The 122,956-nt window shown below is 44.7% G+C and overlaps 2 protein-coding genes and 2 pseudogenes across 10 annotated transcripts; 1 reads left to right on the top strand and 3 right to left on the bottom strand.

Annotated features, from left to right (window-relative positions):
• Positions 1-2,389: 2,389 nt before the first annotated feature.
• Positions 2,390-3,624, bottom strand: LOC101335566 (vomeronasal type-1 receptor 2-like; annotated as a pseudogene).
• A 21,145-nt stretch (positions 3,625-24,769) lies between these two features.
• On the bottom strand, positions 24,770-57,918 carry PPP2R1A (protein phosphatase 2 scaffold subunit Aalpha). Its single transcript, XM_033845565.2, has 15 exons — positions 57,759-57,918; positions 45,777-45,867; positions 42,728-42,828; positions 37,374-37,606; positions 36,225-36,372; positions 35,950-36,105; positions 34,046-34,160; positions 33,867-33,937; positions 33,288-33,422; positions 29,780-29,953; positions 29,385-29,445; positions 28,533-28,687; positions 27,540-27,682; positions 25,378-25,469; positions 24,770-25,222 (listed from the first exon to the last, which is right to left on the bottom strand). The coding sequence occupies exons 1-15, from the start codon at positions 57,834-57,836 to the stop codon at positions 25,206-25,208; spliced, it is 1,770 nt and encodes a 589-aa protein (XP_033701456.1). The 5' UTR covers positions 57,837-57,918; the 3' UTR covers positions 24,770-25,205.
• Positions 57,919-94,924: 37,006 nt separating this feature from the next.
• LOC101329883 (zinc finger protein 350) lies at positions 94,925-120,293 on the bottom strand. Of its 9 annotated transcripts, XM_073796703.1 has the most exons (7): positions 117,946-120,293; positions 116,027-116,092; positions 112,623-112,809; positions 110,832-110,918; positions 104,140-104,269; positions 103,295-103,390; positions 94,925-99,373 (listed from the first exon to the last, which is right to left on the bottom strand). In XM_073796703.1, the coding sequence occupies exons 3-7, from the start codon at positions 112,635-112,637 to the stop codon at positions 98,031-98,033; spliced, it is 1,671 nt and encodes a 556-aa protein (XP_073652804.1). In that variant the 5' UTR covers positions 112,638-112,809; positions 116,027-116,092; positions 117,946-120,293; the 3' UTR covers positions 94,925-98,030. The 9 variants fall into 9 exon arrangements, with proteins under 9 accessions (XP_073652804.1, XP_073652803.1, XP_019782887.2 ...); XM_073796702.1 differs by lacking the exon at positions 116,027-116,092; XM_019927328.3 differs by lacking the exons at positions 110,832-110,918; positions 116,027-116,092 and adding an exon at positions 112,141-112,206 and having other exon boundaries at positions 104,140-104,266; positions 112,623-112,802.
• LOC101328135 (translation machinery-associated protein 16-like) lies at positions 105,406-106,430 on the top strand (annotated as a pseudogene).
• Positions 120,294-122,956: the final 2,663 nt, after the last annotated feature.

Here is a 122,956-nt window from a genome sequence, read left to right as displayed (position 1 = left end):
ATTGGCACAAAAAGAGACATATAGATCAGAGGAACAGAACAGAGAGTCCAGAAATAAATCCACACACCTACAGTCAATTAACCTAAGACAAAGGAGCAAGAAATTACAATGGAGAAAAGACAGTCTCTTCAATAAGTGGTACTGGGAAAGCTGGACAGCTACGTGAAAAATCAATGAAATTAGAACACTCCCTCACATCATATTAAACAAGTACAGTCAAAATGGTTTAAAGAACTATGTATGTCATGACACGGTCAACTTTTACAAGACAACACAGGAAAACGTTCTCAAACATAAATCACAGCAATTAGTTTTTTTAGATCAGTCTCCCAAGGCAAAAGAAATAAAAGGAAAAATAAACAAATGGGACCTAATTAAACTTCAAAGCTTTTGCACACCAAAGGAAAACATCAACAAAATGAAAGACAGCCTACGGAATGAGAGAAAATATTTGCAAACCCTACAAACAACAAGGGGTTAATATCCAAAATATATAAACAGGTCACAGAATTCTATACAAAAAACAGCAATCCAATCAAAAAATGGGCACAAGACCTAAATAGACATTTCTCCAAAAAAGACATACAGATGGCCAACAAACGCATCATGCTCAACATCACTAAATATAAAAGGAATGCAAATCAAATCACAATGGGGTATCACCTAAAACTGGTCAGAATGGCTATCATCACAAAGTTCACAAATAATGATTGCTGGAGAGGGTGTGGAGAAAAGGGAACACCTGTATATGGTTGGTGGGAATGGAAATTGGTGCAGCCACTATGGAAAACAGCATGGATGTTCCCTAAAAAACTAAACATTGAGCTACTATATGATCCAGCAATCTGACTCCTGGGTATATATATATCTGGAAAAACAAAAACTCTAATTCAAAAAGATATCTGCACTACAATGTTCATAGCATCACTTTGTACAATAGCCAAGACATGAAAACATGGATATACATGCGATGGAATAATACTCAGCCATTAAAAAGAATGAAATATTGCCACCTGCAGCAACATGGAGGGACTGAGAGAATATTATACTTAGTGCAGTAAGTCAGAGAAAGACAAATACCAAATGATATCACATGTGGAATCTAAAAATAATACAAATGAATCTAAATACAAAACAGAAAGAGACTCGCAGACATAGAAAACAAACGTATGGTTACCAAAGGGGTGAGGGAGGGAGGGAGGGACAAATCAGGAGTACGGAATTAACAGATACAAGCTTCTATACATAAAATAGATTAGTAACAAGGATCTACTTTATAGCACAGCAATATACAATATCTTGTAATAACCTATAATGGCGTATACTCTGAAAAAAAAAACGGAGTCACTTTGCTGTATAGTTGAAGCAAACACAATATTGTACATCAACCATACCTCAAAAAAAAAAAAAAAAGAGGGGAGTCTCTACCTCCGCGTATTTCCCACATCCCTCTGGCTCTCCCGAAAGAAAGCCCTGCTGCCTTTCAAAGCTAAATGTTCTGGGGCTTATCTTCCCGGTATGCCAGCCCAATGTAGGGCTCAGAATGCTCACCCCTTGGGAAGAATCTTTGTAATTGTATTATTCTCCTGTTTCTGGGTCACGCACCCAGGGATATGGTTCTTGACTCTACCGAGACTCCAACCCTCCTACCTGTCTCACTGGGGATCCTTCTGCATTCCTTTAGTTGTAGAAGATCTTTTCTGGTAGCTTCTGGTCTTCCTCATCAATACTTGCTCTGTATACAGTTGTAATATTGGTGTGTCCAGGAGGAGAGGAGAGCTCAGGGTTTTCCTACTCCATCACCTTGGAGCATTCCCCTGTGGTATTCTTGGTTACAGCAGCCCTAGCTGACTGGAACAGATTTTCCTCGTTAATGAAGGTGGGTGGAGTATAATCACCTGAGCTTTAAAGAACAGATGCCAAATAGCTACAACGGAAAGAAGTAAGAGATTGAAAACAGAAGAGGGATTCAACTTGCTAATGCTGCCTTTCTAGATGGAGATATTCAGAAGTGAGTCATTAAAGGAAACGTATTCTGCCAACAACATGAATCAGCCCGAAAGCAGTTCTTCCACAGGTTCCAGTTCAAAACTCTCCTTTGGACACTGAGGGTGAAGGAAGGAAGGAAGGAATTGGCAACTGCGCACTGTGGAAATACACACAATTTACATATTTCCCCTAACAGTGGGGGATTTCGTATTCCTGAACCAGGCAAAGTAGAGGCTGTGTACACTGGGGTCACGGCTCACGAGCAGGAAGGGGCTGACAGTGGGGAAGCACGCAGCAGTGATTACAGTGATGTCCACAGGGAACAGCTAGGATGATCAGAAAGAGACAAAAGAAGTTGAAAGATGGAGGAAAGGGTATAAAAGCAGACGACAGTGCTCACCAGGAGAAGAATGGTTTGGGCAGCTCTGGACTCAAGATGGCGGGGGGGACCTGGGGGAGGCGTTGGTACAAATGTGTTGGACCTGCTGCTCATGCCTGTACAGGATGAAAACCATGGAGACACTGGCCCAGAGCGTGAGCCCCAAACAGAAAACATCAGGGAATAATAGCAATGCTCCATACAATGTCTGTCTGGTTTCGTCACGATGAACAGCAGAACAGTATCAAAAATCCTTCCCGTTTGTGAGGTCTTTGTTGCTCCATTTGCCAGTTACATCGATAGGAAAAACAACATTTCCCAGCATTTGGAGCATCCAACACAGGAAAATAGAGGCAACAATGTACTTGGGAGATTTTACTTTAAGCTCTGCCCGCCTGGAGTTCCTGGGACTGATGGTGGTGGCCTGAAAGACACTCCAGAGGCAGATGCTACCAGTGGACACTCCCTCCCCACTCTGTGAAGAAAGAAAAGAAGTCTGCATCCAAAATCACTGGGTATATGTTTCCACCCAAAGGGGGAATAACTGTCTGGGGGACCCCTTTAGAGATGAGGACCAAGAAGTTGGCTACAATCAGGTGCTTAAGGATGAAATCTGTGGACCTTAACCTGTAGCCAGTGAAGGGAAGGATGATATAACGGCAAAGAAGCGAGAAATTCTCCAGGATTCCAACCGCAGTCTGTGTTAAGAAGATCACATCCATTGTCAAATCGCTGCTAGCCATCCTCTCAGTTCACGGTCACTGATACTTGTCTTGTGAGTTTAAATGTCCTGCATGGGAATATGAGGCATGGGCTACATGAATCATGTCAGCTGAAATCCAATATTCTGCACTTGCCGTGAGTTCCCGGTTAGAAAAATGTACTTCATGTTTTTCTGTTACTAGCAGCCTTAAAAGGGTTGAATGTATACATTATAAAGAGCACTTATATGTAAAATGACTCGTTGAAGGCACGCCACATGATCACTTCATGCTTCACGAATCCACGAGCCCGGGATTTCTGTGACTTCAGTTTTACAGGGAAGGGTAACACAGAGAGGTTACATGCTTCTTGAAATCTGCTGCGTAGGGCAGAGTGAAGACTTGAGACCCATTAGGCTGGTAAAGATAGTGCATTGAACCACCATTCTCTGCCAAAAAGCCAGTTGGTTCTATTCAAATAATAATCCAGGTCCATATTTAGTTTTAATTTCACAACTTATTTTAGACTGGTGGTATTTTATATTTTCATTATAACGAGATTCCATTCTTGTAAAGTTTTATTTTATAGGGCACTATGTATTGTGAATGAAGCTTTAGGTATCTTTTTTTTTTTTTTTTTGGTGGTACGTGGGCCTCTCACTGCTGTGGCCTCTCCCGTTGCGGAGCACAGGCTCCGGACGCGCAGGCCCAGCGGCCATGGCCCACGGGCCCAGCCGCTCCGCGGCATGTGGGATCCTCCCGGACCGGGGCACGAACCCGTGTCCCCTGCATCGGCAGGCGGACTCTCAACCACTGCGCCAGCAGGGAAGCCCTTTAGGTATCTTAATACATGTCAATGCCCTGCGAGCACCAGAATACTGCAGGAACCTGCTCCAGGACAAGGTAATGTCATGAAGATGAGAATGGCTCGGTATTAGGACAGCAACAGGAAAAGTCCTTTATTTATTTATTTATTTTAATGTTGGTGGAGTCTTTTATTTATTTATTTATTTATCTTTGGTTGCATTGGGTCTTCGTTGCTGTGCGCAGGCTTTCTCTAGTTGTGTCGAGTGGGGCTACTCTTAATTGCGGTGCGCGGGCTTCTCATTGTGGTGGCTTCACTTGTTGCGGAGCACAGGCTCTAGGCGCGTGGGCTTCAGTAGTTGTGGCTCGAGGGCTCCAGAGTGCAGGCTCAGTAGTTGTGGCGCACGGGCTTAGTTGCTCCACGGCATGTGGGATCTTCCCAGACCAGGGAATCGAACCCATGTTCCCTGCAGATTCTTTTTTTTTTTTTTTTTTTTGGGGTACGGGGGCCTCTCACTGTTGTGGCCTCTCCCCTTGCGGAGCACAGGCTCCAGACGCGCAGGCTCAGCGGCCATGGCTCACGGGCCCAGCCGCTCCGCGGCATGTGGGATCTTCCCAGACCAGGGCACGAACCGGTGTTCCCTGCATCGGCAGGCGGACTCTCAACCACTGCGCCACCAGGGAAGCCCGGCAGGCAGATTCTTAACCACTGTGCCACCAGGGAAGTCCCAGACTCCTTTATTTTTATGTCAGAAAAGCAGGTATAATGGCACCTATCACAGGAATTATTGAATAAGCACATGTAATGCCGTAAACTTTGGGACATCAAACACTAATACATGATAAAAGAGCATAAGCCAAAACTACATTATTATTATTTTCAGTTCATATACTTATCTATTTGTTAACTTCAGAGTTAAGTGAAAAGACTAGCAAAGTAATAAGATTTGTGAATGATACTGACATAAAAGACATATATGCAAAACAGCACCTGCAAGGCATGTATTCTTGTGCATTTTATAAATTCAAAGACTGGATTTTTAGATTGATAGTAACAGCATATTTTTTAAACGGAAACAACACGATATGAGACTGCCAGCTGCGGCCTTTAACTCATAATTATCATGTCAACTGTTCTGTAAATGTAAGAGTGATAACCTTGCCATAACCAACACACTACAGAGGTTTTCAGTTGAGACAGAGTTACTGTCTCCATTAATTGCATCAGACATCCAGAGTTAGAAAAAAACCTTTCTATTCAAGCCATTTCCATTTGCATACACTTTCTGCACAGAACTGGATGAGTATTGCAGATTCATCATACTCTTTATTGCAAACCTGGAGGGATTATTGGTGCACCTCTAAGTCATCCTGATTCCTATAAGGTAGACTCAACAGTAGATTGATTTTACAACTTAAAATACAAATATTTTTAAGCACCTTAGAAAGCAGGTTTTGTTATATCTTGGAATGAGTCACAACAATCCCTGTCAGAGGTTTACATTAAATTGCATGAGGAGTCTTTAGAGATTGGTGTAGATTCTAGGACCCCATCCCTCTTTACTAGCTCATGCCTCAGACTTATTCCACCTTTCTGCACGGTGTTGGCACCGAATCAGGTTACTACACAGAAGACTGCCTTTTTCTGATATGATCTCTTACCCAGACCCTTTTTTTTGCGGTACGCGGGCCTCTCACTGTTGTGGCCTCTCCCATTGCGGAGCACAGGCTCCAGACGGGCAGGCTCAGCGGCCATGGCTCACGGGCCTAGCCGCTCCGCGGCATGTGGGATCTTCCTAGACCGGGGCACGAACCCGTGTCCCCTGCATCGGCAGGCGGACTCCCAACCACTGCGCCACCAGGGAAGCCCTTACCCAGACTCTTGATCTGCCTTTCTCTTACAGACTCTGCTGCTCAGAATGAAATAGAACATCCTTAACTGACTCCTTCCTGATGCCAGGACAATGGGCTCAGAGTGATGGTTTTTATAGCCAGTACCTGTGTGGAAGGGAGCTAGCCGGAGCCTGATATATGGGTTTGAGATTCTGTGTCCTCCCCACCCCTCCCAACAGAACTGCAAAATCATTTCACCTGAAGCAGCAATGGGAGTGTAGGCTTGGGATCTGGGAACATTTCTGAAAACTTTTCTCTCAGTTGTTAATTACTAAAAACAATTACAAGTTTCTAGTTAGCCCCCTTAGGAAACAACTGGAGTGTTTTCAAGAGGCATTTTCTTTTCCATGATCCCTGAAGGCGGACAGGGTCTCACATGGAGGAGAGTTGGAAATTCTTAAGTCACTCAAATAAAGACAGGCATAAAAGATGTGTGTTCCTCTAGATTCTTCACTTTCCTGAGACGTTCCTCTCCCTGAAACTAGTACTTTCCTAATCTTCAGACCACTGAACTGAACCACCAGTTAAAGTATTGGTAGAGAAATGGAATGAGACAAAATACCTGAGAAGTATATTCAAAGAGACACAAGTAAAAGGAAGAATATGACCGCCTGGAGGGGTGGGATAGGGAGGGTGGGAGGGAGGGAGACGCAAGCGGGAAGAGATATGGGAATATATGTATATATATAACTGATTCATTTTGTTGTGAAGCTGAAACTAACATACCATTGTAAAGCAATTATACTCCAATAAAGATGTTAAAAAATAAAAAAATTAAAAAAAAAAGAATATGATAAATCACTCATTATAGAAAATGTCTGCACAAACCAAAGCCAATTAATTGGACTCATTTGCATAAATCAATGCCAATTAATATGGAGATGTTGTAGGAAAATATACTTTACAATTACTGACCTCCATTAGTGATTAGACTTAGAACAGTATGCATAGAAAAAACGAGAAGGTTCAAAGAGTGTCTCACAAATTAGCATCTAGTTCTGATGGCTCAACAGAGAGATTTTACTATTCTTGTAAATATCAGGTGAACCAATGCTCAATTACTTAATTCAAGGGGATCAAATTGTTACCAGAGTGCTCTGCATTAATTAATTGTGCTATTTTCCAGTAATGAGCACTCGATGCTTTGATAACTAAGAAATATAAATTAGGAGTTGAAAGTAATCTTTCAGTTTTCCCTACAAATAAATCCACATTTGATGCACAGTCATGATGCGATCATTGTCAATTTTCAAGTCAGGAGTTGGAGCCATAGTGGTGGTCAACCATGTCTGCACACAAACACGAACTCACTGAAACACTTACAGGCAGAAGCAAACACACATGTGCATTCACACTCGCGTACTCATATATACTCACATACATATACATAAGTCACATACTCACACAACTACAGGTGTAAACTCACAAACATACATGCTCAGCACATATAAACTCGCATCATATTCATAAACACACATGACGCATTCATATGAAAGCATTCACTTTCATAAAATTAACTTACACAGTCCCTGTGTATCTGTGGACGACACGTTCACATACGGAAGAATAGTTGTTGTATCTCCAGACTTCTGGACGCAGGAAAAAGGGGTCCTTTCCATTGTTTGTAATCCTTTCAATGCTGCAACAACCAACAGACAATATTTGCTATAGGCAGCCTTAAAATTGCTATGCGTATTACCTCCTTGGGTGGGTCAGAGGGTAAGAAAGGTCGAGTGCTCAGAGGCATGGCAGTGAATGGGTATGTGATAGATCAGTATGAGAGAGAGGGCATAGAAAAAGGGGTATGCAGATAAGACCACAGTGAAGGAAGCCTGGAGTGTGGGAGAGAGTGTAGGGAAAGAGAAAAGGCAGAAGGAGAAAGAAAAAGAAATACGAAAAATCCCAAGGTGGTTAAAGGGCATTGCCGGTTTTGAGGGTACAATGAGTTAAAGTGTGTGGCAAAGTGAAGAGTATGAGGTATACCGGGTTCTAGGGAAATAGGTGCGGGATTCCATGGGCATGAAGGAAATAAGGGTATGAGGAGTTTGGGGGCAAAAATGGTAAAGGTCAGTGGTTGATAAAACTCCCAAGAGACTTATTGTCTTTGAGGGATTAAAACGATAGTGAGGGCTTCCCTGATGGCGCAGTGGTTGAGAGTCCATCTGCCGATGCAGGAACGCGGGCTTGATCCCTGGTCCAGGATCCCACGTGCCGCAGAGCAGCTGGGCCCGCATGCCACAGCTGCTGGGCCTGTGCTCTGGAGCCCGCGAGCCACAGCTACTGAGCCCGCATGCCACAACTACTGAAACCCACATGCCTAGAGCCCATGCTCCGCAACAAGAGAAGCCACCGCAGTGAGAAGACCGCTCATCACAAGGAAGAGCAGCCCCTGCTTGCTGCAATTAGAGAAAGCCCGAGCGCAGCAACAAAGACCCAACGCAGCCAAAAAAAAAAAAAAAAAAAAACAACAAGACAGTGAGAGGAGGAAGGGGAATACGTGTGGGGTAGGCAGATGCTGGAAATATAGTGTGGCCCAAGGCAGAAATAGAGAATTGAAAGAGGACATGAAGCCTGGTGAAGATAATGACCAAGAGAAGAGAAAAAAAAAATGGGCACATGACAATGAGGAAGCTGGGAGAACGTTGGGCATGAGGAGCCAAGGAGCCCAGGAGAAAGGGTCAGGGATAAGAGGGCTGTGGGTTGTGGATTTGGTTTATGAATTAGTTGAGGATGCCTGAGAGTTGGGGCTGGGGTCCTTGATGGTGTGGTTGTAGAGTACACGGGGAATGGGCTGAGATATCTGGCTTGGAAGTAGATGCAGGGTAAGAAAATAAAGGCTCAAATGATGTGGTTTGCAGGGGGGATGGAAGGTGAGGAGGGCCAGGCTAGAACCACATAGGAATGGATGTCCCAAAAGTGACAGGAGGGAGGTCAAGGATGCAATATAGGAGTCTGAAAAAGTTGAGTGAAGTTGAGGAGTGAATGGAGTTTGGTGCATGGCTACAGCTCACAGGGGTGGAGGCACAGAAGATGTATCTGAGGGAGGGGAAATACACAAACGAAGAGGGGAGGAATGGAACTGGGAAAGACGGAAGTGGCAATGGGCAGATTGGAGGCCACTATTTGATTTCCCATACATCAATTCTCCAATTTATGGTCAAATCACAACAGTCATGGATAGTTTCTAATTTCAGCTCAGGGGAGCAAAAATCTTGCTTATATAAAATGCCCCCAAAACTACTTAAATAGAACATACAGTGTAGGATGGAAGCTAAATTTGGGGGTAAATAACACAATAGCATTTCACTCTTCATTTGGGAAACCACGTAAAGGATGTGACTTCCATAGGTCATGCGAAAGAGGCTGTTTATTAGCCTCATGTAAATCAATGAAGTTGGAAAACTCCCTCACACCATATACAAAAATAAACTCAAAATGGCTTAAAGACTTAAATATAAGATAGGATACCATAAAACTCCTAGACGAGAACATAGGCAAAACATTCTCTGACGTAAATTGTAGCAATGTTTTCTTAGATCAGTCTCCCAAGGCAAAAGAAATAGAAGCAAAAATAAACAAATGGAACCTAATCAAACTTATAAGCTTTTGCACAGCAAAGGAAGCCATAAGAAATTGAAAAGACAATCTACGGACTGGGTGAAAATATTTGCAAATGATGCGACTGACAAGGGCTTAATTTCCAAAAGGTATAAACATCTCAATATTAAAAAAAACCAATCAGAAAATGGGCAGAAGATCTAAATAAACATTCCTCCAAAGAAGACATACAGATGGGCAACAGGCACATGAAAAGATGCACACAATCTCTAATTATCAGAGACATGCAAATCCAAACTACAATGAGCTATCACCTGACACTGTATAGAATGGCCATTATTTTAAAATCCACAAAAAATAAATGCTGGAGAGGGTGTGGAGAAAAAGGAACCCTCCTACACTGTTGGTGGGAATGTAAATTGGTGCAGCCACTGCAGAAGACAGTATATAGGTTCCTTAAAAAACTAAAAATAGAGTTACCATAGGATCTAGCAATCCCACTCCACGGCATATATCTGGAGAAAACCCTAATTTGAAAAGATATATGCACCCCAGTATTTACAGCAGCACTATTTACAATAGCCAAGACATGGAAGCAACCTTAATGTCCATCAGCTGATGAATGGATAAAGATGTGGTATATATACACAATGGAATACCACTCAGCCATAGAAAAGAACAAAATAATGCCATTTGCAGCAACATGGTTGGACCTAGAGGTTATCATACTAAGTGAAGTAAGTCAGACAGAGAAAGACAAGTATCATATGATATCGCTTGTATGTGGAATCTAAAATATGATACAAATGAACTTATTTACAAAATAGAAACAGACTCAGACATAGAAAACAAATCTATGGTTACCAAAGGTGAAGGTGGGGGGAAGAATAAATTAGGAGTTTGGGGTTATCAGATACAAACTACTATATATAAAATAGATAAAAAACAAGGTCCTACTATATAGCATAGGAAACTATAATCAATATCTTGTAATAACTTATAATGAAAAAGAATTATATATATATATGTGTATATATATAAAACTAACTCACTTTGCTGTACACCAGAACTAACACAACATTGTAAATCAACTATACTTCAATAAAAAATAAAATAAATAGGATGCTTAAGTTTTTGGTAAATGTTTGTGGTAATATAAAAGTAAAAAACATAGGAAGAACTTTAATGATAAAATAGTTAAGCAATAAAATTATTCATGAGTTACATTAGCAATAAACTATCAAAAAGTAAAATTAAGAAAGTAATACCACCTAAAACTGCACTGAAAACAATACAATACCTAAGAAATCATCTAACCAAGGAGGTAAAATACCTATACTTTAAAAACTATAAGCCTGGGCTTCCATGGTGGTGCAGTGGTTGAGAATCCGCCTGCTGATGCAGGGGACACGGGTTTGTGCCCCGGTCCGGGAGGATCCCACATGCCGCAGAGCGGCTGGGCCCGTGAGCCATGGCCGCTGAGCCTGCGCATCCGGAACCTGTGCTCCGCAACGGGAGAGGCCATGGCAGTGAGAGGTCCGCGTACCACAAAAAAACCAAAACAAAACCCCTAAGCCTGATGAAACAAATTGAAGACAACACAAATAAATGGAAAGAAATACCATATTCATGGATTGGAGGCATTAGTGTTATTAAATGATCATAGTCCCCAAGACAAGGTACAGGTTCAATGGAATCCCTGTCAAAATATCAATGGCATTTTTCACAGACTAGAGCAAATAATTATAAAGTTTGTATGGAAACACAGAAGACCCTGAATAGCCAAAATAATCTTGAGAAGGGAGAACAAAGCTGGAGATGTCATGCTCCCTGATTTCAAACTATACTACAAAGCTTCAGGCATCAAAACAGTGTGGTACTGGCAAAAGATCAATGGACACATAGATCAATGAAACAGAATAGATAGAACAGAAATAAACCCATGCCTACATGGTCAATTAATCTATGACAAAGGAGGCAAGCAGATACAATAGGACAAAGACAGCCTCTTCCACAAATAAATGGTGTTGGGGAACTGGACAGCTACATGCAAATCAATCAAACTGGAATAATTTCTCACACCATATACAAAAATAAACTGGTATATACATACAATGAAATATTATTTATTTATTTAATAATTAATTAATTTAAAAATTATTATATATATTTTTATTTTTGGCTGCGTTGGGTCTTCATTGCTGCATGTGGGTTGTCTCTAGTTGCGGCGAGCAGGGGCCACTCTTCGCTGTGGTGCATGGGCTTCTCATTGTGGTGACTTCTCTTGTTGCAGAGCACAGGCTATAGGCGCCCGGGCTTCAGTAGTTATGGCACGTGGGCTCAGTAATTGTGGCACATGGTCTTAGCTACTCCACAGCATGTGGGATCTTCCCAGACCAGGGCTTGAACCTGTGTCCCCTGCATTGGTAGGCAGATTCTCAACCACTGGACCATGAAGGAAGTCCCCACAATGGAATATTACTTAGGCTTAAAGGGGAGGAAATAAAGACATGTGCCACAACATGGATGAACTTTGAGGACATTATGCAAAAAGACAAATACTGTACCATTCCACTTTTATGATATATTTACAGAAGTAAAAATCACAGCAATAAAAATCACAGCAATAAAGGTAGAAAGGTGGTTGTCAGGGTATTGCAGAAGGAGAGATGGGGAGTTACTGTTTCAGTTTTGCAAGATGAAAAGAGTTCTGGAGATGGATAGTGGTAATTAGGTTGGACAAAAATATGAATATATTTAACCACTAAACAGTTAAAGAGTTAAGACTGTAGAATTGTATTTTATATTTTATTTATCATAATAAAAAATAGAAAAAAAAGTCTTTGAGCACTGCCACAAGAGGTGAGGGCAGGGGAGAGTTTGATGAGAAAGTTGGAGTTAGTGGGGTATGACTGAGAATAGGTGTGATAAAGTGAGGTGGGAAGGAAGAGGGCACAGGGAAAGGGGGATATAAGAGCAAGACTGTGGAGATTCATGGAGCATGGGGGTTGGGGGATAAAGTTCAGGAAGAGAGAGACGGTAGAGGGTTAAAATGTACACAGGGGTTGAAGAGTGCAGTGTGTTTAAAGTGCACTGTGGGACACAGGTCCTGACCCAATTGCTTTTCTTCCCTTCCTACCTCATTACATGTGTATCTTTCTTACAGCCTTGGCTGTACAGGAGTCCTTCTCCCAGCTTCCAGTTACTTTCCAGTGAGAATTGTTCCACAAGTAGATGTATTTTTGATGTGTTTGTGGGGGAGGTGAGCTCTGCGTCCTCTTACTCCGCCATCTTGATCAAGAGGACTGAGTACTTTCTTCTTGAAGTCTGTTGCTTTGTCATTTTTTGTGTGTTTTCTGTCCTTTTCTTACTGAATTTTAAAAAGTTCTCTATGTACACTAAATAGGAGGCCTTTCTTGGCTCTCTCTCTTTATCGCTTTTTCTATCTTGGTGTCTTTTGATGAGTAGAAGCTCTTAACTTCAATACAACATCATTTGTCATGTTCTCCTTTATAGTCAATATTTTTGTTCTGTTTAAGGAGTCTTTTCCTATTATAAGATCTCAAAAATGTTCTTTGTTTTCTTCTAGAAAAATCATTTTATACCTTTAAATTTTACATCAGCAATCTATTCAGAGTAATTTGTTATATGTGTTAGTAGTGACTTAAGTCTTTTTATCCATCAAGATAACACACTCCCATTTATTCTGAAAATGTTGTATTTGCCTTTCTTTTTATTTGCTGTCATCTATCATTGCCTCATCCAGTTTAACATCACCTCACCCTCGGAGCTGATTTTCTGTCAAGTCTCCTGGTGATTCAGGCTTTTCTTGTCTCTTTCAATCTTTACAACCCCAGTGTGCCACACAATCAAGGTTAGTCTTAGTACTAGAAATCTTCAGTGGAAATTTTTGTTTAGAGCATTGATTATTCTCATGTTTTAAAGGGAAAATTGCTCCATGTTGAGAGACAATTTTTGGTCTCTTATGTTTTTTCACAGCTTGTATCAGCTTCTGTCCTAAATTATCTTTTCAAGGATTTTTTGTATAACAATCAGTTTCAGATAATGTCTGCAGTACCTCCTCCAGGGAAAAGGACAGATTAATTACTGGACCAACATAATAAAAATAGTGTCTTCCTCTGAGGCAAAATTTCGGCAGGTTTGTTGAGGACCAACTTTTAAATATTTGGATTTCTTAACCTTGACAACATCCTCACTTGTGATGCATCCTGGGCCTCTTTGTATCACCTCTGAGGAACTTGAGGTGGACAAGAAGAATAAATGCAAACATGAAGCTTCTGCTGTTTACTATGTCATGAATAATAAAATCTTCTTTCTCAGACCCCAGAGTCTCATGCCTTCTGACAGCATCCATGAAGTTGACAGGATAATTTGTTATCCTGCCAGTAGGGTAAAATCTAAGACATTTCCTCACATTCCTTAAGAGTCATGATGAGGAGGACGTGATGCCGAGAGAGAAAAAATTTTTCTCAGAGAGAAAATTACAAAGATCCTTCAGAATCCCAGTTAAAGGATAGGAGAATGCTTCCTAGAACAAGTGGAAATTTTCTCACCCAAGTTCTGGGCAACGTGAGAAAAGGACAGTCCTTTTCAACAAATCATGCTGGGAAAATTGGATATCCACATGCAAAAGAAGGAGGTTGGACCCTTAACACCTCATACAAAAATTAACTCAAAATGGATCAAAGACCTAAATGTAAGACCTAAAACAATAAAACTCTTAGAAGAAAACAAAGGGCAAAAGGTTCGTGACATTAGACTTGGCACTGATTTCTTTGGATTTGACACCAAAGGCACAGGTAACACAAACTGAACTTCACAAAATTTAAAAAGCTTTTGTGCATCAAAAGACAGAATCATCAGAGTAAAAAGACAATCCACCGAATAGGAGAAAATATTTGCAAGTCATATACCTGATAAGAGATTAATATCCAAAATACAGAGAGAACTCTTGAAACTCAAAACAACAACAACAACACAAAAAAACCAGAAATAACCCAATTTAAAAATTGGCAAAGGACGTGAATAGACATTTTTCCATAGAAGATATACAAATGACAAATAAGCTCATGAAAAGATGCTCAACATCACTATTCATTAGGTGAATGCAAATCAAAAAATCAAAACTACAATGAAATACTATCTTACAGCAATTAGGATGGCTACTATCAAAATAATAGAAAACAATACGTGATGGCAAGAATGTGGAGAAACTGGAACCCTGTGCACTGTTCGTAGGAATGTAAGATGGCACAGCCGCTGGAAAACAGGATGGTAGCTCCTCAGAAAATTAAAAATAAAATTACAATATGATCCAGCAATTCCACTTCTGGGTACCTATACAAAAGAATTGAAAGCAGGGTCTCAAAGAGATATTTGATAGCTAAAACATGGAAGCAACCCAACTGTCCATCAACACATGAACAGACAAGTGCGGTATATACATAAAATGCAATATTACTCAGTCTTAAAAGAAAGGAATTCTGCGATATAATACAACATGAACCTTGAGGAAGTTAACATTAATAAAGGGAACCCTCACCAAGACGGTGTCGGGAGACCAGCAGGGGGAGCTCTCACACGCGTACCACTGGATCTCAATACAGATTCCAGGAAGAGATGTTACCTTGCATCTCTGGCAGGAAGTGACGCTACTTTACTACCACCAGCAAGAGGAAGCAAGATTTTCTCATTGCCTAGCAACAGTTCAGCCAATGAGAGACTGTCACAACTCAATGAAAAGCCACTGTACTTTGAACTCCCAGTTTCCGCCAACGCATTTTTTGTTTATAACAGCCCCTCCCAACTGCCCTTTCTCCTCTATAAAATTTTCCTCTTCTTTGCTTTACTGGACTTACATGTTTCCTCTCAGGTGCACGTCCCAAATTGTAATTCTTTGCAGCTCCTGCGTAAACCCATTTTGCTGGTAAAATAACTGGCTGTTTTAGGTTAACAAGGGCATTATGCTAAGTGAAATAAACCAGTCACAAAAAGACAAATACTGTATGATTCCACTATGTGAGATACTTATAGTAGTCAAAATCATGGGAGGCAGAAAGTATGAGTGGTGGTTTCCAGGGACCGGGGAAAGGGGGAAATGAGGAGTTACTGTTTAATTGGTATAGAGTTTCAATTTTACAAAATGAAATGAGTTACAGAGCTGAATGGTGGTGATGGCTGCACAACATTATGGATGTATTTAATACCACTGATCTGTATAATTTTTAATGGTTAAGATGGTAAATTTTATGAGTATTTTTGCTACAGTTTTAAAAACTGGAAAAAAAAATCCAGGGACTTGTTCAAATGAGAAAATCTAATAAAGACCCAACCCCAGGACCTGGCTCAAGCAGCCCTTCTCCCTCAATGTTTTAAACATCACATACCTGTGGGTGAGTGGGGTTACAGGCCTGGTAGAGCTGGATTCTCCCCACTCAGCCTCCAGGAAGGTAAAAGAAAAGTAGCTCCACATGTCACAAAATCAGAAACTAGAAGTTTGAGTTGGCTAGACTCTGATTTCAGATGGATGGAGAGAAACATGTGACCCTGATACTCTTCATGGTGAGTGGCTGCCCCCTGCCCCCAAGAGCTCCTTACTTTCTCAATGGAGGCTGAGGAGCTGGAATCGACCCCCCACCCTGTAGTTTAGCCTTAATGAAAATGAAGAGAGTTTCCCATTCTGCTGTTCCTCTACCGTGTGTATATACTCTAGAGTATTAGGAAAAATAGACCTTCCAGCTCCAAGTGTGGGGAAGCAGGGGAGCTATTAGGAACCCTGGTGTGGGCCTTGTTCAGTCCCCTGCCCCAAATGAAAAGTGTTGAGAGGTTACTGCCCTTCCCTTAATATCTCAACCTAGAGTCTGGGCAAACAGTTCTGTGAGAAGGGTAATGACTCATGAATACGTCTGTAGTGGCCCCAGCTATTTTACTGTTGAACACTGGCCAGAAGAAGAATGAGCAGAGGACAGGCCTTAAAAAACTGTAAAGGAAAGAAGACATGCTATTTGCAGGCTTGGGCAAGAAATCTTTTCATATTTTCAAGCAGCACTCAAGTCTCTCTCCAGCCACTGGATGGAAATGGCTTCCAAGCTAGGGACACAGAAATTGACCCCTGACTTGGGCAAGTTCTCCCCATTCCCTCTCTTTACAAGGCAGCACCACTCCAAAGATGTTCAGGGACAGGAACATTTTCCTAGAATCAGTGGCATTGTTGTTGTTGCAGTTTAGAAAATATAATCAGTGTCCAACAGAAGTAATTCTGGAAGGGTACTGAGTGGAGGTATCTATTTGAAGATTTTTTTTTTTAATATATGGATCCTGGGAAGAGCAGGTAAGGCCCAGAAACATGTCAGGGTCTGTCTTACGATGTTACTCCGTCTGGAAACAAAATGAACTTGACACTGACACCTCGCCCCCAGTGGCACTATGGGAAATAGGAGACCCTCCCTATGGAGATTACATGTCTGTCTTGATGACTTCCTTGCAGTGTAAAGAAATCCTCCAGTAATGGTGGGAGTGTTCATGAGGTAACCACATGCTGCCGTAGTGAAAATGAGGCAGAGAGTAAGAAAGCAGCTGAGATAGAATGAGTAGGAAATGAATGAAGGGGGAAAAGAATAGCCAGGCTGGTGGGAATGAATGAAAACACCCCCATCATCTTCATCTTCACTACCCACGCATACACACAAACAGATCCAGGTCCCATGTCCCTGTGGCTCAAGGATGAACTCTAGGCCACATTGATGCATCCCTGAAGAAATGTGCATGGAACTTGTCTTTAAGCACAAAGACGTCTGAGAGATGTTTTCAGGCCTGTCATCACCCATTTGGGAAGATGATCCCGGTGCCTTCCTTCCATCCATACTTGATGACAATGTTTAGAATCTTGTCCTTCTTGTGAACAGTTTGCACATAAGGAACAAAGCACCCCCTTGTGGCCCTTATCTGCTTGGGCAGCCATGGTATTTCTCCTCCGAGGAGACACAGTATCATCATTCATCATTTTATTTCATTCTCCCAACTTGAAGTTCATAAAAGCCAAGTCACCCTCTAGGTGGAAAAGATAGGACTGGAGAATTCAGAGGATGGGCCCCCAGGGCCAGTGACCTTTTTTCCATGTACTCCATGGCTGAGGCGCTTCTCAACAAGTGAGAGTGGGTAGATTAGAAGGGCCGTGTGACTGACCTCAGGTCACATTGAGTGGGAAATTTCTTCAAAAAAAAAAAAAACAAAAAAAAAGAGGCACAAAGAAACGTTAAGCTAAAATAAATAAATAAATAAAATTGAAAAAAAGAAAAGTTAAGCTATACTCATCAGACTATTAGTAAATCTGTTAGTTATTGTGGAACTATTACAAATATTTTATGTGCCTTTCTGATATATGGAATGTGTAATTATATAACATATACTCTATGATACTTATATATTTTATATATTATATTTAATGTTTCCAAATATCCTAAAATGTAATTAATTATAAGTATTATATAATTACATACATATCCTGCAATGTGAATAAAACAAATAAATGATTATGTCAATGTAATTAAAAACTAAGATTTTCAGCATAAAAGACAAAAGAAGTACCATAAATATAAAATAAAACAGATCTGGGTTGTGATCAGACATTCTGCATTTCTAACAAGTTCCCAGGGGATGCCAAGGCTGTTGGTCCATTCCACATTCTGAGTATCAAGATTCTAAGGTTCTGGGCTTCTCTGGTGGCACAGTGGCTAAGAATCCACCTGCCAGTGCAGGGGACACAGGTTGAGCCCTGGTCCGGGAAGATCCCACATGCCGTGGAGCAACTAAGCCCGTGCGCCACAACTACTGAGCCTGCGTTCTAGAGCCTGCGAGCCACAACTACTGAGCCCACATGCCACAACTACTGAAGCCCACACACCTAGAGCCTGTGCTCCACAACAGAGTAGCCCGCACTCGCCACAACTAGAGAAAGCCCACGTGCAGCAACGAAGACCCAACTCAGCCAAAAGTAAAATAAGAATAAATTTATTTTCTAAAAAAGATTCTAAGGTTCTTGTATTAACACGAGGAGGATAAAGGTTTTGATTGTTAGACTTTGATATGTTGGTTATGTGTGTGCTAATTTCTAGGGCAGCGGTCTCAGCTGGGAGGGATTTTGCCTCCTAGTGCATAAATGCCACGTTGGAGACATTTCTGGCCATGGAGGAGGTGGGAGGTGTTACTGCTAACTAGTGGAAGCTGGGGATGCCGATAAATTTACTACAGCACAGCCCCTACAAGAAATTATCAGGCTGAAAATATCAACAGTACTCAGGTGGGGAAACACTGTTCTAGGGGAACCACTAAAAGAATAAAAACAGAGTCTGTGGATTCCAAACCAGGAAGAGAGGAGAAAAGAATTGGTAAAACAAATCCTAAGTCAATCCACAGAGAGGCAATGAGAAAAAGAAAAACAGAAGAGTAGAAGAAATAGAAAGCATAAAGGGAAGTGGCAGACTTAGGTGCAAATATATTAGTTAAGTACATTAAATATAATTGGAACTAAATATCAGTTAACAAAGATCATCAGACTGGATTTTCTAAAAATATGCCATTTACGATCGCTATATATATATATAACCTAAGGCTGCAGAAAGTTTGAAAACAAAGGATGGGAAAAGCATACTGTGCAAATACTAATCAAAAGAAAGCTGATGGATCTATATTAGTATCAAAGAATTAAGACTTGACATGAAAAGGTCCTGCTCGATGTAAAGTAATCTTATGATAAAAGACTGAATTCACCAAAATATAGTCTTCATTTTAAAATGCCTCTATAAACATGGCTTCAAAATACATAAAGCAGAAATTTACAAAACAGAGCAGGCAATTCTACAATTAAAGTGGGAGTTTAGCAATTTTCTTAGTATTAATTTGTTAAAAGCTAAATTTAGAAGTGAATAGCAGATCTGCCCACCACAAATAAACTTGGTCTTTTGGACCTTGTAGAATGTTGCTCACATCTGCTGACTCTACTCAATGACACAGAGAGTTACAACACTTGACCATACACTGGGCCCCGTAAGTTAAGTCTCAGCTATTATCAAAGGATTTTAAAAATATCAAACATATTCTCTAACTATACTGCAAAGAAGATAGAAATCGATAGCAAATATTAGGAAAGGCCTCTTCTAAACAGCACCTGAAAAAAATAGTCATCCCTTGGTATATGTGGGTTAACCCCAGAACCCGCCATGGATACCAAAATCCATGTATGCTCAAGCCCCTTATATAAAATGCCATAGTAGGGCCTCCCTGGTGGCGCAGTGGTTGAGAGTCCGCCTGCCGAGGCAAGGGACGCGGGTTCGTGCCCTGGTCCGGGAAGATCCCACATGCCGCGGAGTGGCTGGGCCCGTGAGCCATGGACGCTGAGCCTGCGCGTCCGGAGCCTGTGCTCCGCAACGGGAGAGGCCACAACAGTGAGAGGCCCGCGTACCGCAAAAAAATAAATAAAATGCCGTAGTAATTGCACATAACCAACACACACCCTCTTATATACTTTAAATCATCTCTAGATTACTTATAATACCTACTGCAATGTAAACGCTATGTAAATACTTGCCAGCATACAGCGAGTTCAAGTTTTGGCGTTTGAAACTTTCTGGAATTTGTTTCCCCCCCCAAATATTTTCAACCCGAGGGTGCAGAGGACCAACTGGAGTATAAATAACTTGGTGGAGAGGACAGAAGAAAATTGTTTTATTCTTACAAACCTACTTACCTAGACCGGGGTAGCCAGATAGGGCTTAGTGGTGACTGTTCTTCATTGAGATGTCAATTCATGTATCATCAAATTTACCCTCTTATAGTGTACAATTACATGGCTTTTAGTATATTTACAAAGTTGTGAAACCATCTCCACTAGTTCCAGGACGTTTCATCACCCCCAAAAGAAGCCTGATACTCATTAAGGAGTCACTTTCCATTGCCCACCACCCCCTACCCCGACCCCTCGACCTCAGCCACTTATCTACTTTGTCTCTATAGATCTGCCTATCTGGACATTTCATGTAAATGAAAGTTCACAATATATGGCCGCTTGTGTCTGGCTCCTTTCGCTTAGCACAATATTTTTTTTTCCCCAGGTTCACCCATGTTGTAGCACATGTCAGTACTTCAGTCATTTTTATAGCTAAGTAGTATCCATTATATGCAAAAACCACATTTTATTTGTCCATTCATCAGCTGATAAACATTTGAGTGGGTTCCACATTTTGGCTCTTGTGAACAATGCTGTTAGCAGCATTCGTGTACCAGATCTTCTGTGGCCATGTTTTCAATTCTCTTGGGTATATACCTATCAGTGGAAGTGCTTGGTAATGTTTTCCAGAGTGGGTCCGCCATTTTACATTCTCACCAGCAGTGCGTGAGGGTTCCAATTACCTCCACATCCTCACCGAACACGTGTTATTGTCTGCAATACAACAAATGATTTCTGTGATCTTGCATCCTGCCATCTTGCTAAACATGTTTAGTAGCTCAATTTTTTTTTTAGTGGACTCCTTAGGATTTCCTGATCATGTCATCTGCAATCAGTTTCACTTCTTCCTTTCCAATCTGCAAGCCTTTGCTTTTTCTTGACTAAATATTCTGGCTAGAACTTCCAGTACAATGTTGAGTAGAAGGGACAGGAGCGTCTTGTTCCTGATCTTATGTGGAAAGCACTGTCTTTCACCGTTAAGTATTATGTTAGCTGTGGGGTTTTGGAGACGTCTTTTATCATGTTAAGGAGGTTCCCCTCTATTCCTAGTTTGTTGAGTGTTTTTATCGCAAAAAGGTGTTGGGTTTTGTCAAATGCTTTTTCTGCATCAACTGAGATGATTATGTGGTTCTGCGTTTTATTCTACTAATGGTGTATTACGATGATTTTTCTGATGTTAAACCTTGAATGCTTGGGATAAATTCCATTTGGTCATGGTGTATAATTTTTTTTAATGTGTTGCTGAATTCAGGTTGTCAGTATTTTGAGCATTTTTGCATCTTTGTTCTTAAGAGTTAATGGTCTAGTAGATCTCTTTCATTTGGTGTTTTTGTCTGGTTTTAGGTATCAGGGCAATACTGGCCTCAGAATAAGCTGGGAAGTGTTTCCTCCCCTTCTATTTTTTGGAAGAGTTTGTGAAGAACTGGTATTAATTACTTAAATGTTTCGGTAGAATTCAGTAAAGCCATCTGGGTCTGGGCTTCTCTTTGTGGATAGTTTCTCTGATTACTAATTCAGTATATTCCATATATTCCAAATACAAGAACACTTCTGTTGTGCTTTATATTCCATAGAAAAGGGATAAAACTCTACCTAACAGTCTAAGTCAGGTTTTGTCACTAGAGCAGCTCAGGTCAGATCAGGTTTTGCCCTGACTCATTAAAAAGGATTTCCACAACGTGCATCATGGCTAATAAGACATCAGGACTCGTATTCCTGTAGTGCTACTAAGCCAGCCATGCCGTGTCCCTCCTCGTCTAGCTTGTCAAGCCAGCTTCCTTCTTTGGCTGGGCTGAAGAGGATCTCAAGCTACAAGAGGAAATCAAGGCATTTTCTTTCTTCTGGGAGATTTGTGGAGCTCTGGTCAGTCCGTAAGGGCCCACATCACACACCCAACACACTCTGGGTCTGTTCCCCCATCTGGGAAACACAGCTGGACAGGGAAGAACTGAAGGGAGTGGCGGAAGTGGGGATTTCCTCCACACAGGAGGGCTGATGACAGGTATGTGCTGAGACTTCAGATATTCTGATGAGAACCAAGGACAGGAGAGAGACCAGGCCTTCCTTCCGGCTGCTCCTTGTGTAATTTCTTGTGGGTTTGAAAAGGAGAAGTGGCATCAGGTCCACCTCCTCAATCTCTCTGCCCTCTGTCCTCAACCACAGCCCAGCTGAGGTCCTCACCCTCCAGACCACCATGTCAGCCTCTTCCCTGGCCTCCTGGCCTTGTCTGACCCCAGAAGGATCTCCCCGAGTCTTACTGGACCCCGTCCCTCAGGGCCAAGTTCAAGCCCTGCGCCCTATTTAGAGGCTCCTTGGGATCTGGCCCCTACCTACTCCTCCATGCTCCCTGGGTAACTCCGTCTCACTTCCCCACTCTCCATACTAATACTTGTTTCCCTGATGAGGGAGGAGGAGGGAAAGCTTTCCAGGTAGAGGTTCATGTTACAGGCAAAAGGCTGGAGATGCTGAAGCATGTGTGGGTTTGCAGGAGCCAAGAATGTTTGCCAGGGAGTGGTGGGTGGCGAGACTGGGAAGATCTGCATCCTGGGTGCCAAGGTGACAGCAACCTTCCCCTTACTCCCCTAATGCAGGTGCCACCAAGTCCCAATCTGTCTCCTTGGGAATCTTCCTGTTACCCTCCTTACCTGCCACCTCCCCAACTCCACCTGCTCCAGCCCACTTAGACCAGAATCCTCCTGGATCTCTTAGCCTCAAGTCTCCCCCCTTCAATTCTGATGCTGTCACTCCTTTGCCAAAACAAGTCATGTGGCCAAGCCCAGAGCCAGTGTGGGAGGGGACCACTCAAGATGTGAGCCCTGGAGTGTGGTCCACTGGAGGCCGCCAATGTAACAGTCCTACCACGTGTGGTCCAGAGACATCTTAGCTCCGCTGCTGACGTGCGGACGCATCAACAGTGTAAAGAGATGAGGCTGACTCCAGGGCATATAGAGTATTTTGGAGCAAGCTGAAGGCTGCAGCTTTATCCTGAAAGGCAGAAGCAACCACAGGGGTTTTGGCAATGAAGAAGTCATCTTGAACATCGCAGCCCCAGTAGACATCACACGGAGCAGAAGAACCTCCCAACTGAGCCAAGCCCAGGCCACAGAGTTAGGAGGAATAACACATTTCATTGTTTTAAGTCACTAAGTTTGGGGGGGTTGGGTTGTCATGCAGTAAAATGTTAAGTGGGACACCACAGTCATTCACTTGAACATTCCTCCAACAATTACTGGCAGGTTGATGACTAAGCTTGAACACTCAACATCATGCTGCAAGTGACTATTACACTGCCTGCCTCCCCACCTCATGAATTCTTCACTCGTTCAGTCCTTCAAATATTTATAACCCAGGAAAGGTACCTTTGGGTTGGGTGGGGTGGGGGGACTGAGTTTAAAGCACAGGCCCTGCCCTTAGGAAATGAAGGTGAGCTAATAACAGGAGGAACAGAGTCCCTTTCTCCCTCACCCCCCAGGGTTCGATTTGGTCTAACAAACAGTAGGGACTCAGTAACATGAGGACTGAGCTGGTGAAAGCACCCTGCCACCCATCGCCAACTTCCCCTCCACCCTGCAGAGCCAGATTTCACTCAGGTATCGTGTCCTCTGTGAAACCTTACACGCACCACCATCCACTACGTCTGCTGCTCCTCTCTGGGGCTCTTTGGCCCCTGCATCAGTTAGAACTCGGGTGACCTGCAAGTGATGAAACCCCAAACAAGCAGTCAAACAGTTTAACTCTCCCAGGCGACTGGTAACTTGTGTGGGTCTCGGCAGCATCAGGAACCCAGGCTCCGCCTATCTTGTTCTGCTGCCTTGCTGGGCCTACACGTCTAAGATCACTTCCTGGCCTGGGATGGCTGCTCCCATTCCAGCCACCTGATCCACATTCCAGAGCACGGGAAGGAGGAAAGGAGGGGGAGCGTATCTCCTCCCCGCTTAGGAACACTTCCTAAGAGCTGCACATACCACTTTGTTCACATATTACTGGCCAGAACTTAGTCGCAATGCCACACCAAATTTCAAGAGACCCTGGGAAACTGCCTTGAATCCAGGCAGTCATGTGCCCAGCTAAAAATCACGGTGTCTGTCTTAGTAAAGAAACAGGCGGACAGATGTTGTGGGATAATTGGTTCTGTCTAGCCACAGTCCCCGGCCTGCTCCCTGTCACAGCCTTGACTATCCTGGGGCCTCCCAACCACAGGGGGTTCTCCAGCAAGTTACAGCTCCCCTGACCGACTCCTCTCATGCCCGAGTCAGTACCCACCTTATGTGCATTAACTCACTGAGTCTTCACACCCGGCCCCTCAATCTGGTTCTACTGTTATCCCCATTTTACACACTCTTGTAATCTGAGTTCAGAAAGACTCGGCAACCTACTCAAGGCCACACAGCTATTAAGTGAAGGAACTGGGATTTGGATGCAAGCAGTCTGGCTGCAAGGCACCTGCTCTTAACCACCACATACTCAGCCAACGTCTGTGAAACTGAACTGCACCTCAGGACTGTGCTGGCCAGAGACACCTCGTGGACCCGCTACCCAGTGGGCCAGCTGCACTCCCATCAGCTTCCCAGAGAACCTCCTCACTCGCAGGACACAGGGGTGTGCGAGCCCAGTAATTACGTCCTCCCCAGAGAGAAGGGCAAGACTGCGGCGCTGACGTGGTGCCCTCTTCCCCATGCTAGCGACTAAGACCAGAGGACCAGCTATTTCTAGACCTTTATTTCTCTGTGAAAAGGGGAAAGAAAGGAATAAAATAAAAACGACACAGTTGACACAAAGAAAACCACTGAGGGGAAGGAAGGGAGGTGGAGAAGTAGATGGCGGAGGGGGTCCCCATTACAGCAGCAGGAGCCAGTGACCTGGGATGCTCACATCTCTCCCCCAGCGTGGGCGGCAGTGGCCCCTTCCTCCCAAGGTCTCTGCCCTGTCCCACCTTGCGCTCCCCTCAGCCCCTTGGGAGGTGGACGGTGAGAAGTCGGATTCCCGGGCTGGGGAGGGGAGGACCCGTGCTGGGGGAGGGGCCTGGGGTCAGACCATGCACAGGGAGTGACAGCCAAAGGCCCCCCAATGTCTCCCTGAGGGAGGGACTGGGGGGGAGGGTGGACACCAGAGGCCGGCGTTGGCTCCTCTTCCAGCATCAGGCGAGAGACAGAACTGGGGGAACAGGAACAGTTGGGAGTCAGAACAGCAGCTAGCCCTCTGCCCACAGCTGCTCCTGGGTCTCCCCGCCTGGAGCGGCTGCTCCCAGGCCTAGCGCCATCCTTGCAGACCACCTTGCCGCTGGGGTCTCGGAGCTCTCAATGCCTTACCAGTCAGAGCCTCCTGGGCAAAGTACTTGACGTCCACGTCCTGGTCCTGGGTCAGCTTCTCTAGGATGGGCTTGACTTCGCTCTGCAGTGTGCTGGGAAGAGAAGAGGAGGGCAAGGGGTCAGCCAGGTGGGGCCGGGGGCACAAGGTGCGCACAGACAGACACACAACTGAATTAAGAGTCTCAGGGGCCAGAGAAACAGTTACTTTGAAGGTTGGAAGTCTGACAAACCAGGACAGAGGCCTCTGGGGCCCAGAAGAGGTACAGGGATGTCAGACAGTGTGGAAAAGTGGAATCCAGAACCCACAAGTCTCTGAGCCTTGGAAGTCGGTACTTTCCATTCATTTAACATACTTATTGAGGCCTACTGCGTATTAGGTGTGAACACAGTGGAAAATCCAACCCTCTTGATTCTCACCCACGTGGAGCTTGGGCTGGGAGGAAGACACAGACCAAACTGATGATGAGTAACAGAAGAGGCAAGCGCCAAAACGGAGGGACTTGGCCCTACAGGAGCCCAGGGAGGCAAGGGGCCCAGGGAAATGCATCTGCACCGACACTCAGCTGTCTGGGGAAACGAAGGTGGACTTCAGAGAGAAACTAAAGGTATGAAGCTGTGTCGTGGACAGAGACAGAAGTCAGAGGTGCAGGTGTCACATGTCCCCTTCCAGTTGACAGAGCTCCCCCTCCCCCCCAATATAACCACTATTTTCATTTCCATCACCTACATGCCCCTTGATCCATTTTTGAAGTTGATATGAATGGAATCCCAGGATAGGTTTTCTTGGGCCTGGCTTCTCACGTAGGTGAGTCTCTGAGAGTCACCTAGGTTGCTGCACACAGCAGGAAGGAGTCTTTTTATTGCTAAATACAGTCTCCTACCATATGAATAAACCACAACTTATCCACTATACTGTCGATGGGCACTTGCGCTGTTTCCACTTCATGGCTAAAATGAATAAAGCTACCATGAACGTTCTTTTGTTAGAAACAAGCACTCCTTTCTCTCGGATATACACCCGGGAGAGGATACAGCCGGGAGAGAACACACCAGCTCATGGAGTGTATGTCTAATTAGCTTCACTCAACTCTACCAATTTTCAATGATTAGGCCCATTTATTATTTACAGCCCCACCGGCAAGATATGAGAGTTCCAGGGCTTCCCTGGTGGCGCAGTGGTTGAGAGTCCGCCTGCCGATCAGGGGACATGGGTTCGTGCCCCGGTCCGGGAAGATCCCACATGCCACGGAGCGGCTGGGCCCGTGAGCCGTGGTCACTGAGCCTGCGCGTCCGGAGCCTGTGCTCCGCAACGGGAGAGGCCACAATGGTGAGAGGCCCGCGTACCGCAAAAAAAAAAAATATAAAAAAAAAAAGATATGAGAGTTCCAGCTGTCTACCTTCACCAACACTTGCGCCACTGAGCTTTTTCAGTTTAGTCATTCTGACATAGCGATCCATTTCCCCCACTGAACTGGTATACACGAGGGTCTGCTTCTGTGCCCTCAATTCTGTGCCACTGAGCTATTTGAATATTATTGTGCCAACACCTCACTTTTTAATTACTGTGGCATCATAGTTAAGTCTTGGTATCTGGTAGGATAAGTCTTCCAACTCTGTTTTTCTTTAGGATCAATTTGCTTATTCCAGATCTTTGCATTTTCATGTTAATTCCAGAATCTACTTGTCAATTTTTCAAGAAAGGACCTGCTGAGATTAACTGAGATTATACTAAACTTATGAGTCTGGGGAACCATCCCATCCATGAATATTATGTACGTCTCCTTTAATTTCCCAAAGCAACATTCCATAGTTTTCACTAGAGGTATTATACATCTTTCATTAAATTTATTACTTGGTATTTGATGGTTTTGGAGCAATTGTAAATTACACACACACACACACACACACACACACATTTGTTAATTTTATTTTCTAATGATTTGTTGCTATTATATAGAACTGCCACCTTCTCACCCCCTCCCACTATGTGAGGCAGGTCATGTGAATTCTCATTCTACATTTGAAGAAACTAAGACCTCGAGGTCACAGAGCAAGCAAACAGCAGTCCTGGGCCTCAAACCCTAAGCTCTACCTTCAAAAGTCAAAGATTAAGATGCCCAAAACCAGTGCTACTGGTGTGTGAAGGAGGGTCCAGGCCTCACCTGTTGTCCAGGATGGGCCCTATCTTCTGTAGAGACTTGGCCACGTTGAAGCGGACATTGGCGACGGGGTCCCCAGCCATACGCAGCACTGTGGGCAGCATGTGCTTGGTGGTGATGTCCTGCCCACAGACCTCAGACAGCACCTGGAGGTCAGTGAGTAGCAGAGGGTGACTACCCGAAGTTCACGGCTAACTCCCATTTCTCTCCCTTTCTGACCAAGGCCACTCTGGTGATTGTCAGGCCAGAGGGTGAAGCTGAGCAACTGGGGGAGCTCTGAGCCCAGATTCGCCCACCCTGAGGGTAGTTTATTCTCTGGAAGCTCCCATTTCCCCTAACACCCTCCTAACACCACTGTCTCCCTGCCCTGCAAACTCCCAGCCCACATTGTCCCATCCTGTCTCCCCACCCTCAGACTTCCCTTCATCCTCTTGGGATGGAACTTGATTCCTGACCCCTGGGATCCCTTCCTTAGTACAGTGGTCTCCAAAGTGAGGCATGGGAAGAAATTATCAGAACACTTCGTTATGTTAGTTTTGAAATCCTATCCTTTAATTTCTAGTTATGTGTATGGCTTATTTAAGTGATTAAATATAGCTAATATATGGCAGAGCTAGAATTAAAAAGGTCTGATTCTATAAACTGCACATTTAACTATTATTTCATAAATAGATATATACACATTTTGTGAGGAAGGAGAGGGTGCTTCCTCTCCTACCAGAAAGGTCTGGCAATCACTGTTCCGAGAGGCCAAGTCTCCCTAGTCCTGGGCCTCCCACAACGCCAGGTCCCCACCCCCAGAGGCCCTGTGACTCTGACTGAGGAGCCCCAACCTCTGGCCTGCAGTTCCCCAAGGACTCACCCCTGCAACCCCAGCTCCCATCACTTGCCCACCCCCAAGCCAGGTTTCTCCCCTGCAGACCCTCTGCCATTCCTCCTCTCCTAGGTACTCCCCCACCCCTCAGGGACAGGCCGGAGGCAGGTGGGCGTGCTCACATTGATGCAGAAGAGCGTAGTCATGCGGTGCAGGTAGTTGGGGTCCCCAGACATGGCCAAGACCTTGGGGATGATAGTAGCATGGGCCCACTCCTTCCCAAACTTCTCCACCAGTTTCTTCAGGTTGCTGGTGGCCGCCTCGCGGATGGCATAGACTGCAGAAGGATGAGGGACAGGGGGCGGTGATTCAGAGGTGAAGGACTGACTCGGGTGGGGAGTCACAGTCACACTCACTACTGCCTACCGAGCAGCCCTAGGTACCAGGCCACATACGAACGAATAAACTCCAAGAGAAAGAAAGGGCTTGCTGTGTGCTAAATGTAGGGTTTTCTTTCCACGCAGTACCTCCTCAAGAGCTCCAAGATACAGACGGGCACACCGAGGCTCTGAGAAGTGATTTGCCCAAGCAAATGATTTAGCACTTAGTACATGGAATGGAGCCTGCCTGTTACAGAAAAATGTTAACTCTTATTTTTGCCACTCTTAGTGAAAACAATGAGCAGTTCTCACAATGGCCTTGAAAGGCTGGGATGAGAAGTCCCATGTTTCACAGAATGAGCGTGGGCTGAAAGATGGCAAGTGACTTGCTTAAGCTTCGACAGCCAGGAGGTGGGATTCAAACCCAGGCTGTCTGCTTGGTAGCCCTAGGACTCTCGACTGTAGCAGGCAGCCCCTGGGTGACCCCTGCGCTTCTCTGGGACTCCAAAAAGCAAGGAGCTGGTCCGCGTGAGCATCTGACAGCATGGGAGAGTGACTCTAGCCTCCCCCACTCTCCCCACCTGCCCCAGACAATCCGCCCCTGCATCCCTCCTGGAGCCCCAATCTCCTCCCAGAGACACCAGAAGTACTCACCATGATCTACAAGCCAGGCCATGCACAAGGAGTTGAGCTTCTCATCGAAGAACTCCACCCCCTGCAGAAGACAAGGAAGTAAGGGATCACGGGAGACTGGGTAGTTTCCAGCAAACCTCAGGGAAACCACACCCACCCCAAGAAGCTGGGACACTGCTCAGCTTCACCTGAGGGGCTTTTTCTCTCTCCTCTCTCTCATTTAATTCTATCCATCTTATAAAGGCCCTATTTCCTGTGTACCTTCCTCCGACTCCCCGGACAGTCCTCACACCTTCCACTGAGCCCTCACGGCCCCCAGGTCCACCGGCACAGCCCGGGACACACTGCACTGTGACTAGACTCCACCGTGCACCTCTCCCAGGGCAGCGTGCCTGGCACCAGGCCTCCGCACTCACCAGCTGTCCAGCCAGCAGAGGCATGTACTCAATGATGGCCAGTCGCACTCGCCACTTGGCATCCTCAGCCAGCTCCACAATGGCGGGAAGCAGGGACTGGGACAGCTGCCGGATGCCAATCACCTCGTTTACGCAGTCCAGGTTGGAGATGATGTTCAGCCGCACCTCCGGGCACTGAGGAGAGGATAGAAGGGTTCTGAGAGAAGGCCAATGCACACAGAACCCAGGGCAGGGCGAAAAGAGCTCAACCACACCAACCTCATATAATAAACATCTCTGCAGGGCAGACTACCACTGCCCAAGCCCAGCTCCCGGCCCTGGGGACACGTTAAAAGCACACACAAAGCAAGCAACATGGATTATTAAATGGGACAGCTTTTCAAGTCTCATCATAGAAGCACAAAAAATGTTTAGCCCTTTTGAAGAATCTGCAGGAATCACAGTGCAAAAACATGGTACCCTGGGAAAAACAGACAAGATAATAATCCCAGCTCTGCCCGTTGCTAGCTGGGAGCCCTTTGGCAAGGGACTTAACATTTCTGGATATCAATGTGTGACACAGAAACGTCCATCTAATCCCAAAGGGTGGTTGAGGCTACTGAACTGCCTGATCCACAAAGGGCTTGGCATGTGGGAGTTTATTACTTTTATCATTTCTGTTACTTTTACTCTTTCTGCTAGTCTTTGAGCTCTGTAAGGAGCACGTCTCATATATCCTTATGTCTCCAGTACCCAGCAGAGTTTCTGGACCATAGTAGGTGCTCAATACATCAGCTGAAAGAAAAAAACGAAGGAATAAAGAAATATTTTTGAACCACTAGGTGACTACCAATATTATGAGCTCTGACTTACAACATGTGCACACATGCAGGTATCCCCCACTTTTCGAAAGTTCGCTTTACACCACTTTGAGTTTATGAAAGACCTACACTGGTGCCTGCTTTTGCTAACCAAAAGAAACCTAAAGAGGGTTTTTGCTTTTACAAGAGAAAAAAATTGCTTCTTTGCTCTACACCATTTCAACTTATGACAGGTTCATAAGAACACTCTACCTTAGGAGAGCAGGGAAATCTGTGCCCCCATCTGCTTCTAAAAACCTTTGAAGCAACTTTTAAGAAAAGGCACATAAACACAATTAACTCCTTGTCCAACATCATATATTCCTGGGGCAGACACCACAGTTAATTTTTTCTACATCTCCCTCTGGGAGCTGTGGGGTAAGGAAGCACGCATTGAAATGAATCCGTGAACCAAATGAGCAAGTGTGCAGTAAGGGGTTAAACTGGACAGGTCTAGGCTGTTCAAACTTGGCACATTCCAAAGGACTGGCCCTTGACCAGCTCCTGGGAGATGATCTCTAAGCACCTGGAATATCCAAACTGATAAAAGGGTCTTTGTTTACCTGGGGGCCTTGGGCCATGCCAGATAGAGCATGCTAATAATGTGATTTATGGTGAGGACCTTGGGTCATGTGGCATCAACTTGACCTCTACAGAGGCTGGAGACACAGTAACCTAAGGTCAGCCACGCGAACGGCTCCATTCCATGCCTATGTGACCAATCCCCAATAAAAACCCTGGAAACCAAGGCTCAGCAAGCTTCCCTAGCTGGCAGTCTCCTCATGTGCTGTCACACGTTGGTACTGGGAGAATTAAATGCACTATGTATAACTCCATTGGGAGAGGATAACTGGAAACTGGCGCCTGGTCTCATGCACCTTCTTCCTTTGCTGATACTAATCTGTATCCTTTCACTGTAATCAACAGTGACCATGAGTATAACAGCTCTTCTGAGTTCCGAAGGCTGTTCAGGCAAATCACTGGAGCTAAGGGTGGCCATGGGGACTAAGACTCAGCAAGCAATGAAGAAGAGCAATGGCAGCCGCTGAAAAGACAAGACAGCCTCAGCTGCTGGCTCCAAAGTGAGATTGCCCAAAAGGCCTCTCCAACAAATCCTTTGAGAAAAGCACCTAAGTCCTGCTTTTCAAAAATAATAGAGTCCCCTTTAGGAAGGAAAGACAGCCAATTTCCTACTACCTAGTCCGAGAACTGAAGAAGACTCTCAGAGCCAACACAACTTCCCCCTCCCCTTCACTGGATTAATGTGTTTCTTCCTAAAGCCAAGGATACTCAGGGAGACAGGGAGAGGGAAGGAATGTCCCAGGGCTCATCAACTTGTTAGTTTCACTCTTTTTCTGTTATATTCCTTTGAATCTTCCACTAGATAGAGCTGCTGCAAATGTTCATGAAACACTGTTTACATAAATAACATAAATGATTTAATTTTAAGTTTACTTATCTTTTCTTAAAAGTATATTATATCCAATGATTATAAAAGCCTCAACTGTCATAAATGGCGGAGGGGTGTGCACAGCAGGGGACTCCTATGTGAAGAAATGAACTGCTACAATGTTCCCTCCAACTTCCTAGTGCACCGCATACGTGTGCCTTGTGTGTGTGTGTGTGTGGTGTACGCACGTTCGTGTGCATGTGCATGTATGTCAGGGTGAGGCCTCTGCAAACACAGAAGTTATACTAACAGGTCTCACACCAGCCTGTGGTATCACCATCTGCCCAGTCCCCACCAAGGCAAACAGCAGGGGGCCTGCGAGCCCCAGGCCCCAGCACGGCCCCCCCTACCTCTTGAAACCAGCCGCGCCCCCCTCCCAGACTCCAGCAGCAGCCTCCGGTCTGGTCTCCCTGCACCTCTTCGGCTGCAGCACTTGCATCTCCCTTCGACACGTCTCAGGGCTCCTTCCCAACACCCAGATCTGCTCCGCCTCCTCCACCCCAGGTTCAAGTCCACACTGCTTCCCTGGCTGTCACCCCATGGCCTCTCCAGCCATCGCGCGGTGCTCTCTCTCATCTTTTGTGCTCCAAGCCAAATAAACAGCTAGCTGAGGTTGGTCCCATGACTGGCTCTGGCCAATGGGGTGTGAACAGACAGGATGGGTGCCCCTTCGGGGTCTTACTGTTGAGAGGGCGGGGCCCGCTGCTGGTCGGTGCCCTCTCCCTTCAGCCACCTCAGACCCACAGAGTGCCAAGGTCAGCAGGGCCAATCCCCCAGTGTAGGTCCACCCCACCTCTGGACTGTTGTGAGAGAAATAATTCTCTACCTTATTTAAGCCGCTGTATTTTGGGGTCTCTATTACAGCATCTTAGCCTGAACTCTGATCATCATGAATGTATCACAGCACCTGTATGATCAGGGCATCATGGGACTGCCTATCTGTCCCTCTCCACTGCCAGTCTCTGAAGGTCCTTGAGGAACAAAAGTGTCTTGTTTTTTTTTTCTTGGAATCCCTAGTGCCCAGGAAAAAACGACTAGTACAGAATAAGGGCATGCAAAACAAATGCCTAATAAACAAATAAGCTAACGTGCAGTCCATCATGCCCACAAACATTCAACTCCTTGGCAACCTGGGTGTTTGTTGAAGATCCTGGCAAACTGGGAAAGCAGCCGCCCCACCTGTCCCAGCCAGAGCACAGAGCCTTCCAGGTGCCCTTACCTCATCCTTCAGCTGAGCCAGGAAGAGGGGCAGGAGGTGCTCGATGGTGTTGTCTTTGCCCAGGATGGGAGAGAGGCCCATGATGACTGAGGCCAGGGCTGACTTGACATGTTGGTTGGCGTCTGACACCAGCTCCTGGGAGGGAGAAGGAATGGGGGAGCCACAGGGTCAGTGGCCAAGACGACTCCAACTCCTAAGAAGCCCTGAGACACAGCCTACTCTCGCCATCTCAATCCAGGGCAGGCTTAGTGTGCACGGGGAACTGCAGATCCATACATGTCCGGCCTGCCTGGAGTTCAACGACCCCTGTTCCCAGCAGCTTTCACCCCAATCCCAAAGCTCTCCGGATGAGGAGATCCAGTGAGCTTCGAGGGGGAAGCACTCCCCGCCTCCACGTTCAGCCCCGAGCCTCGGACTCTGCCTGCACTCAGGGCTCCTAACTGCTCCAAACGCAAGACCGCCTGGCCCTGGAAGGCTGGGAACTCGGTTTGCATCTGGCTGCCCCTAATGCCCAATCTCCATCCCTTCTTTCCAGAAGGCTCAGATCTGCTCTATTCCTCCCACCAAATTCCCTGTTACCTTGATGCAGGGCAAGATCTGGGTCATGATCACATTCTCCCGACAGTCAGCTGAGAGATTTTCACAGAATTCTGTGGGCAGGGAAATGGAGGCGGCGGGAGGTAAGACCCGATGTCCTAGTTTTGCCTTCAGCTCCCGGACACCCACCCGCTTACTGTGTCCTGGTCGCCAGCACCAACCTTTGACCTTGTGGGAGGCTGCGGCCCTCACCTCGGCCTCACAGTCTTTCATCAGGTTCTGGAAGGCAGGGACCAGGTCCGTCTTGGTGATCTCAGGCCCCACTGCTTTCTGGAGCTGCAGAAAGGGAAGGTCAGGGGGGGTCAAAGGGCTTGGCAGGTATTCTAAATGAATGAGAACAAAATCAAAGATAAAGGCACCAGGAATGGGGTAAAAACAGTCCTTGGAATCACTGCTGAGATGTAATGCCAGGGCCATGGGGGTGACCTTGGCCAAGTCTCGGAGCCTCTCTGAGCCTTGGTTTCCTTGTTGTATAGTGCCGAGTTGGGCTGGGTAGTGCAGTGGTCACAAGCATGGCTCTGGAGTCCATCTGCCTGGCTCAAATTCTTACTCTTACTTAGCACCTGTGTGACCCTGGATGAGTCCCCGTACGTCTCTGAGCTGTACCACGAGGGTACTTACTGCACAGTACTGTTGTCTGCATTAGAAATAACTACAGATCTCCTTCCTGTTCAGGGTTGGGTTTTCTGCTACGTGATCCAAAAACAGTCTAATGATGTGTGCTGGCTCTCACTTTTTGATTTAAATATTTCTGTGTTTTCTAAGACTGGTTACCAGAGCCCGTGTGACTTTTGTAATTAAGATGAAATACTAAGGGTCAAGAGGGAAGCAGGCATGCTAGGCCCTCCGCATCTCATGACACCAGGCCAGAAGGGGTGCACAGGTCCTGCTGGCGTGCCGCTTCTGGAGGCCTGGGGGGAGACAGGGCAGTTCCTGACCAAGGGGAGAGGTGAGGACCCCAGGGGCCTGGTGCCCATCTCTCCAGTGTCCCCTCGCCCCAAAGCCAGTCCCAAATGTCCTTGCTCGTACTTGCCCTCACCGCCCAGTGTCCGCTGCCCACGCCAGACACAGTCCCTACCCCAGCCCTCACCCACTCATCTTCCAGAACCTGCCTCAGTGCTTCCAGGCCCAGGAACACCAGCCAGCCCCGCACCTGTCACACTTTAACATTACATTTCCCTCTGTCTCAGCTGGCCTCCCTCTTCAGGCTGTCTGTTCCCTGACGGCCAGGGATGTACTGAACTCACCGTACCCCAATGCCCAGCAAAGAGCTGGTGCTCAATAAACCTACTTTTGCGATAAGCAAACTGAGATTTCTGTGGAAAGAGCACTGTCCTGGGACATGTGGCATCTTGTCCCTGTTCTGCCCGCCTGATGGTGTCACTCTGACCAGTCTAACCTCTGGGCTGTGTTATGGGGCTGAACTGTATCTCCCACTGAAGTCCTAACACACCCCACACCTCCCTGGAACCTCAGAATGTGACTGTACTTGAAGACAGGGTCTTTAAAGAGGTCATAAGGTAAAATAAGGTCATTAGGGTAAGCCAATCCAAAATGACTAAAGTCCTCATAAGAAGAGGAGATGAGAACACAGACACACAATTAAAGACACGGGGAGAAGACAGCCATCTACAACCAAGGAAAGAAGTCTCAGAAAAACCACCCCTGCTGACACTTTGATTTTGGACTTCTAGCCTCCAGAACGGTGGGGAAATAAAGTACCACCCAGTCTGTGGTACTCTGCCACAGCAGCCCCAGCAAACAGACCGTCTTCCCTTTTGTAAAAGGAGATAAAGTTCGATTAGGTCAGGACCACATACATGCTACCCTTTCTCTGCTCCTGTGGTTCTCTCCCACAGAACCTTAAGTTGGCCTCAGAACCCTTCAATCAGGATTGGCAAGTGAAGTGAGGTCCAAATGGATGATTACCGAGATCTTACTGCTTAAACACCCGACGATTCCCCTGGGCTTCACTAAACCCCAGCTCCTATATGTGGCCCCTCCCCTTTGCCTGAGGCCTCAGTCTCCACATCTGTGAGACGCTGCCAACAGCCCCCTCATGTACCTCTGTGAACTTGTCGGCCACCATGTATCGGACGCGCCAGGACTTGTCCTCAGCAGCCTGGCGCAGGGTGGGCATCACCAGGGCCTCCAGATCCTCCTGGGGTAGGAGCTGGGCGATGTTCACACATGCCTCCACCGCTAGCAGCCGCACCGAGTCCTGAGGAGAGGATGGGAACAAGGAGGGTGCAGCAGAGGCCCCATCAGCCCTGGGACGCCCTTTTAGACTCAGGGTCCACTGGAGGGAGACAGAGGAAAGGGGCGTGGAGCAGACCCCACCTGCTCGTCAGAGGCCAGGTTGGAGAACATGGGGATGATCTCGCTCTTGACGTTGTCCAGCTCCAGCACCTTGGCGAACTCCCCCAGCTTGGAGGCTGCGGCCCGCCGCACCATGGGGGTGTCATCTGAGCACAGGTTCCGGAAGTACCTGGGGGTTGGGATGGGGCTCAGGAGGGACCCCTGGGATCCCAAGGCAGCAGGCAACACCATGGAGGGCGAGCACAGACGCTGTAGTCACGCAGTTCCTGGCTTTGCCTGGGTGACCCTAGGCGAGTGATGGCCTCTGAATCTTCCCAGCCCTACACAATGGAGCTGATAACAGTACCTACCCTACAGGGTCGTTATGAGGGTTAAATGAGACAATGTGCATGAAACAATCAGCAGCCTTTCTGCAGTAAGTCCATAGTGAATGGCAGGTACTGATTATATTATTATGACCACATAAAATTGCTTGGCTAAGGTGCTGGGCTGGGGCTACTCAAAGGTTTTCCCTTCCAGCAGTGACTGCTCCAGTTGGAGATGCACGGGGGCACATGCAGCCCTCTACGTGCCTGCAGGCAGCTGTAAACCAGTATTCTGGCAGGAGTGATGGCTCAGGGCCCGGGCTTGCTGCTCAGTGGTTCATAAAGATGGTGGATGGACAGAAGTCCAGAGGGAGGGGAAACACACATTAATAGAAAATTTTAATCCAATTAAAAATATTTTCACTGGTTCTTCTGGAAGCCAAGTCTTACATGCAAGCAATTCCCTGGGGTATCAAGCCAAAGGGGAGAAGGGTAGTGGAGGAGGAGGCCTCCTATCTGCCAACCGCAAACAGGCCTAAGATAGCATCACACATCACTTGTCGAGTGCTTCTGTGTACCAGATTCTGTTCTAAGCATTTTGTATGTAGTAATTCTTTTAAATCCTCACAATAACCAATGGGAGAAAGAACCATCATTATCTCCACTTCCTAAATGACCAAGAGGCAGTGCCTGGGTTCACACCCAGCTGTGTCCAGACACCACTGTCTCTGAGGGGTGGGCAGAGGGGAGTGGGGGCTGGAAGAGCTCTGGGGCCTTTGGGCCCTGGATGGGCCTAGAGGGGGCCGAGGCTTGAGAGAAGGGGACCAAGGAGAGGGAAGAGGCTGGGTCTTGCCAGGGGACTCACTGTCGAAGTTCCGCCTTGACGGCACTGGACACGCGGGGGTAGCAGACGGAGAAGAGGCCGCAGGCCGACGTGCGGGAGGTGAACCAGTCGCCGCCCGCCAGCCGCTTCACGAGCGGCACGAAGTGGGCCTCAAGGTCGGAGGGCGAGTGCTCGTGCGAGATGGCCCGCAGGGACTCCACCGCCTTGTCCCGCACCACGGTTTCCTCCACCGTGGCCAGCGACTCCAGGGGTGGCTGGGGGGCAGAACACAAGGTCACCGCCCAGCTCCCTCCCCCCACCCCCCACTGCTCAGCTCCTCCAACAGGTCTTCCCTGACCCCCCCAAGCCAGCCTGCCTTCCCTGAAGAACCTCTTTCACAGGACCCTGAAGGCGCTTCAGTGGGGTCCACACACCTCACAATTATACACGTCGCTTTCTGAGGACAGGGCCGCAACTGTCATCAGCTTCTCAAAGTGCAGGAATCATCACTGATGTTGACTGGAACATCTATTTACTACATGTTCTGAGCAGGGCCACAACTCTAGGGGGGCACTGGTTCTAACTCACTGAATCCTACAAAGCAGGTCCTATGAAGAGGAAACTGAGGCACAGACAGGCTAAGTAACTTGCCCGAGCATAATAGCCACAAGCCAGGATCTAAACCGGGCCAGCTGGCTCCAGAACCTCCAAAGGGCTGACAGGCAATTGCATCAGGATCTCACAATACTGGGGGACTTTGAGGCTCGCGACTCTCACTGGTTTGTTACTGTGAGGCCTGGAGTGATCACGTTCCTTTACAGACATTTGACTGGCTCACCACCGTGTCCCCCGAGCCCAGCAGACCTCTTGGCACAGGGCAGGAACTCGGGAATTACTGACCTAATGAAGGGAGACTCAATTTACCCTAATCTGTTCAAAAAAGATGTGGAGGTCTGTGGTCTGAAGTCCAACCTGCCCTGACAGGTAAAGAAAGTAGAAGAAATGATAAATGGAAATGCTTCCAGGGCCCATGCAGGAAACAGAATTGAAGCAATGGGCAAAGGTGACAGGTGCGGACAACCGAGGCAGAGACTGGGGCAAACTGGAGAACATACAGTCTAAGGAGTACAGCTGCTTTCCAGCTCTGTCAGCTGTCACCACGGGGAAACATGGCCGGTAAAAGCAAAGCTGGTTTCCCAAAAGCAGCCAAAAGGGGCAGGTTCTTATCTGTGAAAAAAACCTCATTTAACACATGCTCCAACATGGATAAACCTTGAAGACATTATGCTAAATGAAATTAGCCAGTCGCAAAAGACTCCATATTGAATGACTCCTTTACGTGAGGTGTCCAGAGCACAGGCACACCTTGTTTTATTGCGCTTCACTTTACTGCACTTTGCAAATACTGCACTGTTTTAAAAAATGAAGGTTTGTGGCGTCTACCAACTCTATCAATGTCATTTTTCCAACAGCATTTGCTCACTTCAAGTCTGTGTCACATTCTGGTAATTCTCTCAATATTTCAAACTTTTTCATTATTAGTGTATTTGTTATGGTGACCTGCGATCAGTGACCTTTGATGTTACTATTGCAAAAAGACTACAACTCGCTGAAGGCTCAGATGATGGTTAGTATTTTTTAGCAAGAAAGTATTAACTAAGGTCTATGTACCTTTTTTTGACAGAATGCTATTGCACATTTGATAGACTACAGTAAAGTGTAACCATAACTTTTATATATACTAGGAAACAAAAAAATTCATGTGACTCGTTTTATTGCAATATTCACTTTACTATGGTAGTCTGGGACCAAACCTACAATATCTCTGAGGTATGCCTGTAGTCAGATTCACAGAGACAGAAAGTGGAATGATGGTTGCTGGGGGCTGGGGTAAGGAGCTTGGGGGTCACTGGTTAATGAGTACAGAGTTTCTTTGGGGAAGATGAGAAAGTTCTGGAGATGAATGGTAGTGATGGCTGCACCACAACGTGAATGTACTTAACATCACGGAAGAGTACACTTAAAAATGGTTAAAATGGTAAATATTATTTATAATTTACCATGATAAAAAAAATCAAAAACAGAATTTTTAAAAACTCATTTTAAAAAGGTGGTAATAGGGGCTTCGCTGGTGGCGCAGTGGTTGAGAGTCCGCCTGCCGATGCAGGGGACGCGGGTTCGTGACCCAGTCCGGGAAGATCCCACATGCCGCGGAGCGGCTGGGCCTGTGAGCCATGGCCGCTGGGCCTGCGCATCCGGAGCCTGTGCTCTGCATCGGGAGAGGCCGCAACAGTGAGAGGCCCGCATAACACACACAAAAAAAAGGTGGCAATGGGGGCTTCCCTGGTGGCGCAGTGGTTGAGAATCCGCCTGCCAATGCAGGGGACACGGGTTCAAGCCCTGGTCCGGGAAGATCCCACATGCTGCGGAGTAACTAAGCCCATGCGCCACAACTACTGAGCCTGTGCTCTAGAGCCGGTGAGCCACAACTACTGAGCCCACGTGCCACAACTACTGAAGCCCGCGTGCCTAGAGCCCATGTTCCGCAACAGGAGAGGCCACCACAATGAGGCCTGTGCACCACGGCGCAGAGTGGCTCGCACTCTCCGCAGCTGAAGAGGGCCTCCGTGCAGTGGCGGGGACCCAACACAGCCACGGGAGGGAGGGAGGGAGGGAGGGAGGGGGCAATGATTCACAAGGAAAACGTAATGCCATGCCTGCCTGGGGACCCTCAGTGTGTGGCCTGTGTCACAGGGACACGCTCTCGTAGGGTTCTGGGTGCAGGACTGGCTCACAGAGGTGTGGTTGCAGACATGGTGTCACAGTACTGCAGGGACCGGGTTCCTCTTATTTCCTTGTTCTCCCACTACCCAGGCTGGCACACAGGAGGCACTCAATCTTCCATTTAGAGTCCCTCAGTAAATATTGAGTAATAATTGATTAATACTTAGCAAGTGACTGTAAGTGAAACTTATGGTAACCTGTCACGATAACAGAGGCCTGGGGACTAAGGCTAAGCAGTAGTTACATCACCCAAGGATCTCTGCCCCAGTGGGTTACTGCAGGGAGAGGTTCTCACAGTGTGGTTCCCAGACCACCCACGGCAGGATCACCCAGGAGGCCTCTCCCAGCACAGACCTAAAGAATCAGACTCTGGGGGCAGGGCCCAGGAAGGTGCACACTGAGGAAACCCCAAATGATGCTTTTGCATAACAAAGACCCATTGCCATGAGGCCTCTGTGCAATGGAGGATGGGGTTCTCAAACCTGGGGAGGGGGAAAGGCGTGAACCTCCTAAAATCATCTCTACTCGTTTGAGGAGAGGGTCTGGAGTTTTCATTTTCATCTAAGGGACCCATGATTCCAAAAGGGTTAAGAGCTGCTGATACAGAAATAATCCTCACACTATACCTACACGGATCTCTGTGAAATTCCATCTCACTCACACCACAGAGAACGAGGGCCGGGATCGGGTCTGACACACCTCTGGGTTCCCGGAGCCCACAGTCCTTGCTCATGTTCATGGAATGAACAGGTTGCAAAAGAGCCATTTCCCGTAACTTGTCAAAATCCACCTCCTCCAGGAGCTCCTCCTCGACAGCTCCCCCATCCCATCTAACCCAGATTAGCCGCCTCTTCTGGGTTCTAAGGGTCCCTGGTTTCCCTTTATTCCAGCTCGGATCAGCCTGTGGGGCAACCAGGAGCCCTCTGAAGACAGTACAGAAGAGTGGTAGTGGCAACGAGTTGGGGGCCTGGGTTCAAATCCTGGCTCTGCCTCTTCCCAGCTTGTGCCTCGGTTTCCTCATCTGTGAAATGACACCAGCACGAGTCTCACAGGGTCGCTGCAGGACACAATGGGTTACTGTACATAAGGCACTCAGAACACACGCTGCAGGTGCTGAGTGAGCTGAAGCTATTCTGACCTGACTTGCCTGCGGGTTCCCAGTGTTGCCTGGCCCAGAGGGTCCTCACGGATACCAGTCCCAAAGGTCACACATGACTGCTCCCCAAAGAGAAGCATGGGATGACAGGGGTTTCCCTCATTGGGAATGATCAGTGGAAGACCCTGACCCTGAAGGAAGCCGGGTTCCGGCCGTTTGTCTGCAGGCCTGTGGCTCTGGTTGAAGCTGTGGGGTACTCAACAGTGTTCTCTGCTCCTGAGTCCTCTGAGAAGCTGCTGAAAGCTATTAATTCTCTCCTCAGAAAGACTGATAAACACCAGGGGCTGCAGATAGTTCCATGGAGTTCAAGGGACCCCTTTCAGGTAGGTCTAGGGACCTCATCACCTTCCTGGTGTTAAGCAGTCCTGCTCTGTATAAAATGTATGAAATGACCTCATTCACATACAATTTTCTGTGTGTTCATATACAATTATACATGTGCACTCAGGTGAGAGACAGGATACCAGAATCTAATGATAATTATCACAGCTTCTTAGAGTTAATGCTTAATGCATGTTTGGAAGAAAATAAATGACCATATGTGCTCAAATCCAAGACCCCAATAAGCAGCACATTATTTCACAGACCACTAAAAGGAACAAGGCCTGCTGACAGTAACTGTAAAACACCATCAAGTGCAGATGCCACAGTATGCTAACATGTCTTCAGGAACCATGAAAGAATTATTGGGAGGAAAAAAAAGGAGGCAGAGCTGTTCCACGGCTCTGAAGAACAGTGAGCAACCTCCAAGGGTCTTTCAACCCAGGTCACAGGACTGGAGCACTTCCTCCCTTCTCTTCTCCCAAACAGCAGTTGCTATCAGTATCTGACCATCTCTGTCCCCAGACATCACCCAGCACAAGGTCTCACAGGCAGGAAGTGGGTGGGGCCTGGGGGAGAGTCAACCGGACACACCTGGAAGCCCAGCTCTGCCACTCACTAGCCATGCGACCTTCGACACTGAACCTCTTGTTGCTCCAGGTGGCTGTCTCTACCCCAAAGGGTGGACACGACCTCACAACATATGGCATTAATGACAACGGAGCTACGATCTGTGAGTACTTACTACATGCCAAGTACTGTGCTAAGGGCTTCTTGAGTCGATTCTCAAGGTAAGTTTTAATGACTCGAGGTTAAGTAATTTACAAGTCACACAGCAAGCAGTGGAAGAACCCAGCCTAACTCCAAACTGAAAGCCTCACGCGTCGAGTGCCGGTGGGGCCTGGTGCTGGTCAGGCACGCCCAGTCAACGGTAAGGAGGACACCCGCGTTTTCGTGCTGATTTATTAAATGTCACTGCTGACTTGCCAGATTAAAGTGAATGTCCAAGGCCCAGCTGTTCCGAGAAGATGACCCCAGCCTCTCCTGCACTCTCCCCTCCCCGCCCTGGCTGCCAGGACCATGGGTCTGACCCCGCCAGGGCCAGGCAGGGGCCTTCCCCACCTTCCAGACTCACCAGCAGGCAGTGCACGTACTCAGGGCCTCCGACCAGAGTGGTGAAGGTGCCCAGCTGTTCCGCCAGGGCCAAGAGGACCTCATCCTCATCGTAGATGGTGTCTGTGGGACAAGACAGACTGGCTTACAGTTCCACCCCAAGTATGACCCCACCCTTCAGTAACCCAAGCTGGGAACAAGCAGGCTCCACTCTGCTTCCTCAAACTGGCAGCCACCCTCCACCTGGGTGGGCAGAGATGAAGGCAGAGGCTGGGGGCAGCTGACAGAGTGCCCGTGGCTAGGTGCGGGACACTGGGGGAGCGAGACCACCTCGCTGCATCCCAGTCTCCACACCTGTAAAATGGTGCCAATCCTTCCACTGCAGCGACGGCCAGAGTGAGGAGCAAACGCGACCACGTGTATGAGCGCAGAGCCTGGGAAACGGGAGCTCTTTTTGCTTCTACCCTCAGCACTGTTCCCTCTGCCAGGAACTTCGTTCTCTTCAGCCTGAGAAAGTCTGCTCTGTCCTTCGACACTTGGTTTAGCTACCGCTTCCTGGAAGATTTCCAGGATGCCACCCTGACAGGTCAGGTCCCTTCTCTAGGCTCACTGCCCAACCAGGCCACCCTTATCAGACCTCACTGCGGGCTATGACCACCCGAGTCCAGGACTGGCTCCTCTGTGCCCCAGCTTCTGCCAGAGATGAGCACAGTGGGCACTCAATCTGCTCAACTTTGCTGAAAGAAGGGACGATTGTGCGCGAAGAGAACTGCTCTGTCCTAACACCTAAATCCAAAGGCCCTTCTCAAGCTCCATCCTCCCTTTGCTGAGGCGATGGGAATGACTATGGCAGAAGACGCTAGCATCCCTAGCGTCTAGGCTGGCATCTCAGCTCCCTGAGTGTACGTGAGGCATATGCCCATCCTGTGGTAGGTTCAAATCCTGCTCTCTTGTTGGCTGGGTGTGTGGCAGCTCACTTGGCCTGAGACTCTTTTCTCATCCCCCAAATCACAACAACAGCGTTGTTCTGAGACTGAAGGGAAATAACTGCTTTCTGTGAAGAGCTCAGCTTGGGGCCCAGCACGAGAGTCAGTGCTTTACTAAACTCTGGCCGGCGTGGCTCTGGCGTGTCCTGCTCTCAGGCTCCCTCCCAGCCTCGGTTTCGCCGGCTCCCACTGTGGACAGTTCAGATCACCCTCCCTGTTCTGTTCCTTTCCTGGAGACCTTAAGGACATCCTCAACTCATACTCAACTCTACCTCCAGTCCAGACTCCTTGGCCAAGCTGCATCCCTGGAAGCTAAACATACGGGAGCTGCCAGCACCTCAGATCTCCACCCTTCCCACCTCCACACAACTGCCCTCCCAGCTTCTCTGGCCCACACCCGTCAACCCCCACGTTAACGTTGCCCCTGCGTCTCTCCCTGCAGCCCTCACCATGCAAAGCGCCACGTTCAATCCTGGCCCCGTCCGCCCTTCACTCCTGCCGGCTTCCCTCCAGGCAGCCTCCCCGCCACCTCCACCAAGAAACTGCCCGCAGCACGTGCTGCGTGGAGCACTGGATCCGCCAGCCATCCTGTGAGTTAGGGCCTGCTTTACCCCCTCTGCAGAGAGGGGAGCTGAGGTTGGGAGCGGTGGAATGGCTTAGCCAGGTGTGCCCAGCAGGTTGGTGGCACAGCTGGGTTTCAAACCCAGGTCCTTCCAACTCTTTTCTCTACAACTTTTTAGCCACTGCTTTACACTGCCGTACCACACTCCCTGTACCCCTTGCCCCCGAGGCCGTCCGGGTCTCAGCGTTCTAAAGCCTTCAAGTCTCTCCAACATTTCACCAGTGGAAGCCACTGGTTTGAGGTCATCTGCTCAATGTCACGTGTGCAGATGCCTCCTCCCCATGCGGTGTTCAGAGGCAGATACCCCTGAGCTCCTCAGTCATCAGCTGTGACTGTGGGCAAGTCCCTGCACATCCCCTCAAGCCTCAACTCCCCCAGTGTGAAACGATGAGGGGGTGAGAGTCCCTGCCTCCCTCCCGCCTCCCAGCACCATCACTAGGCCCAAGTGAGAGGATCAGAGATGAAAGAGTTTCACTAGGGACAAAGCACAGCTAACTCTGAGCCTTTCCTGGCGATTTTAATTAGTATGAAGTACGAAGTCATAATAAGAATGATGGGAACAGAGGATTTACCATTAACTGGTGATCCAGTCTGTATCAGATATTGTGTCAAGCGCTTTAAGTACATCTTCACAGACAGGAGAGCACAGGAACGGTCTAATCGCTAACACCTCAGCAGCACTTACCACATGCTGAGCACTTCACGTGGGATCTTATTTCATCTTCATATTAGGTTGAACTATTAATGCCCTTCTCACACATGAAGGATCGGAGGCGGGCAGATATGAAGTATCTCGCCCAAGGTCACACAGCTAGAAAGTGGTAGAGCTAGGATTTGAGCCCAGGTAGTTGGGACCCAAGTCTGTGCTATGAGTCATTAACCAACACTGTCGAGTTTGGAGCCAGCGTGACTTGATAAATATCCCCTCTGGAGCACCTCCTAACTGTAGGACCAAATAAGTTACCTCATCTCTCCACGCCTCGGTTTCCTCATCTATGAAATGGGGGCAGCAGTCTTACCTACCTCAAGGGGTTACTGTGAGATTAACTTGGACAACAATGGTGGTGTACATTTACCGAGCACAGCTCTATGTGAACGAACTCAATCCTCACAAGCAAGGGTTTAGAACACCACCTGGTACATTAGGTATATATATAGTAACTGTAGGCTGTTATTGTTATTATTTAATGTTCACAACATGCTACATCACATGTCGACTATGCCCATTTTACACATAAGAACTCTATGGAACAGTGAGGTAACTCGCCTAAAGTCACTGGAGCTTCGATTCAAACCTGGCTCTATCTGCCTCCAGAGCGCTTTTCACCAGTCCCTGCCCCAGCCCCAGCACCCGGCACACGGCACTTAACAAACAGCTTGTTAAATCCAGAGGGGCTTCTCTTACCTGGCAGGAACCACCCCCGGGAGCCCCCAACTGACCTGGGCCCCAGGAGGACCCGTACCTGTAAGGAAGGGCAGAAGCTCACTGCGGGTCCTTTCAACCCCGAGGGCCAAGGCGATGGTGGACAGCTTCTTGATGCTGTTGAGGCGAAGCTAATGACAGAACGAGAAAAGGAAGGGAGAATGTTAGCAAGTCCAGACTTAAGGGAGTCTGACACCTCTGGACCCAGTCAGCCCCTGGAAGCCTTGCTAAGCATGTGTGGGGTGCTGAGTAATAACCTGGCAAGTCTACCAAGTCACTCTGTGACCCTGGGTCATTAAATTACAATGGCAGCAGCAGCCTCAGCAAAAGCACCCGGCGGGTCTCACTGAGCCAACACCCCTCGTGGCACTTTCGAGGACCACCCTGTCCGACACTGCACCCGCCTCCCCACCGTCCCCACCCTCCTGCTTTTGCCCCCTCCTGCGCTCAGCAAGGCTAACACACTGAGCCTTGGACTCTAACAGCGGTAGCCACGTTCCCAGCTTACTCTGGGCCCAGTCCCAGCCCAAGCACTCACTTGCACTGTCTCATTTAACTCTCACGACAAGCAGAGGGTTACAAGCCCTGCCCCAGAGAAGAGGAAACGGGCTCAGGGAATGAAAGTCCCTTGCAAGGGTCACACAGCTCAGATGGTGTAGAGTGGGATTGTAACCAGGACTGTTGGCTAACAGTGATAACAGAACAAACAATACTATAATGGCGGGCAGCCACCAGAAGCTCGGGGTGACAGGTCTTCTCACAGCCTCTCGAAGGAACCAACGCTACTGACACCTTGATCTCAGACTTCTGGCTTCCAGAACTGAGAGAGAACACTCGTGGCTGTTTGAAGCTACCAAAGATGTGATGCTTTGCTGTGGTGACCCTCGGAATCTCACACACTCCGCTGACACACAGCGGGTCCCAGGCTCAGCCTGTTGGTGTTAGGACCGCACTTGATCCTCTCGTCCCCGGGGGCATGACTAGCCACCTCTCCACCACCATGGAGGCGCAGAAAGCTGCCTGAGCGAGCACTGAGACCCAGCCCCAGCTGCTGCCATCTGACTGGGAAACCTCTCTTCCTGTGTCTCCATCCTGACAACAGGGCTGCTCGGCTGCGGCCGGAAGGCAGTGAGCTCATGTGTGTGAGTGGAAGGCGACGCCCTCAAGGGTGAGTAAGCCGTGCCAGGCCAGGCCAAGCGGGAATCCTCCTCCCGGAAGGAAGGAAAGAAATGAAGGAAGGAAGGAAGGAAAGAATGAGGAGGGACCAGGTCAAGGAGAGCAGCAAGGGCTCCCGCAGCCTATTCTTTCCCAGGCCCCACGCAGCTGCGAACAGGTCTGCAAGTGACTGGCGTCCTGCATCCCCTCTGGTTTAAGGGGTTTAAGACTCTCTTTGGGAATCACAATGATGAGAACCTCAAGAAATGCTATGGTGGCCTCACCTCAAAAAAACACACACACCGCACTTTTCATACCACGTCACTGGGTTTTTGGACCACCTGGGCTTGAGGTAGTCCAAGCACTCACCATCCTGGTAGTAAAAGGATCTTCAGATTAAGTACTACAAGGCCTGCATCTTATTTTTAGCCCAAAATTAAATGTATATAAAGACAGACCTACAGAAACAGATAAACGACTCAAGATGGTGAACACGAACACTCACTGAATCTGAGTGGTAAGCACACAGGTGCTCACTGTACCGGTCTAGAGGTGGGCAGACTTTCTGTAAATTGCCAGGAAGTATTTTCAGCTTTGCAGGCCACTCGGTCTCTATCTCAACCACTCAACTGTGTCTCTGTAGCACAAAAACAGCCAAAGATGCAGACAATATGTAAGCAAGTGGGCATGACTGCATTCCAATAAAACTACACCTGCAAGGCTGCGGGGCAGAATCTGGCCCACACGCTGTAGTTTTCTGGCCCTTGTACTAGTCCTTCGATGTTCTGTACGTTTGAAATTGTCCTCAAGAATATATCAGAGTAAGTATTGACTTAGTTGCCTGTTTCTCTGTCACCTCCAAGTTGAATCTCTGTGTTCTTCTCTCAGCTGGGCTACATGGAAAAGCACATGTGGTCCAGGACACAGGATGCTGGCAGGGGATAATCATAATGACAGTAACAATAGCCGCTAGCATTTACTGATTGCTTACTATGTGCTTGGCGTGGATAATTAATACATTCACTCCTTAGAACTGTGCTCTGAGGTGGGTATTGTTACTAGAATCCTCCCTTTTAAAGGTAAGCACGCTGATGTGCAGAGAAGCTGTCACTTGGTGGAAAGGTGCAGAGCCGTGTCCAGAAGCCAGATGCCCTGACTCTTATTAATCTCAACATCATGCTGTCATTTAGCAACGATGCCCAGGGAACCGGCCCAGGAGAATCAGGCCAACTCTTCCATGGTGGACAGCCCCCTTCCTTCCACTGCTGTCTCTGGAGATTCTGCTTTTGGTTTTAAGAATAGCTGCTGGGGGCTTCCCTGGTGGCACAGTGGTTGAGAGTCCGCCTGCCAATGCAGGGGACACGGGTTCGAACCCTGGTCTGGGAAGATCCCACATGCCGTGGAGCAACTAAGCCCGTGAGCCACAGCTACTAAGCCTGCGCGTCTGGAGCCTGTGCTCCGCAACGAGAGGCCACGACAGTGAGAGGCCCGCGCACCGCGATGAAGAGTGGCCCCCGCTTGCCACAACTAGAGAAAGCCCTCGCACGGAAACGAAGACCCAACACAGCCAAAAATAAAGAAATAATAAATTTATAAAAAAAAAAAAAAAGAATAGCTGCTGGTTTCTTCGGCATAAATGGCACCGTGAACGCTTAAGAAAGGCAGCAACAGGGCGGGCTTTAGATACACTATCTGGGTTCAAGGCTAAGCTGCTTTTCACATTAGCTGTGGGAACTTGGGCCACTCTTTGTACCTTTTTGAGTCTCAATTTTCTCATCTGTGAAATGGGGGACTGTAATAATACCTATCCTTTGTACTTTGTGAGTACAAAGTGACATGATACTGGGAACAGCCTCGCACCAGAGGAAGATGAGCGATGGCAGCTATGGCAACCTTGCTCGGTTGACGGCACCCTGATTTTCGTCCACGTATCAAGGACACATGCAGCAGCTGGCTAGCTGTCCACCGACGTCTCGTTTCCCTTCTCTCACAGTGACAGAGTAATAATTACAAACATTTCCTTGGTACTCACTATGTGCCAGGCAGTGTTCTAGGTGCCAATGTTTTCACTCATTTGATCCTCACAACTGTGAGGTAAACACAGGATCACCCATTTTGGGGCAGAGAAAACAAAACCTCACACAGCTCTCAGGTGGCAAGATTTGAACCCCAGCCACTTGGCTCTGAGCCAATACTATCAATTCGTATTTCTGTTTTCTGGTGTTTTTCAGTTGGGGGGTGCACTATGAACCCCTTAGCAGGTTTTTAAATGATCACAATTTTGAAACAGAGGTGAGCATAAACAGCACTAGAAGTATCTGCAACAGCTGAAATGAGCTCTGAAGAGTCATGATTACCACTGGTGACAGAGTCATAGGTTTTGCTAACACTATTTATAATACGCTATAATATACTAGTACGTATAAATGTAATTCATAATAGAAGTTAAATTTGAGTTAGGGACTGGTGAAAATAAAGATGTTATTTTTCTCATCCAAATTCTTGGACCTGAATGCCAGATGGGCCCCAGGTTAAGAGCTCCTGCACTGGGCTATACTGCCACTCGTAACCTCTGGTTTTCACCTGTGCACATGAACCCTCGGCAAAGATATTTCTGAATCACCTGTGCATTTGGATATGACCATGAGACTAATGTCTGGCCAGTGGGAATGGTGTGTGTGACTTCTAGAAGTGTCCTTATGGGGAGACGGGGTCATATCCTTCATCCTTCCTTCCTGTTTAGAATGGGGCTATGATGGCTGGGGCTTCAGCAGCCATCTTGGGGTCTTGAGATAACCTGAGAATGGGGAGGGCAGGATGGAGACCAAACAGAGAACAATGTGTAAGAGCCTGGGACCCTAACACCTAGAGTGCCACACCAGCTTGGATTGCCACCAGACTTTTTGACTGTGAGTCAGAAATAAACTTCAAGCTCATTTAAGTCTCACATATTTATAGAATTTTCCTGTCATTTACAGGCAACCTTAATCCCAACTAACCCAGTCAATGACCTAGTTCTGGACACAAAGACATAAGGACAAATTGGCCAAGAAGCTTCCAGGAAAGATTTTCCTCTTTGACAAAAGGGAGGAGGACAAGAACCGGCTCCTTGCCCCAGTCGGCCCCTGCTTTCAGTGTGGTTCCACGAGGACGTAAGACAGCAGCTGATGCAGCAATCTCGTGACCACACGAAGCAGGTCAAAAGAACTGCACGCTCTAACCCAATTCTGTGATATCCTTGATCTGCTGAACTTGTTATATGAGGCAAAAGTGAACCCTTATTTAAATGACTGTTGGTTGAGTTCTCTGGAACGTTCCTGAGAGAGCAGCTATTAAAATCAATAAGAAACCTTCACTGTCCCTTCATCCAGTTGTAGCCATAAGAGTTCACTGTGCACTGTCCCCAAGCATGTCCCCACCAAGACCTACCACACTGGTCATCTATGGTTCCATGGCCACGCTTATCACCATGGGCTGGGGATGCCTGCATCCCCAGCAGTCCTCAGGCTAGTACATGAGACATAATAAATAAAATCTCCCTTCCCACCACTACATCCACATAGAAACATTACTCACTTTTTAAAACCCACGTCACGTTCAAGCCATGGAGCTTCCCTGACATGACCACGTACAGTATGAGCCCACAGGTAGTACATATTCCCTCCACAAGTCGAGTAAAGGCCGAAGGCCCTCCTATGGACTACAAGGCCCAACATGACGTGGTCCCTGTCCACGGATCCACTCTCACTTCCCACGCCCTCCTCTTGCTCCCTGGGTTCCTGTCACAGTGGTTCCCTTGACAGTAACTAAAATGCAAACGTATTGTTAGCCCAGGTCTTCACACTTGCTGACTTGCTGCTTCCTCAGCCTGAGACACCCTTCCCCACAGACAGCCCAGGGCCCTCTCACTGCATTCACGCCCCTGCTTAATCCTCACCAATGACTACCCTGGGTAAACCAGCATGCCCCCGTCACTCTCTATACATCTTAACTCATCACTTCCGACATATGCAGCTGATCCTTGAACATGAGGGTTAGGGGTGCCCACCCTCTCCGCAGCTGAAAACCTGAGTATAACTTACAGTGGTCCCTCCGTATCTGAAGTCTCCCATCTGTGGATTCAACCAAGTGTAGATCATGTATCACTGTAGTATTTACTACTGAAAACAACCCACATAAGTGGACCTGCACAGTTCAAATCCGTGTTGTTCAAGGGTCAACTGTTCTTCTTTGTTCACTGTTTATCCTTCCCCACTAGAATGTGGGCTTCACAAGGGCAGGGACTCTGTCTTCTGTACTCTGTGCCCCAAAATCCCAGGAGAGCGCCTGGCAAAGAGTAAGAGTCCAAAAGAATCTGGAGGAATATGCTCCGAACTGTTACTGTTTGGTAGAGCTGGTGGCTGATAATGAGCAGTGTGGAGGGGTCTGCAACACGGGTGCTTTAACAGTGACCCTAAGCCCGGGAAAATGCTCAGTGGGCCACACAAGTGCCTCTTCACCTCCTATCAAGTCCTAAACATCGGGACTTCCCTGGTGGCACAATGGTTAAGAATCCGCCTGCCAATGCAAAGGACACGGGTTCGATCCCTGGTCCGGGAAGATCCCACATGGTGCAGAGTAACTAAGCCTGTGTGCCACAACTACTGAGCCTGCGCTCTAGAGCCCATGCGCCTAGAGCCCGTGCTCTGCAACGAGAAGCCACCGCAATAAGAAGCTCATGCACCACAACAAAGAGTAGCCCCCACTGGCCACAACTAGAGAAAGGCTGCACGCAGCAATGAAGACCCAACAAGAGCCAAAAAAAAAAAAAAAAAAGTCCTGAACATCCTTCCACCTCATTCCATGAAGAATCATGTTTTTAAATGAACATAATGTGTGTGGGTATGTGTGGGTGGATGGGTGTGAAAAGTTCTGCATCACCCAAGAGTGAAATGGGCCCCACAATCTCTCTTTCTGGAGCTTTTTTTTTCTTTTTTAAAGTAACGAAGGAGCCAGTACTCTGGCTTCACCAATCAGCTAAGGGTCTCCAGATAAATCCCAGGCACCTCAAAGCTTGAGTTTCCTCACTGTAAGATGGTTATTACAACAATGCCTGCCTCACAGGATTGCTGGGACAATCAAATAGGGAAGACACAGAGACAGAGCCCGGCACGTAGCAAGCACCCAAGTGTTAACCATTATTCTCATCGTTATTTCTCCCATATTTGTATTTCTTGAGCAGGGTAAAGAAAAAGGTAAATTGAAACAGAAAAAGTAATCTCACCACCTCCTTGGAAACTGCAGCACAAACAAATACTTCCCTAGCAGTTTGCCTGGTGTTATAATTATTTATGGATGTGCCTGTTCCCCCTTTTGGAAGGTGACTTGCCTCTGGGATGAAGAAGGGACACGACTACTACCAACTGGTGATTCCTGAACCTAGTACTGGGCTGGGCACATCAAAAAGCAAAAATATAAATATTTTTCAAGTTTTTAAAAATGCAGGTCCCCCAGTGAAGGCATGGCAGAGCCTGAAACTTGAACCCATGTTCTTCACCATCACCCTATACCAACTTCTTTTTAAACTCTCAGAGGGCAGCCTTATTCCTAAGTTCTGCTTCAAATCCCCATGTACTCCTTGAAAAGAAGTCGGAGCCTGTGCTGTCATATTTCTAAGATGAGGACACGGGCATGCTGCCACGATGTCTTTGACCATGGTGAATACCTGCTGTCCTTACATTTTATCTCACTTAATCCTCACAACAGCCCTGCCAGGTGTGTCTTCCACCCTTTTCCTCATTTAACAAGAAAATCAAGGCCCAGAAGAGTTGAGTAACTCGTAAAGTGGCCAGTCCAGGATCTGAAACCCTGGAATGCGTCCACCCATGGCACTGCCTCCTCTGGGCCTACACGCTGTGCCCACAGGGGCCCAGCTCGGTGGTGAAGAGTGCTGCCCTGAAATCCAGTGCCCTTGGCTAAGTCCTAGTTTCAGTATTTACTGGGTGGTGTCACAATGACTGAGCAGCCTTATGTAAGAAATGGGAAGAGGGCTTCCCTGGTGGCGCAGTGGTTGAGAATCTGCCTGCTAATGCAGGGGACACACGTTCGAGCCCTGGTCTGGGAAGATCCCACATGCCGCGGAGCAACTGGGCCCGTGAGCCACAATTACCGAGCCTGTGCATCTGGAGCCTGTGGTCCGCAACAAGAGAGGCTGCGATAGTGAGAGGCCCATGCACCGCGATGAAGAGTGGTCCCCGCTTGCCACAACTAGAGAAAGCCCTCGCACAGAAATGAAGACCCAACACAGCCAAAAAATACATAAATAAGCCAAGCATTTGAAGCCCTTTAAAAAAAAAAAAAAAAAGGGAAGAATTTCAGACTGAAGATTCATAGTCACATTCAGAATCTGATTTAATTTAAACAAGCTAACTGTAAAAGAACATTTCTGGAACAATCAGAGAAATCTGATTATGAACCGACTGCTAGATGATACCAAAGAATCACTGTAAAAACTTTGTTAGCTGTGATAACGGCACTGTGGTTATTAAATGTCTGTTGCTTTATAGGTGCATAACGAAATACGTAGGAGAAAATATCTGGGGCCTGGGATTTATTTTTAAAATACTCAGCAAAAAAAAAAGGGGGGGGAGGGGAGAAGGATGAGGGACAGGTGAAAAAATGTGGTAAAACTTTAAAAAAACTGCTGAATCTGGATTTAGTACTATTTTCTCTGTTGTTTGAAATTTGACAATCAAAAAACATTTACTGGAAAGAAAACTAGCACCTATCTCAGATGTGTTTTGTGAAGACTCAACGAATGCACACAAAACACTTAGCAGGCTGGCATACAGCAGGGTTTCTCAACCTTGGCACCACTGACCCCTGGGCCATCCTCTGCGGTGGGGAAGGGCCTGGGCAGCGCGGGATGTCGGGCAGCATCCCTGGTCTCTTCCCCACTAGCTGCCTGCAGCACTCCCCCCACCAGTTGTGACAACCAAATATATCCCCAGACATCTGTCCCCTGGTAAGAACTGCTGCTCTAGAGTAACCATTAGAAGAATAGCTTTTAAAATGCCTGTAGCATCTCACCTCGGACAATTGAGGCCCTTGTTATTTCACCACCACCACCGGCAGACATTTAATGAAAACTTAAAATACATCAAGCACTGTTCTAAGCATTTACCACGTACTAACCTATTTAATCCTCGCAACATCCCTCTGAACTGCTAAATTAAAAATTATTCCCATTTTTTTCCTTTTCTTTTTTTTTTTTGCCAAGCCGCGCAGCTTTAAGGATCCTGGTTCCCCAAATAGGGACTGAACCCTGGGCCCACAGCAGTGAAAGTGCCGAGTCCCAACCACTGGACCGACAGGGAATTCCCTATTCCCTTTTATAGATGAGAAAACTGAGGCAGAGACAGTATTAATAACATAGAAACCTGGCCTCTCAACCAGTGGACCACATTTTAAGAAACATGGTGCCCCAAACACCCCTGAGATAATGCAATCCAGCCACCGCCTCTTACTGGCTGGGGAGGTGATCTCTTTGCAGCTCACTTTCCCAAGTATAAAACCACAAGCTACCACGATAACTGAACAAGGTCATCACTTACTGAACGCCTTCTCTGAGGCAGTCACTTAACATGCCAATTCCACTGCAACTTCTCAACCAGGTAGATGCTGCTTCCTCATCATTATTCCTTACAGATGAGGAATCTGGACCCCAAAAAGGGGAAGGCACTGGTGCAGGGCACAAAGGGAGCAAACCGGTAGAGCTGGGATTCAAATCTCAGTCATCCTTGACTTCTCCTTCCACATCACTCCCCACGGTGCATCCAATCCATCAGCAAATCTCAACAACTCTGCTTTTCAAGATACCCCCAATCTCACCACTTCCCCCTACCTGCCTGCCAGCGCTGGTCCTGGCTGCTCTGCAATGGCATCCTGGTAAGTCTATCTGCTCCTGCCCAGCCCCTACTCAGCAGTCAGAAGTCAGAACATGTCATTTCTCTACACAAAGCCTTGAACTGGCTCCCCCACCTCACCAGAGCCTTTGCCCTACTGGTCCACAGGCCTCACCTGATCTAGCCCGGATTAGTCCTCACCTGCCACCACTTTGCCAGTCACTGTGCTGCAGCTACCACGCTGGCCTTATTCTCTGAACTCACTGAGCACGCTCCCATCTCAGGGAGCCAGCACGCACCTGGCACTCCTTACGTATTTCCTGAATAAATAATTCCCCTTCAGCCTTCAGTGCAATAAAAGTAACAAATAAACAAAAAGAAAAATTAAATTACTTGAAAATGTTTAAAAAAAAAGGGCACTTCACCACCATCCTCAGGCTCCTACCACTTCTCCCTCTCAATCTCTACCTTGCAACCCAGCGACTACGGTATGCAGAATAATGGCCTCCCAAAGATGTCCATATCTTGAGCCCTAGAAGCTGTATGTCACTTTACATGGCAACAGGGACTTGGCAGGTGTGATCAAGGTTAAGGACCCTGAGATGGGGAGAGAATCCTGGATTACTCAGGTGGGCCCAATCTCATCACATGGATCCTTAAAATCAGAGACCCTCTCCCGGCTGGTCAGAAGGAGATGTGACTACAGTAGAACGGTCACAGAGACGCAACGCTGCTGGCTTTAGAGATGGACAAAGGGGCCACAAGCCAAGAAATGCAGGCAGCCTCCAGAACCTGGAAAATGGTAAAGGCACGGATTCTCCTCTAGAGCCTCCAGAAAGGACTATAATCCTGACAACACTGTAACTTCAGCCCAGTGAGACCTGTGTCAGACTACTGACCTCCAGAACTGTAAGATAATAAATTTGTGTTCTTTTAAACCACTACATTTACCTCAGGACTTTCCCACAGAGGGCTTCTCGCAATCTCATCACGATGGACAGTTTGGGTGGAGGCGGTCCTATGCATTGTACTTTTAGCAGAACCCTGACCTCTATCCACTAGACGCCAGTAGCACTTCCCCAGTTGTGACAAGCAAAAATGTCTCCAGATGTTGCCAATGTCCCCTCGTAGGCAAAAATCACCCTGGATTGAGAGCTAGTGCCATTATTTGTCTCCTCTCTCTTCCTGGAAGGCTCTTCCCCATCTTCTTTTGGGAGGTGACTCCTTCTTCTGGTCTTAAACTCTGCATCCTCGGAGGGGTTTTCCCTGACTGACCGTCTTAAAATGAATCTTCCCCACCCCACTCTGTGCTTGCTGGGTACTCTGCCCAGAAAGCCTCAAGGCTCCTTCCCCTGCCCCCTTCAGATATTTGCTCAGACACCACCTTCTCAGCAAGGCCTTCAATGACCACTCTGAATCCGCATCCTCCACCCGCTTCCTTTATTTTTTCCGTAGTACTTATCCCCATCTAACATAATATGTATTTTCCTTATTGTCTTGTTTATTGTCTTTTTCCCCTCACTACAAGGTAAGCTCCACAAGGCCAGATTTTGTCTTTTTCCCTGTTGTATACCTGTGCCTAGAACAGTGCCCAACACAGAGCAGAGGCCCAATAATTTTTACTCAGTATCACAACATCCTGCTGTTTCCTGTCCACCAACGTCTCATACGTGTGAACAATGTATTCGGTTCCGATTCACATCTGTCTCTTGTATAACAACTGGCATCACCATCAATCACACCCTCAGCACCACAGCTGATATGTGGCAGGTGTCTATTGGACCAACGAATTCCTACAACAGCCCTAGGAGTTAGACAATCACCTCTATTTGAGAGAAGAAGAAACCGAGGCTTGGAGAGATGAACTTGCCCATGTCAATCAGCAAGAAGTGGAAGAGCCAGGAGCTCACCCTCTGCCTGTCTGACTACTGAACTAGCGTCACAGCGCCGGGACCTCAGAGGCTGGGGGCTGGGCCAGTGCAACCCGCTCAATTTTATAAACGGGGAAATTGAGGCCCAGATGCGAACTCTTCAGTCACCACTCCCCATAACTACAGCTAGCCTTTATTGGACCCTTACAACAGACCAGGCGCCATTCTACGTGACTCGTATTATTAACTCGTTCAGTCCCTCACAACCACCCAATGAGACCGGGACTATTATTAGAGCAGTTTACGGAAAACAGAGGCCCAGATCCGTGAGGTAATCGGCACAAGGTCACTCGGCGGGTGAGAGGCGGGGCTGGGATGGGCAAACCCTAGAACCCTACCTCTTCTCAATCCCTCGCCGGCTGGCCTCTGGGCCCTGAGCCCCCTCCCCCCTCCCCAGAAATGTTAGCCCATTTAGTACACTGCCCACCCCCCACGCAATGGGAGGCTCCCAGAAGGGGGGCGACTTTCCACCTCGTAATTTGCTGCTGAATTTAGCTAGTTGCTCCCTTGGGAATGGGCTTCCGCCTCCCTCTCCCCTTCGGGGTCTACACCACAAGTGGAGGCGGGTGGGAGAGCAGGAATTAGAAAGTCAGCTTTCACATCTCAGTCCCCATTTGAAGGGTATACCCCACAGCGCTGAGCCCCTACAGGGAGAAAACCTACCCGGGTCCCCATCAACCAGGCGGCCCCTCCCCAACTCGGAGCAAGTCACGCGCCCACCCCATCCCCAAGGGGCCATTCAAGGGCCGCCGCCGATCACCGAGCCCTCCCCTCGCCTCTCCCCGACCCAGTCGTCCAAGCCCCTGCTGGGCCGCGGCCCCCAAGGCCCGGGACCCTCCAAGCTTGCCCTCGCCCCCGCGCGCCGCTGGGCCGACACCCAATCCCAGGCGCCGTCTCACTGAGTCCGGGGACCGAGAGAGATAAGAGTGGAACGCTGATTGGCCGCCGCCCCCTTCCGCCACTCTCGGCGAACACTGAACCCTCTCCGCGAGGGACGCCCGTGCTCCCAGGTCCCCCTTCCCGTCTTCCTCAAGTCCCCCGTTGTCTCCGGACCTGAACATCCTCGTTGCGGAGCTCGTCTATGAGCACCGCGATGGGGTAGAGCGAGTCGTCGCCGTCGGCCGCCGCCATCTTGGCTCCGTCCTGTTCCTGTCAGACTGCGGCCAGCGCCTTACTAAAACGGGGCTAGGCAGGGGCTGGGCTGTGAGGAGGAAAAGAGGGCGTGGGGACGCCCGAGCCACTTTACAGGGGCTGCCCCACAGTTATTGCCCAATGACCGGGCCAAGCCTGCGTTTCTTTGGTCCGAACAAATGAAGTCCCGCCTACCGCCTATTTGCCATTGGCCGAAGGGACATTAAGTTTGCCAGAGCCTCGAAGAGGGGGAGGAGAAAACGGAAGTACGTAGTATCTTAGCGACAAAGATTGTGCCCGCCTACGTCGCCGCTAACAACGTCCTAGACGAGCAGTTGTTTCTAGCCAATGAGGGGCAGGATTGGGAGGTGGCGAAGCCCGTTCTCCGAGTCCCGGAGAAAGCTTCTGCTAGTGCGTCGCTAGGAGTGCTTGACGTCATGGTCGGGGGGGAACCAGAACAGTCTGCAGGTTTCGGCTTGGGAGGCAGTGGCCCCCTCCGGTTGGCAGGCGGACTCCCAGAGCCTTTGTGCGGGAGGAGGAGTGAGTCTTTCATTTCTGCCTTACTATGCCGAGGCCCAGAGAAGGGTGGCGACTTGCCTTACTCTCTGGACAAAACTCACGCCCCTCAGGTTGGTATGTGGATCTGCTTACCGAACGCACGTCTCCCACCTCCCCTTTTTACTCTTCAGCGGTTCTGGAAAATTAGCTACCTGAGCATATCATGCTTTTTCATGCCAACAAGTCTTTGCCCAAACCGTACGTTCTATTTGGAGAGCAGTTCCTAGTAAATTGTTCGATCTCTACGTAAATATCTCCCTTTCCCTTCCTCTCTTTAGGCTTGGTCCTCAAGCCCCAGAGCCACAAAATCAATCTCGCTCGCTCGCTCTCTCAAAATTCCTTTCCCTTGGCTGGGGCTGTGACCATACACTGGAGTCTGTCGCCTCCCACAGCGTGAGAGCAGCGTTGGGGCTGACGAATCTCTGTTCCTTGCCTCACTCAACACAGCCCCTCACCCGCAATTTTAGAACCACGCTAACAGAGTTGGGGGATGGGGAGGCCTGGAATGCACCTTCCCCCTTATCGTGTCACTTCAAGGGCACAGCTGAGCTAGGACTCCAGGACAGGTCCAGGCATCTCTTCCAAAGACCCCTTACCCACTCCAGTTAGGAAACTACTCCCTATAAAAGGGGGTGGGGTGGGGGGAGACGTTGCCTATTTCAATCCTTGCCCTCCTTATTCCAAGGATCTTTCCCCCAACCCAACCCTGCTAGCCCACTGAGACTACAGGTTCCTTAGCTAAGGATGCACTTTAAATACCTTAGAATTTTATTTGTCAGTTATACCTCAGTAAAGCTCCCCCCCCCCCAAAAAAAAAGTCCCAAGTGTGCCTTGCAGAGATAGTCTCTGCATTGGACAGATGCAGTCAGCAGCTTGATTCTGGTCAGACTCTTCAAAGAGCAGGCCCTGACCGTGAGAGCATCTCAATGAGTGACCCAGACAATTCCCTCAGCACTGCAGTTTGTTTCTACGGTTCACATCCTAAAAGAGGGATGTCCAAGTGGCACAGTAAACACCTGTGTGCCACTTGGACACAGTGGCAGCAGTCCAGGTCCCTGGCCAGTGATGAGAACAATCACATCTGCTTTCTATTCTTGCAGAGCTCGCACTAAGACTAACCAGCCACAGTGGCCCAGGGGACACCTTTAGGTTTCAGCTTACTTAAACCATCAGTATAGTCAGACCATGCATTTAGGGAAGAGTCTCAGAGAACTGAGGGTTGGTAGTGCCAGTGGCTTTGGGTACAGTGTAGAGCTTAAAATTTCCCCCAAAGGGATAGGTACCACTTATTCCTGTAAAGCCAGGATGTTGCTGGAGCCAGTCTGGGTTCATTCTTGAATAAGTGTGTTGCATGAGATGCAGGACTTTGGGGGCCCTTCCTACCTTGCTGGTAGTGGAGTCCAAGCTGATTCATCCCCGGATTTGGAATATCAAGCCAGAGAGTCACAAGGCTTCTACAGATCAAGCTTCAGTTTTGAGGCGCATTTACTAGCAAGCTAATTACTGCTTTTTAAAAGCAGTGCACCTGTTAGTAGTGTCAGAGTGGCCCTGAGTTCATAAAGCAATGGGGACTTTTAGGTGGAGGCTGCATCCCTTTGCCAGAGGCTGTAACTGACAAAATCATCAGGACATTATCTCCCATGTCCCAGGAGTCTAGTAAGGGCTGAGCCTCCTTTGGATAACGGGGAGTCAAAGACAACAGTTTTTCCTTCACTGCTGGAAGGATTGAGCATTGTAATCTGAGTCCCACTGAGTCCCATTAAACTTTCGCTGGAAAACAGGACTTGCATTTGGTCAGGTTATATCAGCTGCCCCAACTGGCAGAGATGTGATGACAAGTTAGACAGGGCTGTGGAGACTGAGGCCTCTCACTTGCCAACAAAGAGAATATCATTTATATAATGAAAACTTTGTACATCAGAGGTTAGTGGCACTTGATTGAAATCCTTACCCATCCTCTGTTACCTCTGGTGACAAGCAAAAAGGTAGTTTGTCTCACTAACACTTGTCTACCAGCATCTCACCCTTCCTGGAATACTCACCTCTGGCCCTTGTGGGATAGGGAAACACAAGCATGTAACACAACAATTCCTGATATATTCTGATGTGGAATGTTGAATTTTTCCAAAGGATCCTGCTGTTGTCTGTGTGCACTCAAGATTCAAATATTGAAACCTAATCCCCAAGGTGATGGTATGAGGAGATGGAGCCTTTGCCAGGTGATTAGGTCATTGAGGGCAGAGCCCTCATAAACGGGATTATAATGACCTTTCAAAAGAGGCCTGAGAGAGCCTTGCCCCCTTATGCCTTGTGAAGATACAACAAGAAGTCTGCAACCCAGAAGAGGGCCCTCACCTGACCATGCTGACACCTTCATCTCAGAATTCCAGCCTCCAGGAGATATAAATTGATGTTTATGAGCCACCCAGTCTGTGGACTGTTTTTTTTTATAGCAGCCCAAACAGACTGAGATAGACCCCCAACTACCTCATCACTTTAGCTTCCCTCTGCAATTGTGATAATGCACTAAGGTTGTTCGTTGTATGGCTCAGTCACTACCCCATCCTCATTGCCAAGACTTCCAAGAAATGTAAAGGGTGTAAGATTTTACCCCATTTGCAAACCAAGTTACTTGCCAGTTTCACAGATGCTGGCACAAGACGTGAGACGCCTGGGACTGAGACAGAATATTATTATTTGTGGCACAACAGGCAGCAAGAGCTTCAAGTTCACACCTGTTCCCACTGCTCCCACAAGCCCCATGGGGGCCATGCAAAGAGGTCCCAGTGGATGCTGCACATAAAGTGGGGTTTCGTGTCACAGATGGATAACATTATGCTTAAGAAATCCTTATCTTTTAATGTGGATTATAAGTACACCAACCAACCTTTCCCTCTGAGGAAGGCATTCTCTTTATTATATTAGTTAGATAATGAATCTGCCCTTGCCTCCAAGACAGACACTACTGCTATCTTCCAAGGCTGTTATACAAAAACCCTTTCAAAATAGTCCAGAACAGAAGCTGATATAAGACATGAAAAAAAAAATTGAGAGGCTCATGGAGAACTGTCTCCCGATAAGGTGCACCTTCCCCTTCAACTTTTGGGAAGAAGTGAGTAAAAAGATTCATTGAAGATTTCTGATACCAAGACTGACCTTGGCTGTGTGGTGCTGTGCGATTGTTAAAAGACTGGACAAGTAAGAAAGAGACAGATTTATCAGGAGACTTTGTGGACGAGGTGACATTAACCTGGGTGAGCAGTGAGAGGTGAGAGCAAATGAAAAGAAAGAATAATGTCACATATTCTGAATAAACTGAAATTTGCTGGCCTATCAGAAGAATGTATGATTCACTGTCCACACATACAACAAGTCAATTCTGGATGGATTGCTGATCTAAATTTTAAAGCTAAATAAAATTTTTAAAGTAAAACAAAGGCAAACATCTCTTGTCATCTTGGAATGGGGAAATATTTCTTAAACAGAATAATAAACATTATAAAGGAGGAAATACTAAGTTACATTAAAATTAAGGCTTTCTCCTCTTTGACACACACACACACACGCACACAGGAAGACAGAGAGAACATGAGATAAAGGAAATCAAGAACGGCATCATGTCCAGCAGTTACATAGAACTACTACAAATCAATAAGAAGAAGGCAACACAATAGAAAACAATGGATAAACTAAGCTAAAACATACATTTCAAAGAGGTTTCCCAGTAAAGAGAAATAAATATGTGAAAATATGTTCAACTTCCATAACAGTGAAGGAAATAAAATTACTACTTGATACCATCACATACCAATCAGAAGTCCAAAATAAAAATGAAAATAAAAAATTGGAAGTGTTGACAACGATGTCGGTAAACCAAGAATCTCCTACACTGCTGGTGAGTGTGGAAATTGGGCCAAACATTTTCCAAACCTCTTTGGCACTGTCTCTAAAAGGTAAAGATGTAAATCTGTCACCCAACAATTCTGTTACTACATATATTGCCAACAGAAATTAGTATGCGCCTCATCAAAACATGTTCTCAATTTACATAGCAGCACTATTCCTAATAGTCCCAAACTGAAAACAACCCATATGCCAACTAACGGTGGAATGATTAAAGTAATTGTTTTATATTCACATAATAGAATCCTACACAGCAATGCAAACGAATGATCAATAACAACACCCAGCAATAAATTCACAAACAGCGTGAGAAATGACAAAAGCCAAATACAGAAAAAGTTTATGCTTCATCACTTATTTTACATAAAATTCAAACAATCTAAAGTGATGTATACTGTTGGATGTCAGAGCAGTGGTTACCCTGAGGAATAGTGAATAGGAAGGAAGAGCAGAGAGCTTCTGGGAGCCTGACAATATTCGATTTACAGATCTAGGTACTGAGTCCCAAAATGTGTTCACTCTGAATTTTCATTGAGCTCTGCACGTATAAACTGTGCATGTGTCTTTACATTTTTAAAATACATATTGCCAATCAAAAAGATAGGATACACTGTCAGAATGACTATCATCAAAAAGATCACTCCTGGGCTTCCCTGGTGGCACAGTGGTTAAGAATTCGCCTGCCAATGCAGGGGACATGGGTTCGAGTCCTAGTCCGGGAAGATCCCACATGCCGCAGAGCAACTAAGTCGTGTGCCACAACTACTGAGCCCGTGTGCTGCAACTACTGAAGCCCCCAGGCCTAGAGCCCGTGCTCCACAAGGGAAGCCACCGCAGTGAGGAGCCCGCACACCACAACGAAGAGTAGCATCTGCTTGCTGTAACTAGAGAAAGCCTGTGGGCAGCAACGAAGACCCAACGCAGCCAAAAATAAATAAATAAATAAAATTTATTTAAAAAAAAAATCACTCCTGGGTACGTATCTGAGGAAAACGAAAACACTAATTCAAAAAGATATATGCACCTCAATGTTCATAGCAGCATTATTTAAATAGCCAAGGTACGGAAGCAAATTGAATTACCAACAGATGAATGGATAAAGAATATTGTGATATATATATATAGATATATATGTACACACACACAATGGAATACTACTCAGCAGTAAAAAATAATGAAATTTTGCCATTTGCAACAACATGGATGCACTTGGAGAGTATTATGCTTAGTAAATATGTCAGAGAGAAAGAAATACTACATGATATAACTTATATGTGGAATCTAAAAAATAGAACAAACTAGTGAATATAACAAAAAAAACCAGGGACTTCCCTAGTGGCGCAGTGCTTAAGAATCTGCCTGTCAATGCAAGGGACACAGGTTCGAGCCCTGGTCTGGGAAGATCCCACATGCCATGGAGCAACTAAGCCCGTGCACCACAATTACTGAGCCTGCGCTCTAGAGCCTGCAAGCCACCACTACTGAGCCCAAGTGCCACAACTACTGAAGCCCAAGTGCCACAACTACTGAAGCCCACACGCCTAGAGCCCATGCTCCGCAACAAGAGAAGCCACCACAAGGAGAAGCCCGGGCACCATAACAAAGAGGAGCCCCCGCTCACCACCACTAGAGAAAGCCCATGAGCAGTAACAAAGACCCAACGCAGCCAAAAATAAAACAAACAAATAGATTAAAAAATAAAAAAGAAACAGACTGAAAGATACAGAGGTTACCAGTGGGGAGAGGTAAAGGGGCAGAGGGTAGGGGATTAAGAGTTGCAAACCACTATGTATAAAATAAATAAGGTACAGGGATATATTGTACAGCACAGGAAATACAGCCAATATTTTATACTAACAATAACAGGAGTATAAATTTTAAATACAGTGAATCATTATGTTGTAGATCTGACACTTATATAATATCATAAATATTACAGAATATACCTCAATTTAAAAAACACTAAATTTAAAAAAAGTGGAAACAACAGTTAATAAATAAACAAGTAAACAAATAAATTCCTCTTTGGAGCCTTCTGAAAAAAAGATGAGATACAGAAAATAGATTATTGTTGCAACATCCTCATACTGTAAAAATGGCACTGTGATTAGCTTCTGAATATATGCTGTAATTTCGGGGTAAAGCTAACAAATAATGAGTATACAACTTTTCAAAGAAAAGATATGAATTATAATGTAGAATTATATTTAAAAATTAATAGAAAAGAAGTTAGCATAGATAAACTAAGAAAATACCCTAGGGGGGACTTCCCTGGTGGTACAGTGGTAGAAAATCTGCCTTCCAATGCAGGGGCCGCGGGTTTGATCTCTGGTCAGGGAACTAAGATCCCACATGCTGCAGGGCAACTAAGCCCGCGCGCCACAACTACTGAACTCGCGAGCCTCAGTTAGAGCCCTCGTGCTGTAAACTACAGAGTCCACATGCCCTGGAACCTGCGTGCCACAACTAGAGAAGAGAAAACCCGCAGGCCACAACTAGAGAGAAGCTCGTGCACCGCAACAAAGGTCCCGCATGCGGCAACTGAGACCCAACACAGCCAAAAATAAATAAGATAAATTAATTTAAAAGAATACTCTAGGGCTTCCCTGGTGGCACAGTGGTTGAGAGTCCGCCTGCCGATGCAGGGGACACGGGTTCGTGCCCCGGTCCGGGAAGATCCCACATGCCACGGAGCGGCTAGGCCCGTGAGCCATGGCCGCTGAGCCTACGCCTCTGGAGCCTGTGCTCCGCAACGGGAGAGGCCACAGCAGTGAGAGGCCCGGGTACCGCAAAAAAAAAAAAAAGAATACTCTATTATTATACTATCAATTATAGTATTAAATTTACATAAACTAATTTTTAAATTTTATTATTTATTTATTTTATTTATTTTTGGCTGCACTGGGTCTTCGTTGCTACGCGCGGGCTTTCTCTAGTTGCGGCGAGCGGGGGCTACTCTTCGTTGCGGTGCGCAAGCTTCTCATTGTGGTGGCTTCTCTTGTTGTGGAGCTCGGGCTCTAGGCATGTGGGCTTCAGTAGTTTTGGCTCGCGGGCTCAGTAGTTGTGGCTCATGGGCTCTAGAGCGCAGGCTCAGTAGCTGTGGCGCACGGACTTAGTTGCTCCGCGGCATGTGGGATCTTCCCGGACCAGGGCTTGAACCCGTGTCCCCTGCATTGGCAGGCGGATTCTTAACCACTGCGTCACCAAAGAAGCCCAGCATAAACTAATTTTTTAATCAAAAATTTTTATTATATTCTTGAATGTTTTTTTGAGATATGGCCAAATAATAGAATTAAAGTAGGAAAATGAAAAAACATTTCCTGGAGTGTTAAGAAGCAACTAGCGTGGCAATATACTCCTCAGATAACATACACTTTGAGATTTGTCATTGTAATTAGTACTATTTTAAATTTTTCTTAATGTACAACTTTCCAATATACTGACTGATAGATAACAAACATGACTGACTTTATATGTGTATATATGTGTGTGTATATATATATATATATATATATACACACACATACATACATATATATACATGGATCACAGACCCATATATACACATTTGTAGGTATGTGTCTACCTATATATTTTTCTTCTTCCTTTGTGATCTAGTTTCTGGTAAATATTTAAGTGTCTCATGTGAAATAAAAATATTGATTTCTCTCTGTGATACAAGGTTCAATCTATATATCAATTTGGTCAAAATAACTCTTTTGCTTTTCAACCTGTTGAATACTCAATACTGTCATTGGCTTCAGAATATCAATACAGAGAAAACCATATAAAAATCTCTCCTAATTTTGAGGCAATATCCACATTGCTCATTTAAAATCAAGGAGCCCCAGGGAATTCTGTGGCAGTCCCATGGTTAGGACTCTGCGTGTCTGCTACAGGGAACCCGGGTTTGATCCCTGGTCGGGAAACTAAGATCCCACAAACTGAGTGGTGGGGCAAGAAAAAAATAATCAAGGAACCCCAGACTACAAATTCCACATACACAAAATGGATCCATGTCTTTCCCTTTCAAATGGCTCTTCCTGCAATGCTCTGAATTTAATGGAAGTCTCCAGCAGAAACTAATTTCATCGCTTTAGGGACACAAGCAATACCTATAAACCTCTTTCTTGACAACTTGCCCAAGTCATCTTCACAAAAGAGAAAAATGTGCCTTCTACAGATCCCAACTCCATGCTATTCACATCTTTTTTAATTGTCACAATCACCTGATATTACTTCAAAATATGGTAAAATGCAATGTTATGCTCTCCTTTGCTGACTCCAGTTCAATCTGGCTATTTCTACCTGAGAATGTTTAAACATGCTCACCTCCCTATATAACATATCATTTCAAATACATAACTGCCGTCTAAGGACATAATGGACAAAAACTCATGACCGGCTCCCAAAAGCTTGACTCAAGGACTGAATTTCCCCTCCAGCACTATTGTCTTCAGTTTCAGCAATGATCTGCCACACGCTCTTCCATTTTCACAGACGTTTTCTTAATATTCCGCGTCTACTACATTCTTCAGAAATGTACTGTGATACATTTACGTTATATACGCTCCTACACTTCTCCAAAAGATCCAGATTGTTTCAGGACCTGAGGTTTATTATTGCATAAATTCTGAGCTCCTCCAGTAAAAGTACTTGTAAAACTTCCATAAGTATTTACATGATAATTATATATTTAATTACAATTACTATTATAACATTGTTTACTTTGAAGAAGATGCTCCCATGTCCTGTTTACCATCCTCTGGTAAGCCACTCACAATGTCACTAAGGACTCTGAGAGAAGTGAGTGAATTACCAAATGAATACAGCCCAAATACACACATTTTTACATTTTTCTCATAGGATTAGGAGAATTTTTATTCCTTACCCCAGCAAAGCAGAGCCTGGACATTCTGGAGTCACAGCTCATGAGCTGAAAAGGGCTGACAGTGGGGAAACATGAACTATTTATTGCAGAGGTTTTCAAAAAGAAAAACTCAATACTGTTAAAAGAAAAGACAAAATAATATTATTGATGAAGGAAAGGGTGTTGAAATAGATAAGGTGCTCACCAGCAGAAGGACAGTTTTGGTGGCTCTGGACTCAAGGGAGGATACGGAGGAGACACTGATCCTATGAATGTTTTGGGCCCTCTGCTTATGCCTGTACAGGATGAAAACCGTGGAGCCACTGGCCAGGATCATGAGCACAAAACATAAGACATCAGGGAAGGATAGCAATGCTGCATGTAATGCGTCTCTGGTTTGGTCATGACAAACAGCAGAACAGTGTCTGAAACTTTTTCTGTTTCTGATGCTCTGGTTTCTCAATATTCTACTCATGCACATAGGATAAATGACATTTACCAACATGTTCAGGATCCAGCACAGGATAACTGGAGGAACAAAGCACCTGAGAGTGTTCACTTTAAGCTCTGCCCACCTGGAGGTCCGGGGACTGATCTGACGGCCTGGAAGACACTCAAGAGGCAGGTGGTGCCAATGGACACTCCCCTGCCCACCGCACGGACATACGGGAAAAATCTGCAAGTAAAATCACTGTCCATGTGGTACCACCCAAAATCTCTCACTGTGGGATCCAGTAGAAAACAGAACCAAGATGTTGGCTGTCGTCACATTCCTGACAATAAAATCTATGGTCCTCAGCCCATACCCAGTGCAATAAAGCAAGAAATAATGGTAAAGAATACAGAAATTCCCCAGGATTCCAAATATAGCCTGTAATAAAAAGGTCGTTCCTACTGCCAAATCCCTCGCAGCCATGCTGTCAGGTGTCAATGACTGATGCTTGTCTTCTGAGCTAGAGGATCCTGATTGAAAATATGAGGCGTGGACCACAGGTACCAAGACAACTGAAATCCAACATTCTCCACTTACCAATAATTCTGACTTTGAAGTAATTACTTAAAGTTTTCCTGTCATGTAAATGCTTCCAAGGGTTGAACGTATATCCATTAAAGAACACTTGCAATGTACAGATCACTAGGATGAAACCACACATGCGTTAACTTCTTTATTCCTCACAAATTCACGAGTCAGACGCTATTATATTCCTTATACAGATGAGGCAAACTTCGGCACTGAAAGGTGAAGTGTGTCCTCTAAATTCACTCACTGGTTAGGGGCAGATGGTTAGTGGGGATTTGACCCTGGCTGGGGTGCGTTTAATCCAGAATACACTCAAATACTGGTCACCTGCGTTCCTCCAATAAGCCAGATATAAATTTAGTTTTGCTTTTGCACCTTGTCAGTTCAATTTATGTTGGCGGAATTTTATTTTAAAATTTTGGTAGTGACATGTTTCCACGTATTGAAAGAGACTTATTCTGTATGTAAATACAAGCTCTGAATAAAGCTTTAGAGATTCAACTAAATGTAAAGGTACTGACTGCAGTATAACTGCAGGTGCAGGTACCTGCCCCCATGACAAGGTGGATTTAGTGAACGCAAGAATGGCTCAACATTAGGATGGAAACTGAAAGACTCATTTACTTTCGTTCCTGGACAGAAGTACAATGGCACAAGTCACAGGAACTATGGGAAAGGAAACACTGATACCTGATAAATAAGTGCATGGTAGAAACAAAATTATCATTAATTTCAGATATGTATATATATTTATTAATACCTAAGTCAAATAAAAATATTAGCAGTACGGCAAGATTTGTGAAAGATATGAAACTACAAGACACATGCAAAATCGAATGTTATGGTGAGCCACTTGTGTACTGGATAAATGACATACATTTTTTGGATCGGTATTATAATATTTAAAAGCAGCATAAATATCACAAGGTATTTCAGAGCCTAAAACTGGTATCTGAAACATATAAAGTTCCACTTCTCTTAAATTCTGCTTCCCTAACTTTACGTGGGAAGAGCCTCTCCATAATTAATAGAGACACAATTATTAAATCTACTCAGCACTTCATACAGCAGTAGTTAGAGAAAACGTTTATAATATATTACAGCAACGGCTGCTAAACACGTTGTTTTTGCAGAGGATCAGATGATTCCTACAGATTCATCCTACTCTTTGTTACAAGTCTGGGGTACTATGGCCGTACTTCTCAACCTAAAAACTATGTCTATGACTCCTGAAAAGTAGACTGAAACAGCAGATGGACTGGGGAAATACAGTCCTTAAGCACATGAAAAATCAGATGTCATTATCACTTGGATTAAACCACAAAAATCAGTTAGCAAGGATTACATACATTACATTAGGAGCCACCAGGGATTGGTGAAGGTCTAGGACCCCGTCTCCCTTTACTATCTCAGTTCACACCTCAGGATTTATCCCACTTTCCTTCATGGCTTTGGTGCTGGACCAGGTTCATACACGGGACATTCCCTTTGTCCAATATGTTCACTTACCAGATTCCTGATACAAATCCTTCCTTTATAGTTGCTACTTCTCATACGAACACAGAGAAAACCATCAACTTCTTCCTGCCGCCTGGATGGTGGGCTCAATGCGAAGGTCAAAGCAATCAGTACACGCGCAAGAGGGGTAGCTCCACCCTGTGATGAGTTTGTGATCCTGTGACCTCCCCTCCCCTCAGAACTGCAATTATCACTTCACCTGGAGCAGTACTGGCAGGAACAGGCTTGGGAGCTGTGATTATTTTTGAAAACAGTTTCCCAGTTGCTAATTACCAAGACCAATTATAAGTTTCCAGCCAATATGTCTTAAGAGGCTGTTGGAGGATTTGTGACAAGCCACTTACTCTTCCATGATCTCTGGAGGCAGACAGGGCGCACATGTAGGGAGCAGGAAGTACTTACGATTGACAGGTAAGAGACTGGCTGCAAGTATGTGTCTCAATGGCGGTTCTGCTTCACTGAGAAATTCTACCCGAGAGAGTTCTTTCCTAATTTCATACACTGAGCTAGCTGCACCATCAATTAACGTATCAGCAAAGAAATGGAATTTGTCCAAATATCTGAGAAGGTTTTCAAAACAGATACGAGTAACAAGAAGCACGATGCCAACACTCTACATTAGATATCACCGCACTTATTTGCACAACTCAGTATCAGTGAATATGTAAATTGTTAGGAAAATAAACTTCACTGATATTGAACTACAGTAGTTTTAGAAGCAGAAGTAGATGATATCCATAGAAGAAAGAGAGAAGGTTCCAGAAGAGACCCTTGCAAATAAAAGCACCAGCATCAGATGGCTTACCAGGGAGATTCTACTATTCCCATAAGTGTCAGATAAGCCAGTGCTACTCACTTAATTCAAGACCATCAAGAGGTCAATATGGTCCTCTACACTTACTGTTGTGCAAAATTTTCATTAGGGAATTGTGATTGCTTTTTTAATTAAGAAATACATTTCCAGACTTCCCTGGTGGTGCAGTGGTTAAGAATCCACCTGCCAACGCAGGGAACACGGGTTCGAGCCCTGGTCCGGGAAGATCCCACGTGCCGCGGAGCAACTAAGCCCGTGCGCCACAACTACTGAGCCTGCACTCTAGAGCCTGCGAGCCACAACTACTGAAGACGGTGCGCCTAGAGCCCATGCTCAGCAACAAGAGAAGCCACTGCAATGAAAAGCCCTCACACCTCAATGAAGAGTAGCCCCCGCTCACTGCAAGTAGAGAAAGCCTGCGCGCAGCAACGAACACCCAATGCAGCCATAAATAAATAAACGTATTTTTTAAAAAAGTTTAAAAAAAAAGAAATACATTCTGGAAGGGTCAAGGAAAAAATATTGATATGAGTTGAATTTAATTCTTTAGGTTTTACCTACACACAACTCAACTCTTTGATCCAGGGTCACTACACATTCACTCCCAATAGTTAAGTCAGTTGTTAGAGCCATAATGGTGGACAACCCATCCTACATGCACACGCACACAAATTCATTTACACGCACATGCAGGGTCATTCACACACTCCAACATACAGTCACACATGTTCACATACTTATGCACATACACAATCACTCACGTCCTCATACAGTTTCAACTGCACTTTCACAAGCATTAATGCACACACTGAACACATGAAAATTCCCTCTCACGTGTACAAATACTCAAATATAAACACATACACAGAAACCCAGAATTATACTCTTTCATAAAAGCACAGTCAACACGTACGTGTGTGTGTGAGTGACGTGATCTTACATAGAAAAATAGTTGTATCTCCAAACTTCTGGACGCCTGAAAGGGGGAGCCTTCCTACAATTTACGTTTCTTCCAACCCCGCAACAATCACAAGGACAATATTTACTATAACGCACAGCACCTAAAATGTGCAGTGAACATTGCCACCTAATGTCAAGACACACTCCGGGAAACGTAGAGTCTTTGGGGGAGTGACTGTGTGAGGGTATGTGATAGAGTGGAGTATGAACAGGCCACAGGGAAAAGAAGCCATAGGATAAGGGGGTGGTGAAGAGAGCCTGGGGGCAGGGGGCTATAGAGAGTGCAGGGGAAGAGAAAAAGCAGAGAGAAAAAAGGCAGAGAGTTTTTAATGTTGGTTAAGTATTAAAGTGCAAGGCCAGGGATGAAAATATAAGTGGGCAAAGTGGGCAAGGAAGATACTGGGACTATGGGGACCTGCGGGATAAGGGGTACAGAGTCATGGGAACAAAAGTTCCAATGGGGATGAGAAGTTAATGGGCAAAAGTGAGCAAAGGTCAGTTGTGGGACGGGTTTCAAAAACACGGTGTAGGGACAAGGTGACTTCAGATGGGGTAGGCAGGTCCTGGTAGAAGATAACAGTCCCAGTGAGATAGAGTGTGGGAAAGGGGATGGAGCCCAGGGGAAATAAGGGGCAAAGGACTTGAGAGAACTGGATAGGACAGTGGGCATTGAGTGAACCGAGGAGTCCAGGACAAAGGGTCAGGGATTACAGGGCTGAGGACAAAGGATGCAGCATGTGGACTGGGTCCATGGGGGTGACGACAAGAGGTAAGGGCCAAGGCAAACGAGAGTGCAGGCGCACAGAATGCACAGGGCATGGGATGAGATCTCTGAACTGGGCGCAGATGGACAGCAAGAGGAAGGAGGACACAGACGATGGACTGTGCTGGGGTGATGCAGCTGAGGAGGTCCCTAGAATAGTGGTCATGGAGGGGTGGACATCAAAAAGGTCCCCGAGTGGAGGTAGAGAGTGCAATATAGAACCCTAAAGGAGGTGGATGGAGGTCAGAGAGCAGGAGGAAGTTGAGTGCAGGCCTAAACATCACAGGGTGGAGATGAAGGATGTAGCAGGGGGAAGACAGGTAGGGTGAGAGCATGGATGAGACAGGAGTGATGTAGGTGGCAGAGGGAGACTGGAGGCCTCTAACTGATTATGCCTTCCATCTAGTCCCTCATTTATGATCAAATCACAGCAGTCATCTATGGTTCCTTTTTTGTTTTTTTAATTTATTTTTGGCTGTGTTGGGTCTTCATTGCTGTGCGCGGGCTTTCTCTAGTTGCGGTGAGTGGGGGCTACTCTTCGTTGCATTGAGCAGGCTTCTCATTGCGGTGGCTTCTCTTGTTGTGGAGCGCAGGTTCTAGGCACACGGGCTTCAGTAGTTGTGGCTCTTGGGCTCAGTAGTTGTGGCTCGCGGGCTTAGTTGCTCAGCAGCATGTGGGATCTTCCCGGACCAGGGCTCGAACCCGTGTCCCCTGCATTGGCAGGCGGATCCTTAACCACTGCGTCACCAGGGAAGTCCTGGTTCCTTGTTTTAGTGACCTATATTTGACACATAACATTGTGTAAAGTTAAGGTGTACAATGTGTTGACTTCATGTCTTTATAAATTGTAATCTAATCACCATTGAGCGATAGCACCTGTATCACATAATGATCGCTTCCTCTAGGTCGTTAGAATGATTACATTGGATGAGTAAGACACAATATCGTGGACTAGGCTCACTATGCTGTGTGTTGGATCTCCAGGCCCTAGTTGCCTACTAATTTCAACTTTGTACCCTTAGACAACAACTCCCCTATTCTCCCACCTCCCACCCCTGGTAGCCACCATTTTACTGTTTTTATGAGTTTGGCTTCTTTAGATTCCACATATAAATGACATCACACAGTGTTTGTCTTTCTCTGTCTGAATAATCTCACTTAGCATGTCCTCAAGATCCATCCTTGTTGTCTCAAATGGCAGGATTTCCTTCTTTGTCCTGACTGAATAATATTCCATTCTGTGTGTATATTATACAAGTATATATTCAGTCATTCATTGCCAGACATTTAGGTTGTTTCCACATCTTGGAGGTTGTGGAAATGATGTAATAAACAAGGGCTTGCAGATACCTCTTCAATAAGCTGTTTTCGTTTCTTATGGTTTTTAATTTCAGCTCATGGGCAAAAACCTTGCTCAGATAAAATGCCCCTCAGTACCCTTCAATGGAATCTACAAGAGAGGACAGCATCTAAAATTTTGGGTGAGCAACACTCAACAGTATTTTCTCTTTTCTTTCAGGGTACCGTGTATCAGATCAAACACGGTGGGTCTGACAGGACAGGCAGGGTGACGGAGGAAACGGGTGAGTGTATGGCTCAAGGGAACTAGATATCCTTTTGAGGTTATGACAACGTTCTGGAAGGAGACAGTGGTGATGGTTGCACAATACTGTGACTGTACTCTAGGTCACTGAATTGTACCCCTGAGAAGGATGAACTGCACGTTATGTGTATTTTAACTCAATAATAATTTTTACAAAAAAATCCTGACAGGATACAGCCAGGCTGAAGAATCTCCCAGTGGAAAAACCTGGGAAAGTCTGAGCACCAAAAAGGAAAATTACAGTAATATTATATCACTTCAAATGAAAAGGAATCCTTGAATCCACTATCAAAAGGTAAAAGAAAAACCTCTTCATTACCGAGCAATGGCAATTAATATACATATGAGATGGGAGGATGTTAAAAAATGATTTGCAATCATCATCTGATGATGCATTCAGATGAAATATCTACAGTGGATGCGAGAATAATTTGGTCAAAGTATTTAAGCTGTTCAGGCAACTTCAAGGTATCACTCCAGGGATCATTATCACTTACACAGGGAAAAGTCACCTCTAAAAATAGTAAACCTAGTATGCAGTCATAACCAAATAATCGAACCCATCACCAATAACAGAAAATATCCCTAATCTGTGCCTCCAAGGTGATGCAACAAGAAGGTTCCACCATCATCTGGGTGTAGAAGTTTTACTCCAATGTTAAACCTGAGTCTCAAGATGAGGCACATGATCAGAGAAATCTACACTGAAGGATGTTCTGCAAAACAGTGAGCGTGCATTCTTCAAAAGTGTATCCCTGAAGAAAAAAAGAGCTGCAAGTATTCTAGATTAAAGAAACTAAAGAATCAAGACAATGGAATGCAATCCTCGTACCATGACTGGATCCTAGATTTATGAAAGCAGATAGAAAACATATCATTGTCTCACTGCAGGAAATCTGTTTATGGACTAGCTATTCAATGATGGTGTCACAATAGCGTTGATTTATTAAGCATGATGGTTCTATTGTGTTAGATAAGAGAATGACCTCGAAATAAGGAGGTAAATATTCAGATATCAAGAGGCAAATTGTCAAAATGTGTACAAATTATTCGCACATGAAACAGCAAAAACAAACAGGTGAAAAAACTTGTGGTAACAGTTACGTTTGCAAAAAATAGTAGTTTGGTGAATCTAGATCAAGAGTATGCGGTAGGTTCAACGTTCTGTAGGTCTGTATTTCCTGCTGTATTTTTTAATTTCCACATGTTTAAATTTTTCAAAATGAAAAGTGATAATTAAATGAAAGGTGGGGGCTTCCCTGGTGGCGCAGTGGTTGATAGTCCGCCTGCCGATGCAGGGGACACGAGTTCGTGCCCTGGTCCGGGAAGATCCCACATGCCGCGGAGCAGCTGGGCCCGTGAGCCATGGCCGCTGAGCCTGCGCGTCCGGAGCCTGTGCTCTGCAACGGGAGAGGCCACAACAGTGAGAGGCCCACGTACCGCAAAAAGAAAAGGAAAAAAAAAAAGAAAAGAAAGGTGCAAGTATGTGGGTACATAGATGGTAGGGTATTACATTTTACAGCCAGTTGCAAGAGCAACTTAGCAATTATGCACCCACAGTGAGATTGTGAATCATGGTGGTGAAGCAGTCCCATTCCTCAGAACCACCGAGATAATCCATGTGTGTACAAGGCAACACGGCCAACTATCCACATCCCATGATGTGTCAGCTGACATTCAACTCTTTAAACGTATAAACAGGGAGTGTTTTGACAAAGATGTCTCATTAATAATCTCCACTGAGAAAACAGGAATCTCCAACACTGTTGGTGGGAATGTAAACTGGTGCAGCCACTATGGAAGACCGTATGGATGAGCCTTAAAAAATTAAAAATAGAGCTACCATATGACCCAGCAATCCCACTCAGAAGCATATATCCAGAAAAAATGAAAACTCTAATTAGAAAGGATACATGCACCCAAATGTACACAGCAGCACTATTTTCAACAGCCAAGACATGGAAGCAACCCAAGTTTCCATCAACAGACGACCAGCTTAAGAAGATGTGGTGGGCTTCCGTGGTGGCACAGTGGTTAAGAATCCGCCTGCCAACGCAGGGGACACGGGTTCGAGCCCTGGTCCAGGAAGATCCCACATGCCGCGGAGCAACTAAGCCCGTGCGCCACAACTACTGAGGCTGTGAGCCACAACTACTGAAGCCCATGCGCCTAGAGCCTGTGCTCTGCCAACAAGAGAAGCCATCGCAATGAGAAGCCTGCGTACTGCAACAAAGAGTAGCCCCCGCTTGTCGCAGCTAGAGAAAGCCCATGTGCAGCAATGAAGACCCAACACAGCCAAAAATAAAAGTTAAAAAAAATTTTAAAAAAAGATGTGGCATATATACAATGGAACATTACTCAGGCATAAAAAAGAGTGAATTATTGCCATTTGCAGCAACATGGATGGACTCACAGAATATCATACTAAGTGAAGTAAGTCAGACAGAGAAAGACAAATATTATATGATATCACTTATGTGTGGAATCTAAAAATAATACAAATGAATCTATATATAAAACAAAAAGACTCACAGACATAGAAAACAGATTTATGATTACCAAAGGGGAAAGTGGGGAGATGGATAAATTAGGAGTATGGGATTAACAGACAAACTATTATACATAAAACAGATAAGCAACAACGATTTACTGTGTGGCACAGGGAACTAAATCCAATATCTTGTAATAAATGACAATGACAAATAACCTGAAAAAATATACCTATATACATAACTGAATCACTTTGCTGTACACCTGAAACTAACACATTTTAAATCAACCAAACTTCAATTAAAAAATAAAAATTAAATTGAAAAATAATCTCCATTGAGTAAATCGCGATGTTTCAGACAATATTGTAGATCTACTTATATTGGACTAAAAATATCTTCATCATAGATCAGTGACTGAGGAGAGCAATTGGAAAATAAGTCCAGTGTGACAATATATGTGTAAACACTGACCAAAACAGAATACTTTAAAAAATTCATTTTTATGCCATTTCAGATATAATATTAAGTATACTCTAAAACTACATTTAAAAAAAAGTAAACATAAAACTGAAGAAAACTGTTACACTTGAAGACCAAAATGGCATCAGTTGTGGGAGAATAAATGGGAATTTTACTTAACTTTATTGTTTTATTTATTTATTATTTTTTTAATTTATATAAATATTTTTCGGTACGTGGGCCTCTCACTGTTGTGGCCTCTCCCGTTGTGGAGCACAGGCTCCGGACGCGCAGGCTCAGCGGCCAAGGCTCACGAGCCCAGCCGCTCCGCGGCATGTGGGATCTTCCCGGACCGGGGCACGAACCCGTGTCCCCTGCATCGGCAGGCGGACTCTCAACCACTACGCCAAAAGGGAGGCCCTATTGTTTATTTTATTATTGTGTTGCTATGCGGACTGGATTTCTATTGTTGCTGAAACAAATTCCCATGATATTAGCAGCCCCAAACAACACTCATTCATTTTCTCACAGGTCAGTAAGATAGAAGGCCAAAATCAAGTTGTCCGCTCTCCTGGGCTCTTAACGGGAGCCTCTGGGGGAGAATTCTTTCCAGGCTGATTCTCGACTTTGGCAGAATTCTTCACAATCTCTATGCAGCTCCCTCTGTCTTGAAAGCCAGCGTCAGCACACTGACTCCCCCTCCTGTTTTCAATCTGTTCCTCTTCAGGTGCATCTAACGGGCCTTTCTCTTCTTTAGGGTCATGTGACTACACATGGCCTACCCAGATAATGCGTTTAAGCTCCCTATTTTAAAGTCAGTTGACTAGTAACCTTAGGTACATCTGCAAAGTCCCTTTTCCCTGTAATGTAATATAAACCACTAAGGGGTAACACCAGGGGACGCAGATCTGCCTACACCACTAGGATTTTTTTCAATGAAAAGCATTTTTCATTGTGATCATATCCATAAAACTATTGCCAGCGGTTTCACTTTAAGCTCTGCCCACCTAGAAGTCCTGGGACTGAACGTGATGGCCTGGAAGATACTCAAGAAGCAGGTGGTGGCAATGGACACACCCCTGCCCACTCCGCGAACATAGGGGAACATTTTGCATGCAAAAATCACTGTCCGTGTGGTACCACCCATAATTTCTCACTGTATTGTGAAATCCATCAGAGAACAGAACCAAGATTTTGGCTACAATCAGGTTCTTGACAATCAAACCTATGGTCCGCAGCCTATACCCAGTGCAATAAAGGAAGAGATAACGGTAAAAAAGAGAAATTCTCTCCAAAGAAGATATACAGACTGCCAACAAACACATGAAAGGATGCTCAACATCACTAATCATTAGAGACATGCAAATCAAAACTGCAATGAGGAATCACCTCACACTGGTCAGAATGGCCATCATCAAAAAATCTACAAACAATAAATACTGGAGAGGGTGTGGAGACAAGGGAACGCTCTTGCACTGTTGGTGGGAATGTAACTTGATACAGCCACTATGGAAAACAGTATGGAGGTTCCTTAAAACACTAAAAATAGAACTACCATATGATCCAGCAATCCCACTACTGGGCATATACCTTGAGCAAACCATAATTCAAAAAGAGTCATGTACCACAATGTTCACTGCAGCTCTATTTACAATAGTCAGGACATGGAAGCAACCTAAGTGTCCATTGACAGATGAATGGAAAAAGAAGATGTGGCACATATATACAATGGAATATTACTCAGCCATAAAAAGAAACGAAATTGAGTTATTTGTAGTGAGATGGACAGACCTAGAGTCTGTCATACAGAGTGAAGTAAGTCAGAAAGAGAAAAACAAATACCATATGCTAACACATATATATGGAATCTAAAAAAAAAAAAAAGGCTCTGAAGAGCCTAGCAGCAGGACAGGAATAAAGACGTAGATGTAGAGAATGGACTTGAGGACACAGGGAGGGGGAAGGGTAAGCTGGGACAAAGTGAGAAAGTGGCATTGACATATATACACTACCAAATGTAAAATAGGTAGCCAGTGGGAAGTAGCCGTGCTTTATGACCACCTAGAGGGGTGGGATAGGGAGGGTGGGAGGGAGACGTAGAGGGAGGGGATATGGGGATTATATATACATATAGCTGATTCATTTTGTTATACAGCAGAAACTAACACACCATTGTAAAGCAATTATACTCCAATAAAGATGTTTAAAAAAAAAAGAGAGAGAGAGAGAGAGGGAAATTCCCCAGCATTCCAAATACTGTCGGTAATAATAAGATCGATCCTGCTGCCAAATCCCTGGCAGCCATGTTATCAGGTCTCACTGACTGACGCTTGTCTTCTGAGCTAGAAGATCTTGAATGCGAACATGAAGCATGGACCACACGTACCAGGTCAACTGAAATCCAACATTCGGCACTTATCCATAGCCTTACTTTGAAATATAGTCTTCCTGTCATGTCAAGTCATCCAAGGATTGAACCTATAACCATTAAAGAACACTTAGAATGTATGACTCACTGCTTGTGTACTGTGTAAATGCCATACGTTTGTTGGATCAGTATCATAATATTTAAAAGCAGCAGAAATATCACAGGATACATTTGAGCCTAAAAATGGTATCTGAAACTTACAAAGTTCTATTTTTCTTAAATGCTACTTCCCTAACTTTTAGTGAGAAGACTCTCTCCATAATCAATAAAGACAAAATTATTAAATCCTCTGGGAGGGAGGCTCAAGAGGGAGGGGATATGGGGACATATGTATGCATATGGCTGATTCACTGTGTTAGTACAACAGACACTAACACAGTATTGTGAAGCAATTATACTCCAATAAAGATTTTTTAAAATAAATAAATCAATCAATCTGCTAAGCAATTCATACAGCCAGAGTAAGAGAACACATTTACATTCCAACAATGGCTGCCAGACACACTGTTTCTGCACAGCATCAGCTGAGTCCTGTAGATTCATCCCAGTGTTTGTTACAAGTATGGAGGTATTACGGGCTCACCTCTGAAACCTGAAATTTATGTCTGCAATTTTTGTAAAGTAGACTGAATTGGGAAATACAGTCCTTAAGCACATGAAAAATCAGATTTCATCATCACTTGCATTAAACCACAACAATCACTGTCAGCGAGAAACACATACATTACGTTAGGAGCCATCGGGGATTGGTGAAAGGTCTAGGACCCCATCTCTCTTGACTATCTCAGTTCATGCCTTAGGATTTATCCCACCGTCCTGTATGGTTTTGGTGCTGGACCAGGTTCATACACAGGAGATTCCCTTTATCCAATATGCTCACTTCCCAATTTCCTGCACAAATCCTTCCTTTATAGATTCCACCTCCCTAATGAATATAGAGAAAACCCACCGCCTTTTTCCTGCTGCCTGGATCGTGGGCTCAACGCGAAGGTCAAAGCAATCAGTGCAAGAGGGGTAGCTCCACCCTGAGATATGAGTTTGTGATCCTGTGACCTCCCCTCCCCTCAGAACTGCAATTATCACTTCACCTGGAGCAGTACTGGCAGGAACAGGCTCGGGAGCTGTGAATATTTTTTAAAACATTTTCCTAGTTGCTAATTACCAAGACCAATTATCACTTTCTAGGTAATATGTCTTAAGAGACTATTGGCGTGTTTGTGACAGATGCTTACTTTTCCATGATCCCTGGAGGCAGACAGGGCTCATATGTAGGGAGCAGGAAGTACTTAGGTTTGACACGTAAGGGACTGGCTGGAAGTACATGTCTCAATGCAGGTTCTGCTTCACTGAGAAATTCTACCCAGGACAGTTCTTTCCTAATTTCATACACTGAGCTGGACCATCAATTAAGGTATGAGCAATGAAATGGAATTTGTCCAAGTATATGAGAAGGATCTAAAAAGAGATACAAATAACAAGAACGCGATGCCAATGTCTATATTAGATATCATTGCACTCATTTGTACAACTCAATATCAATGAATCTGTAAATTGTTAGGAAAATAAATTTTACTGACATTGACCCTCACTAACGATAGGAAGCAGAAGCAGACTAATATCCATAGAAGAAAGAGAAGGTTCTAGAAGAGACCCTTGGGGGTGGGGTGGGTTGGGGGAAAAAAAATAATAAAAGAGACCCTTGCAAATAACAGCACCAGGATCAGATGGTTTAAGAGGGAGATTTTACTATTCCTGTTACTGCCAGATAAGTCAGTGCTACTCACTTAATTCAAGACCATCAAATGGTCAACAAAGTCCTCCACACTTGCTTTTGTGCAAAACTTTGAGTAAGGAATTATGGTTACCCCTTAAATTAAGAAATATATATCTGATGAGTCAAGAAGGGAAAAAATATATATATATATTATGGTTGAAATTAATTCTTCAGGTTTTCCTACACACAAATCAACTCTTTGATCAAGGTTCACTATGCGGTGATTCCCCAATGTCAAGTCAGTTGCTAGAGCCAAAACAGTGGACAACCCATCCCCCTCAACTCATTTACACAGATGCAAACACACATGCACGCATACTCACACACTCTAACATACAGTCACACACATTCGCACACATATGCACACACACAATACACAATCACCCACGTGCTCATGTAATTTCAGCTGCACACTCACAGGCATTAATGCACACACTGAACACATAAAAATTCCCACTCACATATAAAACACCCTCCCAGAACCATAATAAGGAAGATCAAACCTGACTCCATATTAGATCTGTTCTTTTTTCACTTTAACCTTTGGGCTCTGTTGCCTGTCCTTAGTCATGCTGGCTCTGCACTTTTTGTAAAAGAATGTTACATATAGCCTGAAATATACAAGATAGCCTATTCTCAAGACTCTGACCTTCAAGAGTCCATTCATATAGAGATAAAAACTGTCTTGTTGGAGGTTTCAGAAACATCTTGACCTGACCTACGTGGACAGTGGACAGCTACAAGAACCTAAGTGGATTCTGACACCAGGAAGTTTGCAACAACTAACCATGCCCCTCCCTCACCTTGCCTTTAAAAGGGCTTTGCTGAAACTTTGAGGAATTGGGGGTTTTGGGGGCATGAGCCACATGTCTCCTTGCATGGCCCTGCAATAAACCTTTCTCTGCTCTGAACTCCGACCTTTCAGTTTGTTTGGCCTCACTGTGTGATGGGCACATGAACTTGTGTTCAATAAGAGAACCAGACCTTGCTATGGGCCCTGATGGAACTCCCATGAACCATGGTGTTGAGCCCATGCATGAAGAAGGATGGGCAAGTAAAGAGTTATCAAATGCACCAAAGGGGAGAAACAGGGTCTTGGACATTATTACCTAGACACAATTGCTGGCCCTGCCTGTTTCAACCCCCAGAAAGGGACATTTAAATAATTCAGAGTTGGTGTTTCCAATGACCAAGACCTATGCAGAACCTGGTCTGCATTCAGAGCAGCCTCTCCCCACAGCACTGCTGATTTCAGGAATCTTCTCCAAGATATAGGAGAGGGTAGCAGGAGTGAAAATTTTGAGGTCCAGGGAAAGTCAGCTTGCTGAAGTGTAAGGCTGGTACTGTACATACACAAAACATACAACGTACGACATAAAAGAACAAATTTCTGTCATGGAAGCTGTGATACATTTGGTCTTTGTCCCTGGTTTCTGACACAGAGCTGCTAAAACCCTTGTTATGTGTTGAGTGATAGAGGTGAAAGGAGCCTGGTGGCCCCCTAGAGAGCTTCAGCATCGGAGCTGGTTGCCAGAGGAACCGACCAGAAGACTAGAGGGTTGCAACTTTCAGGCTGAGCCCTGTGCCCCAGAAAGGGAAGAGGGGCTGGAGATTGAGCTTATTCACCAACTGCCAAAGATTTCATCAATGATGCCCACAGGATGAAGCCTCCATAAAAACCTCTGAACAATGGGGCACAGAGAGCTTCAGGCAACACATCCACCTGCAGGGAGGGTGGTGTTACCCAACGCCACGGACACAGAAGCTCCTGTACTTGGGCTCCTTCCAGAACGCACCCAATGTACTCCTTCATCTGGCCATTCCTTTGTATCCTTTATAATAAACTGGTGGTTTAAGGAAAATGTTTTCGGGCATTTGTGAGCATTCTAGCAAATTATTGAACTTCAGGTGTGTGGGGGGAGGAGTGAGTGGAGGAATCCCTGATGTAACAGCAAAGTCAGACAGAAGAGTTGTTAGTCCGGGCACCCAATGCTTGAGACTCACATTTGAACTGAGGGCAGTCTTGTGGAGTCTGAACTTGACAAAACGAAAGACAACCTACAGAATGGGAGAAAATATTTGCTAATGATATCACTGACAAGGGGTTAATATCCAAAATATATAAACAGCTCATATAAATCAATATCAAAAAACAAACAATCTAATCAAAACGTGGGCAGAGGACCTGAAGAGACATTTTTCCAAAGAAGACATACAAGTGGCTAACCGGCACATGAAAAGATGCTCAACATCGCTAATTATTAAAGAAATGCAAATCAAAACAACAATGAGATATCACCTCACACCTGTTAGAATGGCCATCATCAAAAAACCTACAAACAACAAATGCTGGAGAGGGTGTAGAAAAAAGTGAACACTTGTACACTGTTGGTGGGAATGTAAATTGGTGCAGCCACTATGGAAAACAGTATAAAGTTTCTCAAAAAACTAAAAATAGAACTACCATATGATCCAGCAATTCCACTCCTGGGCATATATCCAGAAAAAAATGAAAACACTAATTCAGAAAGACACGTGGAGCCCAATGTTCATAGCAGCACTATTTACAATAGCCAAGATATGGAAGCAACCCAAGTGTCTGTCAACAGACATATTACATATATATATTATGTACATAATGGAATATTAGTCAGCCATAAAATAAGAATGAAATTCTGCCATTTGCAGCAACGTGGATGGACCTAGAGAATATTATGCTTAGTGAAATAAGTCAGAGAAAGCCAAATACTGTATGATATCACTTATATGTGAATCTAAAAAATACAAACAAACGAATGTATAATAACAAAACAGAAACAGACTCACAGATATAGAAAACAAACTAGTGGTTACCAGTGGGGAGGGGCACATTAGGGATATGGGATTAAGAGATACAAATTGTTATGTATAAAATAAATAAGCAACAAGGATATATTGTAGAGCATAGGGAATTATAGCCATTATCTTATAATAACTTTTAATGGAGTATAACCTGTAAAAATACTGAATCACAATGTTGTACCCCTGAAACAAAAATAATATTGTTAATCAACTATACTTCAATTTTTTAAATAAATTGTCCAGAAAGTTTAAAATATTTTTAAAAATATTTTTTAAATAAATTGTCCAGAAAAAGAAAACCACCAAGGTGATGATGAATGCCATGGAAGAAACAAGGAGATGGAATTGAGAGAAGCTGAGGGAAGTCAACTTTAGATAAACTGATCACCTCTGAAAGTGAAACATTTGAGCTAAGACCCATAAAAAGGTAGAGGGTGGGGCAGCAGTGTAAAAACTGGGGGGAAGGAAACTCCAGGCACAGGGAACAGCAAACGCAAAGGCCCTGAGTCAGGAATGGATTTGGCATATGGAGAAATGGAAAAAATACTTGTAAGAATGGAGGGGAAGACAAGCGGTTGGGGTTTGGCTTAAGCACCCAGGCAGACTGCAGCACTGTTTCAAACCTGGGGGATACTCAGAGAGGAACAGGTCTAGGGGAAGACGAGTGGAATCCAGAGCTTAACTTTGTAACTATCAAGATTGAGATGTCTATAGACATTCAAGTGAAGATGTAAAGAGACCAGTCTTTCAAATAAGACTAGAGATGAGCACAAAGTTCTGGGTTGGAAATGAACATTTGGGAGTCATTAGCCTACAATATTACTTCAAGCCTAGAACAGAAAAAGGACGTTAGGTAAGAACTACAGTATGGCCTTTAGTTAAAGATAATGTATCAGGGCTACCCCTGGTGGCGCAGTGGTTGGGAGTCCGCCTGCCGATGCAGGGGACACGGGTTCGTGCCCCGGTCCGGGAAGATCCCACATGCTGCGGAGCGGCTGGGCCCGTGAGCCATGGCCGCTGAGCCTGCGCGTCCGGAGCCTGTGCTCCGCAACGGGAGAGGCCACAACGGTGAGAGGCCCAAGTACTGCCAAAAAAAAAAAGAGGAAGAAAAAAATGAGCTATTTGGGAGAAAAGATAACTTCCATTTCTATTTCTGACATTTATACTGAAAGCAGAACATCACAGAGGAGGTATTCTGGAGGGAAGCAAATGCAGGGCTAGAGGTCAAATGTGAGAATATTTGCCAATCTGAGAAACACCAGCATAGAACCAATAGCTTAAGCTTTCAAATTACTGAAGGAGTTACAATAAAAGTCAAGAACAGAAAGTGGAGAACAGAAACGTTGGAAGATTCTTGGAGCATGAAGATCCAGAAACCGGGCAGGTAAAAAGTGAATCAGCGCAGAAGGATGTAGGTTAGTTAGGGTGGTGTTACCTGGACCCAGACAGGATTGGCTGTCAGGAAAGAAAAGGGACACTGTTAACAGGCAGGAAGGTGCTCTAGTCCACACAGAGAATGAAGTTATCCGCCTGGGCAGAGGCATGAAAGGAATGGAATTTTATACCAAGCAGGCCCTCAGCTGTGGAGAGGAAAAGGAGTAGGAGGTAGGCCTGCTGCCTGTTTTTGTAAATAAAGCTTTATTGGAACACACACACACACACACACACACACACACACACACGAAATAATTTCTAGTAATAGGCTAATGATGTGTAAGTTAATAAGCTAAACAAACTATATTATTTCATCCTCCCCAATTATTCCTATTTTAAAACTGAGGTAGCTAGAATATAAAGTAGAAAGATCACATATAAAACAATAAACCAAAAAATATAAATATAAAATAAAATAAAACAATAGACCTATTATCTTTGTTAGCCACTTTGCTAATTAGGATAACATAAATTCAACAATATTTCTGGAAAACTTAAAGGGCACTTCCAGTAGACAAATATAAACAACATGTGCCTTCTAAACGACGGCATAAAAGCTAAAAAATACATAATCTGTGTAAGAGGAACTATAAAGCAAATTAAACTACAAGGAAACTAAGAGAATTAAAAAAGAGTAAAACAGGAGTGAGAGACACACAGGACAGGGTTGAGGCAGCAAAGGCAAAAGTAAAACTCTCCAAGACAAGACAAAGCTGACTGGAATGAATAAAACGAAAACAAAATCCAGCGATTGGCTGGTTCTCAGAGACACCCACATCCTCAAACACCAGCCAGGGAAGACAAAATGTAAGAAACAAAGTATATCAGGACCAGGCAAATGTAGATAACAGAATCAGGAAGAGTAATAGTAACAGTAGCAGGTAAAAGAATTTAAGATGAGAGCCATTAAATGGGGTAAAGTAGAAATTTATAGAGTAACATGAGTTAGAAGTTATAATGTGGTTGCTTTACATAACAAATAGGGAACTAAATCACATAAAACAAACGCTGTTAAAAAAAAAGACAAAAACAAGGATGTGTGACAGAAACACCACTGAGAAGATATTAAAATACCACTAATTTTGTGACAAATAATATAGGAAAATATTATATATATGGCCTAAATATTAAAACTAATATTGACATCAGCAATATATCAAAGTAGATAAAAGATGTACATATTGAAAATATACATGGTTTTCAATTATTCATATTTGCCTTAAAAGAAAAGACCACATATGGTACCACAATGAAAAGCAGGATAAATTCCTCAAAATACAATTAGGAATAACAAGATAGATAGCAACCAAAAAATTCCAAACAAATCATAAAATTAAAAATTATCCTAAATGTCTCTTACGTGAAGTAAGAATAGAATTGGCAATCGCTGCATATTTGTAAAATGACAGTAAATATTTAAATGTGAAGAAGCATGAATATAATCAGAATAATTGTGATTATTTCTATGATTACCAGGTGGAAACAAGAGAAGGATCATACCAAAGATATCACTTGCCTACCTGAAAACTAAAAACATGTTCTGAGAGAGGATAATTGAATGTTTGATATATGTCTTATCTTCAGCAAGTAACATACAGTTTTAATGTAACATCAGACAAACTCTCTAGGCATACCAGTTAAAAGTATTTTGTAAAACAAGTAATAGTTCGCATGATTCAACATTCACAAGGTACAGCTGAGGTCCTTCCACCACCCAGTTCCTCTGTTCCTAATTTTGTGAATCCTCACAGTGATATTCTACGAATATACAAGCAAATATCAGTTTAGATTTTCTTAGGCTCTGATCATTTAAAAACACTTTAAATTTTTGTAGGGATTAGGTCAAAGCAAAGGAGGACGTGAGGGACTTCCCTGGTGGTGCAGTGGTTAAGAATCCGCCTGCCAATGCAGGGGACATGGGTTCGAGCCCTGGTCCAGGAAGATCCCACATGCTGTGCAGCAACTAAGCCCGTGCGCCACAACTACTGAGCCTGCACCCTAGAGCTCACAAGCCACGACTACTGGAGCCCACGCGCCACAACTACTGAAGCCTGTGTGCCTAGAGCCCGTGCTCTGCAACAAGAGAAGCTACTGCAGTGAGAAGGCCACACACTGAAACGAAGAGTAGCCTCCGCTCGCTGCAACTAGAGAAAGCCCGCATGCAGCAACGAAGACCCAAAGCAGCCAAAACTAAATAAATTTATTTTTTAAAAAAGGGATGTGAAGAGAAGAATGGGTTTGAGGAGTGGGTTGATGGGAACAGCTGGTAAGCTGTTGAGGAACTGGGAGGAATGTCACAATATGAAGCTCCATCTGGTTATAAAGGTTGGAAATAAAGGTTGGAAACTCAAATCAGGGATCTCCAGGGAGTCCCTCCCCAATTACTAACTCCACAGGTTTCCCAAATCGACAACTTCCATGAGCTCACCAGTCACAGACACCAACTCCATTCCATGACCTACCCCAGTAATAGTCATAAACATTGACTCCTGTACCCATCAGTGACCCCTCCAAGCTCCTAATGTCCCCCAACGACTCCATCACTGCCCCCAATACCTCATCCTTGATTCCCCAAACCTCCACGTTATTAATGCCCACAGACTCTCCCATAATTGACCTCAAGACGCCCCATTACTAACGCTACAGTCCTATCAATGACCACACAGGCTCCGCCAATTACCAGTTCTCACAGGCTTCCCAATCAGCGACCTCACAAACCTTCATCCGTTATTCTCCAGGCCATGAATTCTGAACCCACAGATTCATCATGCCATAGCGGACCCCCCATTCCCTCCGTCACTGAACCATAGATTCGCCCAATTAAAAGCTGCCCAGATCACCGATTTCAACAGACTCTCCGATTATGGACTAAACAAACGGCCTATCAACCCAATACACCTGCTTCCTTGACCCTCACAGACTCCTGCCACTGACCCCACCGACCCTAATCACTGCACCCCACAGAAGTCTCTCCTCTTACCGGGTCTTCTCACGACGTGGCTGGAACAACCACAGGTTTCCAAAGGCTACTTTCCAATGCAGGTCGCCTGACAACGCCACAGCGCCTCTGCTGCGCATACTCAGTACTACCTGTGAGCCGACAATGGCCACCGGTCACGTGAAGCACCTCCAGGGACCTGGATTCTGCACGTGGGGTGGGCGGGAGTGGAATGGCTCTGCGGGGCAATATGGCGGCAGCTGTGGAGCAGCCGTTTCCCAAGTTGTGCTCTACAGAGAAGTTGCCTCTTCCACCGGACATCTCAGCTCTGGAGGGTCCGTCTCCCCAAATGCCATCAAAAGTGTGGCACACGTGCCGACTCTTTACAATGCAGCTTGGTCTTCTTCCCCGTCAGTTATGTGGGCCCAAGACTTCAAACGGCCGTGGCCACTGAGTCTCTCGTCACAGGAGGTGGTGGCCGTCTTGAAGGAGGTGTACGTGTCCAACAGACTTTTATCCTTAGCAGAGAGAAGCCTGGTCGAGGGGCAGACCGTGGGAATATTTTTGGCTGGAGAAAGCTCTAGAGAAAAGTACAGGGTTATGGAGGAGCTAAGGTGGTGAAACTGGGTCCTCCTAAAACTGAGGTCCTCTACTGAAGCCGAATCCAGCCTCTGTACCCAGACACCGAATTAATCTCGGAGACAGAGTTCTTGGTGAAGTAGAAAATAGCTCTACTGCTTTGCCAGGCAAAGGGCGCTAGAACAACCTAACACCCTCAAAACTGTGAGTCCCTACGTGGAACGGGTAGTGAGGACTTTTATAGGAATGGTTCTGAGAGGGCGTGGACCTTCTTCTGATTGGTCGGTGGTGAGGTAAGTGGGCGTCAATTTCCGCAACCTGAATTCAACAGGTGGGGGGCCTCCGTGCCTGTGAGCAGCTTGCCTTAACTTCTCGCACCTGGAGGGGGTTTCAGTCTCTGCAAAATAGCTCAAAGACACTGCTAGGTGTAGCCCTTGAAGGGGCACAGGACTCCGCCCCAAGGCAGCACTATCGTTTCTAGACTATTCCTCCCTTGTCTCTGCATCCCCTCCCTTCCCTAATTAGCATCTGTTTAAACCTGGCCCTTGGAACTAAGGGAAGGTCCTGAAGTCTAAATGAAGCTTATTTTCTGTAAGCGAGAAGTGGGGGACACGGTTGGTTGTGCAGTGGTTAAGAATCCACCTGCCAGTGCAGGGAACACGGGTTCGAGCCCTGGTCCGGGAAGATCCCACGTGCCGCGGAGCAACTAAGCCCATGCCCCATAACTACTGAGCCTGTGCTCCAGAGCCCACAAGCCAGAACTACTGAAGCCCGCAAGCCCGTGCTCCACAACAAGAGAAGCCACCGCAACGAGAAGCTTGTGCGCAGCAACGAAGACCCAACACGGCCAGAAATAAATATTTTTTAATTAAAAAAAAAAAAGTGGGGGACACGGAAAGGTTTTTGTGCCCAGGAGCCCCACTCCTGCTTGGTATCACTACTGAGTTTATGATTAAGCTCTCTGTCCAGAACTTTATTCCCTTTCTTACGCCCTCTGACCTCAGTCCTGAGCTACGTGAACACTAATCCACCAGAGTCAAATGACTGAGATTGCTGTTGTCAATAACATCCTTAATGTAATAAAATTGCTGTTGTAGATATCATAATTAACATTAACGGAGGTTGTTGCTTCAGGGCAAGATGAGCTCATGGACCACCTGGCCAGAGAATCATAAACACATTCTGACTCCCAAAACCATGATTAAGAAATGTCACAGATATGTTACAAAACGATGATTAATCCTAGTTTCTTTGTTCTTCACCTTTACAACATCCCTAACACAAAGACCAAGATAGAGTGGATCTGAGACTCATCTCGCCTCCCTTGCCTGGCACCCTGCAAATAAACCATTACTTTGCTACAAACACCTGCTGTCAGAGTTTGGGCTTTCAGCGCCTCAGGCACACAAGCCCTTGCTCAATTACAATGTGGCAACCCAAAGGTTCCTCTGAGGCTAGTGCCTGTGGTCGGCTGACCCTCTGCCAGCGCAGGACTTTCCTTTTGAGGATCCAGCAGCGGCCCAGCCACTTTGGCCCGGGGATCTGGCTGGGGAATTCCCTTCTCAACCGCGCATCAGCAATATTTCAGGCTTGCAATAAAGGAATGGTTTCTCGATTGGAAGACGTAAGCAACCGCACGATAGTGCCAGCCTAAAACTTTTATCCTTGTATACTGGTGCTCTCCTAGGCCCATTGCCCATATTGCAGGGATTGGGTTTAATGAAAGCGCCTAAGGTTGCTTTTGGAATTGGTTTGGCTTTAAACCTTTTGAAACTGGTTTGACTTTAAATCTTTTGGAATTGATTTGGCTTCTGTCTTGTGTGTGCATGTGAGTGTATATTTGTGTTAAACAAGGTGCACTATTTTAATTGGTGGATGGGGGGGTTCAGTTTCTAAAAATAGCCCTTTAGGATGCATCCTACAAAATTGGACCACCTTTAGTTCTGGTTCCATGACTAAAGCCAAAGTTTTGTTTGTTGTTTTGGTAACACTGGTAGCCACATTCTTTAGACTCTGAAGAAAAATGCCCATGACAAGCCTCATTTGACAATCCGAAACTGGTTTTCCCCGTCCAAAACGTTTTTTTGGAATTCTGACCCTAAGGGAACAAGTCCTTCTAGAACTTGCTTTTCTTTCCCTGTGAGATGTAAATGTCTTCCCAGGGCTCTCAGGAGGTCATGTCTTATCTAGACCATCTCCAGTTCTTGAGATTGAGGGGAAAAAAGGGAAAAGAGGCCTTTTAAATTTAAATTATTCCAACTGTTAGTTATAAAGTAGTGAATTTTATATTATAATGCCTGATTCATGACTAAGTTTTAAAATGAAGCTATGAGATCTCTGTCTGTCTGGATGGATGTATGTATATAACGTGCATTATAAATATGTCTTTACCCTTACCAAAATTAATTTATAAATGAGCTCTATTTAATTGGCTTAAAGGAGGTTAAGTTCTTATATAAATTCTCAGAAATGTAAAAGAAACTAACCCAAATGAATTTCAGGTTCGTGTGTTCTGGGAAATAGTCAATATTAAATTAATATCTGGTATTAAAGTTAGCTTAAGCTTGTTGGGTTAATATAGACATGTTTTTATTTTTTAATTAAAAAAGATTGCTTAAAAATGTAACCATGATCGGAGCTTTCGGTAAGTTGTACTCTTTCTGCTGATGGAGGGTTTGAAATATTGTGAGAATTACTAAAGTGCGATAGACACAAAAGGAGCAAATGCTGTTGAAAAAATGGTGCCAATAGACTTGCTCAACAGTGTTGCCACAAACCTTCAATGCGTACAAAATGCAATTGCTGCCAAGTGCAATACAGTGAAGCACAATGACATGAGGTATGCCTGTATTTGATTTCACAGCAGTAGTGTGCTGTATATATTATCTGCACTTTGCAGATGGAGAAACTGAGTCTCAGTGCAGTTAGGCAACTCAATCGAAGATAATTTTTTTAAACAGAAAGCAGCAAGTTGAAACAAATATATAGAAAAACATTTAAACTTGCCCTGATAATTAAAGAAATGTAAGCTAAAACCTCAAACTACCATGTTTCACTTAAACATTTTTTTAAATTGAATTATAGTTGATTTACAATATTGTATTAGTTTCAGGTGTACGGCATCGTGATTCAGTAGTTTTAGATTATACTCCACTTAGTTATTACAAAATCATGGCTATAATTCCCTGTGTTATACAATATATCCTTTGAGCTTATCTATTTTATACATAGTAGTTTGTATCTATTAATACCCCTAATTTGCCCCTCCCCTCTTCCCTCTCCCCTTTGGTAACCACTAGTTTGTTTTCTATATCTGTGAGTCTGTTTCTGTTTTGCATGTACATTCATTTGTATTATTTTTTAGATTCCACATGTAAGTGATATCATATTGTCTTTCTCTGACTTAATTCACTAAGAATAAATATTCTCTAGCTCCATCCACATTGCTGCAAATGGCAGAATTTCATTCTTTTTATGGCTGAGTAATATTCCATTGTATACACGCACCACATCTCCTTCATCCATTTGTCTGTGGATGGCACTTGGGTTGCATCCATGTCTTAGCTATTGTAAATAGTGTTGCTATGAACATTGGGGTGCATGTATCATTTCAAATTAGTGTTTTCGTTTTTTTCTGGCTATATACCCAGGATCATACGGTAGTTCTGTTTTCAGATTTTGAGGAACCTCCATACTATTTCCCATAATGGCTACACCAATTTACATTCCCACCAACAGTGTACAAGGGTTCCCATTTCTCCACATCCTCTCCGACATTTGTTATTTGTAGACTTTTTCATAATAACCATTCTGACAGGTGTGAAGCACTAGATTCTTTAGCTAGAATCATACGAGACAATACAGTTGCTTTAGATCATATTGTATATGTAGTGGCCAATAGCTCCTGTTATACGTTAATGCCACATCAGAAGTTAAAACCTGCTTCGATAAAATTAAGCAACTGGCTACCTGGCTACGCATCTCCCCAGAAATGCCAGGTCCAGACTGGTTTTCAGGCTTATTCTCCTGAATTCCTCAGGGAATAAGATATATTTTCCAAGGTTTATTAAAGTTTGGGTTTCACTCCATCTCCTACATCTAATTGGGTCTGCTGCACCAGAACGATGGACCAAGGGACTAAGCTTTTAGTCATGCAAGATTCGGGTCCAAGACCTGGAACTTGGGAATGTTCCCAGCTCAGTACGCAACATTTCCACTCCCCAAATTGAGGTGGGAAATAGCCAGAGCAGTCACGGCCCTGTTCCCACAGAGATTTGGGGAAAGTTAAAACAGGAGTGAGGATTGAAACCAAGTCCCCCTAAAACTGAGTTCCCTTAGTGAGTTTATGATTCATCTCTCTGTCCAAAACTTTATTCCCTTTCTTGCCCACTCTGACCTCAATCCTGAGCCAGCTGAACACTCATCAGCCAGAGTCAGATTGTTGTCAGTAACATCCTTAATGTAATAAAATTGCTGTTGTAGACATCATCATTAACGGACAAACTCCGGTTGTTTCTCCAGGACAAGACGAACTTCAAGACCCCGAGCCATGGACCACCTGGCCAGAAAAATCATAAACCAGAGATATTCTGACTCCTGAAACCATGCTTAAGAAATGTCAGAAGACGAAGATTAATCCCAGCCTCTTTTTTATTCCCCTTTAAAACTTGTCTCCCACTCCCCCGCGTGGCACCCTGCAAATAAACCATTACTTTGCTGCCAACACCCGCTTTCTGTGCCGTGAGCACAGAAGACCCTGCTCGGTTACAGTGGTACAGAGGATGGGGAACAGGGGAAAAGAGGTGGCATGGTCTAGGTAGGAGTGTCAAAGGGAGCTGGGCCAAGAAAGATGAGGTAGGAGGAACGCCCCGTGGGAGGGTCCGTGTTGAGGGCAGGCCTTCTCATCTATATGGGCGGGGCCTCTGGCGGAGGCAGGGCTTTTCTGCCTCCAAGACTGGGAAATACCAGCAGCATCAGAAGCCAAAAGGTGGAGAGGAAGTAGGGGGATAAACTTTTTTCTACGTTCCATCCTGTAACTCTCTTGTATTATGACAAGCCTGCTCCCTTTGTTTACACGGCTTATGAAGCAAAGCTTCAGAGGGGTAAGGGACCCATGTAAGTCACACAATGAGTCAAAAAAAGAAAACTGACTCATCAGCTGGGAGCCTCCTGCCCAGTGAGCAGTTGCCTATGAAGCAGCTGATTTAATTTCCTCAGCCAATGACAGAGGGGAGCCCTAGGCGAGGAAGCACTTTCACCAACGGCTCCCACCCTTTCTTCAACATCCGGCCAGATGCTCTCTAGTGCTGACCCCTCCCCTCCACACCTTCACATGACTACTACTCGGCCTCAGTCCCACCTGCTGAAATTAGTGTGTCCTTTATCCACACTCACCTCCAGCTCTCCAATGAAGACTGTGGAACCAAGAGGAAACCAGCTGCCGACCTGAAGACTGAAATTCCTTTCGTTCACCACCTGGTGGAGCTGGCTGTCAGTCAGTGGATGGGAAGGTTTGAGGAATCGATGAAATGAAGGTCAGTACACGAAGGTCCCCGGGTAGCCTAGGATTGGTAGGCCTTTGTGTGTGTGTGTGGGGGGGGGGGGGGTCAGTCAAGAATAGTCTGTAGAGGCCAGTGATGGGAAGGTCCTCGTGGACCACGACTGGTGCAATTCCAAGAATCAATTATTGGGAGTATGAGGATGTCATGGTTGAAAGCCAGTGGAAAGAGGGCTTTTGAAATGATCAGAATCCAACTATCTCCCCCAGATTATGTTCTTTAAATATTACCCTTCGAATTTAGGTCTTTGACCTATTGAGAATGGATATTGATAAATAATGTGAGGCAGGGATCTAATTTCATCTTTTTCCATATCAATAATCAGTAATTCCAGCACCTTAAAGGGTCTTCCCTCTCCCCTCTTTACATGATTTCAGACCGTGTATTTGTACCTAAAATAAGAATATAAAAAAACCGTACAAAACATACAAAACAGGTTATAGATTCTAGGGGCATAAACCATACTGGTGTTTTGGGTCATAAATCCCATCAAAGTTACTAACGAACCCCCCCACACACACACAATGACTAGTAACTTTACTAACAGGTTGTCTTATACAGAGCAAATATTCAAGGACTGTTTAAATAAGTATCATTTTATTCACAAATATATTTTCAATCTGCACTTGTCTATAAGTGGACTGTAAGATTTGTAAATTGCAGGGGCCAGGGGCACGCACCACAGCTAATCTCAATTGAAGTAGGTTGCTCACCTGATTATTTAGTCTCTCACCTCTCAACCTACTCTTCCACTGTCTGCTTTGTGATAGTGCAAACCAGATTCTCTTTTGCCAGCTTCACGTTAAGTTCTGCCAACATGGGCCACTAGAGAGAACGGGTAGGCAGAAGGAAAATGGAGATGGGACTTGCTTTTGCCTGTTTGCTTTCTCTTCTTGCTGCAGAGGAAACAGTTGGTTGCTGTTTTAAGTTTTCGTCCACAGTCTTAGAATCATCTTCATTCCACGCCCTCAGGCATTCTAGCATCAGCCAGCCATGTTCTCTCCTCAGAGACTGGAGGAAGAGTTCCATGGCGGGGGAGCAGGGGACCGGGGGTGGGGGGGGGTCCATCCTCCAGGCTCCTAATTCCTTGCACCAGTCAGTCATTTGTCCTGTTCAAGCCAGCACAAAGCTTCAAGTGAATGACTGAGGAGCAGTGACTTCTAGCTAAATCACTTCTACATAAAAAACAGGGTGACATTTGTGAGATTTTCTTATCAACCAAGGGCCCTCTTACCATGAGACTGGGTATTCTCAATGGCACTGGAATGCTAGTATAACCTGGGGTCTTTATGAGTCTGTCATTTTCTTTTTAATCTGGGCACCAAATTTGAAGGAATAGTACAAATAAAAAAAACTTAAGTGGATGCTTCAGTACAACTTACAGAAAAGGTAAAGGAAAACCCAAAATGGATGCATTGTCATGGTAACCAGGGAAGTCACCCCCAGGGCCACTGGGAAGCCAGCCTGATGCTTAGCTCTCATCATCAGGGTGAGCCTGTCAGAGACACTCTGCCGTGCCAGATTCGGGGGCCCTCATCACACACAAGTGGGTTATGTGGTCACCCAATTCTCTGATGTATTGCACCTGCTCATTCAGGTTGTCACACGAGCAGGGGTCATTTTTCGCAGTAGGAAATTTGTGCAGTTCCAGTAGTGACTGATTCGTGCCCTTTTCTGAGTGGAACACACATGCTTGCCTTGAGCCCACTCTCCGAGTCATCCTGTTCTGGTTTCAGGATACACCAAAGATTTGGCCACCTAGCAGGTTCTGCATCTTCATCAGCTTCTCAGCATGTCCCCTCCCCTCACGAGACTGGTGAAGAGAACAACTGGCAAAGTTCTCCAAAGCCACATCGTGGCCATCAAAGTAGTGAGACACGGGCAGGTAAACGTCAGAGGCTGCCGGTGGATCTGGAAGTTATTTGTGGCCTCCAAGTCCTGGTGGTAGTGCTGGGGCACCTGTGACGGGGACGTGGTAGTCACAGCAGTCACACTACTCCCACTCGCCTTGGGAGTGGTCCAAGGGTGCTTTGAGGAGGAGGCAGAAGGCTGGCTCTGCACGGCCAGGTTGAGGGGGTGGGATGGCGAGCGCCAGCTTCTGTTCAAGCACTGTTTAAGCAGGAAACCATGGCAACTCTCGGCAAAGAATGTCTTTTTCCCTGAAAATCATTATTCTGGTAGGCCGGCTCTAAGAAGGCCCTCAAAGATTCTCAACTCTCCCCTTGAGTGTGGGCTGGCCTAGGAACTTGCTTCTAAGAGAATACGGCAAAGATGATAGAAGATTTAGATATGATAGGTACAATGTGACATGGACTATAAACCATCTTCAAATGAGTTATGGAGTCATTCCCTAGCAATGAGAAAGAGTTCAAGACATTCTCTATCAAAATACACATTAAGGGGGCTTCCCTGGTGGCGCAGTGGTTGAGAGTCCGCCTGCCGATGCAGGGGACGCGGGTTCGTGCCCCGGTCCGGGAAGATCCCACATGCCGCAGAGCGGCTGGGCCCGTGAGCCATGGCCACTGAGCCTGTGCGTCTGGAGCCTGTGCTCCACAATGGGAGAGGCCACAACAGTGAGAGGCCCTCGTACAGCCAAAAAAAAAAAAAAAAAAAAAAAAAAAAAAAAAAAATACACATTAAGGGTGTTAATCTGATGCAAAATGAGGGTAGACTTACGTCAACAAGTTTCCAAATTTCCATTGCAATCACCAGCTTACCTCCTTTGTGAGATCTCTGCCATTCTGCTAAAGGTTCAACACATTTGGTGAATCCATAGCTGTTCCTTATTTCTGACACATGATGAGGAACCATGTTACTGAAAACCTTGTCCTATTCACTGCTGTGCAAATTAGCGGCTGACTCGGCAAGTTTGGGGTGTTCAGACCCTGCACGTTCCAATGAAAGGAATGACCCTTGACTGGCACCTGAGAAGGAACCTCTAAGCCCTTGGAATATCCTGCCTTCCAAGAGCGTCTTTGTACACCTGGGGTTTCGGCCATGCCATATAGTTTACATTAGCAATATGATTTTTGGTGAACACCTGCTTTTGTTTGCCTGGGGCTCTGGGCCATTCTGTATCAGTTTGATCCTTAGGAGGCTGAAGTTTGAGAAGTTAAGGTCAGTCATGTGGTTTCTCCATGCCTCCATAACTAACCCCTTTACTGCCCCTCCCACCCCCTGGCACTAAGGCTCAGGTGAGTTTCTCTGGTTGGCACTATGCCATATGTGTTGTCAGGTCATTGCTGGAAGAATTAAACACTGTCCATACAACTCCACTGGGAGTACAACTGGATGCACCTGGTTTCTCCTAAAGTCTGCCTCATGCACCTTTTACATTTGCTAATTTTACTTTGTAACTCTTCACTGTCATAAACTGTAACAGTAAGTATAGCAGCTTTTATGAGTTTAGTGACTGCTTTTAGAGAATAATCAAATGTGAGGGTGGTCTTAGGGACTTGATACAACTGCCTTCCTAAAATTTCTTTCTGATGTGAATTTATTGATGATTTTGAAGTCAAGCTCGTTACAATTCAACCTACTTAGAGCCATTGATACTTAATGAGGTGTATCTTCCCATTATCACTACATTCATTAGCATTCTCTCAGTGAAAGTTTTCAACTATATAAAAAGCTAAAACTTTGATCTACAAGCTTTTCCACACTGAACGTACCAAATCTTCCCTACACGTTTCCTGTGACATAAAATAAGACATAATTGGTCACTGAAGGCACTACCACATTTACTGCATTCATGAGGTTTCTCTCCTGTACAAATTCTCTGTTATTACCTGAGGGTACACATCTGGCAACAGGCTGTCCCACAAGGACTACATTCCCTTGGGCTAGGAACCCACTGATATTTAATGATGTCTGCATGGCCACAGAAGGCCCTTGCACTGTCATTGTTTCAACAGAGTTTTTCTCCTGTACGGGTTCTGTGGTGCATAATGAGCTGTGGTACCCAAGAAAATCATTCTCCATCTTGACTGAATCCACATATTTCTCTTTCATATGAGTTTTCTTATGTTTAGTGAGGGAGGACTTGTGGCAGAAGGCTTTCCCACAATTGCTGCATCCATGGGGTTTCTCTCCTGTATGAACTCTCTGATGTCTACTGAGTATTGACTTCGTGGAGTAGCCTTTCCCACATACATTGCATTTATAGCATTTCTCTTCTGTATGACCTCTTTGATGTCTAATGAGACTCGACTTTTGAAAGTAAGCTCTTCCACATTCACTGCATACATAGGGAGGATTTCCAGTGTGAAATACCTGATGTGCAACGAGACATGGCTTATGACTGAAGGCTTTACCACATTCCTTGCATCCATAGGGCTTCTCTCCAGTATGAATTCGCTGATGTATAAGAAAATTACCCTTCTGGATGAAGCCTCTTCCACATTCACTGCATGTATAGGGTTTCTCTCCCGTATGAGTTTTCTGATGTACAAGGAGCTGAGATTTCCTGGAGAAGGTTTTCCCACACTCACTACATGCATGGGGTTTTATTCCTCTTTCCACTTGCATATGTATATTGAGCTCTGCTTTCCTACAGAAGGCTTTACCACATTTAAGGCATTTATATGGTTTCTCTCCTGTATGAGTTCTCTGATGTACAGTGAGTTGAGACTTTTTGATGAAGGTTTTACCACATTCAATACACTCATGTTTCTTTCGTTTTTCAGTTTGATGTATACTGAGTTTCGAATTGGTGCAGATGGTGTTTCCATATTTATTGCATTTAACTCCAGTGTAACGTTTTTCATGCTTAGTACGAAGAAACGATTTCTCATATTTATTAAACTTGTCAGGATTCTTCGCTACACAGCTTTTATTCTGGTTAACTAAATCTAAATTAGAGTTCAGTACATCAAACTTATCATGGCTTTGCCTTAAAGTAACAAGATTTCTGCGCAGATGAAACACATTTCCCGATGAACTGTGTTCACGGCCTCTTTCCGTATTTTTACGCTTGTTTTGGATTTCCAAAGACCACTGCATATGATCACCAATTTCTCCAACTTCTAGAAAGAAAATTAATTCTTTCATAATCAGGTTATGGTAGTAAAACTGCTTCTAAAATGCCACGGTTTGGGCTGGCTCTTTGTGACAATTCTGTCATATGAAGGAAACCATCAAGTGTAAATTTACTTCTTGAATATGAGAGGAAACACAATGAAATAAAGCCATAACATCTTAAAAAAAAAGCCCAGCTGATTCAGAATCAATGGTAGACAATTCTCAATTAGTAAAGTTTTTGCTGCTCTCCAAATAGATCCTCACAAAATGGGCAAAGAGGATGAAGTAGAAATGTGTCTCATTAACATAAGATAAAGTATGTTGGAGAGACATCTGATCTAGCATGATGGAGGATATAGCATTCATTCCCCCAATGCTTATCGAATGTCTACTATGTATCATTCACTGTCCTAGCACTTGAATACAAATGCATCCCACTAGGCAAAAGAGAACAAAATGGTAGCAAAGAAATAAGACAACTTCAGACTGAAAACTGGTTCCTGGCATATGAAAAAGAACAGTGGGAGTTGGTCAACTTTAAATAAGTAAACACCTGTGAGAAAATAAAAGTTGAGCCAAGAAACCAGGAATAAAGAATAAGCAGCCTCATGTAAAGAATTGCAAGTTTTCATTCAAGTACAACAGCAATGCAAAAGCCCTGAGACAGGAAAGGTTTTGGCCAGGTCAAGAAATAGAAAGGTAGCCAGTAGGCCCTGAGTGGAATAGCTATACAGGGAGAAGGAAGTGTTGAAGTTCAAAAGGTAGACAGAAGGCATATCATGTAGATCTGGTAGGAAGAAGCTGAATTTGACGCTAAGACTAGTGGCAAGCCACTGGAAGTTTTGAGAAGGTGGGGGGTTCTGATTTATATTTCCAAGAAGTTGCCAACTGCTACATGGATAGTGATGGGAGAGGAAGGAGTGTAGGAGAGAGGAAGTTAATGAAGTAATCCAGGGAAGAGAGAATGGTGGCTTGGTGTGGAGCAACAATAGTTTACGTGTGGAGAAGCGGATGAACTCAAGGTACATCTAGGAGAAGGAAAAAACAACATTCAGTGTTGAATTCAATGTAAGTAAAAGGGAGGAATCAAGGGTTTTCCCTAGGTGTTTGGCTTAAATGACTAGACGTACCAGCTAAGTTGTTGAGGAACATCAGGGAGACAGGTTTTGAATGTGGGAAAATCAGGTGTGTATTTTGACATAAACATTTTGAGATGGATATCTTGGTGCAGACATGAAGAACTCAACTGGAGAGAGGAATTTGGAGAAGACTTAGGCTAGAGGACAAATTTGGGATTATCTGTACAGGCATACCTTGGAGATATTCCAGGTTCAGTTCCAGACCACCACGATAAAGCAAATAGTGCAATAAAGCTAGTTACGTGAATTTTTTTGTTTCCCAGTGCATATAAAAGTTATATTTAGGGCTTCCCTGGTGGCGCAGTGGTTGAGAGTCCGCCTACCAATGCAGGGGACACGGGTTCGTGTCCCGGTCTGGGAAGATCCCACATGCCGCGGAGCGGCTAGGCCCATGAGCCATGGGCACTGAGGCTGCACGTCTGGAGCCTGTGCTCTGCAACGGGAGAGGCCACAACAGTGAGAGGCCCGCGTACCGCAAAAAAAAAAAAAAAGTTATGTTTACACAATACTGTAGTCTATTAAGTGTGCAATAGCATTGTGTCTAAAACAGTGTACATAGTGTACACAGTGTACACTTAATTTAAAAATACTTTCTCACTAAAAAATGCTAACCATCATCTGAGCCTTCAGCAAGTCATAGAAGTAACATCCAAGATCACTGATTACAAATCACCATAACAAATATAGTAATAATAAAAGTTTGAAATATAGAGAGAGAATTACGAAAATGTGATGCAGACACAAAGTGAGCAAACGCTGTTGGGAAAAATGGTGCTGATAGACTTGCTTGACACAGGGCTGCCACAAACCTTCAATTTGTTTTGTTTGGTTTGGTTTGCTTTCACCACGAGGCTTGCGGGACCTTACTTCCCCGACCAGGGATCGAACCTGTGCCCCCTGTGGTGGAAGTGCAAAGTCCTAACCTCTGGACCACCAAGGGATTCCCCACAAACCTTCAGTTGCAAAAAACACACTATCTGCGAAGTACAATAAAGCAAAGCGCAATAAAATGAGCTGTGCCTGTATAGAAATTCCCAGACAGGGAATTACCAGGCAGTCCAGTGGTTAGGACTCGGCACTTCCACTGCCAGGGCTGGGTTCAGTCCCTGGTCGGGGGACTGAACCTGCAAGCTGTGCGGCGTGGCCAAAACAAACAAACAAAAACCCAAAAACATAAGCCAGATCATGTCACTCTTCTGCCCCAAACCATTCAATAACTGTCATTCTGAAAAAAAATCCTAAGTCCTTAAAATGGCCTGCAGTGCCCTGCATCGTGTGGGCCCCTTTCTCACCTCATGAGTATCACTTCCGCTCTTGATCGCTCTGCTCTCCCCACACAGGCTTCCTGGACAGTCCTCAAACACGCCAGGTACACCTCTGCCTCAGGACCACCACTGCTGGTACACTTTTCCCAGGCCTACCCATGGATCATCCCTCACTCCACTCAGCCACCCTAGCAGAGCAGAGAGGCATTCCCTGCCCCTTGTGTATAAAACATCATGCCCTATTGCTTGACATTCACTACCCCTTACATTGTTCTCCATGGTTCTAATTACCACCAGAAAAATCTGTATATTTCTTGTGTACCTCCCCCACTTAGAATGCAAGTTCTGTGAGAGTAATAACTTAGTCCCTTTTATTCTCTGCTGTAGCCACATAATATAAAGCACACTACATAGCAGCATGTATTATGCATTAAAAATACTTGTTGAGGGAATGAATCAATGAAACAATCATACGTGTAGCGGGCATTGTAGAGACTGGTTTAAATGAAGCTGACTTTGAATTTAGGGAATGGAAAGAAAATTCTATGTAAGCATCACATTGTATCTTACAGTCCCTTGATCACAGAGGGATTTAAATATCCCGTAGTTGGTAGTAGGGTTATACCTAGGATTGTTTAGACTCGGGAAATTAAACTGAGAGTAACTAAGATGAATCAAGATAAATACCTCATCCAGCAAATATACAGAGGAATCAGCAATGTATGCATGAGGTTTATGGTTTGATTTCAGGTGGGGTCTAAGATTGTGAATTTTCTGTTTTTGTTTTTTTATTTGAGTGAATTCCTTTATTTCAGTGTATGTGGGAGGCATAATTCACTCTGAAAATTACAATACTTATAGCTCTTCCCTTACCATTTTACTACAAAAATTTTCAAACAGACAAACAAATTGAAAGAATTACACAGTGAACAGCCATATATCCACCTCTTTTGATTCTATAGTTAATGTTTTGCTACATTTGCTTTAGCTCATATTTGCCCAGTCAGAATAAGGAAACAGACAGATGCACATTAAAAGACCGGGTTACCATGGGAACACAGCACCCTGGGTGGGGCTGAATATTAGGAAGGAAATCAATATTACCCAAGGTTCAGTACTCAGAAGACGATGGTGAACTTGAAGTTCTCTCTTTGCACAGAGGCGTGGAAGACTGAATTTTCAAAGCAAGGGAAGAGGAAGGAACAAGCAGTGATACTATGGCAGTCAGTGAAGAAGGGAAAAATTTGAGAATCCTAAGAAAAATATCTAAGCAAAACAAATCAAGATCCTAGATGAATAAATCAGTATCAAATCCAGGGGTGAGAACACAGGAGTATATTCCTCTAAATGCTTAAGCAATGAATATTAACATAGGAGAGTAATACTCAGAGGCTCTGTTTAGATATTGTCAAAAGGTTAGAAACCAGAAGATGAGTCACCTCAACACTATTTCAAAGGTGTGAGGCCTCCACAAATCTAGGAATTTACTTCTTTTCTACCTGGATGTTTCTCATTCACTTACCTGGAAAGTTCTGACCGTGGATATTTTCCTTTTCTAACCATGGTTTGTCTCTTTGCTTCAACCTGAAGATTTGAATTGGTTTGGGACTTTGATACCCTATTCACGAAAAATAACAGAATATTTAGGAAAATATCTTTGGGCATGAGATCTAAACATTGTTAAATGATACCTTTTATAGATTGTGTGACTGTACCTTGGAAAAGAGTTTTCCCCTTGGAGTAGGGAAAACATACTCCTCCCTCTATCTGAGGCCTGAGAGGAGACGGAGAATCTGTCACTTATAAAATTCAAGTCTTATGTAGGGGCCAGCAAACTATGGTCTGTGGCTGTCACTAAGGCATTTTTTTTTTACATTTTAAAAGCATTATTAATTCAGAATAAGGTGCTCTTACAAAACAGAGTATTCGAAAAGTGAGGGCAAACTTCTAACACATGATAGCAAAAGTGTTTTGTACCATTAAATTTGAAAAATTAAAACCATTTAAAAATATTTATCTCACTGATGTTTCATCCTTTTGATGTTTCTATTTTTAAGTATATTTTATAGTGCATATAATAAATTTAGTAGAATACTTATATAATTGATAAATAAAAATATGTGTGTGCTGAAAAAACAAATAAAATAAAATAAAAGTGTTATTTAAGAAAAACCGGAATATAATTACAGAGACAGTAAGTAGCCCGAACAGCCTGCAGTATTTACTACCTGGCCCTTTGCAGAAAAAGTTTGACAATCTCTCTTACATTATTCACACTTCAGATACCTGCCCCCAAATCACTGCACGACTGAGAAAGGAAAGACTGCTGATTGGGCACCCTGAGTGGCACAGGGAAGCAGTTCTTACCCACGGACAGCAGGTTGCTATAGTTTTCTAGCATCACATTCTGGTACAGGTCCTTCTGAGCAGGGTCTAGTAGCCTCCACTCCTCCCGGGTGAACTCCACAGCTACATCTTCAAATAATAATGATTCCTGTAGTAATGAATTCTTCTTTAATCTGGGGTGATCATTTGATGGTTTGGAAGAGAAGTATAGAAGTCTACTCTAATCATTTCTACTGCGTAGGTTGTATCTATATAGGTGATTTACATTATATAGTGTGGAAGAATGGAAAGTCTTATACAGATATCCTGCTGCTGTGATTCAGCCACCCACCCCCTCAATAATTCAGAAGGTTTTCTGAAATGCGGTCATTAAAACCGCTTGTTAACCTTGATAGATTTGCCACCTGTGGGCACATGTGCATGCACTGAACTACATGCAGGTGATATCAAAACAAACACATGTATTCTTGCTCTCAAGAAGCCTTCACTGTGCACAAGTTAAACAGAAACAATAAGCACTAGAATTAAACATGAAAAACCTGATGATGCTATTGTAAGACACAGAATATAAACAAAGTTTAATATATGCAAAGGCATAACACAGTCTCAAAGATGAGTGAGCTAACTTGAAGAAACAAAGATGAATTCTCAAAACAAGAAATACAGTAATTGAAATTAGGAATTTCAATTTATAGATTGACTACCAATTTGATATGACATAGAGCGAATGGTGAACTAGACAACAGATCTGAAGTGCAAAAGACAATGATGGAAAATACAAAAGCGAGGTTGAGAGATATGAAGGGTAGCGTGAGAATGTTGAATTTACACCTATTCTGAGTCTGAGGGAAGAACAGAAAATATGAGGGAAGGTAATAACCAAAGATGTAAGGGCAGAGAATATTTTAGAGCTGGTAAAAGACACACAACCTCAGGATGAGAGAATCCCACAATTTCAAGCAGGATCAGGAAAAAGAGATCCACTCCTAGACACATGGACGTAAAACTGCAGAACACCAAACTCAAAGGGAAAATTCAAAAATATCCAAAGGGAAATGACATATACCTAACAAAAGAACAAATATGATTTATAGCCTCTAAGTCCTCAACAGCAGTGATGGAAGCCTGAAAAGGAATGAAATAGTATTTTCAAAGTGCCAAGTGAAATAACTTTCAATCAAGAATGTTATACTGGGAGTTGCCTCGTGAGCTGCTGCTGCCGCAGACCCTGAGGTCCCACAGCGTGGAGTCGGAGGTCTGGAGGTCCCAGGTCGCAAGGACGTCGCCATGCCTAAAGCACCAAAGGGAAAAAGTGTAGGACAAGAAAAAAAAAGTCATCCATCCATATAGTAGAAAAGCAGCTCAAATTACGAGAGAGGCCCACAAACTAGAAAAAAAGGAAAAACTGAAGAATGAAAAGGCATTGCATCTCAACCTTATTTGTGAAAAACTGCAGCGGTTTCAAAATTATCTTGATCCCCAAAACGTAGAATATTCAAAGAGAGACGCTTGTGAATTAACTGAAAGGTATTTAAATCAGTTCAGCAGTGAGCTGGAGCAGATTGAGTTACACAGCAGCATCAAGGCCAGGGAGGGCAGGCAGCACTGCTCCCGAGGCGGTCATCAAGCAGGCCATGGAGCGAAAGCGGCAGCAGTACGGGGGCTGCGGCCTTGAGATTCCAGACATTTTATTTTATTATTTATTTATTTGCGGTACGCGGGCCTCTCACTGTTGTGGCCTCTCCCGTTGCGGAGCACAGGCTCCGGACGCGCAGGCTCAGCGGCCATGGCTCACGGGCCCAGCCGCTCCGCGGCATGTGGGATCTTCCTGGACCGGGGCACGAACCCGTGTCCCCTGCATCGGCAGGCGGACTCTCAACCACTGTGCCACCATGGAAGCCCGAGATTCCAGACATTTTAAATGCAGGGAATGGGATTTTGATCTGAAGAAACTGCCAAACATTAAAATGAGAAAAATCTGTGCTAATGATGCGGCGCCTAAGAAGTGTAAGAAGAAAACTGTGACAGCTGTAGACAGAGATTTAGGAGAATTGGACCTGAAAGTTGAAGCAACGGACACAGACGAGGAACTGACTGCAGTGGCCTAACTGTCTTTACTTGAGTTGAAAATAAATAATTTGAGAACTTCAAGTTACACTTGAATTGATTATGGTAAATAACTGTCTCTACACAAGAATTTGCTGTTTAGCTTATTCTCTTATATGATGAGAATCCCATTTTCAGTTTCAAAAACAGTGTTATGATTTTTACTTAAAAATGAATGTTGCTTTTTGTTTACATTAAGTTGTTAGACTAGGTAGAAATGCTCTGCAAAATCCATTTAATCTGAATTTCTGGGGCTGGGAGAGCAGTATGAATGGGGACAAAAAGTGTTGTAATTTTTTTCCTCATGCTTACTTAGAATCACCTAATCTCACATTTTGGGGAATGGGCAGCAGCTGTTTGCTAGAAGGTTACTGTGGTACTTCTTGAGCAGTGACAATGGCAAAATTGCCTTTTAGTAATATGTTTTACTATTCTTCCTCTTACATATTAAAACTATTTTCTTTCCTTACAAAACAGGGAAAATATGATACAGAATTTATATACATTTATGGGTTGTACATTGCTGTTATTTATTAACTTTGAGCCAGAGTTAGTTAAATGGTTAAAAAAAACAGTAACTATTCTTGTTTTGTTGATCTCCTGCACTTAACCTATTATCTTGACAAAGGGAATAAATGATTTCAGGTTAGCTCTTTTGGCTTGTATATTATTTTTTGCTTTCTCATTGTGAAAAGTGATAGGTTTTATTTGTGGAAACAGAACTAAAGATTAGAAAACTAGTTACTTCGATTGTCTTAGTTTTTCTTCTAAGAGATAGGCTAAATTGACATATCGTATAACAGTATTTCCAGGATCATGAAAAACATGGATGTGGTTGAATGTTCTTCACAGAACTTGTTAAATGCAAGTATCTTCTGGTCTGTTTTCTAAAGAATGCAATGCAAGAGCATTTGAGTATTTTAAAGGAAAAAAAAAAAGCTGTATGAGGTAACTAGGTTATCAACTAAGTCTTGTTAACAGTTATTTTACTTCAGAAAATTAAAAGTAAAACTTATTTCTATGAAAAAGAAGAATGTTATACTTATTAGTATATCTTAATATTATATATGGATTTTTCCTATTGTTTCTAATAAGCTTGTAGTGATTCTCAGATTTTTCCAAGTATGCAGCCAAATTATCTGTATGGAAAATTTTAAATCCTCTTCTCCAAATTTATATCTCTTTTATCTCTTTTCTTGACTAATATTTCCAAAGAGTGTGGTGTCACTGGACATCCTTGTCTTGTTCCAACTTTAGATGTCATATCAAGGACAGATACGGAACTTCCCTGGTTAAGAATCTGCCTGCCAATGCAGGGGACACAGGTATGAGCCCTGGCTGGGGAAGGTCTCACATGCTGCAGAGCAACTAAGCCCACAAGCCACAACTACTGAACCCCGCACACCTAGAGCCCATGCTCCACAACAAGAGAAGCCACCGCAATGAGAAGCCCGTGCACCACAACAAAGAGTAGTTCCCGCTTGCCGCAACTAGAGAAAGCCCTCATGCAGCAACAAAGACCCAATGCAGCCAAAATTAATTAATTAATTAATTAATTTTTTAAAAACCAAAGAGGCATATGAAAATTTGTGAGAATGTTTCAGATTGTCACACTGACCAGGTGCCTACTGTATTTAATGGTCAGGGACCAAGGGTGCTATATATCCTGTAAAGCATATGACAGTCCTATACAGGAAGAATTGTCAAGCTCAAAATGTTAATAGTACCCAAAGCCTCCCTCTCATTGAAAAACAGGTATAGTAAATTATACTGTATCCCAGAATAAAACTGAAAAATATTTAAAGGAATAAAAGTCTATCACTCAACAATGAAAAATTTATAATGCCTGGTACTCAATCAAAATTACCAGATATGCAGACAGAAAATATGACTCATACAAAGAGAAAAGATCATCAACAGAAACAAAACCAGAAATGACATACATAATAAAATTAGTAGATAAGGATAATAAAATACATATTATACATACATATGTTTAAAAAGGTGGAGGAAAGCATGAACGTGATATGGAGTAATATGGAAGATATCAAATAGACCCAATTCCAACTCTAGAAATGTCTGAGATGAACAATATACTCATTGGATGTGATCAATAGCAGACTAGACACTGCAGAAGAAAAGATTAGTGAACTTGAAGATACAGGAATAGAAACTATTCATCATGAAACAGAAAAAAGACCTAAAGAGAAACATTTTAAAACAGCCAGAGAGGGGCTCCCCTCGTGGCACAGTGGTTGAGAGTCTGCCTGCCGATGCAGGGGACACGGGTTCGTGCCCTGGTCTGGGAGGATTCCACATGCCGCGGAGCGGCTGGGCCCGTGAGCCACGGCCACTGAGCCTGTGCGTCCGGAGCCTGTGCTCCACAACAGGAGAGGCCACAGCAGTGAGAGGCCCACGTACCACAAAAAAAAAAAAAAAAAAAAAAAGAAGGCAAAATGAAACCTTCTTCAGGTATGCAAAAGCTAAAGCAAGTCAGCAGCGGCATACATGTACTAGCAAAAATGTTAAAGGATGTCCTTCAGATAGAAATCTAGATCTACCCAAATGAATGAAGGGCTGCAGAAATGAAAAACCTATGAGTAATATAAAATCTTACACTTTTATATACCTTTAGAAGATAACTGATTGTTTAAAGCAATGATAATAATGTATTGTGGGATTTCTAAAATACAAAGAAGTAAAATATAGGACAACAATAGCACACAGGCTGGTAGAGAAGAAATGGAAGCACACTCTTTTAAGGTTCTTATACCATGAATGAAGTGGTATAATATTACTTGAAGATAGACTGTGATAGATCAATATGTAGAAATGAGTAGTTTACTACTCACACAAACTAGCATACTAACAATACCAACTAGAAAATGTCTTGCAAAAAACAGATAAAGATTAATATCCCTGAAACCTATTTTTTTTTTTAGAGATCAGAAAAAACAAAATCAGCACAAAGGGGCTTCCCTCGTGGCACAGTGGTTAAGAATCCGCCTGCCAATGCAGAGGACACGGGTTCAAGCCCTGGTCCGGGAAGATCCCACATGAAACAACCAAAAAAAAAAAAAAAAAATCAGCACAAAGGATTTGATTAGGCAATTCACAGAATACAAACAGTTAATAAATACATTAAAATATGTTCAAAGTCACTGATAATAATGCAAGTAAAAATAATAGTAAAACTAATTCTGATAGCACCTTTTTTTTTTTTTTTTTTTTTTTTTTTTTGGGTTCCGCGGGCCTCTCACTGTTGTGGCCTCTCCCATTGTGGAGCACAGGCTCCGGACACGCAGGCTCAGCGGCCATGGCTCACGGGCCCAGCCGCTCTGTGGCATGTGGGATCTTCCCGGACCGGGGCACGAACCCGTGTCCCCTGTATGGGCAGGCAGACTCTCAACCACTGCGCCACCAGGGAAGCCCTGATAGCACTTATTAAATAACAGGCAATGTTCTAAGATATGTCCTACATATCTATATACATATATACATAGATCAGCGGTTCTCAACTGGCCAACAATTATTTTACAACAGCAGACATATGACATTTTAGGTTATCACAACTTGGGGGTGGGAGGGTGCTACTGCCATCCAATGGGTACTGACCAGGGAAACTGCTAAATATTCTATAATCCTGTGGTATCCCCTCAACAAAGAATTTGTTGTTCTGCCAAAAAAGTCAATAGTGCTGAGGCTGAAAAACTCTGATATATATTAACCTATTTAATCTTCAGAATAATCCTTTTATGTAAATTCTATTACAATTCCCATTTTTCAGATGAAGAAAGGACTGCAGATAGGTTAAATAAACAGAATAAGATCAAGCAGGTAATTATAGACCAAGGTAAGATATGAATGAGTGAATCTGACCACAGAATTTGTGCTCTTAAACTAAACACTAGGGGCTTCACGTGGTGGCGCAGTCATTAAGAATCTGCCCGCCAGTGCAGGGGACACGGGTTCAAGCCCTGGTCCGGGAAGATCCCACATTGCCATGAAGCAGTTAAGCCCATGCACCACAACTACTGAGCCTGTGCTCTAGAGCCCACAAGTCACAACTACTGAGCCCACGTGCCACAACTAGTGAAGCCCACGCGCCTAGAGCCCGTGCTCCACAATGAGAAGTCACCGCAATGAGAAGCACACGAACCACAACGAAGAGTAGCCCCCACTCGCCGCAACCAGAGAAAAGCCCACGTGCAGCAATGAAGACCCAACACAGCCAGAAACAATAAATAAATAAAATAAAATAACAAAATAAAATTAATTAATTGAAAAAAACTAAACACTAGGCTCTACAATCTTCAAAAAATGATATAGCTTTTATATTTCAGATTTGTAAGATTTAAAAACGGATACAATATTAAATAATAGCAAGAATGTGGGAAAAATAGAGACTTTCATAAACTCTGAGAGGAAGTGCTGAAGACTTTAAAAAAGGGCAATTTTGTAGCAACCATGAAAAATTTAAGTCCAGGTACCATTTGACTCATAGATTTCCCTTTTAGGAATCTAACCTAAAAAGAATTTCACACATATTCAGAGCGTGTATTGTGAAGAAATTTTATGGCTAAAATGTACTTTTAGGGACTTCCCTGGCAATCCAGTGGTGAAGACTCCATGCTTCCACTGCAGGGAATGAAGATCCCACATGCTGCACGGCGGGCCAAAAAAAAAAAAAGTACCTTTATATAAACAGAGTACATAAATTAAGGCATATACATGCTAGGAAATATCATGCAAACCTAAATGCAATGAAATAGATACATAAATACTTGAATGGAACGTTCTCCAGGACAGGTTGCTATAGGAATAAAGCAAGTAATGTGCTTATTATGATCTCAGTAATGCAAAAATATTTTCACAAAGAATATGTGTATATGCACCTAAGTGTACATAATGTATGTATATCTACGTGCATATAAGTGTTAATAGAAACAGAATTATTTCTCTAAGTGATGAGTAGAGAAGGGTTTGACACGGCCACTTTCTTTTTTTGCTCTATTTATTTCCATATTGTTTCTGTATATTTCACAAACAAATGATTTGTATATGACTCATTTGATAACAACAAAAGATGATAAAAGTGGAAGGTAGCAGGTTGGATGGTGGCCTCCTAAAAGATATGTCCACTTCCTAATCCCCAACCTGTAAATTTTACCTTGTCTGGATAAAGGGTCTTTACAGATACAGTAATTAAGGATCTTAAAATGAGAAGATAGTCCCAGATAGTCTGGGTGGGCCCTAAACCCAATGACAAGTGTTTTTATAAGAGACAGACAGAAGGAGACAGACAAACAGAAGAGGGGGAGGTAACGTGAAGACAGAGACAGAGATTGGAACGATAAGGCCACAAGCCACAGAATGCAGACGGCCACCAAAAGCTGGACGAGGCAAGGGACAGGAGCTCTGGAGGGAGCACAGCCTCACTGACAACCTGATTTCAGACTTCTGGGCTCCAGAACTGTGAGGGCATACACTTCTGTCGTTCTAGCCTCCTACTTTGTGGTAATGTATTACGGCACCCACAGGAAACTAATACAAGGAGGTAGATTAAAAACTGATAACGAATAATTCGGGAAGAATACTACATTTCTAAGGCTGGGATGCAGTGACAAAGACAACATCGTGGATCCCTACATCCCAAGTCTTTAGCAGAGAATGTGATTTTAAACTCTGCTGGTAGGTCTGTACCCGGAATCCAATTCAGCAAAAATGGCTTGAGAGGCCATTTAAACCATGCATTTGTCTAGATAAATCTAGGTTTTTATAGCTGAAGAAAGCCAGAATACCAGAAGGGTATTGAAGGAACCCTATAAGAAACAACCACAGGTGTACAACTGTGTAAAAATTCACTTTACTATATGTGTGTTATGCCCCCATAAGAAAGTGTAAAAACACACACACATGAAACAGAGAAATGGGAACCTCTTCTTGCATATACCAGAAGGCTGCCGTTGAGGCCACTGCACCCTGCAGGAAAAGTCATCAAGAAATTTATTAAAACTTCAGTACCAGGAAATACTTACTTTTCTGAGGAAATGATCTACTTTCTCTGTACAAAAGCACGAATCGTGTAATGTTTTGTGTTTCTCTTGCTGGCACTGGCTACCAAAATTATTGGAGATAATCTGGTAGCTCAACATAAATAACCCCTCAGGTCTTACAGCTTTTCATTAATATTCTGACTTCAAAATTCTGAGCAGAATCTCTGACCTGCATTCCCACCATTCCTAGTTTACCGTGACATCAACATTATGGTTGATATTTATTTGTCTTCAGATTCAGGCTCTTATCAATGTGTCACTTTCCAATTAATCAAGTCAATTTTTATAAGCCTCTACAAATACAACAGAAAAGGAGGGAATAAATAAATATGTAAAACTCACCTGGGCCTTGGTCATTTTCTTCTGTTCTTAGAAAATGACTGGAACTGGGATTCTTCTTTTTTTACTTTTCTAGATTGTCACTCAAATTCTGGTCACAGCTCTCACATCTCAAATTAATGGCATCCCCAGAAGTGACGCTTTCCTGGTTCTGGAACTTCCTTCTCCTTACTTCACTTGATTCTAAGGACTCAAAAGCAAATTCACTTTAATTTGTGCATTCCCCTCAGCCATACACCTTGTCGGTTGGGATTTGATGTTAGAGGATGCCTATATTAGTTTTTTTTTATATAAATTTATTTATTTATTGCGGTGGTGTCCTGCAGTAAAGGTGCTGCAGTAGGCGGAATCATGGCCCTCACAAAGATATCCACGTTCTAATCCCTGGAAGCTGTGAATATGTTACATCACAAGGCAAAGGGGAATTAAGGCTGCTAATGAAATTACAGTTGCTAATCAGATGACCTAAAAATAGACTTCCTGGATTATTCAGGTAGGCCCAACATAATCACAAGGATCCTTATACATGGAAGAAAGCAGAAGAGACCAGAGAGAGGTGTGATGTGACAAGAACTCTACACACTATTGTTGGCTTTGGAGATTGGGGGACAGGGAAACAGGAGCCAAGGAGTGTGGGCAGCCTCTAGAAGCTGGAAAAGACGAATAGATTCTCCCCCTAGAGCCTCTAGAAAATAGCACACTCCTGCTGAGACCTTGATTTTAGCCCTGTAAGATCCATGTTGAACTTCTAACCTATAGAACTGTAAGATAATAGACTTGTGTTGTTTAAGCCACTAATTTATGTTACTTTATCACAGAACTAACAGAAAAGTAATATGGGGGCTTCCCTGGTGGCGCAGTGGTTAAGAATCCGCCTGCCAACGCAGGGGACATGGGTTCAAGCCCTGGTCTGGAAAGATCCCACATGCCATGGAGCAACTAAGCCCATGCGCCACAACTACTGAGCCTGTGCTCTACAGCCCATGAGCTACAACTATTGAGCCCACATGACTAGAGCCCGTGCTCCACAACAAGAAGAGCCAATGCAATGAGAAGCTCGCGCACCGCAACAAAGAGTAGCCCTCACTCACCGCAACTAGAGAAAGCCCTCACGCAGCAACAAAGACCCATCGCAGCCAAAAATAAATAAATAAATTTATATATATTAAAAAAAAAACTAATATAGGCGTCCTCTAACATCAAATCCCAATACTTAAGAGTTTTCTTTTGTTTAAAAAACCAAAACATAGGGCTTCCCTGGTGGCGCAGTGATTGAGAGTCCGCCTGCCGATGCAGGGGACACGGGTTCGTGCCCCGGTCTGGGAAGATCCCACATGCCGCGGAGTGGCTGGGCCCGTGAGCCATGGCCGCTGAGCCTGCATGTCTGGAGCCTGTGCTCCGCAACGGGAGATGCCACAACAGTGAGAGGCCCGCGTACCACAAAAAAATAAATAAATAAAATAAAATAAAATAAATAAAAAATAAAAATAAAAAACCACAACATCTAGACCTCAAGGCAGAGCAAACATTATAAAGAGTAATGTGTTAAGCAAATCCTAAGCACTTTCTTATTTAATCCTCACCACCAATCTAGAAGTATCAAATCACTAGAACGAAGGAAGTCAAGGCTTAAAACCTAGAGATAAAGTAGCTTGTCCAGAGTCACATACTTTCTAAGAGGCAGGGCTAGAATTCAAGCCCAGGCCTTTTCTCTCCAAAGCTCATCACCTTAACCATTGTACCTTCTTAACCAGACAACCTCCAAAAGTTTAGTTCTCTGTAGAACTGCCTGCAAAGTTTACTACTTTTCAGACAGTTTCATATCACACCAGAAGGTAGCACATAAGCACAATGCATAAACTGGACTTCTGCAACAGCTCTTAGAACACTCAATGCATACACACAGACAGCAACCTTCTTCCACAAACAGAGACATGGAAAAGGAGCAAGTTCCAATACTCACTCCAAAGCAGCAAATCAGAGAGACAAGGAGTCAGAAAGACTCACATTATAAGGTCATTGATTCAGTGAGATTACTGTGAGTTTTTGTTTCCACTCCTTCTGGCCACAAATTTTTCTAAGATAATTTCCCGGTAGCTTTTCTAAACCCCCAAACCCACCGACACCGCCCTGCCCCTACTGCAACTGTTCTTTGACCTCTGAGTACATGCAGTCCCTGTCGGTCTCCAGCCTAGAATCACTTTAGGCACCAGGACTAGAGATCTGCACAAGAGAAACGGTATAAAACTATTTATAGGACTATCTAGGACTATAAAACTATAGCTATAAAACTTCATGGGGGAGGAGAACATGAATGCAACATCTTGGCCACATCCCAATTTCATGGGTCCTTGTCCATGAGCCCTCATGTCCCTGCTGATGATTTCTTGGCATTGCACCCATTCACTTTATGGAATCACTTGTGTTGCCCTAGAAGGGCCACCTGCCTTTCCAGAAACACACCTTTGTGTAAATATAAAAAAAATAAAGCTTTACAGAGCAAAGTAGTCCATAGAAAGAAATTTTCATAAGTTTCACAAGTCAATATCAAAGAGGCTTATTCCTTGACCACAATGCAACACAACTAGAAATCAACAGTAACGAGAAATTCAACACATTAATCAAAATAGAAACAAAATGTAAGGCCAACTGGCCCGAGGCAGGGGAACACAATCAGATTCACAGGTTGCATCAGACCGAAATTCTCCGGACCACCCAGTTCCAGAAAGTGCCCTGGAGACATTCCGTACCACCTAGTTCCAGGAACTGACCTGGGGACTTTGAACCCAGCCCAGCCTTCCCGCTTTCGAGGGGCGGGACTAACGGTCCCCCAGGATACCCGAAAAGACCACCAAATAAGGAATACCCTGCGCCCTCCCAGATTCACCACACCCCTTTCCCTTCTTCCCCTATAAAATCTTGCCCAACCCTCGCCCGGGAGCGCTCCCTAATAAAGCTCACTTGAAACTTTCCTCTGTTTCGTGGTGCCGTTTGTTAAGATCTGACCTTACACAAAACCCTGCACATCCAGGAAAAAAACCCAAGAAAAACCTTCAAACTAAAAAGGCAACATAAATGAACACCCTGAATTATTCAGTAGTAAATGGCAACAAATCCTGTGGGTGGGTGAGAGAACCTGGATAAGCATAGAATCATAACATGTTGCAGAAAAGTATAGATATATGTCAAGCCTATCCAAATTAATGTATACGTACATTTAATGGGACTCTAGTAACCTCGTCACTGGTTCACCCACCTGATGTGAGACTACTGCAGCCATTAAGAAAATCTGTAATCCTTTTATACTATGGAAGTGTTTATAATTAGAAATGAAGTGATAAAACCAAATTATATCTGTTATACAGGTCATTCCAAATGCAAAGGTAACAAAAAAATATTAAACATACACAATGGTTTGCACTGGAGTTCAGCGTTTCGGGTAACAGAGATGTTTTCAATTGTGTAGCATGAACCTGAAAGGAAATATCCAAGAAAACTGTGGAGTAAAGTTGGAGGCAAGAATAATAAAACGTATCTTTTGTAACACATCACTAGATCATATCTAACTACATTTTTGTTTGGGAAGACAATGACAAGAGTGTTTATGTGGCAAGACAAAAGAGTTTTTGTTTTTTTTTGCGGTACGCAGGCCTCTCACTGTTGCGGCCTCTCCCGTTGCGGAGCACAGGCTCCGGACGCGCAGGTTCAGCGGCCATGGCTGACGGGCCCAGCCGCTCCGCGGCATATGGGATCTTCCCGGACCAGGGCACGAACCTGCGTCCCCTGCATCAGCAGGCGGACTCTCAACCACCGCGCCACCAGGGAAGCCCGACAAGAGAGTTTTTAATTAGCGCCTTGATGAAGGTATGGACTTGAAGGAGCGAACTGGATTTGGATCAGCTGAATGAATCTATCATCAAGTCTGTGCCCCGGAATCGCCATCTGAACCTCAACCTACCTACTCTCCAGGGACCCTGGGTCTCCAAAGCGCCAGCCTCATGCCCCTCCACATACACTAGCCTCCCCCACAAAACAACAACAACAAAAAATGACTCCAAGTTAAATCCGAAATCTGAACCAGAAACCCCCATTCATTAGCACCCGTCCCCCATCCCAGGCTTCTCCACGTCTGAGCCCCACAGTGAATCGCAGACCTGCATGAGACATCGAATTCACTGATCTACACCTACCACTCCAGGTCTTAATCACTGAGCTTCACGAGCAGAAGTTGCTACCAAACCAAACTTGGGTCGGCAAAGCCAATTTACTGGCACCGCATTGGTGTGAAGGCAAGTCCAGCGTTTACTACAGGGCCCAGCAAGGAGACTCAACTCCCTGATGGCTTTCAGGGAAGGGTCTTTTTTTTTTTTTTTGCGGTACGCGGGCCTCTCACTGTTGCGGCCTCTCCCACTGCGGAGCGCAGGCTCAGCAGCCATGGCTCACAGGCCCAGCCACACCGCGGCATGTGGGATCTTCCCAGACCGGGGCACGAACTCGTGTCCCCTCCATCGGCAAGCGGACTCTCAACCACTGCGCCACCAGGGAAGCCCTCAGGGGAGGGTTTTTAAAGGCAACATCTGTGGCGAAGGATGCAGGTGAGGGATGACTTTCTTCCGATTGGTTGTTGGTGAGGTAACAGAGTGTTTCAGGAACCTTAATCAACTTTCTGGTTCCAACCAGTCTGAGGTCTACATGCTTATGCTCAGCAAGTAGGCACCATCCTCCACCCTGGAAGGTGTCTTAGTTTCTGCAGAACAACTTAAAGGTATGCATCAGATCGTTATGCACATCCTTTGAGGAGGAACTAGGACTCTGTGAACTATTGTTTCTTGTCTGCTTTTTCCTGTTTCTATATTCCCTCACTTCCCTAATTAGTCTGATCTTTGGAACTCAGGGATACCCCAAGAGACCAAAGCCTTTTTCTACAAACTAGAAATGGGGTGACACAGAAGGGCTTTTGTACCCAAGAGGTACTTCAGGGTCCTGCTCAGTTTCAATCTCCCCCTTTCTTTGATACTCCTCAATCCTGAGGGGAACAAGGGTGAGACAAGAAAAAGAATAAAGTTTGGGATAGAGAGGTTAAATATAAAGTCAGCGGGGGAACTCTAATTTTAGGAGGGCTGGGTTTCAAAATACCCACATCGACAAAAACCCTCAGTCAGAGCCTCGGTCGTTTCTCTCTTCATACATTTAATAACACTGACCGCCAAAAGGCCTATTACTGAAGCGAAGCCTCCCCAGTGACTGAACCTAAAGACACCCCCAGAAGGCCTTTCACTGGCCTCACGGCCCCTCACTCCGGACCCACGTGCAGACCCCGACTCACCTGCTGCTGAGATTCTCAAGGTTCCCGCCAGCTGCCGAAGACTGAATTCACTTCCAAAATGATTCCCACTCCTCCGCTGTCGCGCCCAAACCCCCTCGCTGGCTGTCGCTAGGGACGCCTCCGGCCCTGCCCGACCTCAGAGCCTTTCGGCGTGTTGGAGTTCGGGCCCCACGACCAGCTCTATGACGTAACGTGGCCACGCCCATCTCAGCGATCGGGGAGGAAACGGTCATGATGGAGGCTACGGCTCAGAGAGGGAAGAATTGAAATCACTTTTGGACACCCCCTTCCCTTTCCCTCCTCGTTGTCGGTCAGAAGCACTAGGCTGAATAATTTTTGAGAGGCTGGGCCCTATCCAAGGCCGTGGCGGCGCGAGCTGGATTCTATTTTGTCCTTTGGGCAAAACGAGAGAGATGGCGGCGCCCGTGAGCCACGACGGAGGAGCACCAAGGGGGCGGCCATCTTACAGGAAGTGCAGTTCCGTTCGGCAGAGACCCGAGGAGCTAGTGTTAGGAGGAAACGTGGGACTGTCAACGAAGTTTGTAGGAGTTGAGACACGTTGTAAAGGCGGCGGTCAGGTCATGGACAAAACACGGAAACTTCGAGTGCTGGTGAAATTTGGGAAACAGTTAAAGCGGGGATGGGAATGAGTACGGCTGGTCTGAGACCTGTTGAAGGGGCGGGGCCGATGCTGAGAGCGGGGCTCTGTGAACACCGATGCCCGTAGGGGCCTGGGAATGTGGCTGCCTCTGGTAGGGAAGGGTGAGGGGTGAGGCTTCAAATGTATGCAAATGTTTCCTTAAAAAACGAAGGGCATTTCAGAGTAATTAAATGGTGAGCTGTGCTGTTATATTGTTTGGCATCATTCCCAAATAAACACACTTAAGAAATATTAGCCACTATTCTATGCAGGCAAAGGAGTAGTAGAGGATATTATCTATATATTCTTTCTAGAGAGCAATTTATTAGAATTATCTATATAATTTAAATTTTTCATTCTCGATGTAGAAATTCCAATGCTAAGAATCTTTGTTAAAAACTTTATATTAACCACGGAAATTTTGGTAAATTTTTTAAAAACTAGGAATAACTTGAATGTACAATCAGCAGGTGAATAGTTTGGTAAATTAAACACATTCCTTCAACAGAACGGTTTATAGCCATTAAAAAGCCAATTATAGAATTACCAGTATTTTTTAAGTGACTTCAAAAGGATGAACAGTATTTATAATATGATCCTCACATGGCAAACATTAATAAATATATGCATTTCAAATTTTTGAATGGATTAAGTAAAACTTACAGTTTCGATTATATTTGGGGTTTGGGCTTGGAGATGGACTCTTCACTAAGTACCCACTAAACTCAAAAGATTTTATTAACACAGCATCAAAACATACTGCCTGCTCCAGTCTCACAGCTCCTCAAACTACACAACTCTAAAATGGAAGTCCTTCTCCCTTCCAGACTGAATTTTCCCTTATTCTGTTTCTCATCTAGCAGTCACTATTACACAATAAATTAAGAATAGAGATGTTACCTGGATTGTAGGTTACTGGAGGTTGCTGTGAAAAGGTCAGAGGACGAAGCCAAAACAAAATTTATATGTCGTTGTCACACTGGCCACCAATTCCTGTTATGCTGTCTCAGAAATAACTTCTGAATCACTCCCTGTACTCGCCCTCATTGCTTTAGTCCATTTATCTGAATTACTACTGAATTTGCCACCGCACTGGTCCCTTCTAAGAAGGTGTCTCTCCAGCCACCTCCTTTTTTTCCGTACCACACCATGTTTATTACCATACCCTCCATGAAGCTCTGAATTAGTATACTGATTACAGACTAAAGCAAGATCTCAAGAGAATTCTTTTAAGACTCTATACAAGCAAACATCAAACGGATTCTCCATTATCATCTTCCATTACACCCTGCCTTCCACTTCCCAATGCCCTGTGGTCTCATATGCTACCAGGAATTTGCAAATACTTTCCCTCCATTGAAGTCTTTGGCACACAAGAAACAATGAGAGAATATTAGTTACTATGGCTGTTCTTTCATGAGTCATCTTAGATGTCACTTCTTCGGATAGCATTCTTGGACACCTTCCAGGTCAGTCTCAAAAACAATAATACAGTTATTATTAAATATAAAATTGCAGCTGTATCGTGGTGCTAACGATAGGAAGTATAAAAAGGCATCCAATAGAGAAAACATGTCTATACAAGGGATGACTGAAGATCATTTATCTTTCTAGACCATCATAATATGCTAATTTGACTGCCCTCCAAAATGTACTATGAGTTCCTCAGACAGAAACTCTGTAATATTTTTGTATCCACAGTGCTCAGAACAAAAAGTTGAACAGAAGTTTTCAATAACGGACTATTAAATGAATAACTGAATTTGGCTTGCAAGATACAGTATTCTCTTCGTCAAGGTTCTATGCTGCTCAGTGAAAATTAAATACAGCAAAGGTGCAAGAGAATGTATATATGTGCTGCTTTTTGAAAAGAAAAGGGACAAAAAGTAGTATCTACTTGCTTGTACTGCCAAACACACACACACACACACACACACTGGAGGGAGACACAATAAAACTTACCTGTGGGAGCCAGAAGGTCAAGGGAAAACAAACTGAGAACAGGGGAAAAGTGAGACTCATAAATGCACCTTTTTATATAGTTTTAAGTTTTGAACCACATGACTCTGTGCCCTATTCAAACAATTTCAATCCAATCTTGATGGGGAATACACATCTAAATCCAGGAAAAATAAAACTGCAAGTCTATAAAGGGCTTATAAGGAGAGGAACATAGTTCTATGGAGGGCCAGAAATTGGGGAACCTGGCCAAGTGAGGGAAAGCTTCACTGAAGAAGTGATTGTTGAAGATGATGAAGAATGAAGGAGGGACCCAGAAGATAAGAGGAAAGAAAGGAAAGTCCTCCCTCACTAGGACTAATGATAATACTGTTATTCATTGCATTTGGCAGGCACTATTTTAACTACATCTACTTCTCACAACAAACCTACACAGGCAGATATTAAAGATAAACTGAGGTGAGTTGAGTAACTTGCTCAGAGGCACACAGCTCACAGCTGGCACGGCAGGATTCAAATCAGGCAGTATGCGACTTCCCTGGTGGTGCAGTGGTTAAGAATCCGCCTGCCAATGCAGGAAACACAGGTTCAAGTCCTGGGCCGGGAAGATCCCACATGCCACGGAGCAATGAAGCCCGTGCACCACAACTACTGAGCCTGTGCTCTAGAGCCTGGAGCCACAACTACTGAGCCCGCATGCCTGGAGCCTGTGCCCGCAACAAGAGAAGCCACCGCAATGAGAAGCTTGCATACCGCAACAAAGAGTAGCCCCCGATCGCCACAACTAGAGAAAGCCCGGGCACAGCAACAAAGACCAAATGCAGTCAAAAATAAATAAATAAATTTCTTTTTAAAAAATCAGGCAGTATGACTTCATTGCCCACTCCTAACCACTGTTTGAGGTGAAGGATGATCTGAGTGTGGAAGCAGGCTTAGGCATGCACTGGGCCTCCTTTACCTGGGGATGCCAAGTTCTGACAGGTAAGCTCAGCACGTGGCCCTCAAAGCTCAGGGCAGCCCAGCCAGCCCGTCCCAGGCCCCAACTGATCAGTTCCAGGAGTGAGCCTGCCTGACCATGCCTTGGCTGGAAGTGGAGAGTCACAGGAGAGGAAGTGGAGGGGAGCTGAGGGTCAGGTTGCTGGAACCCTCGTGACTGATTCTTTGCTGGAGACTCTCTGTCCTGAATCCATCCCATTATAATGTGAGGGTGGTGATGGGGACCGTAGCCCAGGATTTAGGACAAATATGTTCAAAATCAGGTGTGCATCAGGCCCTTGTTAAAAATGCAGAGTCCGGGACTCCAGCCCCAGAGGTTCTGGTTTAGGAGGTGTGGGGTGTGACTCAGGAATTGCATTAAGTTTCTCAGAGAATCTGAGGCAGGAAGTTTGTCATAGACAATTATTACAAACAGTCCTGGAATGTTCTCTGGTTACAAATATTCTGAAGGGTGAGTCCCCTCAGTACTTCGATTTTGGCTCAATTTATATCCAGAAAAGCCTTTCATTAGGGAGGGGGAAATCTCCCTCATTACTACCTACAGATTACTATAAATTACTATCTATTATTAGACTTCATTTCTCCTCATAGGATTTATCACTTCCTGACATTTTGTAATCTCACCATCTCTCTCCTTTACTAGATTATATGGTCCATCATAAAGGCTGTTCCTTTGCCTGTTTTGCTCACTGATGTTTTCTCACTGTGTAAAACAGTGATTTGCACAGTGATGGTGCTTTAAAACGTTTCTGGAGGAGTAAATTACCCAGACCCAGGATTTTGGTTGAATTCTGAGTGGGCCACAGCACGGCAAATTTCCATGTCTTTTATGCATAGGACTGTTTGTAATTGGGATCTTATATCCTCATGGGAAAGAACTCTGGATAAAGGAGAAAGCAAAGACCCCACTTTGAGGACAGCCGGAAGGAATGAGGGAGATAGAAGACACCTGTCTCAATTCAGCAGGTCACAGAGGAGCCAGGATCTTTAAATGGCAACTCTTCACAGGTGTTAGGCCTGTGGACAAATCTCAGGATTCATTTCCAAGACATTCCAAGATCTCACCTCCTCCCACTCCCTATACACTCCACCATTCTTAAAGACTAAGGCTCTCATTTTGCATTTGTTCTATTTATTCTAGGAATCATTTTCCTTTTCTGCTTTGTCCCTTTATAATCAGTTAAGTCTCTCTAACCTCAAACAGTTTGGGGTGTCAATTTTGGTCTTTAGAACTGTCCCTTGAGTGACAGAATACATTTTGATTAGCCCATTAGTTTATTCATTCACTTTCCAAATCTGGAGCTGATAAGAATTATTTTTCCCCCCTCTGTGCTGGGAAACCGAAAATCATGGAAACCAGCACTCTCCAATATAACTTTCTGGTACAATGGAAATGACGGTAGAGCATCTTCCCAT

This window comes from Tursiops truncatus, chromosome 19 (assembly GCF_011762595.2).
Source record: "Tursiops truncatus isolate mTurTru1 chromosome 19, mTurTru1.mat.Y, whole genome shotgun sequence".
Taxonomy (NCBI): Eukaryota; Metazoa; Chordata; class Mammalia; order Artiodactyla; family Delphinidae; genus Tursiops; species Tursiops truncatus.
The sequence above is the reverse complement of the archived record's forward strand: the minus strand, read 5'-3'. Positions and strand labels throughout refer to the sequence as shown.

What these genes read in the sequence shown, in the direction of transcription:
- LOC101329883 (XM_073796703.1), bottom strand. An exon ending in TAGCAACCTGCTGTCCGTGG is followed by an intron (nt 103,391 to 104,139) that starts GTAAGAACTGCT and finishes TTTCGTGAATAG; the next exon opens with GGTATCAAAGTCCCAAACCA. An exon ending in CCACGGTCAGAACTTTCCAG is followed by an intron (nt 99,374 to 103,294) that starts GTAAGTGAATGA and finishes TTTTCTTTCTAG; the next exon opens with AAGTTGGAGAAATTGGTGAT.
- PPP2R1A (XM_033845565.2), bottom strand. Translation starts at nt 57,836, where the DNA reads ATGGCGGCGGCCGACGGCGACGACTCGCTCTACCCCATCGCGGTGCTC. An exon ending in TGGCCGACAAGTTCACAGAG is followed by an intron (nt 34,161 to 35,949) that starts GTACATGAGGGG and finishes CCCTTTCTGCAG; the next exon opens with CTCCAGAAAGCAGTGGGGCC. An exon ending in GGCCTGGCTTGTAGATCATG is followed by an intron (nt 28,688 to 29,384) that starts GTGAGTACTTCT and finishes ATCCTTCTGCAG; the next exon opens with TCTATGCCATCCGCGAGGCG.